The following is a 144179-nucleotide window of genomic DNA, read 5'->3' as shown; positions in this document are numbered from 1 at the left end:
AATTATTGTGCCAATTTACCAAACCAGGGTGAGACTGGCTCCGGCTTCATTATGCAAGGGGCTCAGGAGCCAGAGCAGATATAATGCAGCAGGTAAACACTTTCCAGCAGTTAGGCTAAAGGCTTCATGGGCAGGAGACGGAACAGGTGATTCAACAAATACAGCTAAATGATTAAACCCAGGAATCAGAGAAAAGTGAGAGAGACCCAGCCAGCAAGACCAGTGTAAGAGTAAGGAGTCTATTTACTAAGCAGTGTTAGGAGACAGAGTGAAAAGTGATAAGGTGCCAGCCAATCAGCTCCCAACTGCCATCTCACAGGCTGTGTTTGAAAAATGACAGTTGGGAGCTGATTGGCTGGCACCTTATCACTTCCTTATTACTTTTCACTCTGTCTCCTAACACTGCTTAGTAACTAGACCCCTAAATGCTTAAAAACTGTAGCAAAGAAAGCCCGGAATCTCTAATTCCTTCATAACAGCACAGATAAAAGGGTAGGGCTACTTTCTCTCATGCAATTATTGTAATTACCAGAACACAGTCACCTTTTATACATGTACAAATATACATTCAGTATATGCTGTGGAACCACTGTTGCTATGTGCCATTTGACTTATCTCACTAGTCTATGCCAGCAACAGGAAAGTTTTCCCACAATGCACCTGGACTGCTGATCTGACTACTCACTATGGACTGTTACCATTATTACTGAGTTTGTGTGACTCTGTATTGTTCTTTCCAGTGCCACTGGGTAGAAAAGTTTAGTACTCTGTAAACAAATAGTTAATGGAAATGATAAATACCCAACAGGAGCATTGTTTGTTAGAAACGCCACCACCACAAATATACTGCACCCCTCCAGGCAGAGACAGATTAAGACCTCATGGGGCCCTAGATGAGATTCTATTTTGACCCCCCTTCCCCCAATTTATTTCTTCAAAAATCTTTTTTCCAGACATACTAATGTTATACTTGCCAACTTTTGAAAAAAGCATTTCAGGGAGATTGTGATAGCAACACCTATGAGCGTGGCGGCAAAGTGGACGTGTACTGCTACATCTGAGGGGCGTGTCAGAAACCTGACTTAGGGGTCTATTTACTAAGCAGTGAAAAGTGATAAGAAAGTGATAAGGTGCCAGCCAATCAGCTCCCAACTGTCATCTCACAGGCTGTGTTTGCAAACATGACAGTTGGGAGCTGATTGGCTGGCACCTTATCACTTTCTTATCACTTTTCACTCTGTCTCCTACCACTGCTTAGTAAATAGACCCCTTATATAGAAAAGTAAATGAGCCCCAAAGCAGTTAGTAAGATCTACTTGTTGATGAAAATACACTGACACTTTTCAGAAAATACATGTAACCATGGGGATATTTATGTAGAATGTAGCTGGAGTGCAGGTGATAAATCTTAAGGCTAATGGTCATCTCCTTAATCAGTCATATGGTTGTTGCTGTATCTATTACTATATCCCCGTGAAGCATCTTGGGAGTGAGGCAACATAAGCCACACAGTATATAAACTCATTAAGGGGGGAATTGAATTAGCCGCGATAAGCAGCTGGGCTATTCAATTAGAGCCGAAGCAGCCCACAAGCTTTAGTTAACGAGAATTTTTTTTCAAGCCTGAGCAGGCTCAAAAAGAAATCTGCATTAAATAGCCCGTTTGTGGGTGCCGCAACCGTGTTAACACAAAGGTCTGGGACAGGGCCGCAACTAGGGGGGGGCTGGAGGTGCACGTGCACCGGGTGAGCCGCTGTACCTGGTGCCAGTGACCTCCAGCTCGACGCTGCAGAGAGGCTCCAAGCCGGACGTCCGCTGGTAATATTTATTACCAGCGGGCGCCCGGCTCCTTCTCTGCAGCGACGCGGTGTAGCCGGAGCCGAAGGCTGGAGTTCTCTCCCGAACTCCAGCTTCCGGCTCTCCCCACGGGCACTATGGGGGAGACGTCATGACATCTCCCCCATAGTTCCAAGGAGCAGCCGGCGGACCGGACGCGACGCTGGATGCAGGAGCGGAGTTCAAGGTAAGTATTTTTTTTTTTTAATAAGCTGCACTACAGGGGCATTATTATGGGGGCAGGGGCATTACCACAGGGGCATTACTATGGGGGCATAGGCAATAAGGGGCATTAATAATGGGGCATGAGCACTACAGGGGCATTACTATTGGGGCATGGGCACTACAGGGGCATTACCACAGGGGCATTACTGTGGGGGCATGAGCACTACAGGGGCATTACTGTAAGGGCACTACAGGGATATTACTATGGGGGCATGGGCAATACAGGGGCATTACTATGAGAGCATGGGCACTACAGGGGCATTACTATGAAAGCATGGGCACTACAGGGGCATTACTATGGGAGCATGGGCACTACAGGGGCATTACTGTATGGTGGGCACTACAGGGGCATTACTACATTACTATGGGGGTATTAACATATGGGCATTACTATGGGGGCATTATAATATGGGCACTACTGCAGGGGGAATTACATGGGGGGCGCCAAATTACTGTCTTGCCCCTGGTGACAAAAATCCTAGTTTCGGCCCTGTCTGGGAACTTATCCCAGATTCTATGGGTTAACGCGCGTTAACACAGTAATTTACCAAACAATTAAAAAAAGGGGTCTAATTGAATAGCCGCGGGCGTTAAAGTCCGAGGCTGCCACCCTTTTTTCACCCATGGTAAATTACTGCTGCTAATTGATTTTTTCATCCCCTAATCCAGCACCATAGCTGTCCTATATGAGCACAAATGGGCATCACAGTGATGACCGAAAGCACAGTGCCAGCAACTGAATTCCCCCCAATGAGTGCTGACCAGTGGCAGATCCAGGAAGATGGGCTATCGGGGCTGAGAGCTTGGCTCGGAGAGGAGAAGGGTGTTAGGCAGTCAGCCAGCAGAGCAGCCACAGCCTCAGTCACTCCCATGAGACTGCGCTGCTGCTGATCTCCACTGGTCAGAGGAGCATGTGATGAGCTCCTCCAATCAGAGCTCAACACATGCTCCTCTGACTCCACCTCCGCAGAGTCTTATGGGATGTACCCAGTACTGCAGTCCCCCTGATATATACCATTCAATCAAAGCTTGTGATTTGTCGTGCAACCAGATTGCTCTGTGTAGGAGCATTGGGGCTATCACAAGACAAATGATCGGGAATTGCACAATGTTGTGGTTCAGACAAATACTTTCCATGTGGATAAAGAGAGCCATCAGAAATAGCTCTTTGTTGAATAATAAATCTTCATTTTTAAATAATGTATAAAATCTAGGTGTTGGTGACCTATGATTGTACTTTGCTCTGATTTTAATCTTGGGTGGAGCTCTGGGAACCATCATTTGCAAAACAGTAACTAATAATTCATGATTATAAATTGGGTATGATAGAACATTGAGTAACGGTCATATTATAATTTGCCATCATAATATAGAACATTATAATGAGACATTGGTCTCACAGGATCATGGAATTGCATCTAAGGTTATAAGCATAGCATAACCAGGAACTGTCACAGGAATGGAGCTTCCAATGTTAGTGATCTTACCTCAATCCCACTTGTAAGAGAACTACGACCTCCTGGAACAATCATAATATTGTGAAGGGGAACGTGGATGAGTTTGGAGAAAGCAAGTAAAGATTTAATGGGTAAATGTATAATTTACTCATTAAAAAAAAAGCTAAAAAGACAATGGGGTGATTCAATTCAGTGCGATTTAAATAGCGTTGGGCAGTTCCCAGAGCTATTCAATTCACTGCGCTGTGCCCCCGCCCCGCACTTAGGCCCGTATTCAATTTGAGGCGAAAAGTCCGGATCCGCAATACTTTTTCACTGATGACGTCATTTTCGCCTGTTTTGTATTTACCCAGTATTCAATGTACTAGGCGAAAAGTTTCACCTATGAATAGCAGGCGGAAAAAAGTGCAGAATTTGGGGTTTGGGGTGCAACGTTGCAGGAACACCCCTGCAGCCTAGAGACAGTCCCCCAAAGGTAATCTGTGTAAAAAAAAAATTAAAAAACACTTAAGGACACCCCAAAAAATTACTTGGAAAAAGGGGGCAAAAAAAACATGTTGGGGTACAAACTTAAAAACTAGCGAACTTGACTCTGGGGGGGTCCCCAAGTATGCCCCAAGTGTTTTTTTGATTGCAGGTGCTTGCGAAGGTGGATTTTTCACAATTTTTTCAACTTCACTTTAGCAACTTTTAAATATGCTGACCCCCATTTTCAAGTACCCAAATTTGCTGGGAAAAGTTATTTTCTGCAAAAAAATACTCCTGAATACTGTTCTGCACCACTTATACAAAAACGCTATTTAGCAGCTATTGAGCCCATTTAAAAACACCAAATACCTTCAGCAAGCCAAATCGGGGGGTTCCATAGGGAACCCCCATGTCAGAGCATCATTTGGGGGATGTCATGCTGATTTCACCAAATTTTACAGTATTTTCCGCTTGTTTAAGTTTCCCGTTTTCGTCCAATATCAAATTGAATACGGCGATACGTGGGCATGCGCACAATACTTTTCTGCCTGCAAAGCAGGCGAAGTAGGTGAAAAGTCCTGGGAGGTGAAAAAGTATCGCGGGTCTGCTCAAATTGAATATAGCGCTAAAGTACTGTCTGCGATGCTGTTAGCGCTCGTGCTAAGCAGGAAACCAGCATCGCAGCCCTAGTTTACTCGAATTTCTGCTCGCACCATTAGAAATCCCTTGGTCGGGGGTTTACAGCTCCGGGGACTCCTTTCCGGAGCTATTCAAGATCGCACTGAATTGAATCGCCCCAAAAAATTTCTATTTGGGGCACACTTTAAAGTTTTAAAGATGAAATGGTTATAAAACGAAAATAACTATTATTAATAGACCTCTAAAAAAAAAGCAGCAAATCATCTGCCCCTTTTAAAAATACATAATAAATATAATAGTGGTATTATTCATGGTTCGGGAGTCGCTGGCTGTCAGGGGCCGGAGGGGGCTACACCGGAGATGGAGCCGGAGACGGGTCGTAGAGCTGGATACAGTGAGAACAAAGCGAGGGAGGGAGGGGGGGTATCTGAAAATATCTCTTCTCTGCACACAGCTTGTGAGCACATTTGGGGCTGTACACTACATCAGGATGGCATATAGTTTCACTACCAGGTTCAGAAAAAAACTGTGATGAATGGCATAATTTCTACATCCCCATGCTAAAGTATAGGGACTGTGGAAATTATCGGGGGGGAGAAGCTGCAGTACTTCACCTTCGCCTTCATTGAAAATACAGTCGAACCTGGGACTTGAACCTATCACCTCATGCTTTGCAGTCAGTCACCTTACCAATGGAGCCTTTTGCTCCCACATTAAAAATCTATAAATGCTAACTATATGAGGGCACAAACGTTTTAGTTTGCAGAGGGGCACTGAAAACCCTAGCAACAGCCCTGTTTCATGCGTTACGAGATGATGAAAACATCTGACACTTAATTTATACAAAAGTAGGTGAAAATGTTAATTTTCACCTGCTTTTGTAGACACTGATGATGAATATGGCCCTAAGAGTCTTAACTTGTAGTCCCCTATGCAGCATAGTACAACGATGCATAGAGAAGATTACAAATGCTGAGAGTTTAGTAGTTGTTGTATCTTTACACTTGGATGTGTCCTGTGTAAGATTGGATACACGGTACAAAATGGTAGTGGGCCTGATTCATAGATAGATGTTAATGTTGCCACTGCTGTATAGTGTATGTGTACACCGTGGATGTGCAAAAATCTGCAAATGTCGCAGACGCCTTGATGTGTACTGAGACGCTCACTGGTGACTTCACAGATCCAAGCATCTGCGCATACAGATAGGTCGCAGATCCTTTGAAAATCGGCCTTCTGAGTAACACTGCGGTCACGCAGAATGGCCGCGGAAACTGTGTCGCCAGAGCCATGTTTACTGTGTATGGGATCGCAGGTAGCGACACGCCCCCAAAATGGTTGCGACATGTCTGCGTTTTTGCTGCCGCTCCCCTGGTACCTCCCCCAAAGTTCCCCGACTGTCAATTACGCTGCATGAAAATAGTCAATTTCTGATAATAGCCCAGCTGCGCAAACATCGGCATCGTGCCCATCTTTGAATAAGGCCCAGTATCCGCTTCTTAATTACGCAGCTTACTCTATACCACTCTGTTTCAGACTAATATAGGCATTAATTTCTCAAGGAACCCACCGCTCTACAGTATCAGCCATAGGGGCCCATTTATTAATGAGTTTTATCATACGCAACGAGTTTTAAAACTCGTTGCGTATGATAATGGTGCTCAAGCCAATCAGCTCCCAACTGTCATCTGTTTGAAAAATGACAGTTGGAAGCTGATTGGCTGGAGCACCATTTATCATACACAACGAGTTTTAAAACTCATTGCATATAATAAAACTCGTTGCATATGATGAAACTCGTTGATAAATGGGCACCTTAGACTGCTACAAGCCTAAGTAAAGGTGAACTATAAAACTGACAAAACACCAGGATACAAAAGCGGCAATGTGCAGCATAATACCTCTTTTCCACCAAAAACCTGGGTCCGACCTGGGTTTTCAGACATGGTTCCAACCCAGGTCAGACCCAGGTCAGACACCGTTTACACAGCACCATCAATCTGGGTTATTCTCAGGTCAGCCCTGTTCACACTGACCCTGGGTCTGCCCTGCTAAACTTGTGAGGTCATAAAAAGTGGGAGGTGACTGCTACACAACCACCAATCAGCTCAGTTTAGGCATGACCCAGGTCAGATAACCCAGGTTGCGCCGTTTACACTGTACCATTACCCAGGTCCATCCTGGGTCCGACTCTGGAAGCTACCTGGGTTGGATTGACAGGTCACTTGACCCGGGTTATTTTTCAGGGACCCTTTTACACTGAGCTGCGACCTGGGTAGCCCCAGCAATAACCCAGGTTTTTGCTCTGGTGTAAAAGGGGTATAAAAGAAGCCATTCATTATAAATGTTGCAAGGAGAATGGGTCCTAAGAAATCATAATAAGTCTAGTCAATAAATCCAATTCAAATCAATTGCTTAACTTGTGACTGGATTTGTGCATCAATGGCGTGTGTAATGTAACTTTTTTTAACATAATGAACCATTCTAAAATGTCTCAACTTGCTTCAAAGCTTTCTAATTAAAATCCCCAAGTTGTGCAGCTAATCAAGTCATTGGGAGTGACACTTATTTACAGACCCAGTGATCATGATTTTTTAATGAATGGATTGTACTCATGCTGAAAGGAAGAGGCTATACTCATACATGCCTACCCTCCTGGAATTAGCGGGAGGCTCACGATTTTTCGGGTAACCCCCACATCTCCGGAAAGGGTAGGTACTTCTCCCGCATTCTGCCCACTTAGTACTGATTGGTGGGTCCGTACGCTGGGGACGGGGCATAATGGCTCGTTTCTTTGAGAATCGCGCCATATAGCCCGGCCCCCTATTTAAAATATGCAACATTGCGGCGAAATCCTATGAGGGGGTGAGGCTTAATGACACATTTTTGTCCACCCCCTCCCCCAACCACGTCTACCTGCTTCTCCTCCCTGGGCTTCTCCCGGGAAGAAAAAGTCGCCAAGTAAGGTTATATTGCAGTACAACAAGGAATCTATGAGGTCACCTATGGAGCTGCTGCCTCTTTCCTCATAATGAGGCACCCACTTCCCTTTACACTCGTACAATAACTAAAAAACACAAATGTGAGGAATGATGTGGCACTGCCCTCATAAAATAAATAAATGCTCAGGTATATGTGACAGTGGGCCTGATTCTGATACTCCGAGGGTTAGCGCACATCTCCGATGTTTTCTACTCTGCACGTGCGCAGTACCTGCTGTGGTGCACAGGTGCAGAATGGGTCCTGTGATAACGCATGGAGAACCCCCGAGCCTTTGCCTGAATGGCAGGCAGAAGCGTTAAGGGGGACGGCCTGCATTCCCAGAAATGAGGTGTTGCCCCCGTTTTCCGGGAGGGATGAGACCAGGGTCTGCAATGGTGGACACGGATTTTCTGGCCTTGCAAGCTGCCATGACCCGGTCAGACTGTGGTAAGCTTCACCTACAGTACCACAGCCTAGCCAAAGGGACAACAATCATGACAGATGGCTGCGATTGTTCCGATGGTGATCCCAGGCTGCGACTTCAGGCATTGGGATCATGCAGATGCAGCAAGGAGGTGTCTGGATGGAACTGCAGGGCTGCATTTCCGTCCATCTCTGAATCAGGCCTGGTGTCCTTTCCAGCACAGTCACACAGGTCTTCATGGTTTTTTTATTTTGTTTCTCTTATCTAAAACTCAATCTGTAACTTGTACTCACCAGAGACAGGTGAGAATGGTGCATTGAATGGTTATTTATATCCTCTCTTTCTCCTCGGTAAATTTCCACCCAGTCTTTAGGGATATCTTCTAAAGTGGACATTGGGCCTGATTCAGCACGGATCGCAACTGCAACAGTGTTAGCAGACTGATCTATGGTGTGTACTGCACATGCGTATGCATGAGTTAGCATTGCGATCATTTTGCGATCACTCAAGCAGAATAAAAGCCATCGCAGAGTGAGTGACAGGCTGTGAGCGTTTGGGGGTAGTGACAACTGGAGTGGTCGGAGAAACGCAGGCGCATAAATTAGCCACCGAGACGGCATACGCAGCTTGAGAACTCACAAGACTTACAGTTTCTACGGCAGGTCAGAACTGCTGCAATTCTGCGTGAGGGGCCGATATTACTCGATGTTACCGATGTATACGCAGGACTGAGAGGTATTATGGATGTGAGATAACGGTAGTGGGCGTCTCTGTGCTGGCTGTGCGATGGCTTTGCGATTGCATCCATTAGCATATTTTTGCAGCAGATCTGCGTGCGATTACGGAGCTGTGATTGTAATAGCGATCCGTGCTGAATCAGGCCAAGTGTTCCACAAATATAGCCACAAGGGAGACAAGCATGCAATAGGGTTAGGGTGTGGTACGTTACGTCGACAGTTCTCATCTTGACATGCATCAGGTTGACATGAGAATGTCGACATGGTTGAAATGTTGACCTAAGGCATGTTAACAGTGTGACCATGTCAACATTTAATCACGTCTACACGGATGGCATATCGACGTGATAGAATATTGACCTAATGGCCCAGCGTTCACATAGCTGGTCTCAGTGGCAGTGGCGTCTCCAGCGGCGTCATTCGGGTCCCAGTGGCCATGTGACCAGCCCTTCCGGCAAAGACATCTCACGGAGCAGCATTCCAGCAGGTATTTTACATCTAACCCTAATCCCTAGCCCTCCCTCTAGTGCCTGACCCTAACCTCCCCCCCTGCCGGCAGCGCCTCACCCTGACCGTCTGCATTCTGAGAATGTTGACATGGCACCTAACGGCACGTTGAACCATGGTGACATTGTGAATGTTGACATTATGAATATCGAAATAGTAACTGTCGACCATGTGACCAGATCCCGAATTGTTTTTAATATCAGAAAATTACAAAAACATATAACAATCCAACTTCCTATTCTCCTATATGGCTTCAGGGAAATAGATGATAAAACTTAAAAAAAAAGTTAAACAGATAAAAGCCTTTTTTTTATATATATATATATATATATATATATATATATATATATATATATTAGGGGTGTGCACCGGCCACTTTTCGTGTTTTGTGTTTTGGTTTTGGATCTGGATCTTTCTTCGTGTTTTGGATCTGGATTGGTTTTGCCAAAACCACCCTTCCGTGTTTTGGGTTCTGGGTTTTGTGTTTTGGATCTGTATTTTTTTTTTAAAAAGCATAAAAACAGCTTAAATCACAGAATTTGTTGGTTTCTCTGCTCCTATGCTATTATTAACCTCAATAACCTTAATTTCCACTCATTTCCAGTCTATTCTGAACACCTCACACCTCACAATAGTGTTTTCATGTCCAAAAGGTTGCACCGAGGTAGCTGGATGACTATGCTAAGCGACACGAGTGGGCGGCACAAACACGTGACCCATCTAGGAGTGACACTGCAGTGGCAGACAGGATGGCAGTTAGAAAAACTAGGCCCCAAACTGTACATAATGCAAAGAAAAAAAAGAAGTGCAAGATGGAATTGTCCTTGGGCCCTCCCACCCACCCTTATGTTGTATAAACAGGACATGCACACTTTAACAAATCAATCATTTCAGCGCCAGGGTCTGCCACACAACTGTGGCTGAAATGATTGGTTCGTTTGGGCCCCCACAAAACAAGCTGGCAATTAATGTGTCCCTGCACAAACTGGCTCTACGGAGGCAAGATGTCATCCTCATCCTCCTCATCCACCGATTCCTCACCCTCTTCAGTGTGTACATCCTCATCCTCACAAAGTATTAACTCGTCCCCACTTGAATCCACCACCACAGGTCCCTCTGTACCTTCTGGAGGCTGGTCTCCCTGGAAGAGCTGATAATTCATTTTGATGAACATCATCTTCTCCACATTCTGTGGAAGCAACCTCCTACGCCTTTCGCTGACAAGGTTCCCGGCTGCACTAAACACTCTTTCGGAGTACACACTGGAGGGGGGGCAACTCAGGTAAAATAGAGCCAGCTTGTACAGGGGCCTCCAAATTGCCTCTTTTTCCTGCCAGTACAGGTATGGACTGTCTGACATGCCTACTTGGATGCTGTCACCGATGTAATCCTCCACCATTCTGTCAATGGTGACAGTATCATATGCAGTGACAGTAGACATGTCAGAAATTGTTGCCAGGTCCTTCAGTCCGGACCAGATGTCCAAACTTGGTCCTGCCTGCCCTGCATCACCGCCAGCGGGTTGCTTAGGATACCTAAGTTTTTTCCTGGCAGCCCCAGTTGCGGGAGAAAATGAAGAAGGAGCCGTTGACGTGTCACGTTCCGCTTCAGCTGACAGTGTGTTCACCAGCAGGTCTTTGCACCTCTGCAGGCTTGTGTCGGCCGGAAAGAGAGACACCACATAGGCTTTAAACCTAGGATCAAGCACAGTGGCCAAAATGTAGTGGTCTGATTTCAACAGATTGACCACCCTGGAATCCTGGCAAAGCGAATGAAGGGCTTCATCCACAAGTCCCACATGCCGAGCGGAATCGCTCCGTCTTAGCTCCTCCTTCACTTTCTCCAGCTGCTTCTGCAAAAGCCTGATGAGGGGAATGACCTGACTCAAGCTGGCTGTGTCTGAACTGACTTCACGTGTGGCAAGTTCGAAGGGCTGGAGAACCTTGCACAACACGGAAATCATTCTCCACTGCGCTTGAGTCAGGTGCATACCCCCTCCTTTGCCTATGTCATAGGTGGATGTATAGGCTTGTATGGCCTTTTGCTGCTCCTCCATCCTCTGAAGCATATAGAGGGTTGAGTTCCACCGCGTCACAACCTCTTGCTTCAGGTGATGGCGGGGCAGGTTCAAGAGTGTTTGCTGGCGCTCCAGTCTTCGGCACGCAGTCGCTGAATGGCGAAAGTGGCCAGAAATTTTTCGGGCCACCCAAAGCGTCTCCTGCACGCCCCTGTCGCTTTTCAGAAAATTCTGCACCACCAAGTTTATTGTGTGAGCAAAACATGGGACGTGCTGGAATTTGCCCAGATGTAATGCCCGCACAATATTGGTGGCGTTGTCAGATATCACAAATCCCCAGGAGAGTCTAAGTGGGGTAAGCCACTGGGCGATGATTTCCCTCAGTTTCTCTAAGAGGTTGTCGGCGGTGTGCCTCTTACTGAAACCGGTGATACACAGCGTAGCCTGCCTTGTAACGAGCTGGCGTTTCTGAGATGCTGCTACTGGTGGCGCTGCTGCTGTTGCTGCGTAAGGTGATACATCTACCCAGTGGGCTGTCACAGTCATATAGTCCTTAGTCTGCCCTGTTCCACTTGTCCACATGTCCGTGGTTAAGTGGACATTGTGTACAACAGCATTTTTCAGGACACTGAGGACACTTTTTCTGACGTTTCTGTACAGTCTCGGTATCGCCTGCCTAGTGAAGTGGAATCTAGACGGGATTTGGAACTGGGGACACACTACCTCCATCAATTGTCTAAATCCCACTGCACTAATGGCGGATACCGGACGCACGTCTAACACCAACATAGCAGTCAAGGCCTCAGTTATACGTTTTGCTTCAGGATGGCTGCTGTCGTACTTCATCCTCCTCGCTAAGGACTGTTGGAGGGTCAATTGTTTAGTAAAAGTAGTGGTGTTCCTACTTCCTCTCTGGGATGATGAACGACTCCCAGCAGCAGCAACAGCAGCAGCGGCAGCAGTAGGCGTAGCAATGCAGGATCCTCCAGAGGAATCCCGGATAGGAGAGTCAGTCATGCCAGTGACATGGCCTGCAGGACTACTTCCGATCCTGACTAAGGAGGAAATTGACGAGGAGGGAGTTGACGGTGTGGTTTGCAGGCGCTTGGATACAACAGGACAACGGTCTTAGCCAAAGTTTCTGAACTTGACAGTAACTTTTTATGAACGCGCTGCAGGTGCCGTATAAGGGAGGATGTTCCTAGGTGGTTGACGTCCCTACCCCTACTTATTTCACCTTTACATATGGTACATATGGCAAGACAGTTGTTGTCCGGATTTGGATAGAAATATTGCCAGACCAAAGAGGTGGAATGTTTGGTCTTCTGCCCAGGCAGGACCGTGATGGGCTTTTTCATCCCACGGACAACAACTGTCTCCCCCGGAGCCTGATTTAAACAAACCACATCACCATCAGAATCCTCCTCGCCAACTTCCTCCTCAGCGCCAGCTACACCAGTATCCTCATCCTGTTGTACTTCAACAGTGACATCTTCAATTTGCATATCAGCAAGTGGACTGTGGGTGCTCCTTTCAGCACTTGCAGGGGGCGTGCAAATGGTGGAAAGAGCCACCTCTTCCCGTCCAGTGCTGGGAAGGTCAGGCATCGCAACCACCACCACACTTGGACTCTCCTTGGGGATTTGTGATATCTTCTTAGAAAGCACAGTTCTTCGCTGTGCTTTTGCCAGCTTAACTCTTTTGATTTTTTTAGTGGGAGGAGGGCTTCCATCGTCATGTGAAGCTGAACCACTAGTCATGAACATACTAGGGATCGACCTTAGCCGTTCCTTGCCACTCCGTGTCGTAAATGGCATATTGGCAAGTTTACGTTTCTCTTCAGCTGATTTAAATGTCTTTTTCAAGGTCATTTTCCTGAACTTTGCCATTTGGGATTGTATGTGCCCTCTACTATGACATTGGGCATCGGCCTTGGCAGACGACGTTGATGGCATGTTATCGTCTACGTCATGACTAGTGGCAGCAGCTTCAGCACTAGGAGGAAGTGGTTCTTGATCTTTCTCTATTTTATTTTTATCGGAGAAAGTTTGGTCCTCCATTTATGTTATATCGATTTGATATATACGTGCGGCTAAACACAGAAAATAATTTTTTTTTTGGTTTGGACTGGAGTGTACTTTGGGGGTTACAGCACCCTTTAACGGTCAAGCCAGCCGGCCCTTTACTTATGACACAGGCGCACGCTTGGCACTACTTTGTTGATGCACGTGCGGCTACTGCGCACACAATTCACAAACACAGAAAATAATTTTTTTTTGGTTTGGACTGGAGTGTACTTTCGGGGGTTACAGCACCCTTTAACGGTCAAGCCAGCCGGCCCTTTACTTATGACACAGGCGCACGCTTGGCACTACTTTGTTGATGCACGTGCGGCTACTGCGCACACAATTCACAAACACAGAAAATAATTTTTTTTTTGGTTTGGACTGGAGTGTACTTTCGGGGGTTACAGCACCCTTAACGGTCAAGCCAGCCGGCCCTTTACTTATGACACAGGCGCACGCTTGGCACTACTTTGTTGATGCACGTGCGGCTACTGCGCACACAATTCACAAACACAGAAAATAATTTTTTTTTTGGTTTGGACTGGAGTGTACTTTCGGGGGTTACAGCACCCTTTAACGGTCAAGCCAGCCGGCCCTTTACTTATGACACAGGCGCACGCTTGGCACTACTTTGTTGATGCACGTGCGGCTACTGCGCACACAATTCACAAACACAGAAAATAATTTTTTTTTTGGTTTGGACTGGAGTGTACTTTGGGGGTTACAGCACCCTTTAACGGTCAAGCCAGCCGGCCCTTTACTTATGACACAGGCGCACGCTTGGCACTACTTTGTTGATGCACGTGCGGCTACTGCGCACACAATTCACAAACACAGAAAATAATTTTTTTTTGGTTTGGACTGGAGTGTACTTTCGGGGGTTACAGCACCCTTTAACGGTCAAGCCAGCCGGCCCTTTACTTATGACACAGGCGCACGCTTGGCACTACTTTGTTGATGCACGTGCGGCTACTGCGCACACAATTCACAAACACAGAAAATAATTTTTTTTTTGGTTTGGACTGGAGTGTACTTTCGGGGGTTACAGCACCCTTTAACGGTCAAGCCAGCCGGCCCTTTACTTATGACACAGGCGCACGCTTGGCACTACTTTGTTGATGCACGTGCGGCTACTGCGCACACAATTCACAAACACAGAAAATAATTTTTTTTTGGTTTGGACTGGAGTGTACTTTCGGGGGTTACAGCACCCTTTAACGGTCAAGCCAGCCGGCCCTTTACTTATGACACAGGCGCACGCTTGGCACTACTTTGTTGATGCACGTGCGGCTACTGCGCACACAATTCACAAACACAGAAAATAATTTTTTTTTTTGGTTTGGACTGGAGTGTACTCTCGGTGGTTACAGCACCCTTAACGGTCAAGCCAGCCGGCCCTTTACTTATGACACAGGCGCACGCTTGGCACTACTTTGTTGATGCACGTGCGGCTACTGCGCACACAATTCACAAACACAGAAAATAATTTTTTTTTGGTTTGGACTGGAGTGTACTTTCGGGGGTTACAGCACCCTTTAACGGTCAAGCCAGCCGGCCCTTTACTTATGACACAGGCGCACGCTTGGCACTACTTTGTTTATGCACGTGCGGCTACTGCGCACACAATTCACAAACACAGAAAATAATTTTTTTTTTGGTTTGGACTGGAGTGTACTTTGGGGGTTACAGCACCCTTTAACGGTCAAGCCAGCCGGCCCTTTACTTATGACACAGGCGCACGCTTGGCACTACTTTGTTGATGCACGTGCGGCTACTGCGCACACAATTCACAAACACAGAAAATAAATTTTTTTTTGGTTTGGACTGGAGTGTACTTTCGGGGGTTACAGCACCCTTTAACGGTCAAGCCAGCCGGCCCTTTACTTATGACACAGGCGCACGCTTGGCACTACTTTGTTGATGCACGTGCGGCTACTGCGCACACAATTCACAAACACAGAAAATAATTTTTTTTTTGGTTTGGACTGGAGTGTACTTTCGGGGGTTACAGCACCCTTTAACGGTCAAGCCAGCCGGCCCTTTACTTATGACACAGGCGCACGCTTGGCACTACTTTGTTGATGCACGTGCGGCTACTGCGCACACAATTCACAAACACAGAAAATAATTTTTTTTTTGGTTTGGACTGGAGTGTACTTTCGGGGGTTACAGCACCCTTAACGGTCAAGCCAGCCGGCCCTTTACTTATGACACAGGCGCACGCTTGGCACTACTTTGTTGATGCACGTGCGGCTACTGCGCACACAATTCACAAACACAGAAAATAATTTTTTTTTGGTTTGGACTGGAGTGTACTTTTGGGGGTTACAGCACCCTTTAACGGTCAAGCCAGCCGGCCCTTTACTTATGACACAGGCGCACGCTTGGCACTACTTTGTTGATGCACGTGCGGCTACTGCGCACACAATTCACAAACACAGAAAATATATTATTTTTTTAGCACTTGGGGGGAGCACCCCTGATGGACAGAGCACCCCCTGGACAACACTACAGCACCCCTTTAGGTCTGGGACACTGCACAGGACTTTGGAGTGGACACAGCCCCTATGGAGAACTGACTGCACAACACAGTCCAGCCAGCCCCTATGGACTTTGAAGTAGTGGACACAGCCCCTATTAACAACAGCAGCACAGCACAACACAGCCAGCCCCTATGGACTTTGAAGTAGTGGACAACAGCAGCACTACACTACACTACACTACACTACACAGCCCTAACTCCCACCCTCCCTCTTCACTGTCCACAGCCGAGTGAGAAAATGGCGCCGACGCGGGTACCTTATATAGGATCCAAAACCCGCGAGACTCGGAAGGCGGGATGATGACGTTTTGCCTCGATTTCAGATCCGAGTCAGGCGGGAAAAGTCGAGCCTGACTCGGATCGGACTCGGATCGGGGGGGCTCGGGGGGGTTCGGATTTCAGAAATCCGAACCCGCTCACCCCTAATATATATATATACACAAACATGTAGAGGGGCACTCAAGGATCAAATAAATGCAACTGCCGTGGTGCCTTCCTAAGGTAAGTATATCCAACGAATGTCCATGACCAATGGACCAGGCGGCACTCCAACGGACTTATCAAACGTGCAAAATGTTTTTTATTGTATATAGGAAGAACTACAATTTGCATGTAACTCCTGGGTACAATGGTGGAGGAACTGATGCCATCCCAAGTCTGGCTGCATACAATCAGAGTCACCACGTTTCTCTCCTATCAGGTCCTTTGTTGAGACTCTCTGTCTGTGTGCACAGCAGCCTAATTATCCCTACATTAATTACTTTCTGGTGTGTCTCTTTTCTAATCAATTACAGCGTTCATTTAAGCTTGAAACAACATATCTGTAGCCAAGCATAATCTTTATACATCTTAAGTTCTTGGCAGATATGTAACTTATATATTAACCCATAAGAAACATGCAATTTCAAGATAGCTAATTAACACTATTCAGATGGATCATTAATCAAGCACAATGTGAACAAACTGACATATATATTCCCAATATGACATTATTAAATATATTCTGGGCAAGTTTAAACATGGCTATAAACAGAGCATATTTCATGTTTCATATGGGTTAATATATAGTGTAAGTTAAAACTTTGCCCACAGCATAGCTAAGAACTGAAATTGTATAATTACAGAGAATGCTGTAATTAATCAGAATGTTGAAAGACCAGAGGATATTTTAAGTAATTAAGGCCCAGATTTATCAACGAGTGATATTCTTGTTATCACTTATTACTGCACCAAGTCAGAGTCAACGCGTTTCTCTCCTACCAGGATCTTTGTTGAGACTATTGGGTCTATTTACTAAGCAGCATTAGGAGACAGAGTGAAAAGTGATAAGAAAGTGATAAGGTGCCAGCCAATCAGCTCCCAACTGTCATTTTTCAAACACAGCCTGTGACATGGCAGTTGGGAGCTGATTGGCTGGCACCTTATCACTTTTCACTCTGTCTCATAACACTGCTTAGTAAATAGTCCCCTATATATCTGCGAATGCAGCCTATATCTCTACCTTAGGTCCTTCTCAAATTGGGCTCCAACCAATCAGCTGCTGTCATTTTTCAAACACATGACAGTTAGGAGCTGATTGGTTGGAGCACCATTTAAGAAGGACCTAAGGTAGAGATAAATAGGCTGCTTTGCACCCTGACAGATAGTCTAAAGAAAACTTCTGGTAGGAGAGAAACGCGTTGACTCTGACTTTGTACAGCGAGACTTGGGAACAATGGATTGAAGGCATCACTGCATGCAGTGGACACCAGCCAGAAGCTGTTGCTTCCCAATTACACCCAGGAGCTATACACAAATTGTTGTCCTCCCTCTGGTATGGGTACATGTTATATTTATGGAAGGTTTTTAAGCTGTTCAACTTTTTTTTTTAAGTTTGATGCCCAAGTTCTCTGAAGCTATATAGGAGAATAGGAATTGGGATTGTTCCATGTTTTTAACAAGTTTTTATAATTTTCTGAAATTAAAAACAGTTCATGAAGATACAGACCTATTGCATGTGGCTATATAAATTATGAAGAACACCGTTCACTTTAGAAATGTAAAGATATCCCTCAGGACCAGCCTTCTGTCTGATCTGGGAATATCTGGGTGGAAATTTACCTACAGTAGGAGAAAGAGAGGATTTAAAGATACCGTTCAATGCGTCATTCTCACCTGTCTTTGGTAAGTATAACTTACTTATACCTCTTTTACACCAAAGTCCCGGGTCTGACCCTGGATTTGGAACACGTTTCCAAGCCGGATCAGACCCGGGACAGACCCCCTTTTACACCGCAGCGCCGACCAAGGCTATGCCGGGTCAGCACCGTTCACACCAGAGCCGGGTCAGCATTGACCCGGTTCTCTGGAGCAGGTGAGCAGCACTTCTTACCCACCCTCCCCTCCGCAACCCCCTTACCTTACTCCGCAGTGGTCTGCAGGCAGGGAGGAGCTGCTTCTGCTGATTAAAATTACATACGGTATCCCTATATTCTGTGTGCGTCTGCGGGTGTATCTGCATCCGAGTCACACGGAGATCCCACATTATGTGTAGCGCACGGAGGATAGATGTATGTGGACACATCTGTAGGCTGTTCAACCACATGACACATTCCAATATTTTCTTTATTGACACCGACTGTCCCATTGCAATCTTTGTAAGTACCTCTTTATAGAGACATTTGTGGGATCGCATTTAAAAGTAAGACATTTGATTTTTTTTAGTTTATGTCTACATAAGTTATGAGTGTGAGGGAACTTCGGCACTGTGTCTATATCATCTGTTAGTGTTACACTATTACGCTTCAGTCTTTGGCACACACACAGCGAGACCCATCGTGGCTTTCTGTGCTGTTTCCCTTGCAATGCTTGTTCATTTTGCATTATTTCTATTTAAAATTGCCAATCATGCAAAGATTTCATGGAGTCTTATTTACTCCTTTCAGTTAAAATAAATGACTAATGCCTTCCGCCACTTAGCAAACAGATGTCATGAAAGTATTAAATTCCTTAATTGTTTCTTATAACTAATGTGAGCTTAGTCTTGAGGGACATCTCTTGTCTCCAGGTGCTGCTGCAGCCTCAATGGCGTTATGCCTATTTTGCCAAGCTTTGCATGGAACATGATTAGCACCAAATAATACAGAAAGGTGTCAGGTAGTTGAGCTGGCAGGCCAAATCGGATTGGAATCCGGTTAAACCCCCCCAAGCTGCCATTTTCAGAGGTTTAGTGCAAGCTACATGTGTTAAAAAAAAGTAATAGAATTCTATGGGGCTGCGATGTGCCGCTATGCAGCAAACTCTGGAAAAGTTTAACTTTCAAGAGCTTCTGCACGATATGTAACATCACCTACAGCTGGCTTGTTTGAATATAGATGTTAACATTCAGTGGCGGCTCTAGAGGTGTGGCTTCAGCACAGTCCAAAATTCAAATAGGGAAGCCACACCAACTGCCAGTGAGTCCTGCCCAGTGACGTTTGGAATGGCAGTTGGTGTGGTCCCAAATTAAATTTTGGACTGTGCTGCAGGCAAACCTCTAGAGCCGCTCCTGTTAACATTGTAAAGAAATGTTTGCAGGATGAGGGCAAAACCCATTACATTAAGGTGCAAGCATTTATTCCATGGTGGTGGGGTGTCTTCACTTTTAAAAAGAGAGCATGCAGGCTACGCTGTCTCATGACTCAAAGATAAGTATTACCGCCTATACTACACTACCTCATCCAGCACAAAGCATCACAATGACCACTGTATAACACAGAGAACATGTCAGTGACTGCTGTATAATGGAGAGAGCATCACAGTGATCGCTATATAATGCAGAGAACATCACAGTGAACACCATATAATGGAGGGAGAATCATAGTGTGTGCAGTATAATGCAGAGAACATCATAGTGACCATCATAAAATGCAGAGTATTAGTGACCTCCATGTAATACAGAGAGTATTAGTGAACAATACAGAAAATATATTTAATAGCCGTAGAATACCATTCCCTCATCATTAAGACCAACCTTTTTAAAGACATCCAAAATACAATTTAATGATGTTGGGGCTCGATAACTAAGTAGGTAAAAAAATGTTCATGCTATAAAAAAATGAAGTTCTTCATATATAAGATGACCACCCATAAACATTACATCTCCCCCTCTGCCCAGTTCTCCTGAAACACACGAAGTAATGAAGTATAGCTCTACGAAAAATATGAAAGTTCCAACCTGCGCCCGTTATGCTTCTCTAAGCTGACATCTGATCCATGCAGCAGGGAGCTGCTCATACACACAGCAATACTGTTGTCCAGGGACATATTAACACCTCAGGGGCCTGCATGCAGCAGGCCCTCTCCACAAGTCCCGCATCTTACCTTGTGCTTGGAATCGGGTTCCCACCTCCTACCCGGCACCATCTTCCCAGTGATATTCGGGACGAATATGCATGCACACATGAGAGCAAAGGCTCTGGCCAAAATTGGGATTCTTTGATCCAAGGTCCTGTTTTGCCCATTGTACACTCTTTCAACATTGGACAGGCGTTAGCATGGACATTCTGAATGGACTGCAGCTATGTCCAAGGCACTGACACACTACTCACCATCATTACAATTTTCTGTTATTTGTGCCACAGTAGCACTTCTCTTGGCTTCGTTCCAGATAGGACAGTTTTTGTTGGTCTCTCACATCGATGTGTCTTGGACACCCAGTACCAAGTTCATGGTTTTTCCATTCTCAGACCACTGTCAGTAGGTACTTCTCATGGCTGACCTTGACCTTGAGCATCCCACAAGCCTTGCCGTTTTTGACCCAGATGTCTGACCATAGCAATCTGGCCCTTATCAAAGTCACTTAGGTTTTTACACCTCACCAAATCTTCTGCATTGAACACATCGACTACAAGCTCCTAATGTCAGCTTACCATCTAATATTTCCTGACCTTGACATGTGCCATTTTTATGAGACCATATTTGCTTGAAATAGGAGTTGTCATAATTTTTGGCTCATAGGTGAATACTTTAGTCTCAGGGTCATTTAACTGCATCACATTTTTTGTTTATTATACTTGAGATAACTGGTTATATTTTGCAGCAAATGTCTGGTGTCATACCAATTATCTACTAGATGAAGTTTTGGGGAGAACATTGCATATACATGCAGCACATTTTTAACTGAAAATGAAAACCTGGGTCTATGGATGATTATACCGCTAACATGTTTGTGGCCATGGAACAAGTTTATTTTTATTGACTTACAGATTAGTTTGAAAATTCCAAGCATCTCGAGTATTGACGTATATGCTACTTACACCAACCAGTTGAATCATACAGCTCAGAGTGCCCTATCATTCTTACTAGAGATTAGGGAATGTGGGGGAATATTTAACATAAGTTCAATGTCTATGTATGTGGTTAAGGTGCAATGTGTGGTACAATAGTAACAATGTGAATTCCATGCAGAACACTTTGGGCTAAATCACTAAGTATTGTTTTCACTGTCAAATTAAAACCTATGTCCATCGATGGCAGATCAGTTTCCAAAAAAAGTAATTATTAAGCATCGATTTTGAGCAACAGTTCAAATATGCCATCGATGCCCTTTGGTTTTTGAAATCTAAAAGTCTTGTCGGTTTATTATTTTCAGGTAGATGCCACCAGCAAATACACCTGAAATGGACATCGACCAAAACCTGACAAACACTTCTTGGTGCTATTTAATTGGATATAACTAACCACATGCTCATCTGACATCACAAACATCCTATCAAACTCACCAAAGCACCACAACATGTTGATAGGGTGAAGTAATGTGGCTGGTGGTAGTAGGAGATCTTTGAATGGCATTTGGAGGAGTTTCTAGTGGGCTTCTCTTGAGTTCTGATTGCAGCTGTAAGTTGCCTTGTGTTTTTTTGTGTAGTCTTTTTGTCTGCTGTTCAATAATTATTTCAGTTTTGTCTGTGTTCATTTGTGTGTGCCTGCAGTGTGCTTGTAAGGAGTGTAGTGTTAAAGTAAGTTTTATAAGTGTTTGTTTGTCTTGTCTGTCTTTTCTGTTTTGTGTTTTTATGGAGGGGGTGAGGAGTAGAAGCAGGTAGGGCGATATGGACCAAGGATGCACAGGAGGTTGAGCATCATAAGAGAAATGCATGGTGCCAGCCGACTTTATTTTGGAGTGCTAGTTCTCATCCTCTGACACCATGCATTTCTCTTATGATGAGAACGTGACCCTGGTCTCAGTGATTGGTTTCCTAACTATGATGTGATTCTGGGTAATGTTAAGAAGCTAAGACCTCAGAAGAAAGCAACAGATGTGTTCTTAGGCGATGCAAGCTGTTAGAGCTGTGGACTAGTTCAAGTGGTCTAAGGTCCATTGCCAGAAGTGGTTCTCCGACCTTAAACGCAAAGTCAAGGACAAGTTGTCGGCCCCCTTCCATGGATTACCTGGACTACGAGGAGCGGAGATGGGGACTACTACCACCTGAGCTGGTCCATGGGATAATTGTCCATGATTCAGACCCATCCCCTCAGCCGCCTCGGCCTAGTGAAGTTTTTATTCAAATATGTTCGCAATGGTTTTACAACCTGCATACATGTGTTACACCTAAAAGCAGACAGTTACTTATCTACTTCTGTAGATGGAAAACTGAGATATTCAGGTAAACTGACAATTTTTTTTAATAGGGACAAAGATGTTTTTGTAATGGCACCATCCAGAGCCATACAAAGAGCAGATGAGAAGGGACAAGGTAAATGTATAAAAGCAAAACGTTCCTACTGTAATGGTGAGTGTGGGTTTTGCAAGCTACTGTACCGTATGTCTATTCCAAACCAAAAATCGCTTATTCTTTTCCATGCAGTACCATCGTAGTCAGTCACAGGGCCACCATCAAGGGCTGAACAACGTAAGACTGGGCCACATCCACTGCTCCCAACATTGTCTTGTCAGTTACTTGTCTCCTGAGATACAAAATGAGTTTATCAATTTACTTGGTAGTAGAGAAATACAATTCTCAAGAAGATTAAAATGTCACAGTACTATTCTGTGCTTTTTGACAGTACTCCGGATGTGTCACGCTTTGACTTGAGCTTGGACGCGGAGTGGAGTCGGATGGTGTCCGTAGGATTGCCTTTTGGTACTGAAATGCAGCCAGTCTCAGAGGGGTATAACTCATGAATGGTAAGGATGAAGTGAAGCAGACTCAATAGCAGGTAGCACTGCCAGCCTCACTCATTTTCACCTGTCTATAGATTGAACTCCTCACTCTCCGGAACCTCTCTATGCCCAGTGCTGATCTCTAAAATCCTGCACCCTCGCCCGACGGCCCCCGCCAGAGCGCCCAGACCGGTAAGGACTGTAGTCTCAGTCCCAGTCATGACAGGATGTATCCCATACTGACCAACTGTTCCAGATAATTTGTTATGTTCACTTTACTGAAGATGGAACCTGTGAAATTCTGGAAAGCTTTATAAATTTCATAGCCATCACTACAAAAGACTGGGGGAGACCTTGCAGAAAAAATTCTAAATAAAACTGGAAAGGATAGGCTGGGCATCATGAACTGCTGTGGTCAGGGATAGGCTACTGGCAGCAACATGGCAGGAGGTTATAGCGGAGTGCAAGCAAAACTCAGAAACATAAATAACAGCTACTTTTGTTCCGTGCTCGGCATGTACATTAAGCTTGGTTGGAAAACATGCAGCAGCTGTTTCAGCAATGATATCAGACTTTTTGGGGTACGGTGCAGAGGCTGTTTGTGTTTTTTTTCATCCTCAACCAAACGATAGAGGAGAATGTAAGCTTGTGAGCAGGGCCCTCTTACCCTTATGTATGTCATGTATGTATGTATGTCTTTTACAACCCAGTATAATGTTAATCTTGATTCAAATTGTAAAGCGCAACGGAATTTGCTGCGCTATATAAGAAACTGTTAATAAATAAATGTATCCATCACTGTAAAAGCTCAGAGCAATACAAGGTGGTCTTGTCATGCCCAAGCCAAACAAGCACTTAGGGCTCTATTTACTACAATCCGCATATTGAATGCAGATTGTAGTGTGATATTAATGACTGAATTCGCATTGCGAATTCCAGCAATATCACAGGGATTTACTACAAATCCCTTGCAGGGACAGAGCTTGCGATAAAGCTCTGTCCCTGTGAATCCCCTTCGGAGCCTTATCACGGTATTTATGCAAAAAATACCGTGATTAAGTGCCCGTGCATGTGCCGACCGGTCGCCGCTGCTACCACCCCGGCGCTAAGCCCCGCCCACCGGTGCTAATCCCTGCCCCCTGCTATCGCGGACCCCCCCGCGACCCCCCTCTCCCTTAATTACACTTACCTGCATGCTCCGGGCCTCCGGTTATGTTCTCCATTCTTCCGGTCAGGTGATCTCCCATACTGCACTGGGACCCGATCACCTGATGACCGGGCAGCAGTGCACTATGGGAGACCAGCTGACCGGAGCGGACTCATCACTGGAGGCCCGATCACCGGTCCCTGGAGTCAGGTAAGTAAAAATCCAGATCACAGAGAGAACACTGGCGCCGGAATCCCAATCACCGAAAGAACACTGGCGCTGGAATCCCGTCATGATTGGGAATGTCGACGCCGGAGTCCCGGCAGTCGGCATACCGATTGTAAGGAGACCGGGGCAAGGTGAGTATCAGCCGTGTTTAGGTTTAGGCGCACTGGGGGGACTTAGGGTTAGGCTCCAGGAGAGGGGAGGTTAGGGTTAGGTTCCAGACAGGGCGTGTTAGGTTCACGCACCACCGGGGGGAGTAGGGTTAGGCACTAACGGAGGGAGGGATAGGTTTAGGCACTTATAGGGTGCGGGATACGGAGGGTTAGTATGAGGGTACAAAAAAGGAGGGTAAGGGGTAAATAGGACAGGGGAACAGTACTCACTGTTCCCCTGTTGGGATTTGAACCATCAGGGTGCCGGCATCTCGTCCGCCGGTATTTCATACCGATTCCATCACACTTGCCGGCCATGTTCCTTAGGAAAAGAGACTACAAAAGGAAAAAAAAAAACAATTTAATGAATACTCATCAGAACAACAGTGTGCCTTCTGCAAGGGAGGTCTATGATAAGGCCAATTCTGGCAATCGTTGATGTCATATTAAACCAGTTGAATTGGATATTTTCAAGCATGCAGTCTGTGTTCAAGATATTTGCTTCACTGTCAGAAGAAGAACTAAAATACAGAGCACAACTGTTACATGAGAAGTATAAAGATGATGTTGACCGAGAATAACTGTTAAGTGAATTGGAAGCATTATGTAAATGTTGTATTTCCAAACCTCCAATCTCTCACTCTACTCCAGCTCCTTCAATATATAAACACAAATTCCATGAGTCCTTCTCCAACATCGCTACTGCCATCCGTATGTTTCGTACCTTACCTGTTACGTTACTACATGTCAGCTCTCTTTCAGTAAGCTAAAATTAATCAAAAACTGTCTCTGAGGAACCACTGGACAAGACTGCTTATCCTGCTTAAGCATCCGTTCCATCCAGCATGAGACTGCCAAAACAATTAACTTTGATTCTATAAAATATACTTTTGTGGCTACAGAAGCTAGAAAGATTAGGTGCCATAAATATTTATATCCAGATGACAGGAGCGTTGATGGTTGACCACTGTTCTAAAAGACTCGAGAGTTTGAATGTTTAAAAAGTAACCCCAACTCACTAGGAGAAAACACATTACAACAAAATTAAAACTTATGCTTACCTCAAATTAGAGGGAATTAAAGCACAATGTACATGTGTGTATCTTTATTATGTGTGAAAAGTTGTTGTCATTATTAAAACATTTATAATGCCCGCAAACAGCTGGTAAAGATGCTTTGTAGTAATACATGTTTCCAAACTTTTGTGGTTATTTCTTCATGAAAACTTAAGCTCTTTTAAACTTGTTTATTTAACACATATGTTAAGAAGCTGCATATATCAACACTACACCAAGCTAACTGTTTTTTTTTTTAAGGGAAATAATACATGTGAAGTAGCTAAAGACTGCCGCACCTGCCTCCCAGGCACTGTTCTCTGAAAGTTACTTGATGGTAACCAGACCCCCACCAGCTCACTGTCTATTGCATAATTATTATTTTTTTGGTGGGGGTCCTTAGATGGACATTTATTTATTTTTATTATTATTTTATTATATTATGGACCTAAGGGCGAACTATCATAAACCTAGTGGATTTGTGGGCCTTATTATATGTGTGCTCAGCAGGAGTTTGGTGCGGCAACAATGTAGTGAGTAGCTAGGAGAAACAGCCATAGCCAGAATCACCTGTAGGTTGCAATAAATATATATTAAAAAAAATAGAATAGGCACAATAGCTATCAATAAAAACTTCACTCCTGTGGTCTCGGCCCAATGTGTGCAGTCTATAGCACCCAGGATAGTATTAGGCATACCTGCAAGACTATAAAACAACCCTTAGCTCATGTCACTGTGACTCCTGGCTAGAGAAGCAGATTGTGTAGGAGATAGTCATCAGGGCCACAAGCAAATGGGAGAGATGGCAGTAGAACCTAGGCTGACTTATGACTGGTAGAAACCAGAGGCACAAAAAAAGCACCTGACAGCTTGTGCAGGACTAATGCTGATGTTGACCTTGCCATATCTGGCCATATCTCTGCTGCACACTGGCCGATAGCCAGATATATCTAGAGATATATTTGCCATTGGCTGTGCAGCACAGCAGATGCAATATGTCTGTGAACGAAGACATATTGCTGGTACACACTGGCTGACGGGCACCAGATATATTGGCTGATCAATTGATCAGCCAATATATCTGTCAGTGTGTACCCAGTTTGAGTCATCAGTCACCCAAAGGGAGGACAATAGGAGTGGTCTACACTAATCCTCAATGTAAGTAAATGGTCTAGTCAGTATATAAACAATTAAACTGAAACACAAACAAACTGATCGCATATGCCAGAGGGTATGAGATCTTTGGAACCAATGGGCTCCATTCCCGTGCCAATTTATGGGCCTGATTCTGAGTCGTGTACAGAAGTGGCCAACTGCGTGCAGCTTTGACCTATGTGCAATGCAGAATAAGTCCCAATATGCTTTTACTTGCGTTAAAAATTTTTGTTAAAACATGCATTTTAGTAGCACTGGGTAAGGGCCCTAACGTTTCATCAACACTTTTCCTGTGATTTGGACAAGGGGCCTGATTCAGAGCCACTCACAAGATGCGATCGCTCGCTCCCAGCGTATGTAAATCCTGCGCACGCCCAGCAAGGTAGGCGATCGCATGGCAAGGCATTAACATGCCCACTATGTCTTGGCGAGCGATCACATTGTGTATGCAGACGCCCACCAGCCATTCATAAGACGCCCCACTTGCGCACATCATCTCCTGGAAGTGCATGAAAACAATGGTACATTGAGCACCATTGGATGTGCTCGCAGCGCTTGAGGTTGACTATACCTGGCCGTAAGCACTGCGATCACTTCGCAACGTGTACAATGACGCTGCCTGTTAATTATGCACGCCTATGAAACGGTGTTGAAACACACAGGCACTCCTGCTTTTGTACCTCCACTCCCCCATTTCTAGTGGCCTGCCCTTTACCACCCATAAACGGCCTCTCCTGTCACTCATTCAACTGGGCTGTCTATGCTGAGCGAACGCTTCCCGATCTGACACAGTGGTTTGCACACGCGCATTGTGATGCATACGCATGCGCAGAATGCAAATATCGGCCAGCTATGAGCGATCGCATCCTAGCGAGCAGGTCTGAATCAGGTCCAAAGTTCAGTAACAGCAGACTTAAGGCTCATACACACTAGGTGATATGCTCCATGAGTGATATCGTCAGTGTTTGCCCTTGAACTGCTGACCAAATGACGTAGTGCATACACACTAAACGATATCTGCATGTTCGGACGACAGCAGACATCATTATCGTCCCGCGGGAGCGCGCACCATTGGTCGTTCGGGCCATACATACTAGAGGATATGAACGATATATATCGTTGAGCGATATCGTTTTTGTTCATATTGTTTACTTTTATTGTCTAGCATGTACGCGGCATTACAGTTAGAGTATCCTAATGTCTCCTCTTTTCCTCTATCTTTACACCACACCTAACACCACCATTTTTCCTTCAATAAACATCATTCTATTTAACTACGAACGATAACAAATATTTCATCACACAAGATACAGAGGCCCTGATTCAGAGGCGCTCACAAAAAGCGAGTGCTCGCTCTGAATCAGGGAGGGCGCTTGCATTTTTAGTTGCGGCCTCCTGGCCGCTCGCATAGCTGTGGGTTACCATAGCTTGCGATGAGACCCTTGCGGCAGGGTCTCGTTGCCGCAAGCCCCAAATGGCAGGCGTTCCTTCAGGAACGCCTCCGTTTGCCCAGCCACCCCCCCCCCCCCGCCCTGCCTTCCAAACGGGGCAAGCTGTCAATCAACATCAACAGCCGCCCCTTATGGATGCGAGCACCGGCGCGAGTGCTTTTTGCGCTCGCTCCGGGGCTCGCGTGCGCATAGCGCTTGCGAGCGGGTCTGAATCAGGCCCAGAGTTATTACACCATTTCAAACATTAACCCTAGTGTGTATGTGTGTGAGCATGTGGTAGGGAATAAAGGGCCTGGTTCACTTTATTACCAGTAATTTATATAGCGCACACATATTCCACAGCGCTTTACAGAGAGAATTTGTTCATTCAGATCAGTCCCTGCCCCAGTGGAGCTTACAATCTATATTCCCTATCACATGATCACACACACTAGGGTTAATTTATGTTGTGGGTCAATTAGCCTACCAGTATATTTTTGGAGTGTGGGAGGAAACCCACGCAAGCAAAAGGAGAATATACAAACTCCACACAGTTAGGGCCGTAGTGGGGAGTGAACCCAAACCTCAGTGCTGTGAGGCAGTAATGCTAACCATTAACCGTCTGTGCTGCCCTAAGAACTAATCAACCTATAGCTTTTATCTCTCTAGTAAGACAATGAAATCAAACATCTGATTGGTTTATTTTGGTGTACTGCAAACTTACACCTTTGTGATATGCCAGTAAATAAACCTTGTGGGCTCTAAATGGTAATGAAGAGGTGTATGAAGAGGTCTGGCATTGTAAGTAGAGATCCAGGCATTTCAACCTTGGTGGTACTGGGAAAAGTATAATATTACATACTCCATAAAATAATCAGTTTGACAATTCTCAGAACATAAAGATGGATCTCCTGTGTGATGTCCCATCAGATTTAATATGGGGGAATACTGTATGGAGATTTGACCCTTCTTGCACAGCGTATGAAGTACTCATTGCAACAACGAGTAACAGTGAAAAAAATTGCAATCCTCCTGTTTAGACTAGAGATGTGCGGGTCCGGATTTCTGAAATCCGAACCCACCCGAATTTAGGGGTTCCTAGTAGATATGGGTCGAGCTTCGGATTAACTTATGTTACTTGGTTCGAACCGACGTCCGGTCCGCATATGATGCCGGTTAAAAAACTAACTTGGGTTTTGGATTCAGACATTTTAGCTTTTTTTATCGATTTTTATCTGAAACCAAAACCAAAACACAAAGATGAATCTAGATCCAAAACCAAAACACGGGGATTGGCGCACATCGTCTAGTTTAGATAGGTGACCGCCAATAGACGCCGCGTCTGCATCGACCTCTGAATCAAACCCTGTGTGTATGGGCAATGAATTTTGGTACCAGTCATGTCACATCTATGAAAATATCCACGGTGGATATGGGTGAAATTTAACTGGTGAATTACACCAGTACTGAACTATTTTAATTAATTCCTCATCTGCATGCTATACGATCTGTAGAAGGAAAAATCTCTAAATAATTAGCACTAACCATATAAATATTAATATGGGTAACATCGCAAAGCTGATGAGAGCCTAAAGGCTTTTATTGTGCAATATTGCATAATCCTATTACTTCTCCTCTGATAGCAGAGAGATGAGAAAACGAGTTATGACAATGCATGAGATTGTGTAGACTAGATATAATTATTAAGTAACTAAAGTGGAAAAACAGGCATAGCTGCTTGCACTGGCTACACTCAGTCACGTACTAAATAATATAATTATAGCAAGTGCATCCTTTAGAATTAAAAAATGCACATACCATACTGTCTCCACTACCTGTATATTATCCTGTGCTCTAGCCAGCGTGGACATTTATATACACTATGTATGATGTATGTCAATTGACAAAATAGATTTCCGTCAGCACCTATCATTTTACGCACTCCTAAATGAATCACATACAGTACAAGAGACATTCTGACAGCTGAGCCATGAATGTATGGCCAACTAAATCCAAAAGCAATGATAGATATTGCAGAGGTCATGTGATTTCATAACTTTCCAAAGTAACATGTATATATATAATAATATATATATATAAATATTAAAGTCAGTTATTAAAGATCCCCAAGATTTCAGAAAGAGATACAGCAGCATATATCTATTGAAGATGCCGTTAGCCTATAGCAGCCTGTGGAAAACTACAGTGCAGATCCTTTGGGATAGGGATGCTCCTGATCCCTCTCCGATTGCCCCCATTGATGCATACTCAAACTGATGTGCAATTTACACATATGGTAAATGCATACTTGCCTACCCTCCCGATTTGGTCAGGAGCCTCCCGTAGATCGGGTGCCGCTCCCTACCTCCCGGGAAGGCAGGCAATCCTCCCTGCTGCTGCCCATCCCTCCTATTCCCCCCTGCAGCGGGTGGGGGCGGTGACGCGATTCACACTGAATCGCTGCATTTTGGCCCCGCCCCCTGCTTCACAATGCCTGTAATATCAGCCCACAAATACTTGAAGTCTGACCTACCCCGCCTCCTCATGCTGGCCACGCCTCCCTGTCATGCCGCTCCCTCCCGGAAGGGGCAGCCAGAAAGTTGGCAAGCCAGGGTAAATGTCAGTAAATGAATCAGCAGCCACACATGTGCAGTATGTGTGCTGCCCCCGAATCAGGAAGCAGAGGGATAGGGTAAGTGAATCAGGAAGCAGAGGGATAGGGTAAGTTACTGTATTACTCTACTTCCATCTCTTATATGAGCCTGTGTCCTGGCATGAGATTGTTGCTAAATTCCCGTAAAAATGTTAATTTTCACGTTACAAATTTAGCTGTAAATAGTTTATCACATCCGCATAAAAAATGTGGATAGTGATAAACAGGGCCCCAAACGAGACGCCACATTTTTTAAACTGCTCCTATCTAGAATGACTGACTTAGAATACCTCTGTTTAAGGCCATACCTCCCAAAAAATTACATTTTCAAAGTCAGTAAATGGCCATGCCAACTCCAAAAAGAGGGGAGTGGCCACATCAAGTTAGGGGTCGAGCCCGCATCACAATAAGCATGTTTAGTGCTTATGAAGCATTAGGCCATACTTGCCAACTCTCCCTGATTGTTAGGGAGACTCCCTGAAATAGCAGCAATCTCCCTGACTCCCTGATGAGTCTAGTAATCTCCCTGATTGCACCTTACCCCCATTATGAAGCTGTTATATATATATATATAAGAAAAAGAGATATATACATTCAAATGGGATCATTAGTATAATATCACGGCATTGGTTATAAGGCACAATGATCCCTATGGTTACATGTATTTTCTGAAAAGTATCAGAGTGTTTTCATCAACAAGTAGATCTTAGTAACTGCTTTTGCGCTCGATTACATTTGGATGTAAGTCAGCATTATGACACGCCCCTCAGAAGTAGCAGTACACGCCCACTTTACCGCCGCGCTCATAGGTGCTGCTATCACATTCTCCCTGAAATGGTTTTTCCAAAAGTAGGTAAGTAAGCATTAGGCTGCTCCCAACAAGAAGAATTGAGGCATTGCTATTTGGTGATGTGACTTTCGTGTCTTCAGAGGCGTATACATAGTGGGTGCAGAGTGTGCGGTGCACACGGGCCCCCGGGGTCAGGGGGGCCCGCACCCTGCACCCATATTACTTAAAACTTACCTCTCCGTGTCGTGTAGTCATTACTGTGTGCACCACTCATCTAATCAGTAGGTCTAGCAGCTCTGACAAGCTCCCCTCCTACCAAGTCATCTCCCAACAGTTCCTAATTTAGGAGCAGGACCACATGACGAGGTGAATGCTATATAGTCGGGTCTGGTTGTGTTTTGGGGCATCGGTGGGTAGTTTGGGAGGTTTATTTGTATCCAGATTTGGCCTTGTGAAATGTATTGGAGGTGTTCTAAATTGTTATTATTAACTTTCATATATAAAGCGCAAACATATCAAGCAGCGCTGCACAAGGTGTAGAGCAAATATTGACTGACAACAATAAAGTGAGACAAAAGGCATTTTTTGCGGAATGAACCAGTCATATAAAGATATGGTGCTCATTAGCCACATAGCTAAATTTATATGTATTGTCATAATTGGTCATAGCAATATTTACCAGTTTTGTACAATTTCATATTTTAATTATATAAAATGTTCTTTCTTACATATAATGCACCCAGATGGTGCTCAAGGCGTCCCATTGACACTCAACCTCAGAGTACATTTACAAACCACACTGTTTATGAGGAAGAAAAACGGTCTCCAGGGCCCCAGTAAAGCCCAGCTAAATGCACAATGGGCCTGATTCAGACCCGTTCGCTAGGATGCATTCGCATGCAGCCGTCAGCAGCCCGAGTATGCAAATCCTGCTATCGCTTGCAAGAAATTAGCACACCCAATATGTCTTGCCGTGCGATCACAGTATGTATTTAGAAACCCATCAGCATAGGCAAACGCAGGGGGGGTTTCTGTCTGTCTGGAAACCCCCTTCCCCAGCCCACACCACGACCACAGTAGAAATAGTAATATAATAGATTGTTACTAGTGCTGCATGTTCTTCTCAGTATAACAAATGAAATAATTAGCACCACCTGTGGATCTTTTAACATGTATCAGCCAGTAATAAATAACCTGTGCACCAACTAGAAGATCTGGAAAACATGCACTGTTAGAGATGCACTGCTATAGAGCCCAATATGTACATATACAGTATGTCCAGGGCAGTGCTAGGTTCTTCTGCTGCTCCTCCAGGCTCCCGGACTTGCTTCTATAGTCTGGAATGGTGTCCACATCTAAAATAAATGCGTTCAGCTCAGGCAGGATGGCCCTACTGCCGCATCTAATGGCTTACTGTGATCGCTGGTCCTGTATATGCTGGGATTATCACACACAATACACTTTGTATGACGCGTATTAAAGCTGATTAAGTACTAATGCTGCCCTCTTCATGGACTGGCCACACTTGCTCTAAAATTAAGCATTTGGAAACCCCCCTCTGGAAATCCTGCGTTTGCCACTGACCAGCCTGACACAAGATGCCCACTTTCCCTTAGGAAAGTGTATTAAGTGTATTAAACAATCAGTAACATCGAGTAAGATCGGACCCATTCGCAGAACTTGTGGCTGACCATACCCTACCACATACACTGCGATTGCTGCTGTGTTTAATTCAGCCATGTGACGTGTATGCTGACGCTGCGTCTTAATTATGCACGCCCCTGAAATGGCGTAAAAAAGCACAGACACACCTGCGTTCGCACCAGCACACCCCCGTTACCATCGACCAACCCCTGTCACAACCCACAAACGACTCGTCCTGTCACTCATGCTTGTGGAGCGTCTGTGTACAGAGTGAAAACGCTTCCCGATCGCGTGGACTAGTTTGCGCATGCGCACTGTGTCTTGTACGCATGCGCAGATTGCAAACATTGGCAGGCTACGTGCGAACGCAGCCTAGCGAACGCGTCTGAATCAGGCCAATGGCCACTGCTTGGAGATCATGAAATATCTCCGCCCTCAACATCAAATCTGAGTTTTGCATGTGGGCACAAATGAGGCTTTGTCATGTGATAAATAGCCCCATGCGCACTCATGAGGAGGACCTTCAACTGCTAACCCACCACAAAGTAGCATTTGCACTTTGGTTCCGCAGTTTTGTAAATTACTATTTTTGTGTCCTTTTATGTAATAATGTAATATAAGTGGTTTTTGGAGAAGGGACACTCACATATGATCCCATAGTTGCCATATGCTTGAGAGTATGGTCTGTGTTTACTACAAATATACTAAGTACTGGATATTTGCAGGCTGCACTGAGTTAAAGCAGATGCTTATTACCGATGACAGAACCCTCATGAGGTAATTTATAAAGAGCACGTAACACTCCCTATGCTCCCAGGTGGTCCTCCGTGTGCACATATGTCTTCCAGTACTGGGTGTGCAAGAGTATAATGTCACATGACAGCCCGTCCTCATACCGCTTTAGTGCAAGCTCCTTTCATTATTAAAGATTTCCATTTCTCTCCTAAGAGACTGGTTTAGCCACATTTATAGCTTTGCACTCCAAGGAATCCCCTAGAATGTGCGCTCTCCACCCCTTTATCTGATTTCAGTAATACCACTCCACTAACACAAATCATAATGTTACAGTGACTGAAAAATGTAGTGTGACTACCTCACACTATGTAGGGGGCAAAGTGCCCGTCACCTCCCTTCAGTGGGTGCTGATTACTTCTCCTCCACAAAATGTTGTACCTTGAAGGGGTCATGTTGAAGGGTCTGGAGGTTTCCATTCTTTATAATTAGAAAACGATGGAAAAATTAGTAATATTTAATTTAACTGCATTCATTCTATGACATCACCATCCAATCACACACTAACCTGAAACATATACTGTGTGACTGCACTGCACTGTGACATCACCATCCAATCACACACTAACCTGCTATGTAGACGTGTCACTCACCCTCTTACAATGACACAGATGCTTCCACTGCGCATGTTGGAGATGGAACAGACCTTAGCTGCATTTATTTGCATATACATAGTCTAAAGAGGAATGGAAGACATCTATTATTGAAAAATCAGACCGGGATTTAAATTAGGTCATCAGGCATGTTTGCATGATGAGCTAATTGCTGCTGCCCCAGCTCCCACTGCCGGGAGAGAAGAGAAATGGGAATGGGGGTGTAAAGTATAATGGGCCAGGAAGGGGTAGCGATGGGAGTGGGCGGGGAAGAGAGGGGGCAGAGACAGGGGAAGCTGCTGAGGGGGCTCGTCCATTTACTTACTAACATATAGATTTATAACTTACCCTTAACATTAGATGCCATACCTGTACAGTATGTACCGAAAAACAAAAATTGTGGTTTAGGTAGAAAAAAAAAAAAATTATATATATATATATCTCCAAATTGGTCCGGCACTACTCCAACAATATGAAAAGTTGCCTCCGTGCCCTCTGTCAAAAGTGTGAAATAGGTCCGGTCATCAGCGGCACTGAAGGTCTTGATCCCTGAAACGTTGGTTTAATAAAACAGTTATTGATCGATCAAGACCATCAGTGCCGCTGATCTATATATATATATATATATATATATATATTTGTGCTGCACTACATCAAAAAACACATTTGGAAGTATGAAGCAAAATTCTTTACAGTAGCAAAAAGGTATACAAGACAACTGGAAGACATCTCGGAATAAGCCAAACCAGATGGTGTTTTACTGGGAGATAAACTAGGATTGAACATGTGGGTCCAATATACTGCATGAGGTGGTTTTCAGAATCCTCACTAGGTAAAGATGTAAGTGCATGTTCTCTGTGCATATTGTTTGTTCTTCATAAACTATATCAGTATACAGAATACATTTCATCTAACAAAGAGTAACAACCCGTCACACTAAAACACACAGCAAACCAAACATTAACCATGTATTATTCAATATTCCTATCTCAGCTTCTAGCAAATACGGTATAAAGTGGAAGACATGATTTTTTGGCTCGTTAATGTAGATTTTTTTCTCGTGTCACTTTACTCCACTGCCTTCATATAATAAGGCCGTCCATTATGCCTTTTTTTATCACTTTTACCTCAAAAACATAATATTGTCAAGTGAATAAGTGCAAACATATTCCCATCATCAGGAGACTGTGTTTCCAGTAACTGATAATTTAGGCATGGTATCTACCATTATTTCATCACCAAGCACCAGGTGGGAGAGGATAGAGAAAGGAGGGTTTTTTTCATCAATATTGTTCAAGATGGCAGATTTGCATTAACCATAATAGCATATCAGTAATTTGCTTTTATCTGTCTACTGTTTGTTAAATGGCAAAATTAAATGTTTGATTGGTTGCTATTTAGCGCATATTAATGCAACGTTTATAAAGGTCCTCATTGGCCTTAAAATGGGGCCGACCCCCCACCCCCTGCGGGCACTGCGGGCGACATTGCATTCCCAGATCCTACGCATGCGTAGATCCAAAACCATCAGGTTAGTACTGCAAAAATAATCGAAACAGTGCCCACCTTGGTATCATCTCCAAAATCCTCATCTTCTTGCAGACAACAGAACAACTAATACCCCTGTTAGACCAGAGCTAAAACCCGGGTTATTGCAGGGTTAACGCAGGTAGCTCCTTGGTGTAAAAGGGGACAGGGTTGGATTCCTGGGTCGTAGGGCCCCTGGACAAACAATAGCACGGGCAGCACAGATGATGTAATGGTTAGCATTGCTGCCTCCAAGCACTGAGGTTGTGGGTTCAATTCCAACCACAGCCTTAACTATGTGGAGTTTGTATATTCTCCCTGTGCTTGCGTGGGTTTCCTCAGGGTACTCCGGTTTCCTCCCACACCCCAAAAATATACTGGTAGATTAATTGGCTGCCATCAAAATTACCCCTAGTGTGTATGTGTGTGCGCATGTGATAGGGAATATAGAGTGTAAGCTCCACTGGGGCAGGGACTGATGTTAATGGGCAAATATTCTCTGTAAAGCGCTGTGGCATATGTGTGCGCCATATAAATAACTGGTAATAAATAAATGTGCCATGCACATGAGCCCATATAATGTGTATTTTTGCACAAAACATGATGATAATGCTGTTAGGAGAATCCGCTTTGATACGCCCATCAGCATCATTATTTTGATGGGGAAAATGTAAAAAAAAAATTAGAATACACAGTGGAAAGCATTTATTTAAACATGAACTCCCAGCCACAATTCGACTTTCTTCACAACATTGCTGAAATAGATCCAGGATGGGGAGTCCTCTTCTGTCTCCCAGGCTTGCAATCCATATAAACTCATAGGTGTCGGAACACTGCTCCTGGCATTAGCCCTGGTACAGAATGCCAGGCTCTAGGATTGCCCCCTTCAATGTGCACCCAGTGTTCTTTCTTTCTATTGGATAATTTACAGACATTCTATACTGAGCATAGTAATATTCCTCATATTGTGCCCACAAGCAAAAACAAAAACATTTTTGTCCTGTATTTATAAAGAAACTTAATTATGGGGCGTAAGTTTTACATTTAGTGGGATGTTCCTGGTTTTATCCACCTGCCTACAAAGGGACCTGATTTTCACCTGTACTTGGAGATTGGCATCCATCTTTCATCAGCCAATACCGTCGCGTGTCCAACCAGGTGATCTTTATATAGAAATGCTAATTTTTATGCACACAAATAACAATGTAACAAAAGCATTAAAATGTACAAATGCGATACCCAAAGTAAATGAAACGCCAAATAAATGACTCTAAACAGATCAGTTTTATGTAACTAAGTTCAGTTGTCAACAAGTTTGGATCTTATGCCCTCAAGAAATCTAAAAAGTCACATTGGCAGTTTATAATACATTTTAAGTAAGTAAATCTAAAACTGTATTTAGTTTTTTTTAGGGCAGAATGGCATTGGACTGTATTCAGGAGTCCAGAACAGTATCCTATTATTTCAGTGTTTGATCATATGAGGCTCTTTGTTTTCAGTGTAAACTGTCCTATCATGACCTGAAAACAGCTTATGTAATTACTAAAGAGATTGATATGGTGAATGTCTGCAAGATGGTGGTTCCTTTTATCTCTATAAATAAGAGACCTTAAACATCCCTGCACCAGCACCACCCCCTGAACATGTGATGTCCCCCTGAGGGGGCGGTGCCACCACATAGTTGAGCCCTACACTATTGTGGCAGCTCTACAGCAGCGCTATTGGTTGCAGGGGGCTGTTCCAGGCACCTGATAAGCTAAAAACAGGTGCCTTGGGGCAGCAATGGTGCTGCCCCCAGAATCCTGTGCCATGGGATATGGCACTGCTCATACACCCGAAGTTACGGTCCTGATTGTAAAGGGGCCTATCCATTAGCAGATCTTTGTGAAAGACAAAAGACAAAAGATTTATCTTTTGAAAATTCCTGGGGATGCTGTGACAGATGTCTGCCATGTACATGACAGATTTTTGCAAATGACGAACGATATTACATGACATCATTCTGGGAGTGGATTTTTTTTCTGTTTCTATTCATTTTCATTAAAAAAAATCGTTCGGCGTTTACCGCAACAGATATTTCTTATATCTGTCAGCGATAAACGATAATTGACCAACATGTTGGAGAGACAAAAGACCAAATTTGTCAGCCGCGGGAGTGCGCATTTTTATCGTTCAGAGCCTATCCATCAGCAGATAAATTGATCGACTGAACAATAAATCGTTTATCGTTCAAAGTTATCTGCTAATGGATAGGCCCCTTAACACCTGGAAGTCAGCTGTTCCTAGTGCTAATGTCGACGGCAGGGCCGTAGCTAGGGTAGTGCGGCTGGTGCCATCGCACAGGGCACCACAGGTCAGGGGGCGCTGTTTGGGCCTGTCAAATTTCTGTTTATTATCATTCTTGCTTGTAGCTTCCTCTTATTTCATCCCCAGCATCTCCTGGCCTCTCCTATCTCTTCTCTGGCCCTTCCCCATGAAGCCATGGCCCTTTTTTGGGTGTAATATGTCCCTTTGAATAATGAGGGGGGCGCCAATGCTCTTTCTGGCACAAGGCACCAAAAAGTCTAGTTACGGCTCTGGTCGACGGTGACTATTCTTCTACAACTGGGAAGCTGTTGGCACTCGCTAGCAGTGAGTGTCTGGTGGCAGTGTAACATACGTGGGGATAGTCACTAATGGTGGGTTACTGATGGTAAAAGGTTATTTCAAGATAAATTATCAAAACCACTGATAAAGAGGGAAAGGCAGATTGCAGTGAAAGCCCACGCCTTCTTATCTCTCTTTGCTGTGCACTGGTGGCAAGCAAATCTACTGTTCTTGGCCAAGATGCCCTTTGGAGGTGTCATTAGCTGCTCGGGAACAAGGTGATTCTGTATCAGCCTTCAATATGTTATGGCTTTACATGGGATGTATGTTATGGCATGACGGTGGCCAATTCTTACCTGGCCTACTTTCACTTGCTGTGACTTGTAGCTTCCATCTTCCCTATCTCATGTACTTTACCCATTAAATAACATTTTCATGTCAAACTACTAACCTAACGTTGGAACTGGGACATTGATCCATAGCCACACACGCAGGTCTCTGGCCACAGCTGGGGTCAATTTCTTTGCCCTGAAATCACTCTTGATTTGACACGCCTACCAGTGGCAGGTACACAAATGACCCGCTGTTCTGCCAACTGTCAGGAAAGTGCGACAGTCCTGCGCGGCCTATATCAATTGGGAACGATTTATTGACTTGTCTACTAAATACTAATTTTATCTATATTTGACTTAACTAGTAACGATCTATTGATTTAATACTCAAATTATTAACTATAGTTTGCTTATTGACATGTCCCTGACGAAACTGACAGATAACTATCACTTAATAATTAACTGACAAAAATTGAATACTTTTAAATAACATTTAACTTTTCTGCCAAATTGTTAATTACCTGATGATAAAATGTTAGGCAATATTTTACTTACTGACAGGTTATCGCTTGACTGATATTTATTTTTTTAAACAACATTTCTTTAAAACATTAGTTCAGGATAAAGATCACAATATGAATACAAAATAATAACTACAGAGTCTGAAGGAGACAAGTGAAAAGCACTCAAATCAGTAACATGTTATAGAATAATTATTATGAAACAAGACAAAAAGTTACTAAATTGTAACAGTATTATATCACTACTAAGATGTGCATGAATATATTACACAAGTTATAGTCCACAAATTTTACCTATGCCGAGAGCCCGGCATCCCGATCGAAGGTATGCCGGGCGCTGGCCGGGGACAGCCGTGGGGGGGAGGGTTAGGTTAGGGGCTCCCGGGGGGGACTTAGGGTTTGGCAACCCCCCCCCCCCGGGAGGGTTAGGCTAGAGGAATGGGGGTTAGAGTTAGGCACCCCCAGGGGGAGGTTAGGGTTAGGCACCCCTGGGGGGAGGTTAGGGTTAGGCACCCCTAAAGGAGGGTTAGGGTAGGGAATTAGGTTAGCGGTACTTACCTAAATTAGCAGTCAGGATCTTCACCCCTGCCGGGCTTCCGATGTCGGGAATTAAACATCATACTGCTCTGGTTGTGGTTGCGAAGCAGAAAGCTGTCCCGATCTCTGTGTGGTAAGTGCAGCTACTTGTGAGTGTTTCCCAGAGACACTGTGGGGTATGAACTCGTACCAACGTCCCTATGACGTCTTTTGCAAAGTGAGTATTGTTTCCCTGGACTGGTAGATTTAAATAGTGTCAGTAATTATTATCATTCAGCACATCTGATTTGAATAAGGTACTGATTTGAGTACAGAGGAGACAACCATTATAGTCCGTATAAGAAATTTATACAGAGGGTGTGGTAGACTAAAACAATACTTAATATAATATACAAACAAATAATAAGTATAATTCCACTCTTTCACTTAGGATGTATAACAAATATGCAACAATCAGGAAATTTAAAAAACGAACACACTTACATTTTATATATTCTAATGTAATTTCTAGCCTCAAAAATTAAAAAGTGAAAGTAGGAAGAGAAAAATGCTCTCTTTCATATACATAAATGTGGTTAGTGGTAATCAGCACCATAACGAACTTGAATCAATTACTGGTTCAAATGTAGCATATTAAAGGTGTAAGGAACAGTTTATAAGAGAAGAGCAAAATATAAATATTTTACAAAAAGTATTAAAATATACAAGCAAAACACCTAGAAAATACTTGTATAGGAGATATCGAAAGATCACATAATTTGATGTATATGTGCATTCAGATAAATAGTAACAGGGGCATGGTCATAACTAGAAGATAGTATTTAGTTCTATTTGTTCGTTGAGACCATCAGGGTACAAACTGTTCATGTTAAAAATCCAATAAAGTTCTTGTTTGCACAAAATCCTAAATCTATCACCTCTTCTGGATGTCGGGGGAATTGCTTCCTATAACTCGTAAAGAGCTAACATCGCCTCCATGTTTATCCATAAAATGTCTGGATACACTGTGAAAAGGGTTTTTCTTTATAATATTTTCTCCTATGTTCTAGGAACCTTTCTCGAAGACACCTGATCGTTCTACAGCACCTACATATCTAGGGGCCTATTCATCATCACTTAATTTTTACAAAAGCAGGTGAAAATACACATTTTCACCTGGAATTGTAAAAATTAAGATATCAGGCCATTCATCATGAAGGAAAATCAGGAGATATCACAGATATACACCCCTTACACTAGTATCACAGATATCTCCTGCTTACTTTCTTCTGGAGGAATGGCCCGCTGTCCCCATACACTAGTATCACAGATATCTCCTGCTTACCTTTCACTCCTGGAATGGCCCGCTGTCCTCATACACTAGTATCACAGATATCTCCTGCTTACCTTCCTCTCCCGGAATGGCCCGCTGTCCCCATACACTAGTATGGGGACAGAATTCATCAAGCTCCGAATATATAATTTTTTCAGAGCTTGATTTGCGGTAGCATTCGCCATCTTCAGATGGCGCTTGCTACCACTACCCGCTTGCTACCCGCTTGCTACCACTACCCGTGATCCTTCCGGATCCCTCCGCCCCTGTCCGGCTCCTTCTGCCGGATGTCAGGCTCTTGTGCACATGCGTGACCAGAAGGTCACGCATGCGCACTGCTCCCTGATTGCACCTTACCCCCATTAGGAAAAACAAAGATATCTACATTCATATGGCATCATTAGTATAATTTCCCGGCATTTGTTATAAGGCACAATGATCCCTATGGCTACATGCATTTTCCGAAAAGTATCAGTGTGTTTTCATCAACCAATAGATCTTACTAACTACTTTAGGGCTCGTTTACATTTGTATGTAAGTCAGTTTTATGACACACCTCTCAGATGTAGCAGTACAAAATGCTTTTTCAAAAGTAGGCAAGTATGGTCTTATCTGTGATAACCATGTCTCTCTACCCACAAGTGATGTATGCTGGACAAAACATTGACCCGGGGAGCCTGTTCGGACCTGGGGAGCGTGATCTGAGCCTTCCAATGGATGGATTGTGATGAAAACTTCACAGAGTGGTAACATTGGATCCCAAAAGACATACTAAGAGGTTGAGATCCCGGTCAGACCTCCCGTTGGTGAACGCTGGGCAGAACTTTGACCCGGGAGCCTGTTCTGAGCCATCCACCAACTGGATTTATATGAAAACTTCACAGAGGGGTCGTAAATGGTTTAGGATGCCTAATGGAGTGTTTGGGGTCCCGGTCGGACCTCATGGCAGAGTGCACCGGGCAGAACTGTGACCAAGGGAGCCTGTTCTGGGCCTTCCATTGGATGGATTTGTATGACATCACATAATAAAATGTAATAACTTGAAGTTTTAAACCTGGGCAATGCTGGGTACTTCACCTGGTATAAATATAATATCAGTTTATGTGGAATATTGGAGATTTTGGCCTAATCTCTCAAGTTCCTCTCCCTATGGGTAATCTTTAAATCCTTAGTAGTGTTGTATTCCAAAGGAGGAATATCATGGAAACAACAACTCCAGTGTGAATAGTGTCCTCCAAATAATTCCAAGGCATTTTAGCCTCCAGGGGACTTTCTAATGGTGATTATATGCAATGTGTCTCATGTCGAAATGGACATACATATGATTTTTGCATATTATATGCATTCTGTACTGCACACGTGCATCAAAAAAGGTACTCTTTGGACACAGCTGTGTAGAGCGCCATACAGTTGAGAGCACAGAGCCATTACCAATCGAAGCCTTATGGGAGACAGCAGGAGATGGGGCCAATCTTGGGGGTTTATGTATCAAGCAGTGAAAAGCATGGTGAAGTGGACCAGTGGAGAAGTTGCCCATAGCAACCAATCAGCTCCTACCTATTATTTTATAGACTGTACATGATAAATGCTACTTCAAAGCCGATTGGTTGCTATGGGCAACTTCTCCACTGGTTCACTTCTCCACCCTTTTCACTGCAGGATGCATCAACCCCACACCAATGTGCAATGCGGTAATCCAGAGAGCCCAGCACTCACCTGTGTCTGCACACTATACATACATATAGCAAACAGATATCAACGGTTACAACTCTAGTGCTGGTCAGTGTTAACTGATTTCAATTAAGCAGTCACTGGCTATAGGGTATGTTTATGTTGCTCTGATAATTGTGATACTGATAATGTGGTGCCACAATTGTGAGTGTCCCAAAGCTTTATCATTTACAGCACGCTTCCAATATCTGTGGATACTTGGTTGCTCATTAATGTAGAGTAGTGTTTGTAAATCAATGCAATCAGATTGCTTTTTGACAGCCTACATAAAGTTATGCTATGGCCTCACAGCTGCCTACTTCAATGTTCCATGTATGATTATACCAAATTAAATTTTCATTTTCCTCTCATTTTCCAATATGATGCGATTCCATTAAAAGTGTGTCATTTGGCTCCGCCCTTTTCCGACTGACCTGCAAATCGCGGCATTTTGCCATGAAGGGGGCAGAGCTTAATAACATGGTGCCAGCCTGAGCAGGTCTCGTCCCATCCCATCCACAACATACAGTATGCAGATGCTGCAAGGTAAGTGTGTGTGTATATATGTATGTAAGTGTGTATGTACAGTATGTGTGTATGTATGTGTGTAAGTAATGTATGTATAACAAATGCATCTGTGGTTTATATATTTATATATCTGTGTGAATATATTGTATGTATGTATTTGTGCGTATATCGATACATAGAGTGTAAGTATATAAATATATGCATGTGTGTATGTATATATATATATATATATATATATATATATATATACATACACATACACATACACACACACACATACACACACACACTGGGCCTGATTCAGACACGCTCGTGAGCGCTGAGCACTCGCAAGCGGGTCGATGTTGCCCAAGTGCGCATGCGCACGTTGGAGGCGGCTCCGTCGTGCGCATGCGCGAGACCCGAATAACGACGGCCAAGCCGTCGTTATGGGTCTCGCACCAAAGGGGGTGTGCTGTTGATGGTGATTGACAGCACGCCCCCTTTGGTGGGCGTGCCGGGTGCATGGCAGCCCAGATGGAGGTTTTCCCATGGGAACGCCTACCATCTGGGGCCGGCCCCACTGACATCACTAGTGGGAGTGCTTTTGGCTCTGATAGAGCCAAAAGCACTTTGCATTTTTCATGTTTTGTTAACAGAAAACTTCAGCGTGCATAACTATTCACCCCTCTAAAGTCATTACTTTGTAGAGCCACCTTTTGCGGCAATTACAGCTGCAAGTCGCTTTGGATAAGTTTCTATGAGCTTGCCACATCTTGCCCCTGGGATTTTTGCCCATTCCTCAAGGCAAAACTGCCCAACTCCTTCATGTGGATGGTTTCCGCTTGTGAGCAGCGATCTTCAAGTCTGACAACAGATTCTCAACTGGATTGAGATCTGGGCTTTGACAAGGCCATTCCAACACATTTAAATATTTCCCCTTACACCACTCGAGTGTTGCTTTAGCAGTATGCTTTGGGTCATTGTCCTGGTGGAAGGTGAACCTCCGTCCCAGTCTCAAATCACAGGCAGACTGAAACAGGTTTTGCTCAAGAATATCCCTGTATTTAGAACCATCCATCTTTCCCTTGACTCAAATCAGATTCCCAGTCCCTGCTGCTGAAAAACATCCCCACAGCATGATGCTGCCACCACCACCATGTTTCACTGTGGGGATGGTGTTCTTGGGATGATGGAATGTGTTTGGTTTGCGCCAGACATAGCGTTTTCCTTGGTGGCCAAAGAGTTACATTTTAGTCTCATCTGACCAGAGCATCTTCCTCCATACATTTGGGGAGTCGCCCACATGCCTTTTGGCAAACTCAAATCGTGTCTTCTTATTTTTATCACTAAGTAATGGCTTTTTTCTGGCAACTTTTCCATAAAGCCCAGCTCTATGGAGTGTACGGCTTACTGTGGTCATAGGCACAGATACAACAGTCTCTGCTGTGGAACTCTGCAGCTCCTTCAGGGTTACCTTTGTTCTCTGTGCTGCCTCTCTGATTAATGCCCTCCTTGCCCGGTCTGAGTTTTGGTGGGCGACCCTCTCTTGGCAGGTTTGTTGTGGTACCATGTTCTTTCCATTTGATGATGATGGATTTGATGGTGCTATGGGGGATCATCAAAGATTTGGATATTTTTTTATAACCCAACCCAGAATTGTACTTCTCAACAACTTTGTCCCTGACTTGTTTGGAGAGCTCCTTGGTCTTCATGTTGTGATGCCTCTTGCTTAGTTGTGTTGCAGCCTCTGGGGCTTCTCAGACAAGGTGTGTTTATACTGACAGATTATGTGACACTTAGATTTCACACAGGTGGACTTCATTTCACTAATTATGTGACTTCTGAAGGTAATTGGTTGCACCAGAACTTTTGAGGGGCTTCATAGCAAATGGAGTGATTAGATATGCACATGCCAATTTTCTGAATTTTATTTATAAAGATTATTTTTTATATATATTTTTCTCATTTCACTTCACCAAATTAGACTATTTTGTGCAGATACATCACATAAAATTCAGATAAAAATAAATAAATAAATTACAGGTTGTAATGTAACAAAAAAGGTAAAAAGCCAAGGGGAGGTGAATGCTTTTGCAAGGCACTGATCATGTGTTTTTTCTTTTCTCTCTCCCGCAATCTGTTATAACAATGTGTTAATTGTTTTTATATAAGGTTTTTATCACCTATTGTTTTATACTACTTTATAAACCCCTCTATAGATGGGTGAATTTTAAATATGGATATAGAACTTCATTCCCCTAGACAATATGTAAGTTATTCCTTTTTGATTGACTGATTGTATCTATTATATTGTACATATATATATATATATATATATATATAGTGTGGATTACTGCTTCTTTAATAAACTAGAATGCTTGATGTAATTTATGCTAATATAATTATAAGGAATAATGACATTAAACAATTATATTAAGTGTTATCGGATTAAATTTAAATATTTTTATACCAATTATTTATTATTTATTCTTTTGTATTTGATATGTATTTTGTAGTTATAAAGATAACCCTTATGAACTTTATGTAAAGCGTTATTCCCATTATATAGTCCAGTTTAATCTTTTTATATTGTATATTATACTTTTTACTATATATTTTTTATTAAAAAGATAGGCTTATAAGGAAGTTTTTCTCTCCTAATTAGAGAGGCTACACCATATTATTATGTTTGACAATATATGTATTATAGAGATCCCAATAGATATTGATCTTAAATAAAATGGCCTCCTCCGTTGATGGAGACTATGTAATGGGATTTTGCTCTTTTGTTTCTTGTTTGATGATATTGTTTATCTTAGCTACTTTGTATTTAATACTAATATAGCTGTGAAAAAGATATACATAGGTCTTAAAAAGAGAACGTAATTCTGAGTGTTTTGGAGTTTCATAGCAGCTATAAAGTAGCTTAAAGCTACGTTCTGAGCACCTTTGCTAAATTCTTCATGTGATTAAATTATTAGTTGATTGGTTGCCGCAAGCTGTTTACTATGAAAAGGGCTGGAGCCCGCTGACTAGCCACACCCACTGACTAGCCACACCCACTGACGAAGTCTGATAGACGAAACACGTTTGGGCATGGCTGCTAGTGAACGTCACAATGCTGTGGCGCTGCCTGATGGGAAGTGGAGTCCTGTGATTTAGATCCAGAGCTGGGACGCCGCGCTGAACCGACGATAAGACGGAAACTTGTAGTGGATTTACCATACTGCTGTGGCTGTGTTTCCCAATGCTCGTTATGATCCTGTATACCGGACTGTGGAATTTTATATGTAAGTTTTTTATGTGCTACAATTAAATATCCGTTACCCTTTACTCATTGTGGTGCACAATCCGTTTTGCTTCCTTGATCAGAGATCCCTGCAAGTACTCCTGAGGACGAGGACTCAATTGAAACGGGAGTTGCAAGCTTTGAGACATATGTGAAAATAGGAGGACACACTTCCATATTACTATTGGACTAACACATTGCGCATGATGATATACTTCTTTTCTTTGTGTGTATATATAGATATATATATATACACACACACATATATATACACACATACACACACATACACATACACACACACGGGGACCAACTCCCTCCTTCCTCAGTAAAAATCCTGCATTTGCCCCTGCTGACTGTATCCATGCTCCGGGATGGCCGCAGCATGAAGATGGAGATCCCGGCCACTCAGTGCTCCCCCGTATCCCGGCGTGTCGCACCTGCACAAGAACACCCAATCCCTGTCCTGCCTGCCTGCCTATGCAGCTCTCCTGCACAAACATACTATTGTATATACTTTTAATACATTTATATTGATAGGGGCCCCTGCAAGGTTGTTGCCCCAGGGCCCCCACAAACCTTAATCCGGCCCTGCTTAGGCGCTGCCAGGAGCATCTGTCATGGAGATAGTCAGCCTCCTATTGTAAACAACAAGTAAAAGTATAAGACAGAGCTATACCTCTAATAAGTATATGTACATATAGATTGATTACTGGACGGCTTAAAATTTAACATAATTTATTGAAATGGAAAATATCATAAAAGACAATTAGTCACATAAAAATATAATGAAATGGGTATTTAAGATGCAAAAATCCTGACTCCTAATAGGTCCCAGTAGATATTGGCAAAATCAATACATGGTCAATTGGACTAATGGTCAAAAAGTTACTCATGGTACAATCTTAGCAGGTAAGTGACCACAAATGATGGAATGGTGGAACCATACAGTCCTTCAGCAAGATGAATCGAAGATGGTATTGGGCTGATGAAGGTATCCCACGGGTAACAAAATAGCTGCAACAATGTAGTCCAGGGTAGTAACTTATGGAGTCCTGTAAAGTGTCCCAGGCTACGTGAGCCTGGGACCTCTTAAACTTTATCCCACTGCAGCCACAGCACAGAATGCTCTGGGACAGTGGATAGAGGCGGGCTCAAGCACAGAGTGCAAAAAGACACAAGAGAAAGTCCACAAAAGGAAGAGGGGTGTGGTATAAGAGATAGACAGTAATTAGATAGTCAATGTCTAGATAGACACCAGATGTTAGACAGCCAATAGTTAAACAGGGACAAAAGGTCAACAGTGACAAAAGTTCAATATGGAAATGGTGGACAAATTTTTGTTTTTGATTTTTAGCACTAATCTTCACCCTAATCCTAACTGTCCCCTTGGTGCCTAACCCTAATCCTCCCTCCTGGTGCCTTACCCTAACCGTCTGGGTAAGTGAATAACCCTAACCATGGGGGTAAGTGCCTAACCCTCCAGTAAGTGCCTAACCCTAAACCTAACAAAAAATAAAAAAAAGTGTTGACTATTTTTTGTCCCTGTCTAACTATTGACTGTCTAACATCTGGTGTATATCTAGACCAGGCATGTCAAACTCAAATTACCAACCAGGCCGAATATTCAAGGTCTAAGAGTGTGTGGGCCGCTAGAAAGAAAAAAAAAAGTCTTATATGCAGATCACACTGCACCATCACACCAGTACTCTCCCTCACAGATCCCACTGCATTATCACACCAGTACACCCCCTCACAGCAGGCCAGCCAAGAGCCGCGCTGGGTCCCGGTAAAAAAGGGATGTGGTCTCATCGCAGGAGCCATGGCCATGCCCCCTTAGGTAAAAAAAAAAAAAATTGCGGTGTATGTTACTCTCTATTCCATCAATTAGTGTCAATAGAGAATCGATAAAAAAGTAGTCTTTAACAAGAAAAAAGCTGTATATAAAAGCAGTCCAGAAAAAATATATAGAATTGCGGGTGCAATGCTCTGGTGGGGTGGTGTCCTGTGCCCTCCGGTCCGTTTACTTACCCTCTTGTGTCTTCAGGCACTTTCCGCAGTGTAATGTTGGTTATTTTGTGTGCATTGTTTGTTGGTGTAACCTCTCTCTGCCGGGGAGTGTGTGCTGTGTTACACACTCCTGGGTATCCCTATAGTTATTCCCCAGTGGCTGCAAGGTATCAGGACCATTAGGTTACTAATGGTCCTGATACCTTCTATTGATTATTAGACACATGTGTTATTGATTGATAATCGATCTTACTTCATTATCAATATTGAGTCCTTGTGGTGACTGTGTTTTTAGTGTAAGAACTACTTTAATGTAGTGTTGTGTTGGTTAGAGTTTTTTGAGTTAATGAGCATGGTGGAATGTGGTTTTTGTTTAATTTCATATTGAGATTTGGGGCTTTTTTGAAAATCATTTTGGGTTTTGGTGGTAATATTTTATCTAGTAGGGAATCTTGCTGCAGGATGTGCCAATGTTTTCTCAGTATGTTATTCAGTGTAATGGAGTCACTGCTATACTGCGTTATGAAAAATGTCATATAAACTGTCTTCTTGTCATGTGTTTTTTGTTTTAGTTCTACTAGGGAGTCTCTTTCCAAGTTGAGGGCTTTTTGAAAGGCTTGTACTATTTCTCCTGAATTGTATTGTCCTGATATAAATTGTTCCTTCATTTCTTTTCTCTGTTGTAAAAAGTGTGCATCCTGTGTGCAGTTACACTTTATCCTTCTGAATTGGCCTAAGGGTATACTTTTGAGCCAATTCGGGTGGTGACCCATCGTTGATAATATATAGCTGTTAACATCAACAGCTTTTTGGTACGTTTTTGTGTGAATGTGATAGTTGTCAATAAAAATGGTAAGGTCCAGAAAGTTGACTGACTGTTTACTTATGTCCATAGTGAAAATTAGATTCTTGTTGTTATTTTTGATGTATTCTGTGAATCTTGTTAAGGAATCTGCATCCCCCTTCCTTATAAAGATAACATCATCTATATATCTTTGACATAGGACCAGATTTGCGCCGAGTTTAGGATGGGACCAGATGGTATCTTTCTCCCAGTTGCTCATAAAGAGATTTGCATAACTCGGTGCAAATCTGGTCCCCATAGCAGTACCTGTTGTTTGTCTGTAAAATTGGTTATTGAAAAATACAAAGTTATGGTTCAATATAAAATGTATTCCATCTAATAGAAAGTTCAGTTGTTCTTTGTGTAAAGTCTCATCCTCTAAGTTTTCTTTTAACTGCTTGTATCTATCACGGTATACAGTAAGGTGACATCACTTGTTCCAGTAGTCTTCCTGCCATTTGATCTGTTTAAGTATCCTTAGTATGATCTTACATAGCGTTGGAGAAATTTGTCAATGTACTGTGATAAGTTAGCTGTCAGTGAGTGTATGCTCGAAATAATTGGTCGGCCTGGTAGTTTAAGTACGTTTTTGTGGACCTTAGGCAATTATTAAAAAATCGGTATTACCGGGTTTTGGTTGTTTATGAACTGATGCATACTTCTTTCATCATACTTGTGTGTTAGACTTACATTTATATAGCTAAGCACAGACACATTTTCCCATAATCATTTGTAGTCCAGAGATTGATTTATCTCTCAGTGTCAGCCGCTAGCTAGTATAATAACAGAAGAGTGAGTGCAGGTTCTTTTCTGAAATATTCTGGTTTACTTAAATCCTTGAACCAGCTGCTACCCACACATGGAGCTACTTGACGTTCGTGACTCGTCAAGAGCAAGCCACAGCTTTATTCTCAGACCTAATCACCAATACTAATGCACAATTAAAGGGGCAGGTCTTCTGTGACCTCTTTTTGAAGGTAGATAAACTTATAAACAGAGAAACAAAAACCTGTTGGGATAATACAACATTAGAATGGAACTTATCACAAAATATAGTACCAAGAGGATTAAAAATTAAAAAATCCCCAACACACAATAAAGAGAATTTAGAATTCATGCAGAAATGGGTACAAATTCTACATGACTGTTCGACTAAACTCATCCACCTGATTGTGGATACACACAAAGAATCATTAAATAAATTAGAACAAGAAATCAACACACTGAACAAACAACTAGACGAATACAGACATAATAAAGTTTCTAAACCTAGAACAAATATCATTGAACAAACTTAAAAAGAATGAATATATGATTATTAACACTAAAAAAATCTAAAATCACAAGAGACAAAATATGAAGGAATAAACCCAAGAAAAACAGGGATCAACAACAAAAAATAAAAACACAACGACATAAAAAGGAACTGACACCAGCGAAAACTTCAAGACATCAATCACAACAAGAAAAACTGAAACGAGTGAAAGGCACACAGATCTACAAAAGGCTGAATCTGACCCATCGTCAATTTATGACCCAACTTCACAACAAGACCAAATCCACTAATCAGATTATTAAAATCAATTCAGAAGAGGTATCAGCCCACACAGATACAGAGACAGACACAAGTATAAATACTTCTTTCTCCACATACAGCATAGAGGAAGACAACTTCTATGACAACTTAGTGAGATCTTCATTAGATGCTGGTTCACAAGCAGAGAGAACTCAATCACTAGATCAGTCAACAACCAAAACCAACACCACTAAGCAACAAGAATGGGGGGGCAGTTTTTTAGATCTAGACACAGGCCTGACAAATACAGAATATCTCCAACAAAAGAAAACTAACAAAAATAGGAGAGGATGTAGAGGGGGAAGACACACCCCACAAAAAGAAAATACCAGAGACAGATGGAATAAACACAACGGGAATTTTCATCCTGAGCACAATACAACTCAATAAAGAACACATCCAAGTACTGAACAAAGGTTTAAAATTTGCCCCCAAATGCACTCTAAACAAATTAGAAACTTATTTAGACTTGAATCTATTTACCAGAAAACTCACTCTTCAAAATTACTACATACAAAACAGCAACATAGATTACAAACCAATTGAGAACACCTCAGATTTCAAATATTCAGACCTTAAACCAACTTCGAAGTTCTACCCACAAAATTTCAGGGGACCCTATATAGAAACTTTTGAATCACTAGTGACAAAAGATATAGAGAACATCAAACACAAAAAAAAAAAAGATCTGGTACGAACTAGGGATGTGCAGGCCCGGATAGGTTCGAGTTTGCACGTTGAGTTCGGATTTTTCCCTCCAAAAAAACGGAACTCAGAAAGAGGCTAAATGTCATCTTACATGGACGAACATCATCATTCCTGGACAAAAGTCCAGGAATGATGATGTTCGTCCATGTAAGATGACGTTTAGCCTCTTTCTGAGTTCCGTTTTTTTGGAGGGAAAAATCCGAACTCAACGTGCAAACTCGAACCTATCCGAGCCTGCACATCCCTAGTACGAACCTAACAATTTTGGAAAGCGATGCCCTCAAAGAAATAGCCAACAATAGAGAACTAATTGTCAAACCGGCTGACAAAGAGGGGGAAGGGGAAGAGTTGTACTAATCAACAAATCAGACTACATTGAAGAGTGTACTAGGATCTTAGGGGACAATAAGACATATGAGATACTAACCACTAATCTCACCACTTTTTTTCACAGGTAAACTGTGGGAATTCTACTGGAAAAGTGGACGGAACATCTGGAATAAGATAAGTATGTGTGAGTGTGTTCTATATGTAATAAATGTTACTTTCAATGATGTGTGTGTACTGTGATTATTTGACTATTTTATTTTTACAGTGGGGGTATGGGTACCACAAGTGCCAAAGGGCAGGCATGCTGGTACCTGTAGTTCCACTGTAAAAAAACAATAGTACCTTGCACCCACCAGCCAGAGATGCAGGCAAGAGTCCCGGGCTTCGGCCTAAGCCTGGGGTGCTTGGGAGAGGGGGACCCCATTATTAGGGGAGTACCCACCTTCGCCGAGATCCCTGGCTTGGACTGACTAGCTTGGGGTGTTAATTCTTTAGCCGGGTAGACCTGGTGAAAGGATCCCCTGGCTGTGGCATTGCACCCCGGCTAGGTTTGAGTTTTATAACATAGGGGGAACACCACGCCATTTTAAACACTGTATTTTTAGAAACAGGACTGGATCAGGAGTCTGGGGCTGGTTATGCTTTGGGGGGGGGGACCCTAAGTCATTTAAAATAAATATTAACCCTTTACCCAGTATTTAGAGGCAGAAACATACACAGATCACACTGATCTATGTATGTTTCAGCCAAACTCACAGCTCAGGAGGTAGTCTATTTAAAACTTCTATTTAGGACAGAGTTTGCCAAATTTGCACCCGTGATTATAAATCACGATTCTTGGTAAATTCCAGAGTTTTATTCCTGGCTATGAAAAGTACTTTGGAGTTTGGCCGATGGTGCATTTATTTCTATTTGTGTTCTCACCCGAGTTTTGCAGTGAGTTTCATGATTTCTCACCCGAGTTTGCCTTTAGCAAATTTGCGAGTTGTAAAAAATGGCCAATCACACCCGAGATTGCTATCTTGACCAGGCACGATTCTTAGTAAATTTATTCCTAAGTGTAGTTGTTGTCTGTATCTTGCTTAAGTGCAGGGGCGGTTCCAGGAGGAGCCACGCCCTGTGCAGAACAGGACTTCGGTGCCAGTTACCTGCACGCGCCCGAAAATGGCATTATTTGTGGGCGTGCTCATATGGTACGCCTCCAGTTAACGTCAGGCTGGGGGCAAGCCCAGCACTACGTCAGTAGCTGGGCTGCCCCCCAGCCCTTTTCCTGCACTGAATGGCATCCATTTCTCCTCTCCTGCGGCGGTGGAGGTGCCCAACCTCCTGCCGGACACTTCGTCCCCGCAGGTGGAACAGCGGGGCAGTGCACGAAAAACGGGACTGTCCCGCTGAAATCGGGAATGGTTGGGAGGGGTGCACCCTCTATAGGGTGGCACCCCTGTTTCACCACACTGGTCGAACGTGCCTCGGGCAGGCCCTGCTTACATGTACCCTACATGATCTACAGAGGAAAACAACTTGACTACTGTGTATGTGTGTGTAGATTTAGGGTAATAACGGTCACCTGCCAGGAGCAGCACTAATTTGCAGTTTTTATGTTTGTTGATATGAAACACAGGGGCTGATTCGGAGTTGGATGGAGTTGCAGTGGTGGCTGTGACGCTTGTCGCAGTCGCTACTGCGAATTTATGCCAATGCCGCAGCCGACGGGCTTCATACTTAGGCGCCCACCGGCTGTGGCTCTAATCCGACGATGTGTACAAACAGTCGCACCGTTGATTGTACAATGGCCATGCCATCAGACATTAGAGCAGACCTATGGTTGCTCAACATGTCTGACGCAGTCCCTTACACCAACATGCCCCTGACACACATACAGAAACGCCCACAGCAGTGGCGTAACTATAGAGGGTGCAAGGGGTGCGCTTGCTAAGGTGCTTAGCGGCTTAGGGTGCCCGCTGGCCAAGCAAGCAACCCCCTCCATCCTGGCAAATTGTTTTTCAGTGACGTCACGCTGCCAGGGCGGGGTGAGAGGAGGATGTAGTTGTTTCTGCTGCAGGAGCCGCTGTGCTGCCTTTTCAAAGCCAGGATCAGAGCCCGAGACTTCTCCCTCCCGGAACAACAGCAGCATTGGGGACTGCGCATCCTGATGACTGGCCCCCCGGACACAAGCTCCCCCCTGTCTACCAGCCCTTCTCTACACCCAGCGAGGCTCTATGGAAGTAATAGAAAGTCACCTGAATCTGGTTAGTGTCCCCCAGCCCCCTCTGCACTGGGTCACATAACATGTCATGGCTGGCGACTGGATGCCAAGGCATCACCTGTCTACCTGGCAGCTCACTGGTTACATCTATGGCAGCTACAGTGTTACTCCTCCCTCTACCACTGTACAGGTATGTGTGGCACTACAAGTCCAAGCAAGCACCTACAGGGCATACTTGTGTTTGTGGGTCTTCTCTGCCTCTACTAACAATCCACAGGTTGCCCGCACTTGTGTTAATGTCCCTCAGCTTATTTATATATATATATATATATATATATATATATATATACACACACACACACGTTGAGACCTGAGTTGGGGGGGCCTTAAAAATGTTGCTATGGAGCCCACAAAGTTCTAGTTATGCCCCTGGCCCACAGTAAATAGCCACCTCCCCCAGCCGCTGTTCTGGAACGTTCATCGGAATTGCTGGGATCTCCATGCAATTCCGAATTGCGTCCCCTGGCGGTGACCATCGGCGCGCATGCGCAGTGCGTCTCAGATGCATGTGTAGAATTAAAACATTGGGCACTTGTGCCTGAAGTTTTAATTCCGTCAGGCTAACAATGTTTCTCTGTCACTTCCTTGAAATGCTGAAGAGTGATTACAGCAAGATGGATTTATTGTAGCCTGAACCCATCTGATAAACTAATACATTCTCCTGCTTTTTCTTTATTTCCAAAAGCCGAAAATTACTCAATTGCTTCACTCATCTTTACTTACTAATTTATTAGGCTCCGCTGAAACATAACCATATTTTGATGCTACCTGAAGATTAGCCATTAAAAACATTTAGCTCAAATAAAAATTAAAGCTGCATACACACACGATTGAGTTAATTAACGATTTTAATAAACGATTTCCTACCTTGAAAAAATGAACTAAAATCATTTACTAAAGTTGTTCATTTACTATGTTCATTTAAATGTAATGAACGATTTTTATGAACTACAAATGATTTTTGCATATTAACTTAATGAAAATCATTGAGTTGACAAGTCTGACTGAACTACAAACTACAAACGTGAACGCGCATGAACAATAATCGTTCATCGTTTGACTCAGAAAGTGAACGATTTTTTCAAACGATTATCGTTAAACGATATCGTTTAACGATAATCGTTCAAAAAATCGTTGTGTGTGTATGCACCTTATGAAGTAATTTTTTTTTTCTGTTTACAATTATTTTACCAATATGATGGCACACATCTGTGATCTGTTCAAAAAATGCAGCAATGCCTTTTAAACTTAAAAGACTCACCTTCTGTACAATTTACAATAACACAATTATTTTGCTGGACACTTTTATTTGAATACTAATTACATATCAAAGCACAGTGTTCAATTAAACTGTGCAGTAAAAGTTTTTGTTCATAGCGTAGGCTGTTTAATATAATATAATTGAGAAGATGTGGGTTTTGACACGTCTAAAATTCCCCTTCAATTATTCCTGTAATCAGTTTTTTTGCTGACATCTTAGATCTAGATTTTCATCTTTTTATTGTAATGATATATATATAAAATCGTACAAACTCTGCACTCACTTACTTTTCAAACTGTAGATACAGGGAATGCTGGTTCCCAAATATTGCAATAATTTGTCCAGCTGGCCAGTCCCTACACTGACTCTCCAAAACATGAGCTTTGCTCTGCCACATTTGGTTCCAGCGAACACAGATTTTAAATGCAAATTATGCTTCTTCCATAAGTATGTGTCCTGCTAAAAGAGACAGAACCACACCCAGGTATATCAATTATTAGCACCTGGGAATAAACTGACAAAGTTTGACTTAAATTTGAAAAGCAGGGTGCCCTAGCAAGTATGACCACAAAAAAAATTACATAAATAGGCTTAATCCACGGCACTTAACCATCTGGGGTGCCCACGGTAGGTGACCACACGATTTACATAAAAAAATCATACAAACGCAGCACTCACTTTTCAAACTGTAAATACAGGGAATGTATATGTATATGTATATTATATATATATATATATATATATATATATATAGTGACACAGTCAGGATAGGGGTCCATCTCCTGAGGTAGATGGACTCCCTCTTTACACACACAGCAGCCGTAGAAACAGGACACAAGTCTGGGGTTCTCTTACAAACTGGTTGGCGCCAGTCTTTATTGTGCCAAATGAATATAACAAATCATAATCCAAAATCCTAGTCCGTCTGGGCAATAACTAAACAGTACGTACCCTCACTACCAGGACGGTAGTGCCTACTGCCCACACAGTCAACTACAGCACGTGCACAGTACTTACAGGGTTGTCATAACAGTGTCTCTGGAAATGCTAGCCTGCATGCCTACTTCCCCAGGTGTGAGACACTCAGCTACAACTGAACACAGCTTATATCAGCCAGTTCCAGCTGTAAGCCCTAATGAGCCCGATACCAGGCTGAAAGGCCCAAAACCTGGCCTGTGGATGGAGCCCTCCCTCTCCTCACATCCACACCCCCAGGACCCAAACCTGCTTTTCCAAAAGCTGATACTCTGGTCTGTTTACAAAACAGACTTCTCCTGGGGGTAGGCCAAAAACCTAGGACAAACGTACCTGCCATTGACCACTTTACCAGTGCTTCTATCACATATCCCCCCCCCTTTGTTTTGACCTGTGGGGCAGAACAAGTGCAACCTCCAAACAATGGACATGTGACAAAGCATCTGCATTGGCCAGATGTCTTCCTGGTCTGTGTTCTACCTTAAATTTAAAGGTTTGTAATGCCAAGAACCATCTCGTTATTCTCACATTACTGTCCTTGTTTTCGGACATCCACTTCAGAGGGGCATGGTCAGTGAGCAATCTGAACTTTCTTCCCACCAAGTAGTACCTAAGAGTCTCTAACGCCCACTTTATGGCCAATGCTTCTTTCTCGACCGTAGCATAGTTTCTTTCATGTACATTTAATTTCTGGCTTAAGAAGAAAATCGGGTGTTCTTCACCCTCTTTGCTTTGGGACAGGACCGCTCCAATGCCTACATCTGATGCATTGGTTTGTACACAAACTATCTGTCAAAATCAGGGGTCATCAGAACTGGTTGGGTACATAACGCTGTTTTTAACTCCTGGAAAGTCTTCTCTGCTTCAGGACCCCATTCCACCATGACTTTCTGTTTGCATTTGGTAAGGTCAGTCAGTGGGACTGCAATGGTGGCAAAACTGGGTATAAACCTCCTATAATACTCAGTGATCCCTAAGAAGGCTCTCACCTGCTTCTTATTCAGGGGTCGTGGCCAGTTTTGTATTACCTCGATCTTATTGAGCTGTGGCTTTATCAAACCTCTGCTAATGGTGTACCAAAGATACTTTACTTCTTCCATCCCCAGACAACACTTTTTTGGGTTGGCTATCAAACCAGCCTTATAGATGGAGTCCAACACTGCTTGTACTCTGGGCAAGTGAGACTGCCAATCAGGACTATGAATGACCACATCCAGATAAGCAGCAGCATACTGTCTATGGGACTTAGAATCGTATCCATCATTCTTTGAAAGGTAGCAGGTGCCCCGTGTAGCCCAAAGGGCAACATCTTGTATTGAAACAACCCCTCTGGTGCAGAAAAAGCTGTCTTTTCTTTGGTGTTTTCAGTTAACGGCACTTGCCAATACCCTTTGGTTAAGTCAAGAATAGTAAAATATCTGGCTGTCCCCAGCCTTTCAATTAGTTCGTCCACCCTAGGCATAGGGTAGGCATCAAACTTTGACACACTGTTCAATTTCTGGAAGTCATTGCAGAATCGCACACTCCCATCGAGTTTTGGAATGAGCACAATGGGACTTGACCACTCACTGTGCGATTCTTCAATTACACCCAACTCTAACATTTTTTTAATTTCCTTTGATACTGATTCTATTTGGGCTTGTGGTAACCTATAGGGCTTTAGGTTAACCTTAACCCCTGGGCCAGTGATTATGTCATGTTTGATGTCCGTGGTTTTCCCTGGTAGGTCAGAAAACAGCACCCTATTTCTGATCAGAAATTCCTTAACTTCCTGCTGTTGACTGGCTGACAGGGTTTATTCCACTGTCACTTTGAGTACCATGAGCCCAGGGTTTACTGGAGGGGCTCGGACGGCTGATAGTGCTGCTCTATCCTTCCAGGGATTTATAAGATTTACATGGTATATCTGTTCTGGCTTTCTTTTCCCCAGCTGGTAAACTTTATAATTGACCTGCCCCACTTTTTCTAAGATTTCAAAGGTTCCTTGCCATTTAGCCAAAAGTTTACTTTCTACTGTGGGAACCAACACCAACACTCTGTCCCCAGGAGCAAAGTTGCGTAAGCATTGCGGTTGTATACCCTATGCTGTGCCTATAGGGCTTGTTCCAAGTGCTCTCTTACTATCGGCACCACAGCAGCAATTCTTTCTTGCATTTGAGAAACATGCTCAATAACTGTTTTATACGGACTGGACTGCCCCTCCCATGTCTCTTTGGCAATGTCAAGTAATCCCCTTGGATGTCTCCCATCCAATAAATCAAAAGGGGAAAACCCTGTGGAGGATTGGGGAACCTCTCTTATGGCCAACAGCAAATAAGGTAACAAGTAATCCCAATCTCTACCATCTTTGTCCACTACTTTCCTTAGCATGTGTTTTAACGTTTTATTAAACCTGTCCACTAACCCATCGGTCTGGGGATTGTTGAAGCTGAATAATTGGCTGAGACAAGTTCAGTTTAAAATGTAATCGCGACGATGCCATCTTGCGACTGGCCGCAAGACGCCATCTTGAAAATGAGATCGCAAGACGCTATTTTGTGAATGGCCGCCTAAGCGCCATTTTAGATAAACTCACATTTTAGTACATGTGGCGATGATACTATTAGCAGCACCATGCAATTGCATTTTTCACCATTTCTCATACACACATTAATACGCACAATTGCGCTGTTAACTAGTCGCATATTAGCGAATGCATAGGACTTTGTATGAAACCGCTGTTTTATTAGTTTTATGCGCACGCATCTGCCCCAAGTTAACTAGCGTCCTTATAACAAACCCTGAATACCCACACATTACATATTCACACATAAGGTTCAATAAGCTTTAAAGTGTTTGATTTAAGTTGGTTCAGTTAGTTTAAATGCTGAGAAATAAAGGTATTTGATAACTAAGGTAGTATACATGCTAAACAAGTTGTGTTTGGTCTTGTACTGATGCGTACTCTTTTTACAATATTCCGGTGTTATCGGTGGGGAGGTCGCATCATGCAAACTCAAGTTATGGATCGCAGAGCCTACAAGCAACAAAATGTATATTTCATGAACAACTGTTAGAATGTTGCAGGGGGCGTGAAGAGGAAGATCCCCAGCTGTTAGAGGCAGGGAGAGTCTATTTGAACCAGCCTGTTAAATGTGCTGTAACAGATGCTTCTCCCCTGGGAACCAATGACATCAGCAACAAACTTCCCTATTGTCCTGTTTATTCTGGGGGGGTATAAATATGTGTGCACAAACGCTGGTTCTCAGTCTTCGTGTTGAACGCTGTATGACTAGGAGTCTCTTGCTGATGCCTATCTCCTAGTCCGGAAGCGCCTGCGTATGTATACTGTACTTGGGTCTGTATAATTTTCCTTTTGCGCCTAAATTGTGTCTAGATCAATTGCGTGTAACTGTCTGAACTTTTACCTGAATAACACTTGTGCTTTGGAACCAGATTCCACATCTAAGTCTTTATTTATGGTATGACTGCGTACGCAAATTAGCGTCATTCTTAGAAGGTATAGGCAGGACATTAGAAGGTATAGGAAGGTGTGTATAGAGGTTCTGATCCAGTATCGTTAGGATGGTACACAGAGGTTCTTCACTAGTCAATATTAAACAGGCGGCATACCTTCTTCATGATTTTTGACATAAATGGGGTACCTTGGTCAGTCAGGATCTCCTTAGGTATACCCAACCTGCTAAAGACATGGACTAATTCTCTATCAATGGTCTTGGTTGATGTATTGCGTAATGGTATCGCTTCCCGGTACCTGGTAGCGTAATCCATTATCACCAGAATATATTGATGGCCCCGGGCAGATTTCATTAATGGCCCAACCAAATCCGTAGCTATTCTTTCAAACGGAACCTCAATAATGGGTAACGGAATCAGGGGACTTTTGAAATGTGGCCTTGGAGCATGATACTGACATTTAGGGCAGGATGTACAATAGTCAGATACCTCTTTATGGACCCCGGGCCAAAAAAACCTCTGCACAATTCGCTCATTGTTTTTCTCTACCCCTAGGTGGCCTGCCGTTATATGACCATGGGCCAGATTTAACACTGTTCTTCTGTATGCTTTGGGAACTATTAATTGTTCCACAATATCTTCCCCCTTCTTAGTCACCTGATACAACAAATCCTGACATACTGCCATGTGAGGATATGACAAAAGGACTATCGGGGTCTATGGGTTTACCATTGATCACCTTGACATTCTCCCTGTCTTTTACCAGAGTAGGGTCATTTAACTGCTCCACGGCAAAGACCTCTCTTCTGACCTCTAAATCAGGCAGACGATCAACTGGCTCAACAACACTACCCACCTCAGTGGGAGGCACATCACTTGGCGAGCCACCATCACGCTCCGCATTCTCTAGTTCGCCAATCATACTAGAAAAAGGGAACATCTGACTCTGCTACTACGCCAGTAACCCTCTCCAACAAGTCAGGGTGGTTTATCTCTGTGCAAAATCGGCTTTCCCACAACTTCCAGAAGTGAGCAAAGTCTCTCCCCAATAAGGAACCTTCCTGGCCTGGCTGGCCTGTCTCCAGGTTCCTCACCCTCAGTCTTAGGTACATTCCATCGTGCAGCACCCTTCTCCCCTGGAACAGTCTTACCCGTGCCGATGGGAGTTCGCTGTTGCGCCATCGGGCACGGTGGGGCAGACTCAATAGCTCCTCAGCCACCACGTACCTCTCCAACAGTTCGACTAGCTGGTCTGCGGACTTAGGGTTTGCATGGCTCACCCACTTGCGCAGAGACGCAGGTAGCGATCGCAGATACCGGTCCATCACGGTTCCACAATCTGTGGTCCTGTCAGCGTCTCGAGCTGCATCATTTTGTGGTTAGATGGACGAGGTCATGCATCTGTGAGCATGGAGGTTTTTCCATTTGGAACTCCCAGTGGTGGACTCGTTGGGCCGGAACAAATGAGGTGACTCCCAAGCGGGTTAGGATCTCCCGTTTTAACTTTGCATAGTCCTTGGCATCATCCAGGCATAAATCAGAGTAGGCCTTTTGTGGTTCTCCAGACAGGAAGGGTGCCACATGACTTGCCCACTGTTCCTTGGGCTAACTCTCCCTTTCCGTGGTTCTCTCAAAGGCCATAGGATGTGCCTCCACGTCATCACTCGGGGTCAGCTTCTGCAAAAAATGACTGGCTCGTATAGAGTGAGTGTGGGTTGGAGGGTCAGTGGAAGCATCTCCAGTCCGGGCTATGAAGTGTTGTAGTACCTCTTTTAAGGCCTGGCGGGTTTCCTCGATGGTGACTTGTTTTTGCCTCTGGGCTGTCTCCAAGGCCAACAGTTGCACATTGGTGGATTCCTGCTGAGCTCTGGTAGCTTCCTGCTGCAGTTTGTTCGTTTCCTGCTGAGCTGCTGTAGCTTGGAGCATGGCTTTAACAATGTCCTCCATTTTGTCCTGGGGTGTAGGTTGGAAGCAGAATATGGCTTCCCTAAGCATCTGCGGAAGCCACCTCTATGGAATTCAAAGGACACAACTTTATATCCACACTGACGAATTGGTGGCTGTCACTTTAAATTTTAAACAAAATTTTTTTCTTGCCGCAATTTCATTGTGTGATTGCCCGCATTCTCCACCACTTGTGACACAATCAGGATAGGGGTCCCTCTCCTGAGGTAGATGGACTCCCTCTTTACACACACAGCAGCCGTAGAAACAGGACACAAGTCTGGGGTTCTCGTACAAACTGGTCGGCGCCAGTCTTTATTGTGCCAAATGAATATATCAAATCATAAACCAAAATCCTAGCCCATCTGGGCAATAACTAAACAGTACGTACCCTCACTACCAGGACGGTAGGGCCTACTGCCCACACAGTCAACAGCACATGCACAGTGCTTATAGGGTTGTCATAACAGTGACTCTGGATATGCTAGCCTGCATGCCTACTTCCCTCGTGTGAGACAATCAGCTACAACTGAACACAGCTTATATCAGCCAGTTCCAGCTGTAAGCCCTAATGAGCCTGCTACCAGGCTGAAAGGCCCAAAACCTGGAGTGGCCTGTGGATGGAGCCCTCCCTCTCCTCACATCCACATCCCCAGGACCCAAACAGTTTTTTCCAAAAGCCGACACTCTGGTCTGTTTACAAAACAGACTTCTCCTGGGTTTTTTTTAGAACAAATAGGCCAAAAACCTAGTACCTGCCATTAACCACTTTACCAGTGCTTCTATCACAATATATATATATATATATATATATATATATTATATATACACACAGACATACACACACAGCGGGTAAAATAAGTATTGAACACATCAACATTGTACAGAGACATTCTTGATAAAAATGTGCTGCCATCTACCAGGATGCTGAAGATGAAATGAGGGTGGACATTTCAGCAAGACAATGGGCCTGATTCAGACCCACTCGCGAGCGGCTGTCCGCTCACAAGTGGGTCGATGTTATGGACTGAGCATGCGCACGACGGAGGGAGCTCCGTCGTGCGCATGCGCCAGACGCGACGAGCGAAGGAAAGTCCTTCGCTCGTTGTGTCCGATCAAAGGGGGCGTGCTGTCAATTTTGATTGACAGCACGCCCCCTTTGGTGGGCGTGCCAGGGGCGTGCCTCCCTGACGGGGGCGTTCCCACGGGAACGCCTCCCGTCAAAAGCCGGCCCACTGACATCACTAGTGATGTCAGTGGGAGTGATTTTGGCTCTGATAGAGCCAAAATCACTCCGGAGCTTGAGGTTGAAAACCTCAACCGCAGGCTCCGGCTCGCAAATTCGATGGTCGCGATGGTCTCGACCATCGCGACCATCACAATGCATGCTCGTATAGCCTGTGGGTGGTGACCCACAGCTATACGAGCGTCCAGGAGGACGCTCCATGAAAATGGAGCCCGGCCCTCATTCAGAGCGTGCGCTCTGCTCAGAGCGTACGGCTCTGAATGAGGGCCAATGATCCCACACACACAGCCAAGGACACTCTCAATTGGTTTCAGAAAAAGAAAATAAAGCTGCTAGAATGGCCCTGATTTCTATGGAAAAAACTAAAGATCAGTGGCCCTGATTCAGACCCGGTCACAAGCGCTGAGTGCTCGCAACCGGGTCGATGGTGGCCCACAGCGTATGCGCACGACGGAACTGGCTCCGTCATGCGCATGCGCGAGACCCAGCTAGCGACGGGTCTCGCACCAAAGGGGGTGAGCTGTCGATGTTGAGTGAGCGGGCCAGGGGGGTGGTTCCCATGAGAATGCCTGCCGTTTGGGGGCGGCCCCACTGACATCACGAGTGATGTCAGTGGAGAGATTCCGGCTGCGTTACAGCCAAAATCTCTCTGGGGCTTGCGGCCACGAGACCCTACCACAAGGGTCTCGTCGCAAGCCCGATGGTCGCGATGGTCTTGACCTTCGCGACCATCATCATGGCCGCTCGCAATAGCTGTGGGTGGTCACCCACAGCTATGCGAGCGGCCAAGAGGCCGATCCAAAAAAAAAAAGCCCGCCCCTGATTCAGAGCGAGCACTCTATCAGAGCGAGCGGCTCTGAATCAGGCCCAGAGTTCATAGAAGAGGCCCGCAGAACCTTCAAGATTTGAAGACTGTTTGTGTGGAAGAATGGGCCAAAATCACACCTGAGCAATGCATGCGACTAGTTTCTCCATACAAGAGGCATCTTGAAGTTGTCATTACAAACAAAGGCTTTTGTACGAAGTATTAAATAAGTTTCAGTAAGTGTGTTCAATACTTTTTCCCTGTGTAATTTCACATTATGACACATAACTTAATGTATGGACATATATGGTGTGATTTCTTTGCATGTGTGTATTGCATGGGTTGTTGCTGACATTTGCTGAAAACTTCAATACAATAGTCCCATTACAAATATATTTACTGAGAAAAATGTTGATGTGTTCAATACTTATTTTATTTTACCCACTGTATGTATGTGTGTATATATATATATATATATATATATATATATATATAAAAACTTTTGATAGACCGGCACTCAGGAAAATATCCAGCAGCTTGCCCAGGTGCCATTCCAGAGACCGTGTATAGACAATGTAGGGTAACGGACGGCACTCTGGGGCTCAACATCCAAAGAAAGACAAACTATAAAGTGGTGGTCAACGTTTCAGAGCTTCCACGCTCTTTTATCAAGACTATATAAAAGACAAAATCACAAATAACACATATACATACATACCAAGATCTGCATCATCCAGGTGCTCGTTCCATGCTGAGCCCCGATGACGTAATGGGCGTGCTCCACGCCAGCGGTTGATGACTCACTAGGGGTCGTGGAAGTGACGTGAACCATCACCATGGGAACTATAGAGGAAACATAAACATCATAAAACCTCACAATAGAATAACAGGAGCTGACCTACAGGCAAACGCAATCAGGGACAGGGGAACTAGCGGCTGTATAGGTGCCACTGGCCTGGCACCACAAGTCATGAAACAATTTTAAATAAAATATAACAGACTGATCGGATAATCACCTGTAAGCAATGATACATTATACGGAAAAATCTAAAGGACTGAAAAAGAACCAAGCTGACTAATGCATAGGGACGTGACACCAATCCTGATGTAACCTCAACTAGTGGAATCATGCAAAGGATTGTAACTAGAGAAAAAGCTGTAGCATCATGATCAAACACTAACAGTATCGAAACATTACAAAAAGCAATTTAACGATAGCATCTGACTAAGGCCCCAAGGTTGCACAGTTTGCAGTGTATGGATCCAAAAGGCTTCTTTCTGGAAAAAAAACAAAAAATGGCAGCTGCTCAATCAATCTAGCAGCACTAATCAGGTGCATGAAAGGGAGGGGTCATAGTAAGTAGAAAACGGAGGGGGGGGTTAACCCCCTATTGTTCCTCAGCACACTGAATAGTACCTGCAACAATATATGAAAACTATATGGTCATAGAAATCAGAGATATTAGTTGCATGCATTTGCAAATACATGGGAAGCTGCTAGGCCACGTCACGGCTTCTCTGTCACTAGCAGTCCCTAACACTAAGGGGTTCACATCCGGGGCGAAGTGCACCCCGAAAAACGTCCAGCCCAGGACCCCCCCAGGGCATCACATGAAAAATGGAAAAAGAGTGACAGTGCAGTGTAAAGTATAGGTGTGTAAGACTAATTAATGAGTGTTGGAAAAAGGGGTTCAAATATATGTGAATTATTACATGAAAAATGTACTGTACTGTACATAATTACTATATACACATATCCAAATTGGAGGCTGAAGTTGAAAAATAATTTCAGTTATTGTAGATGCATGATAGGCGAAATATATACACTTCATTAAAGAATAAAGAATATATCGTAAAAAATCTGAATATTCAATGCCGGCATCAGTGAGATATATTTTTTGAGTGCCCGGCGACTAATTGATGTGGAACACCTTAGCGTCAGGCCATACAGCGCAGCTCACCTATCATGCTCCAGATGCGGACATTAATTTAGATAGTTACCTACTGCTACCACTCAAATTGCAGCCATATGTTTTAGATCTGGGTGCCCCGCGACTGTACGGTGCGAGACACCCTGACATTAGGTCTATCTATACCGCTCATGTGTGATGCTTTACATACAGAGCCTACATTGTTTAGTTTTGTCATTTAATTATTTAGGTGATCTTGAATGACTCTAATTTACACCTGTCGCTATTTGACAATAAATTTCATATCTTTGTGAAGTGGTTGGTAATGTGAAATACTTCCTAATTTACACATTTATGCAGTATATTCTTTTCAAAATATATATGATTAACTGATGTCAGTGTTTTCCTTATGTGCTAATTAAGTCACCATCATTTTGATTCATGTCAGCTGCGTTTTCACTGCATTGACTGCTTATACAACGATGAAAATATGATGACTGGTTAACCAGTAATGAATTGATGGTCGCTATTCACTTGCAAAGTGTATATTTCCATAGTGATACAAGACTTTCTCGTCTTCTTCAGCTTCTTCAGAGTTCTTGGATATATATAACTTCAGATATTTCCTCATATAGAGGATGTGAGTGTTATTCTTGTGTTTATTGATTAACCCCTACTATATACTCTTATGCGGATGAGCTACACTTTACCTGCTGTCTTGATATTTCATTTTTCTTTTTTCCAAGTGGCGCGATATTGACCCTATAAACCTCCCCATTACTGTCCAATACCATTTGGCAAGACGATCATAGGTAGAGATTTTGGTCTATATAGCTAACCACTGTCTATATATAAACATTTTATTTCCATGGGATTACTGTACATGGGAGATCTCTCACTTCTTCTCCTCTGTAGATGTACATGAGAAGCAGCAGAGCCTTTGTTTCAGAATCTTTATCCCAGACTTTTGTTTATATTTCTTCAGAAACCTCTGGTTCTTATAAACTTACCTTCCTCCCAGGAACTCACATACCGAGCTTATAATCCTCTCATTGGTCATCCAATGCAAACTGTACAATAACCAACAGCAGAGATTGGGTTTGATGTAGTGGTTCACTGTTGACTTTTTTCAAGGGATGCTTGCACTGGCAGATCTCTCATTCTCTCTCCTCTACATTGTATGAGAGAAGACAGTAGAGCCCAGTTGCAGATTTGGATACATCCAACTTACCTTTGTTCTCTCTTTTTGACTTTCACTATCTTTCCAATTTACGCAGATATAATAGTGACGGTGGTCTTTATTTGTCTCACCAAGAGAACTAATTATTTCACTTTGCTGTACACCTTGTGTTTTTTACATTGAATATTCAGATTTTTTACGATATATTCTTTATTCTTTAATGAAGTGTATATATTTCGCTTATCATGCATCTACAATAACTGAAGTGATTTTTCAACTTCAGCCTCCAATTTGGATATGTGTATATAGTAATTGTTGTATGGGTCTGTGAGTCCTTTTTATTATGTCCTATTTGATACCCATTAAAGGTTAAGTTTTATAGAGGTGAGGTATAGCAGATTTGTGTGCTCTCGTTATAGAGTCCATTTGTGGATGACTAGACCATCCACATTTTTCTTTTCTTTCCTATATTTCACTCTGAGAAGCACCTCCACAACCGTATATATACCCTGCCAGGTTCAATGCTCTAAGATAGTGGTTATAGCAATACACCAACACCTCTTATTATTTATTGACTGATCCATACAATAGGTATTATTTAAACCAGTGCGGTGATACTGCGTTCTTCCCCTCTTTCCCCCCCCCTATTGTTTCTTATACAATACTTCCATCATAGTGTTTCCACCATTAAATATAAAATGATTGACTGGGTTATTTGGTTCTGGCCACGAGCCAATCATGGCTGGCGGTTCAGCAGCCAATAGCAGACGGCCACGGCAAGCCAATCGCGGCTCGCCGCATCATAGCCCCACCCACTTGCGGCATCTTATATTATATCTATGCTGAGCGGGAGCAGTCAGTCTGGCGGTGGAGAGGGAGGAGTGAATACCTCCTGAAGAAGCCTGAAGAGCCGGCCGAGGAACAAGCTCCAGTGGGAACAGTTCCAGCAGCCACGGAAGAGGCCGGAAGATGCCACGATCAAGAGAGGAAGAGAAGGCGGCACCACTGGCCAGGGTGGGCCAGCGGCAGAATAATGCCACTGCAGACCAGAGAGGACTATGGGGGTGGAATGCAAAACAGCTAACAAAGCTCCTACACACAGCCTCTACCGCCATACAGGTAGGCCCTCTGTGAGGCCTACCATTAACCCTCCCTAGACCGCCAGGTGTTGGGCACTAAGCCCATGGGGGTAAAGTCAAGCCAGAAGCCTGTGCCATCGTTAGGCGGGTATTAGGCGCATTAGGCCCAGGACACTGTATGTGCCCTATAGAGATTATTTGCCCCCAAACTAGGAGTGAGAAACCTGGGTATTAGGCCCAGGTCACTAATAGCACAATTAGGCGGGCGGACCATAAATTAGGCCCAGACCACTAAGTGAGCCCCTCAGTTAGGCAGGCCCATAGGCCTGAGCCATCAGTAGTAAAAGAGGGGACTAGGCTTTAGGCCCAAGTCCCTTCTTCCTCTGCCCACCGTTAGGCAGGTTTGTAAGCCTGAGCAACCTGTATTGCCCTGGGTACTAGGCCCAGAGCACAGAATTCATTGAAAGTGGCTCCGGGCATTAAGCCCAGACCACTGGTTTAATAAGTACTCAGTCACTGTGTTAGTATATAGAGGTGTGAACAGTTGTGCGACACTCACCCTCTAGGTATCCTGTGGAGAGTTGTCCGAATCCCACTGGAGCAACGTTTCTCGTCAGCTCTAATAGGCAGTGTTAAAAAGGGCGCATTGAGGTTATTGGTCGGTGGTTATCTTAAAACTGTATATCTGTCCTTACCATGTATATCGGATTGTTGTGCCGGGTAGGGTAGATTGATTTAGCCCTGTTGCCAATTGTTGCATTTGCAGATTATGTTACACAACACACCTAGGTTGTTAGGCTGACACATGTAGCACAGAGAGTCAGCTTGAGAACTAAGCACCACACTAAAAGACAACACAGGAACTGTTACATGAAACATTGGAGTTCTATGAGAGAGCTAAAGTAACACACTGAGAATTAGCATGGGAGCTAATACAAGTAACACTGGAAGTCAGCGTGAGGGCTGAAACAACACACTGGAGATACTTCGTGGAAAACACCGGAGAGCATAACAATCACTGGAACAGCAAAGTTGAACAGCATCTTCCTGTTCCTGGAGTGAGATTATATACCCCTAGGTAGCTGGTAATTGGATCAGGGGATCAGCTGAGTGACCACAGGGATGCCATTGGGGGAGACTAGTCAGATTATATGGACCAACATGGCTGCATCCATGCCCGCTACCACGGCAACAGGAGGCACACACGGAAGCCCTAACAGACCCCGGGGAGAATACTCAGCCACTACTCACCTCCAATCCCAGCGACTGAACACCTAAGCCCAAGGACGCCGGTGCAGAGGTGAGTAGCAGCTGATCCCAGGCCTCATCCTGACGGGGTTTCAGCTGCTGGGTTAAGAGCCGATAGCTATTCAATTACTGCCTACAGTAAGCCCCGAGGGTGCACTTAACGTGGATTTCTGCTTGCACCTCGGGAGGGTGCGAGCAGAAATCAGCATTAAGTGCATCCTCAGGTCTTATCGTGGACTTACTGTTCGTGGTAACTACAAAGCCCCGGGCACTTATCCTCAAATCTATGCCTTACTGCACGTTAGCCATGGGGCTTACCCAGAGGCAATAGGCTTACTAAAAGCCTGTAATAAGTCCTGTGTCTAATTGAATATGCCCCGCAGAAATTACAATATTAACTAAACATCAGCTGTGTAGCTCAGTTAATCTAAATGCAGAGTGTTATAGCCACTAAGGAGCTAATATAGATATTGGGCCTGATTCTTTACGGATCGCAACTGCGATTACACTCGCAGATGGCCATTCTTGTGTTCTGCGCATGCATCATAGTACGCGCAGGTATCACTGCGATCGTACTGTGATCGCAGTGACCACGCAGACCCATCGCAGAGTGATTGACAGGAAGTGAGGGTTTGGTGGTGTTGACGGGGTGGTGGTCGGCGCAACGTAGGCGTGTCAGTGTGTTTGAACACCGTGACAGGGGCGCGCATAAATTAGTCACTGCGGTGGCATACCCAGCTTGAGATCTTACTGCGTGCGACGAGGTTAGCAATTTCAGAGTAAGGTCTGACCTTGTGCAATTGTGCGTGAGGCTCCGATGGTAATCGATGATACAGATGGTTTTGCAGAATTGCAATGTATTACGAATGTGAGTAAATGTTGTGCTGCAACGACATAGCTATTGCAAACATTATCACATTTTCACAGTTGGTCTGCGTGTGTAGTTGCAGCTGCGATCGCAAGAGCGATCCGTAGTGAATCAGGCCAATTGTCCCTTAGACAGGGTCTATCTAATGGGATGTAGTTATAATGCAGACGCCCGGGAAGCTGTCTGATGGAATCCCGGCATCGAAATCCTGACATAGGACTAAAGAAAGGCGTAGAAATCCCAATGACGGAATTCCATCAGACAGCTTCCTGAACGAAGGTGTCAGCTGCGCGGGGGGGGGTTAGGTTTAGGCACCCCCGGGGGGGGGTTAGGCTAGGGGGTGGGGGGGTTAGGCACCTCTGGGGGGAGGTTAGGGTTAGGCACCCCCCTGGGAGGGTTAGGTTTACGGTACGGACAGGGGGGTTAGGTTTAGGCAGCCCAATGGGAGGGTTAGGGTTGGGGGAGGGGGGGAGGGATACGGTACTTACCTTGTCCGTTGGGATTCTGACTGTTCGGTCTTCCAGCATCAGCATTTTACCCCTCTCTAATAGTAGGATTTTTTCTCAATGCCAATCACATATCGATAGGGCTTGCTCGGCCCTACTAAGCTTGAGGACTAAAACATTGGTGTTTTTTTATTCATAACTAGAAAATAGTAATTAAAAACAATCAAAGAGAGCTCCAATAATCCAGTGTAATATTGAATAATTGCATAGATCCTCCAAAGCTATAAAATATATTCCACAATTTGGTTATTAATCATTTGCCCAAGTAGCAATACTAATTTTAATGTAGTATATTGTATACATTTTTTTTATATTTTTTCTTCTTATAATATTCACACAGAGAGATTACATTAGGTAACACAACCTTAACACATTCCAATCACTTCCCTTCCCTTATTATTTGAACTAGGTGCAGTTATTTGTCATTTTCACTGTAATTACTTAGGTGTAAATTTACTAAGAATCGTGTCTGGTCCAAACTGAAACATTCACAGCATTACTGAAAACACGGGAGCCTTTTGACAGCTGAAACACTCAAATTTACCATGAATCGTGTTTTTTGATGGTGTATGTGATTGTGTATATCCCCGAGTTCCCTGAGTCTGACCGCAGTCAAACACAGCCAAACATCCAATATGCACATATCAGTGAGGCTGCATGTGTGTATTTTGTGTAAAAAAAAAAAAAAAAAAAAAAAAGAACCAACGAAAGCATAACCAACCACGAGCTCCTGGTCCAGTCCTGGTTCTATAAATATGGGGGACAAAACATGTAAGGGTTCCCCGTATTATGAACCAGCAAAGGGCTCTGTGAGCCAGTCCTGGTTTTAAAAATACAGGGAAAAAATGGAATGGGGGTCCCCGTATTTTTAAAACCAGCACCAGGCTCAAGCTAGCCGGACCCTTTTACCGGGTCACCCCGGCCATTTCAGTAACCCCCCAAACTAATCAACCCAGGCTGGGGATCCCAGGGGAGGTGGGGACCCCCCATTAAAGGGGTCACCCTCTCCTGAGCACCCCTGGACTGGGCTGAAACCCGGTGCTATTCCCTGCACCCCTGCCCGGTGAGTGCAGGGGTAATAGTGTTAATAATAGATGTGTACTATTGTTTTTTACAGTGGGACTACAGGTGCCAACGTGCCTGCCCTTTGGCAATTGTGGAACCGCAAGTGCCAGCAGGCACCCGGCACCGGTACCCCCACTGTAAAAAAAAAAATAGTAAAAGGTCAGTACACACACACCGTAGAAAGTATAATTTTATTACACACTAAACACACTCACACATACTTACCTTCTCCCAGGTGACCAGTCCCATTCTCCAGTAGAAGTCCCAAATGAAAAAAAAATACTCACCTATCTCCTGGCACAGGTTGATCCTCTTCTCTAGTAGAGTCCCGGCCATGCCAAAAAAACAAACCGAATAGTGCGGACCCCTCGGACACTAAAGAGATGTACGTGTTTCCACATACATCTCTTCCCAAGTAAATGACGGAGCCCTTGTGTGTTCTGTCACTTCCCGGATTGCTAGCCAATTAGAGGCCACTCTAGAGTAAGTGGCCGCTGATTGGCTGTGAGCCATCTGACTGTCAATCAACAGCCACGCAGGTCACAGCCAATCAGCGGCCGCCAGGGTTGGACTGGCCCACAGGGGTACAGGGGAATTCCCCGGTGGGCCCCACTGTCTAAGTGTCAGGTTCCAGACTGCGCACTCAAATTATTCTGTACATTGTTACTCTATTGGAGGGTCGGTTACCTGGTGGAACAGGACCATGGATAAACATGGGTGCCTGGTGCACTTCTAAAGAAACTACAGCAAGATTTGTCTAATGGTTAGCTAAGCAGCTGTAGTGGCTGGCCACACCCCCTCTGGTGGCTGACCACATCCCTTAAGCATGGGCCCCTAGCACTGCATACCCCACGTGGGCCCCTTATGCCCCAGTCCGACATTGGCGGCCGCTTACTCTAGAGAGACCGCTGATTGACTGATTATTAAATCATTAAATAACAGTGAAGGTTATGTTTTACAATACACTTCACACAGCATAACTTCACCTGCTACCAGGCTTCCATTTAGGAAACTTAATGATGTTAAATGCTAACCCTCCCGGGGAGGTGCCTCACCCTAACCTCCCCCCGGGGGTGCCTGACGCTAACCCCTCCTTTCCCTAGCTTAACCCTAAGTGCCCCCGGGAGTCCCTAAACATTAGCCCCCCCCCCACCGCGCGGCTAACAGCTCCCGATGCCCGGCTTACCTACTTTCGGTATGCCGGGCGTCGGGATTTCAATGTGGAAACTAGCTAAATGCCCTTACCACACACCGCCAATCATTGGACCTGAAACATAAACCAGACTTAGAAATCCTTACTGAGCTCAGTAAAATTAATGCGCTAAAACCCTCAAGTGGCTTAAAACTAATATTCTATGAGAAAGGGGATAAAGGACACAGAATATTAACGTCGAGTTTGAGACCTGAGAAATCTCAAAGAAATATAATGGCCATTAAAACTCCTTATCCCAGGGCCGGACTGAAACAAACAAATACATTTAAAACAGTATCACATGATAAAATATGACATAATAATTGATATACCTAAAAAATAAAGCATAAAATAAACGGTAAAAAAATAAAAGGTAAAAATGTGATTCATTGTTCAACTGTCTGAAGAAGCGAGTGGATGCCGCTAAATGCGTCGTTATCAATTATTAGGTCCTATTTTAACATGTGATACTGTTTTGAAGTTATTTATTTTTAATATTTTTTGTACATTTTTCTTCAATTATTGTCTTCACTAGAGAAAACGTTTTATTATGCAATTTGTTTATCCAGGACAAAAGTTGTATGGATTTTGATGCCATTAACAAATAAAAAAATACTATTTATTCACACTCATACTTGGTCACTCTCTTTTGGTCATTTCTACTTTATAATATAGCTCACTGTGTGTGGAAAAGATTGATCATTGTATTGGTTGAATCTGAGACATTAGAACAGTCCTAGAACGCTGTATAACTCTCTTTGGGAGAGTAAGGGACAGTCTAGTCCATTGGTTCCCAAACTATGGCCCTCATTCAGAGGCGGTCACAAGAAGCGAGCGCTCGCTCTGAATGAGGACGGCCGCTTGCCTTTTCAAGTCCGGCCTCCGGGTCGCTAGCTAAGCTGTGGGTTACTACCCACAGCTTTAGCGACCGACCAGGTTGATGGTCGCGATGGTCAAGACCATCGCGACCATCTGGGCTTGCGACGAAACCCTAAGGTTGGGTCTCGGCAACCGCAAGCCCCAGGGAGCTTCCTGCTCTGATCGAGCAGGAAGCTCCCCACTGACATCACTGCCGCTCACAAAATGGCAGGCGTTTCTTAAGAAACGCCTCCGTTTGTGAAACCACCCCCCGCCATGCCTACAAAATGGGGCAAGCTGTCGATCAACATCTGAATTTCTCAATAACAAAATTTTGGCTTAGGTGCCATGACAACAATGTTGATACTCTAGGGCGCCGTGATTCAAAAAAGTTTGGGAACCACTGGTCTAGTCACAGATATATTTTATCAAGTTATTATAACCAAGATTTTTGCTTTACCCTTCTCCAGCACCAAAGATATTCCTCTTTTTTCCTTTTGAACCAAGTTCTCCCATTGGGTTTATCTCTGGGTATCAGGCCGGGGACAACACAAGATGAACTATAGACTCAACATTTATTATAAACTCCAGGAGATCTCCAGCAATTATTGTCTCTCTTGATACTGAAAAAGAATTTGATAGAATCTCCTGCAGAGTTATGCCTACATTCTTCATGCAATTGGAATCTCTGGAGAGTTTTTGAAACGTTTTCTGCTGGTTTATTCTGACTCAGCGGCTAAAGTTCTTGTCAATGTATTCCCTCCTGATACAGTAACCAGTAAATGGAGCTATACTTCACTGTCCTTTAGCCCACTTGATTTTGACCATAGAAATTCAGGTGCTATCATCCCTCATCATACTGGACTCGGATATTCGAGGGCTGCAGGACAGGGAGCTACAGCTGGCAACATAAAAGATTACATACTTGAGGGTGTCCATTAAATCCAGATATGGGGTTTATTCATGACTAAAGATGCTGTGTAATGCCTTTCACAAAATCGCTGCTTTAAGTAATGTGGCAGAACCAGCGAAAGGCGCCAAAAATCAACCCCACAATCTTTTATGCCAGGAAAATTTTCATCCTTTCTTTAATCGAACATCAGTTTAAATTAACCTCCTAGAATCACCTCATACTTTCGCAGATGGGCAAGCCCAATCAGATAAAATTAATGTTATTACCAAGTGATTATACCTATTTTCCGAACCGTATCAGTCACACTTCCACTTTCTTGACCAAAAAGTGTAAGATGCATTTGGAATAAGAGACCCCAAGAATATCCAAACCAATTTAAAGGGCCCTCTCACCTCTCAGCCGGTTAACACTCACTTTTATTTTATCACAGTTCTGTTCTCAATTCTAGCACTATGCAAGTCAGCCTTTCTACCATTCTTCATAGTTTCAAATATGAACTCAAAACACAAGTATTCATTAAAAGCCTACAGTCTTCCTCCTAACCTAACTTACTGCTTTGTCTTTGACCTGATCTTCTCTCCATTCACCCTTTCCTTAACATGTAAGCTCTCATGGGTAAGGCTCTCTTTCCGCTAGTTGCTGTGGGCAAAATCTCTTATAAAACTCACTTCTAAAAACTCTCTCTTTAGTAAATTTACCCCAATAAGTGTTTCCATGCAGCTGTTTATGGTTGCAAGCCAAAAGGACACACAAACAGAAGATGAACAACAGCGCTGTGTAACACCAAAAACTTGAATCAATAATGAATAAAAAATTGTGCCAGAAATAAAAAAATGTAAATAAATTTTAAAAGTATGACTTGTGTGTACAAAATATGCAAATTTAATAATATGAAACAGACATCATTGGCCAATGTAACAAATATAAATACACATATAAAATATGTCTAAAAACACATATAAACAAAGCCAATAAACACTATAACAAAATAATAATTAATAATATGTATGTCTAGATCACCACATTAACCTTATATAGCAGCTATGATTTCAGATGCTGAATGTATGGGCAGAGATGGTTATAATCCCATGCATGTGAGCATGGGACCTAAGCAGGGCCGGCTCTAGGGGTGTTCGACCAATGCGATGCACAAGGGCGGCACCCTTCCCCAGCATCCCGATTTCAGCGGGACAGTACTGTCCCGCTGCTCCATCCGCGGGCCGAAGTGGCCCGCGGGTGGTCTAATTGGGAGGTTGGGGACCCCCACCGCCGCAGCTGTGCGGCGGTGCCGGACCCCGGAGTGTGAATGGATGCCGCGCGCATTTACTGACGGAAGAGGGCTGGGGGAAGCCCAGCCAGTGACGGATTGCTGGGCTTTACCCCCAGCCTGACGTTATTTGGAGGCGTGCCATGCGCCACATAGGGGGGTGGCCTATGATAATTAGGCCATGCCCCCAAATTCGGTAGCGCGCGATGAGAGGGCGCCGGATGATGGGCCGGCACAGGGTGCTCTGACCCCTGGAGCCGGCCCTGGACCTAAGATCTGTTTAAAGTTCCACAAGCAAAAGTATAATGTCTTTCAAAAAATGTCTTATCCGGATAGGTGATATAACAAATTTAAACAGTAATTCCCAGACTGAAACCTGCTGAACCCTGATGACAACTGTACTGAAATAAAATTGGGGAATTTAAGATAGTTTTACTCAATCAGTTCCAGTGCAGGTTTTGTGAAATGAATGTCTCACAATGAGTGCAAAGATGTACAATATGTCCTCACTCACCAACACACCTCATGCTCCATCTGTCTCATGACCAAATCTGCGGTTCATACCTCATAATAGAGACAACGTGGCAGTCTGCAAGCTCCGTCCATCTCGGGGCAAAAGAACACGCACTTTTTCTGTGCTGATTTGCGGTTGGTGACGCACTATTGCTCAGCCGCCAGATGGCGTCTTCTGTGCTGCCGCCTACGCTAATTTGCGGCAATGGGCTGGCAGATTACAGTTTTCTGTATGTCAAGCGAGGAGCACTTCCCACACAGTGCTGCGGTAGATGACGTTATGAGCATGGGAGCAAGTCCAGGGGTCTGGGGGTGCAGCAGGAGAACTTAACTCCAGCCCCGGACATACAGCATTTGTACATATTGGTCTCCTTACGCACTGAATAGTGTATTATTATACAGTTTTAATAGTTAACTCTATTGATGGTCTATAGCAGTGCACCCCTAACAGTGCATGTTTTCCAGATCTTCTAGGTGGGGCACAGGTGTATTTATTACTGGCTGTTACATATTAAAAGCTCCACAGGTGGTGCTAATTATTTAATTTGTGATACTGAGAACATGCAGCGCTAGTAAAATTGTATTATATTACTATTTCTATTGTGCTCATGGTGTAGTCTGTGGAAGGGGGTTTCCAGGCAACCGGAAACCCCCACTGCGTTTGCCTATGGAAGCCCCAACCTCAAAGAACCCACGGACCTTCCTATTTTACCGGCCAAAAACCATTGCAAACACTCTATTAAACGGGCATAAGCAGAGCCGGATTTAGACCTCATGGGGTCCTAGGCAAGATACCAGTTTGAGGCCCCCCTCCCTCAAACAAGCCATTGCTCTTTATTTGCATTCCTGATTCATGCAAAGCATCCCCTAACTCAACCCTAAACTCAAACCTGACCCTAACCATAACCTCTAACCCTAACCGCTAAACCCTACACCATCCCTAATGCCCCAACTCAAACACCTAATCTGACCCTAATATCCTAACCCAAACTGATACACCAACCCTAATACCTTATCCCTAATACTATAACCCAAACTAAACCTAATGCCCTAAGGTTATACTCCTCATTATCCATTAAATATATCACATAAGCCTGAGGAGTGCTAAGGATTAGAAGGTAGCTGCGAGGTGGCATCTGCAGTGGGGGCTGTGGTGTGGCCACGCCCAGTATTCTGTGTGACTGTGCTCAGCTGAGTACAATGATGGGGATGAGTCATCACCATTACACCCCCCCCCCTTTTTAAAGTAGACTATAGGATTTATTTGTCATGAGTGGTGTCTGTGAGTTACCTGTCTCAGGTGGTGATCGGGTTTCAACGGAGGCCGGCATGACTGGAATCACAGATAATGTAAATAGCTCTATTTACAAGACTTGGGTAGCAGTGAAAACTGCCTTTGATGATAAATGACAGGAACTGGAGGGACCGGACTGGGACCGGCAGGAAGACTTGTTGAATTGAACTGATGAACTGAGAACTTAACTCTGGACTGGAACAACGTGGACTGAACTGATGAGCTTGGAACTTGACTCAGGACTGGAACAACGTGGACTGAACTGATGAGCTTGGAACTTGACTCAGGACTGGAATGTGACAATGGCTGAAGGGAAGTCAGGTAATGCTGAGACGAGGGCTAAACAGGGTAATCTGGAATTACTATGACAAAGGCTAGAACTCAGGTGCAGGCTGGATTGGATAATAGGGAATAACAGGTTTCAGGAAGGAATGGGTAGGTTTGGGGATTTGCAGGCTGGACAGGATAATTGGGAATTTTAGGTTCAGGGAGGGGAGTAGGTAGGTAAAAGGGACAGGAGTTGATCCACAGCAGGAAGCAAGGCAGGGTGACACGATGCAGGTTTACAGAGTGCCAGGGACCAACCAGGAGTAGGACTAACAGCAGAGCACAGGCCAGGTATGCTGTAACAGGACGTCTGGATGCTAGGTATTACTGTAGCAGGTTTTCGGGATGCACCAGGGGTTGCTGTCAGCAGGCTTACTGGATTGCCAGGTTTGGCTGTAACAGGTTTTCTGGAAGCACCGGGGGTTGCTGCCAGCAGATTTACTGGATTGCCAGGTACAGCTGAAACAGGTTTTCTGGATGGCGCCAGGGATTGCTGTAGCAGGTTTCAGGGACAGACTTGAATGCAGAAACAGCATGAACCATACACCACGGGAAGACGAGATGTTCAGGCCCAGAATGCTATCAGGAGAGGATATATATACCATGGGTCTGGCAGCAATTGGTGGATACGGACTGGTGGTCTGGTAGTAGCATTCTGATTGGTGGAAGGCACAACATGCAGAGGGAGTATTCATCACTGCAGCTCTGAGAATCAGATCCACCCCTGTGATTCCAATCAGGGCTAGCAGTGCTCACAGACAGAGGAGAGGCCAGGTGCAATAATCAGAGCAAATCCTCCAGGCAAATTACACACACAGATCCATGGGGGGAGCTGACAGGTGTAAGTCCCAAGGCAAAAAGGTGACAACTAGACAGGGTCGTGACAGTACCCCCCTCTTTATGGGTGGACTCCGGACACCAAAACAAAAACTTTCTTCAGACATCTTCCCAATTCTCAATTTCTTGGGATACTTGGGGCCAAATGTAATAGGGTGAGAGTTTAGAAAATGTGAGAGTTTAGCAGTAAACTCTCACATTGGTTGAGTTTTATCTTCAAAATGGGAAAACATCTGAATGAGATTTTAAATCTTGAGAGTTTTTTAAGTCTAAAAAAATATGCAAGTTCACTCTGTTACTTTGTTTTTGGACTCTATTACATTGGCAAAGTTTAAAAAGTGTCAGAAACTCTCACTTTTCTAAACTCTCACCCTATTACATTTGGCCCTTGGAGTGGAAAGTCTACAAAGGAGATAGTTCAAGACCTTCGCCGATTCTTCTTTTTGCTGCGAGAACGTTTTGTGCCAACCAACAGACCAGGAATCTTTGGTAACTCCTGTGGAAATATGTGGCTGGGAAGGACAGGATCAGAATTTTGGGAGGAACAGTAGCAGAAAGGGGACAAGGAGGTGTGTGCACAAGTCATGTTCTGGGTTACAGATTCAAAAGTACTGCTCTCTTAGAATGCCTGGAATTCGGCACGCTGGCCCTTGAAAACTTGACCTTGTTCAGATTTCAGAGGAGTGGAGGACGAATTCTTGGTAGCACAAACAGAGTGCTTGGACAATATTTTGGAACGGAGAACTTCGCTAGAATTTTGGTTTACAGGGTAAGGACCAAATTCTTTGACAACAGCTCCACTGAAAGTCTTTATATTTTGAAGCATTGAATCTTTGGAGTTGTAAATAGGGGCAACCCAGTCCCTAGCTTTACCTTGAAAAGATGAGATAAGAAACTCTACAATATTATGACTCCACATGGCAGTGAAGAATTCATCATACCGAAGAATTGTTTCAATAAAGCATAGTATTGAGTTAAGTCCCCATCAAAATAAATGCATGGTGAAGTATCTGACAAATCCTGTGTGTTCAAGGATTGTGGAGCACTTTCAGGTGCCTGGCAGGAGGAAATTTGAGGATGCTCTGATTGATGAGGAGTCGAAATAACTGAAGCTGACCGATGTTCGGAATTCAGACCAATTGATGGAACTGGAAGGAGTCCTGGGGAGCTAGAGACAGTAGCATTAACAATCAAAGCTGAGAACAGACTACAGAGATTGTCATCTTCTGGAACAATATATGCAGGAGATGGTGAACAGGAACCATAATCAGATTTTGTAGCACAAGACACTTCTCCCTGATAACAGGAACTTGAGACCCCCTCCTGGGGCGCCAGACTTGAGACCCCCTCCTGGGGCGCCAGACTTGAGACCCCCTCCTGGGGCGCCAGACTTGAGACCCCCTGCTGGGGTGCCAGACTTGAGATCCCCTTCTGGGGAATGGGACTTGAGACCCCTTGCTGGGGTACGAGATGAAACCCCCTCCTGGGGTACGAGACTTGAAACCCCCTCCTGGGGTACGAGACTTGAAACCCCCTCCTGGGGTACGAGACTTGAAGCCCCTTCCTGGGGTACGAGACTTGAAACCCCCTCCTGGGGTACGAGACTTGAAACCCCTCCTGTGAGTGGGCAGGACTGCATTATAGTATAGTATATTACAAGTACCTAACATGAAAATACCATCATCCTGGATTGATGTACTAATAATATCATAATCATCATAATGTATATTACTATATGCTTGTAATACAAGGCAGTCCCTGTCCACTTCCCAGACCCCATCTACCATAAAAAATAAATCCAACATAATTCAATCTATATTAGAGAATAGCACAGTACTTGACCCTACCTCATACTTACCTACCTTTCAGAATCTCTTCCCGGGAGAAGCCCGGGTAAGAGAAGCAGCAGGGGGCCGATGGGGGCGGGGCCTAATGAATCACATCATTAAGCCCCGCCCCCTCGCGGCAAAACTGCCACGATTGGGTAAAATTTACATAGGGGCGGGGCCAAATGCTGTGATTCATGCAGAATCACATCTTAAGCCCCGCCCCCTTCACGGAGACCCGCGATCGACGCAGGTATTCTCCTCATTCTGCCCACTTCACTAGGAAGTGGGCAGAATGCGGGAGAAATGCCTACCCTTCCGGGGGTGCGGGGGATTACCTGAAAAATCGGGAGCCTCCAGCGAAAACCTGGAGGGTAGGCATGTATGCCCTACCTGCCTGGCTGCTGTGATTCCCTGAGATCTGGATCCTCAGTCACTAATACCCCTTTTCCACCTAAATTCCGGGTCTGACCCGGAGTTGGAACAAAGTTCCTATCCGGATCAGACCTGGAATTTTGCCGGCGCTGACTCGGGATATTCCCAAGTCAGCGCCGCTCACACCACAGTCGGGTCTGCATAGACCCGGCTTTTGCGGAGTGAAAGTGGACGCTTGGAGATGACGTCATCTCCAAGCGCCACTGAAGCCGGACCAATCGGCCGGCTAGCAGCGCACTCCAGGTCTTCGTGACCCGGAGTGCGCTGTTCCCATAGCAGGGTTTCACGGGCTACGCCCATGTTAAACCCTGCTAGTTACCTGGGTTGGATTGCCGGGTCACTCGACCCGGCGATCCAACCCTCTGCCCTTTTACACCAGGGAGCTGCCCTGGTTAACCCTTCAAAAACCCGGGTTTTAGCTCCGGTGTAAAAGGGGTATTACTCACTCAGCCAGACTCTGCCTTGGCCTGTCCCTCTGCTCCTCGCTGGGTGCCGCAGATGAGTGCTGCTGGTGGCAAGCTGCAAGCCTGGCAGTCAGTGGCAGAGGCTGCTGTGCTGGGGATGGGCTGGAGCTGGATGGGGATGGTCGGGGGACCCGGTGACCCTCCTCCTCTCTTATGCACAGTCACTCTGTGACAATGCAGACAGCGGCGCTGCAGCGGGACTCTATAAGCGGGTTCTACCGGCATCATGCGGTACTCGTACAGTGCTCTTCTGGGAGCATTTTGACCAGCCAGATTTCTCTGGGAGCATTTTGACCAGCCCGTCTAGGGCCCTACTAGTCAGAAGGGGCCATTTACGGGCACCTTGGAACTAGCGGGGCCCTAGGTGAGCGCCTAGGTTGCCTTGTGGGAAATCCGGGCCTGGGCATAACTTATCATGGCTGCTGTAAGGACTCCTCTGCAATCAGAGCTCTTAACAACCACAGTACATCTGGCAAGCTGCTGCCGTGGAAAAATATATATCATACCAGGTCTGGAACACAGATTTGGACCCCATGGATCTTCAGAGAAAGCCAGATCCAACCAAACTCCCCATGATTTATATAAACTTATCTGGAGCTGCTCCAAATATCAAAATATCCCCCCTCCCCCAATCTAGCAGCTAGCAACCTGTGTTGTTCCTTTTTAACCATTTATTTGGCAAGCACAGAAAATTCCAAGGAAAAAACATTTTTTTAGCAAATAAGATTTCTGGAATGGTGCTACATGTTTTTTTTTTAGAAAATAGATTTTCATTATTCATGGGAAATAGAACCTGATACTCTTCAGTGAAAATATAGATTTTTTTTAAATATCTTTCTTTATTGAAGCCTCAAAAAAAGAAAAGGTATAGTGCAAGGAAAGAAATTCAAATGTCAATTGCATAATGTTCAAGATCAGAGTAAAAATTATTTGAACACTATTGCATAAGTGTAGTTCAGAACTCATGTTACTTAACGACTTTACCTGTAATTACCCCACCTTCATTTCCCTTCTTTCCCCTTCATACCCCCCCATCCTCCAATCAAGTCTAAAGCTGCATACACACACACGATTTTTTTAACGATTATCGTTAAACGATATCGTTTAATGATAATCGTTTGAAAAAATCGTTCACTTTCTGAGTCAAACGATGAACGATAATCGTTCATGCGCATCCATGTTTGTAGTTCAGTCAGACTTGTCAACTGAACGATTTTCATTAAAGGAATATGCAAAAATCGTTTGTAGTTCAAAAAAATCGTTCATTACACTTTAAAAAATCTGACAGATAATCTGACAGAAAATCGTTCATAAAATCGTTCATAAAATCGTTAATAACAAAATCGTTGTGTGTGTATGCACCTTAATGGAGCATACACATGGTCAGATTTGTGAGATCTGTCAGATGAACGATTTGAACGATTTTACCAAAGATTTGAACGATTGAACGATTTTTGACTGCATTAAAGTGAATGGAATCGTCCAAGTCTGACTGCAAACACATCAGATGTCAGATATCGTTATCTGACCATCGGGAACGCGCATCGTTCATCGCCCATCCTTCAGGCATGTCAGATATGTCAGATTTTCCTTCAGATATGAACGATTAAACGATTTTTTAAATCGTTATCGTTCAGATCTGAAGAAAAATCTGACCGTGTGTATGCACCATTACACATAAACAAAATAAGGAGTTGGACTGGACTGAATATTTAAAGTCAATGGAGGTCCGATATTTTCTGTCATACCTCTGATGCTGCCCATCCACTAGACGAGCTGAAAACGACTGCACGATTAATCGTGCAGTCGTTTGTCAGTCTATGAAGAGCCTGCACTGAATGAGCAGTCATTCAGTGCAGGCTCATCAATCATCTGGCAACATGCTGAACCTGACTTATCAGGTTGACCAGCATGTTTGCCCGATGATAGATGTCCAATACAACCAATGACCAGCGTGCACGCGCATCGCTGGTCGTATTAGACATTGAACTGCACGATTTGCAAACGATTGCCAAACGATTAATCGATAATGACGGTCCAGGGAATGAGATGTGCAACGCTCTAGCAAGATTACACGCAGTTGTGAAACCCACCTGTACATAGGTGTGTATTTTCCTGGTGTAAACTACTGACCTTTTTAGTATTCTGCTGTGAACTGGTAGAAAACGAACACGTCCGGATAGTCGATGGCTGAGTGTGCATATCTGTATTGCTTTACACCCAGCATGGTATTCAGTGCTGTTTTATTATACTTCTTGGCATGGCAAAATAAAGTATAGATAACGATTCCCACTGCAATTTATTATTAATGCTGCCTCCCATCTCATTTCTTGACACTCTGTCAGCCCCCTAGATATGATTAGGTTTTGAGATAATAGATAATGATTAGGTATGAGATAGATAGATAGATAGATAGATAGATAGATAGATAGATAGATAGATAGATAATGATTAGGTTTGTGATAGATATACGATAGAGAGAGAAATAGATAATGATTAGGTTTGAGATAGATAGATAGCTATGAGATAGTTAGATAGATAGATAGATAGATAGATAGATAGATAGATAGATACTGTAGATATGACTAGGTTTTAGACATACATGCCTACTCTCCCGGAAGTCGTGGGAGACTCTCGATTTTTCGGAGACACCCCGCACCGCCCGAAAGAGTAGGCATTTCTCCTGCATGGGGAGAATTTCCGCGGCGATCGCGGGTCCCCTTGTAGGAGGCGGGGCTTAATTAGGTGATTCTGCAAGAATCGCATCATTTGGCTCTGTCCCCTATTTAAATCTGTGCGAATCGCGGCAATTGACCATTAGGGGGGGGCTTAATGATACAGACTGTCATGTCCCGCCACCCAGCTGCTAGATAGATAGATAGATAGATAGATAGATAGATAGATAGATAGATAGATAGATATTATCTAGAATGCAGGGCTCTAGATCATGCTTGCATACTTTTGAAAAAGCATTTCAGGGAGATTGTGAAAACAACACCTATGAGCGTGCACGCTGACAATGAGGGAGAGTATGCAAATATAACTGAAAGGACCTGAGTTACATAAGATTATATATTTTTGTTGTTGTTGTTGCAAACCCTTCAAGCAGTCACCATATGCAGTTGGCACAGAGAGCATCATGCCAAGTGTAAATCACATATGTGTCATTCAGTGTATTTCCACTCTCACAGTCTCATCATTGGCTTACCCAGTAGGGCGGCCGGGCCAGCTTTTGTTGGCTGATGTAGCCTGTGACGTCTCCACGGGGTGGAACAGAACAAGGATGAAGGCTGGAAGGTTTTAAACAGCAGACTGCCGGGAGAGAGAGAAGCTGGGAATGTATCCTGGGTGCTGGAATACTGCGGGGAGCAGCAGCAGTCGCCTGCAAGGGGGAGGATAGCAGCCAGCAGGCAGGAGGAGGAATAGAGCAACCTGCAGGGGGGGGCATCCATTGCACCGGATCCTGACTGCTAACAAATCCCCGCACATTGCTGCCAATATGGGGAATACAAACCTGGATGGTGCCTGGGATTATTACAAAGCGCCCAGCCAGCGCTGCTGCCCCGTTCTGCCACGAACAGGTAATTACTGACTGCATGTTGCGACTGTGCGCAAAGAAGGGAGTGCAGCGCGCTATTACGCACGCAGGGCACGGACCTCTAATCTGCCACGATCAGCTCATTTACCACTAAATCCACTGATTTATTTTATTTATTTTTTATTATAATCCCCCCCCCCAAAAAAAAAAAAATATATATATATATATATATATATATATTCTTTTTTTTTTTTTTTTCAGTTTAACCTCATATATATGGCAGATCTGCATTTCCCAAAGCCGTGGCTGTGTATTTATTATTTTAACTGTCTCAGTCCTCTGTCGCTGGTTTAAATGCCACAGTTCTTGACAAGGAGGTGGTTTCAGAGTGGAAGGTCTCAGGCTGCTGTATAGAAACAGGAGGAGTTTTCAGCTGCCCCTAATGGAAGAGAAGGGCAGCCTTATACAGTGGCTGCTCATTTCTTCTGCATGCATTCCATGCTGTGAGTGGTGTATTAGTTATATTATTAACCTAGATCGCCTCTGCATCAGTGCATGGCATTAAGATACCCATATGTTCCATAGGAATAGCAGCACACTTGGATAGAAGCTCTGGGTGACCTAACAAGATATGTGACTTCCTGGCCATGAAACCTCTTTTAATTACCAAGAGAAATGTCTTGTGTTGGGAACAGAGTACACTTACTACACCCATTAATCAGATCACTGTGATCTGCCCACTAGGGCTAAATACATTGAATTAGTGCTAGTGCTTATAGAGAGACATTGTAAGGATGTGGGATGCATGCTTCTGTGAATTACATGCTGTGATGTGCAGCATTTGTCAGATCATAAGACCCTTGTTTATGCTTGTATGTAACATTTCTTTGTGTATTGTATCCTGTTCCATGTTGGTAAAGCAGGGGGGGGGGGTGTAGGGAAATAAGCAGCAGAAAATGAAATAACAGCTTGAATAAAGAGAGCTTTGGATTTGCAGCTGTGTGTGTGTGTGTGTGTGTGTGTGTGTGTGTGTGTGTGTGTGTGTGTGGCTACTTTGTGTCTGATATGCCCACTTGCATTTCTATTTCCCTCTCTCCTTGCAATGCAAAGCTGTGACATAAGTTTACAGAGCAGGTGACTAGCATATGCTGCACAGCACTAAGCAGGAGAGTGTCAGGGAAAGGGTTAACCGGGCCTGTGACATAGACCATATAGTGGTGTGGATAGCGCCATCCAGAGGCGTTGCATGTTGTAAGATCACTGTAGGCACCAAGTGACAGAATGCACTCAGCTGTTCCCTCAGGCTGGTCAGGTGACTGGCTTGTTGGGTAACAGGGAGGCGGGGGTCCTGTGTTGTGCCCCCTTCTGTCACTTTTTCTTTTATCCAGGCTGTTTAACCCTTCAACTCCAGTGAGCCACCCAGGAAAGGGACTAGTGAGTGTGTAACATAAACTGTAGAAGTAGTTTTGCCATTGTGACAAGCATCCTGTCCAAACAGACTTTTATTTATGCACCCTCTATTTATGTTCCAATGCCCTAAGGGAATAGGTTACACCCATCTATTTACTATGCAGTTGCAGTCTTGCCTGCTACGCCTTTTGTGGTGAAATATTGCATATGGTATGCGTGTTCTCAATTAAGATAAAATCATTTTCTCCCATACCTGTGTGGTATTGATACCTCTTGCTGTATACTAACCCAAGTCTGTGCCACTGTAATAGCAGGAAACGTAATACAGTACTTAACGTATAAAGTACTTATATGATAAAAGCAGAATGAGGCTAAAATGCAAATGTTCAAATAATAGTCCTATTACTTATTGCCCGTAGAGCTTACTATTTAAGCCATGGGTGACTTAGTGCTTGGGTTCCACATTACATGAGAATTTACTTGATAAACAAACAATCTTGATCTGTTTGGACCATTTTTATTTTCTGTCAGCTGTTACGTTCTATTATCATACGTCTATATGATTATTCTATTTTGATTATTTGCCTAGGAGACGGTGCTGTACTCTATAGTGTGTGTGTATGATTTGTATGGACACAATCCTTTCATATGGCTTTCCCAGATTATGTCAGCCTATTGCAATCTAAAGAACATAACATTGGATTTCTTCCAAAAACATAAATCAGCGATACATTTATTTTGTTAAGTAGATGATCATTTGTTACTTTTACAGAGCTTGGCTAAAAGATTGTATCTGTTGTACTTGAATCAAATAAGTACATTTTCCAGTTTACACTGTAAAATGACCCAACCTAAAAGGAGACAAGGTTTGTAGCGATATAGGTAAATTAAAGTGCATATTAATTGGGAGAGTGTTTTTTTTGTTGTTTTTTGGCTGTATTTTGTATTAATTTTTGCTGCTATGACTAGTTTTAAACAAGTTTTGTTCATTTTAATTGTCGTAGGATGTTGCTTTTTTAATTATTCTTATTGTAGTTATTATTCACACTTCTAGAAGTCTGTGCTGCACTATTGGAGAATCAATCAGTACCCCACCAGCTGGCAATTTTTTGTTTTTTTAGTATGTCCTTACTTGTGTTATCTAGAAAATAACTTGTTTTCTAATTAATAGTTTGTCACTTTTTGGTGTCTCTTACATGTCCATTTTCCTCTCCTTTTCAGCGACGCAGATCAGGTTTCACTGTCAGTTTTACTCAGCCCTGGAACACTAGATTTACTGGCTCCAGCAGAGTCAACAATATCCCAAATAGTCATGAATGTGTGCTTGTATCGAATACTCTTTTCACACTTGCTGCAATAACCCAGATTATTGCACGTGAACGCGCAGCAACCCGGGTTACTGTGCAGTGTGAAAGGGCCAGGTTGAAATAAGCCAGTTGCGCGACCTGGCATTTCAACCCTTGTAACGAGCAGGGTTGAACACTGGTTCAACCCTGCTCACTGTGCAGTGTAAATGGGTAACCGGGGTCGATGCAAACCGGTTCCCGTTCATAGCATAGAAAGGGCTGGTGCTTGGAGAGGATTTAATCTCCAAGCGCCGGGTGGAGCCGCCAGTCTGAAAGGGGTATCAGTTGGGTGGCACCCGGGATGGACCCGTGTACAAAATCTCGAGTGCAACAGGGTATTGCGATGTGAAAGTGGGTATAACCCACACATTTAACACCACAAAAACGCAAACCCTTACTTTGTGCCAATTATTTTGGACACCATTGTATCTGGTGGTAAACAAGAGGTAACAGTAATACACCTTGTGTAATAGTGAGATATTGATAAGGCAGGATATTATTGATTGCTGTTACCTGGAAAATACATGAAAGTAAAGCATTAATGGAAAATGGAAGTTTACATTATAAATATCAGGTTTAAGGTAAATGGGACTAAATATATAATAATGTATAGGCTGGGAAAATCTGAATACTCTGCTCTATATATTTCTTTAAATTTGTGATATGATATAGGTGGGCCACTTCCAGATTTATACACTTTGCATAATGAGGCTTTTAGTCTGTAAAGTACATTATCACGTGATTTAAGTTATCCTTATTCTCCCCTTACTGGAAATTGCGTCTTACTAGGTTCAGTTCTAATCCCTCTTTGTAATATCTACTGTATATTTTGTTTCCTGCACTTTATTCTGCTTGATAGCGGTATAATATAGATCAATGAGACTCGTATAGACCCTTATTAGTATATTGCTCACACTACTATGACTCTTAATTATTGTGTTGAACGTGATGCCACCTAATCTGTGGGTGTAAATTGGTTTCTTTTTTTCGTCCTGTACCGTATGTTCTACACAAGTCGGCTGTCACCTTTACCATATGGAATCTCGCTCCTACCCTACGGAATGCCCTCTACTAGATAAAGCTTATCTGTTTGTTCTTATTCTAACCTTCTGGTCCATGCTAACTATCCAGGGAGAGGTTTTATAGTGAGCGTAATACTCAGTGCTTTTTTTTTTTTTTTTTTTTTTTTTGGTGGTGGTATCCAGAAGTACGTAGTCACCTTTTTTTAGCTTGTTTTTTAGTTCTTATAACGAGTTCCAGAATTGGGAAAAAATTGGTGAAATTAGAAATGAATTAAATCGACATCTGCGCACTTACTGAGGGGGCAATTCAATTGTTTTATCGTGGCCTATCTCCCCGCTAAAGTCATAGGAGATAGGGGGCGATATTCAATTGTTTATGGGCACCCATGCTTAATTGCGCCCAAAGAGATGGGGTTTTGCCGCGTAAAGCAGCTAAACCCGTTTAATGTCCTGTTTCTGGCACCCAAATAGCAGTTTGGATGCCCAAAACCAGGACTTATCACACATTTTTGTTCGCTACCTCAGGAGGCTTCCATCAAAAATCCCGGAGCTGGCGACTCGCGCCTGAACGAAGCAACAATTGAATTAGAGTCGCCGGCGAAAAAAATTTGAATATCCCCTCCCCAAGAGTGTGGAAGATATTCTAAATCCTAGAAAAAAAGCAGTGGTCATACTTAAGTCTGCACTTATTTATTAACAGTAGCTTACATAACGGCAGCGTATTCCGTGTCGAATTACAATTGCCATTTATATGTACATTTTAACCATACATAGAAGGGGATGTTACTTATTTTCATGAGATGATCTCTTGCACCAAAGTTCTTCTTTATTTTTGGAATAAAGGTCCTGCATGCAAAAAGTGCACTTCTAAAAGCACGCGCTTTAGTAAATATACCCCTGAGTGGCTTTAACCACAGCATTTTAAACATCAATACTATTAAGTGCAAAACACATCTGATTGCACGTGATAATATCAGTGTTTTCAATTCTGCTGGCAAAAACAAGGTAAGCCACCATTCTGTAAATAAACCCCTCTTACACTGTGGTGTAATAAGGAGATGTATTATCCGTGATTAGCCAATAGGGATTGCTCAGACAGTGACCTCCTCAAATGAATTGAACATATGACGCCAGGTGAGACTCACCGCTATCAAAGGTTCTTACAGAGATACAATGGTCCTTTGCACAAATGCACTCAGATTCAAAATCAATAACAAAAGAAACTGATAATTTAATTTTGTTACTTTAATGTACAGTAAGGCTCTACCCTATTTTTTTTTTTAGAATGCTGACACCTTGTATACAACATAGTTTAGTTCACCTATGTTCATGCAAATGAAACTTTAGAACTTCTCTAGAATAAAAAAAGAAATGAACAGCTTTGATCGGCTTAAGCTTATTTGTATAGCCAAGCTATTTATGAATAGTGATTTGTGCTGTTATGTGGAATAACAGTGCCCTCTAGTGTTCACACTTCTATTTCTGCTAAAGATAATTTAGCATTTGATATTGTAAAAATTTAAATAGGTTTAGGACTGGTCCAAACAGGAAAAAAAATAGGTTTAGGTTTAATGTTTTCTTAATCGTGCGGATATTTAAAGTCAAGGGAGGAACATTGTTTTCTCTTGTACTGCTTTTGCGCAGTCGGCATTTAGACCGTCGGCATCCAGACTGCATACCGATTGGGATACTTAGGAAATACTGCATACAGTTGTGATAGAAACAGAGTTTGTTTTGAACCAGTGACCGTTTTTATTCTACTGTGAACTAGTATGCAACAAACATGTCATGCCATTGGCTGTATGCAAGTCTGGATTACCTTACACTTGCTCTTCACCCAGTACAGCGTAAATATCCAAAAACATGTTACTCTGAGTCATTCGCCTTGTTGAGGCCGGGCTAGGGAACCCTCTGGCTTTCCAGCTGGTGTGTTACTAGACGCCGGAGCCTCTCCACAATAGCTACAGGACATAGTCTCAGACTTGTAAATTATTATTATTATCCTTTATTTATATGGCGCCACAAGGGTTCCGCAGCGCCTCACATAGTACATAAACAAATGAGTAAACTCGTAAAACAGCGACTTACAGTACAAGACAATACAGAATAAGAACATAGTGTATAAACATTACTGCAGCGATCATAACACTCAAAAAAGCAGCAGGGCGTCAGCTACCAAGTGTTAGATGCCCTTGTGGAGAGTTTTGAGTAGATGATCGTATGAGTGAGGGTACGAGAAGCACATAAGGGAAGAGGGCCCTGCTCGTGAGAGCTTATTATACCATGTTTGTGAGCTGGGGCTACGGTAGGAATTTTGCAGGCTCTGCTCTGTATATAGGAGACATCTGTGAACATTCCTAGACTCACAGGGCTCTTGGGAGAATGACTGGAAACGAAATATAATTTTCACTGCGCATATTTCACCTTGGGTTTTGTTTTTTTATGCGTCCGTAATGAATTCCTTTCTCTTGGTTACATTCTGAATATTCCATTTAACTACATACTTTGGAATTAAATGTCGCTCTGTAAAAACACTCATGGAGTGCGCACACATGCACAGATAAAATCATTGGTTACTCAAATCTTTTATCTGTAGATCCAAATTCTTTTATTGGAATCTTGTTGGTCTTTATGGGAAATCGGAACATGATAGGTCGGCTGTAAACCCGAGGGGGAGAATTATCAAACCGTGGAGAGAGATAAAGTACCAACCAATTAGCTCCTAACTGTCACTTTACAGGCTGTGTTTGAAAAATATTTGATAAATCTCCCCCCTAGCACGCGAACAGACAGTACACGCTCTATGTGCAATAAGGCTATGCATATTTGAGTTGTCTGTGTGGTGTAGTTGGTGCTTTCAGAGTTTACGCGGCTTGTACCATCACATGACATTTGCTACACATCAGCTCAGTCAAATAAGCTCCTCGATCTTAATGAATCGCGTTTACAAATGCGTCCCCACGTGCTGGTAACTTCCTGTTTAATGTCACAGATGCCAGTTTGAGAAGGGGGAGGGGAAACGCAGCTTTGAACGCACTCCCAAAAGCAAGTAAGCGTGCACAAACCTGTAATGCGGTTCTAACATGTTACAAAACAGAAAAGCCACACATGATAAATACCAGCGAGTGCGTAGCCTCTGAGAAGTGCTCCCTTGGCTGTGCCTCCCTCTCGTCTTACACTGATGCAAGCAGAGAGGTCTGTAGTTACAGCACAGGGCTGTGTGGAGTCGTCTGTATATGTGGAAATACAGTACAAGTTGAACATTTGCCACTTAGAAACCTGGTCATTCAGAAGGTTTTGAAAACCAGAAAAGAGGGGAAAAAAGTAAATATGCCACTGTTCAGTAATGACGTTCTACGCACTGACCTGATCACTTGGCGCTTCCTGCGGTTGTCACTGTGAGGAGCACTGGTAAGCAACTTAATGGGGATGGGAATGAGGGGGCTGCATGGCCAAACACCTGTAATTTTACTATATTTTTTTGGATGGGGCTTAAAAATTCATGAGGGGGGGATTCGATCTAGAAAACCGGAAGTGATGAGCGATTCAGCGAATAGGTCACATACCTGTATTTATATGATGTCTGGATTTTCAGCAAAGCTCCGTTAAATCTTATTTTTGGGGCAGGACCCTGGAGTGTCTTCCATCCTTTCTGAACAGAAGCCAATCTGGTTGCAGTAGGCTGGGTACACACTTAGTGACCTAATGCGACACCTGATAGTGCCGATGAACGATATATTGGGCGGTCGGCACGCACTGAATGATCCGGTGAACGACCACCTCAATCTATATCGTTCATTGACCTTGCCGACGTCGGCAGCTGGGTCGCTCAATCAGCGGTACGTGCAGGCCGATGACACGATGGCAATGACCGACCAGTGGGAGTGCGTATAGTGGGTACAATCTAGATGATGTGCCTGATATGTTCGCCGGATACGCGGAAGGAAGCAGACTTATTATCCTTGTATGAAGAAAGGAACGTTCAGCAAATCTACAATGAGATTTGGAATCTGTAAATGTACTTTGGACTAGGATATGGGTTTTTTGTTGAAAGTTACTTTATTAGGTGGTATTTGGGTCATAAGTTGAACTTCCATTATAGTGTAGGCAGCGCTCCACCTCATCAACCACGGTCCGTCCTCTGTGCTTGCTCTCTTGCCCTCTGCAGCAGGTTGCCATATTAGGAGGGAGGGGCTAGCGGACCTAATTTGCAGAAATGTACCATGTGGATCGGTTGAGCCCTCTGCAGGGGCAGCAGCATTTATTTCAGCAATACTTGGTGATTTTAATCAATTTCAAAGTTAAGTTCAACATTTACAAACTTTTTTTGGGGGGTGTCTGTGTTTAAATCTCTAAAATGTTGTTGTTTAATTATAGTCTGAGGATGTCTGGTAGCAGTAAATGAGCTTTGTTTGCACAGGTACCTAGGTCCTGGAGTGTGTACGTAGTTGTGGGATATATTGGGGGTGGCTGAATAACCCCAGGAAGGAGATCCCGGAGTTATTCAATTGACCGCGCTGCTAAGTCTGACTAGAACCACTTAAGTCGGAGGATGCTGGTTATCGAGCTTAAGCTGGGTGTTTAGTCGCGGTATCCGTCATTCTCCGACTAAAGTGCCAGCACGGCTGTTAGAACCGCGCTACGCCAGAAAACTGTATCGCTGCTAGCACTTAAGTCAGGTTTCTGCCCGCAGCTAAGGAGAGTGCGAGCAGAAATTCTCTAGTCGGACTAAAGAGCGCGGTCAATTGAATAGCTCCAGGAACTCCTAGGGGCTAATTCACATCGCGCTAAATTGAAATGCCCCCAATGATGCTGATGCTCTGGTATTTCATACTGGACTGCACAACTTCTATGAAGGCAGCAAACTACTGACATCACCGAGGCCTTGGTGATGTCACCAGCAAAAAGTAAATGGATATGCTGCACGCTCTTGAATATTGTTTCATTCTACTAAATGGCTCCCTCCATTTTGGCACATCTTAATAACTGGTGTTTCAGCTCTGTCTCCTCTGGCTTCTGTTCCAGGACCATTTGAAACGGACAGCTTCACTATTATCACGGTTGTGTCTTTTTGTTTGGTTTTCCTTAAATTGTACATGGTGTTATGTACATTTTTTTAAATAAACTTAATCCTAAACATACACTCGACCACAAATTGGTAATTCTTCTCTTTTTTTTTTTTTTTCTTCATCATTATATACTTTGTATATGGTTTGCTTGATGAAGACTCGCAGGTGAGTTTTTTTTTTTTTTTTTTTTTTTTATTCCTTGCATTGCACTTTTCCAAACACTGGGGGAGATAAAGAGCCTCGTTAATGGTGCTCCAGCCAATCAGCTCCCAACTGTCATCTGTTTGAAAAAGGACAGTTGGGAGCTGATTGGCTGGAGCACCATTTATCATACACAGTGACATTTATCACTCGCTGTGAATGATAAAACTGGTTGGTACTTTGGGCCTCATTTATCAACTAATCCGCTTCCAACTGTTATTTTACAGGCTGTGCTTGGAAAATGGCAGCTGATTGGTTGGTACTTTATCTCTCTCCAAGCTTTGATATCTTCCCCCCCCCCCCCCACACTGTTTGTTCTAGTTTGGGTATTTTACTGCAGGTAGAAGTATCTTCAGTGCCTGCAGCAGTCTTATTGTATGATATATATTTTTTAAAGCTACCAAAAACACTCGTCAGACCCCAGTGGGTATGTAGCATGGTGACACACGTTTCGTTTTCAAACACTCAATATTGCTTTTAAATAATTTCCCGTGTCTGCTAAATGAGAAGAACCGTCTGCAGCTCCCGGAGTCCTCAACCAATCATTTCCATATTTACCATTTAACTTTTGGGCTTGGGCTCTGTAAGTTTTAACAACCTAAAAGAATGTCTTTCCCTAAATCTACAAATAGAAAAAGGATACTCTCTGGTCGAGATTTATGGAATAGCTGCAGTCTTTTAATGAAACCCTACACAGATGAGCAGTCGGGTCAGTTGGGACGACAGATATGGTTCTTGATTTTTAGAAGCAAGTTATTATCTACATATCATTTGGCCCCTGGGTGGCGCTGTTCTGCTCATGGCCGGAGTTGTTTTAAATTCTCTGAGTAAAACAGATAAGCTAGTGAAATATATATATATATATATATATATATATGTTATAGAAGTGCAATGAAAATAAGATCTCCTTGGACAATAAAATTCTCTGAAGGTAAAAATTCCTTTTATTGTATCCCTGGAGAGCGAGTGGTGGTTTAATTTCTGATAAATACTAGTGTTCAGAAGGTGGAACGTGCAGTTTTTAATAAGCGGTTTGTTAATAAAGGGAGGTGGGGGAATGAGTTACTGCAGTGTCACGTAACCAGATCCATTGTTTTATATATCATCTATGCAAATTAGACAGGTATCTAGAATGGCAAAGACATTTTAATTTGGTTCCACCCCACCCTCTTTTTAATTATTATTTTGTGCTAATTGCGCTGTAACATTCACCGTGGAGGAGGGGTTGTTGGATTGCTAATATAGGGCGTATACACTTGTCATAACTTATAACAGATTAACTTAATGTATGTCAGTGCGCACTGGGCCTGATTCAGCGAAGTTCGCAACTGTGATTACACACAAAATCGAGCGATTGTTGCGTTTTGCGGATGCATCGCAGTGCACGAAACGGCCACTGCGATCGCAGTGACTACGCAGACCCATCACAGAGTGATTGACGGGAAGTGCCGTTTGTGGGAGGTGACGGGGGTTGGTCGCCAAAAAGCAGGCGTGATAGGTAATTTGAACGCCGTTGCAGGGGCTTGCATAAATTATCCACTGTGTTGCCGTACGCAGCTTGTGTACTCACTGCGTGCGATGAAGTTAGCAATGTTTGAGTAATGTCAGGGCTTGTGCAAGTGTGTGTAAGGCTGCGATGGTACTCGATTGTACCGATGGTTTCAGTCTTGCTAAACATTACGGATGTGCTTAAGGTAAGGTGGGCGTCCCTGTGTAGTGCTGCAACGGCATAGTGATCGCAATGGATTAGCATATCCTCGCAGTGAGACTGCGTGCCTCATCGCAGCCGTGATCGCAGTTGTGATCCCTAGTGAATCAGGCCCTTTGTTCTTACAGATTATCCTTCTTCTTTTTTATTTTTCTATATGTACTATTTATTGCGAATGCCAGGACTTCTTAAATTCCCCTATGTGCCACATTGTGAAACATACTGAAAAATGAGCCTTTTGCACGTAATGAGTGAAATCTAAAATCTACTGAAAGGGATGTTTGTTTGTGCTTTTTTTTTTCCCTCGCTCTTCTTCAAGTCTTAAAATATGAGTTAATTGTTTTTGTGCCACTATAGATTAATCCATTTGCAATGAGACTGAAGTCTCTGGCAAGCTGGGAATTTGGGTGCCGAATGCTCCAGGCTTTCAGTGTTTATTTGAGCAGAGAATATCTGTGTTACAGTATTTATTACGCGATTGCTTTGATATTTGTATTATCATTTTTGTAGTATGACTTCAGTCGTTCTGTTCTTTTTGTGCTAGGGAATTCATTGTAGTTCATCACATCACTGATGTACCTTCTGTCTTACTATTTACCTAGACCCCCTATTACTGGATAATTGTCTATAAGGAGTTTGGGGTGGGGTGGTTGTCCTCTGGAATGAATGACATATATACATGTTTGAGAACCACAATTGGTGCAACCTGATGCCATACTCTGTGGCTTGGAATACCCCCACTTCAAACATCAGCTGTGTTTATCAGTTCCACATATAAAATCCCTAATTAGGCTTATCGATTGTTTGAGTTTGTTTATATAGTACAACCATTAAGCAGGGCTGTACATTCACATTAGTCCCTGCCCTGGTGAAGCACCGAGAAAAACAATGGGGATTGTAGTAGCCAGAGGGTATTTAACCCAACTGCATATTTTTGGACTGTGGATGGATAACCATACTGACACCCATGACCTTTTGTTCACACCGAAAGAAGTTTTCAAGGATCCGCTCAGGGGTGTATCTATAAGGGGTGCACACGGGCCCCTGGGTCCAGGGGGGGCACGCACCACACACCCTACACCCATATTACTTAAAACTTACCTCTCCGGGTGTCAGCGCTGTACAAAAAGCAGGAAAAATGGCCACCACGGCTATTTTTCCGGCGTTTTGCGCATGCACAGTAGACTCCGGCCACACTCTAGTGCCCACACTCTAGCGTCCAGGGCCCGTGTGCATGCCCGGACGGGGCATGCACACGGGCCCCCTCCTCTCTAAAGACCCCCCCCCCCTGGATCGGCTATTGTAAATTCATGATCTTTGTGTAGATCTTTGCTCCAAATTGGATGGTGACCACTGTTCTGTAATGCAAGTAAGTGCTCTTATCTCTTTCTGGAAAGGACCTTTTTATTTAATACTAGCGAATGGACAGAAACTCACTATATCCGGATTCTGGACTTGATAAATTGTTTAAAAATATATATATAGTTTATAAATATTGATTATGTTTGCCTACTAGTGTTTGATCTTCATCGTTTTTAAAATGTATCCATCTTTGTTTTTTTTAAAACTACTTTATTGTCAACATATATATTATTTTTTTTTAAATTTATTTCCTTTTTTTCTTTCTCAGTGATACTGTGATCGTCCATTTGTTGAACGTGAGTTGAACTTGGCATCCAGCATGCTCCAAAAACTGTTCCTCGCCTTCTGTGTACCACTGGCCCTTATTCTGTTAATCTGCATAGCATCTATGGATGGTAAGCATATTGCTGCTCTTGCGTTATACAGTTTGCTTGAATGCTTGTTTTGTTTCCTTGCGTATTAGATGTCAGTCTGCTTTACGTAACCTCTGAAGAACAGCTGAATGATTAATTAAAAATTAGGCAGATTAATCCACAAAGTTTTTTTTTTTTTTTTTTTTTTGTAATCTGGGGGATACAAGGGGGTTCAAATATTTGTCTGTTTTAATAATGTTCCATGATCGTTTTATAGGTTTTTTTTAAGTTGTTTTTTTTTTTTTGGTTACGTTATGTTAGGGGGAGGAGTTTGGAGATTTTGCTTTGCAAGGTACAGCCCTTCCTGGCTCATCTTCTTTGCATCCCAAAGTTATCCCTTCAGTTTGCTGCTTTTTGTCCGGTTTGGTAAGGGGTGTGACCTGTCTTATTAAGGTGGTGCGGTATGGAACGGCTCATTTTAGGTTTTATAAAGTTTGTTGGGTGCACCCTCCCTTAGTTTTGGAATGCTGATGTTCCTGGACGGGCATGACGATACTGTCCTACAATGACAGGTGTATCATAAGATGCCTCTAAAGGAGGGTGGGTCACCAGTGAATGTTGGGTGATTGAATGGCTTCTATTTTTAGTGCCGCGTGTCACTGGTTGCCACCATTCTTCTCATCACATACCTATAACTTTCCTTAAATTTTCTTGTCAAAATAAATAGCTTTTTATTGTTATGGCAAATCTGGTGTCTGGCTCTTTATTTAAGGTTTTTTGAATGTTTTTAAAGTGAAGTGGTTTTTTAAGTTAAGGCTAGGGAAGGTAAGAGGATTTGGGTACCACTGAAATCCTTAGGCTGTTAGAACGGTTCTAAATATGTACATGGCTAAATAAACTACAGCATACTCCATTGTGTGAAATGAGTAAAGTCCCAAATAGACAAACCCATAAATAATTTTAAAATGGTAATCAACAAGTCATTAACCTATTTTAATGTCCTGGGACAAAATGTATTTTCCAGAAGAAGTTTTATTTTTGGTGCTGTTAGCGCCATGATAAGCAGGAAAACAGCTGTGCAGCCGGCATTTTAGTCGAATTTCTCCTCACACTCTCAAGAGGGGGCGAGAACAGTTCATTAGTCGGACGAAACAGCGCAGTGAATTGAATAGCTCCGGGAGCTCCCTCTCTGTGCTTTTCAATTCAAGCTGAATTGAATCACCCCCATAGTAAATAGACCCCCCTAGTTATGATGTTGTTAAACAAAAAAATATATATTCACTATATCTCTGCGCAGATGACACCTGCCGAATGGCCAAGGGCCCGATATAGAGATATCGGAATAGCATATATTTATACAGTTGGGAGATTATCGGCGAACTGTGCATGCGTCACGGTCGCACTCTGCACTCTTCAAGGTACCATTGCAGAGCGATTGATGATCAGAGACCGTTTGGGAAGGTAATTTGCAGTGGCTGCAAAACAAGCAGGCGTGCTCTGGCCGTTATCGTGGCGTGCAGTAGCTTGCATCTGCAATCCCGTACCCAAATAAAGTGGTTCTGACAGCTTGGTTCAGGCGTCCATTCTACGTGCCCATAGGGCTACTCAGATAGCCGATTATCGAATGATCTGTAACGGTGGCTGTTTATTTGTATGCACTTGCTTGAATCATCGAAGCCGCCGGTTGGGCGTCTCAGTACATTTTCAGCCGGGTACAGCGTTGGCGTACTTTCACAAAGCGCCTGCCTACGGGATCAAAATGGCAAATGCATTAGTGTACACCTAAATCAGACCTAAAATACTGTGAATCTCCGATGGGTACTAAAAAAATGTTAAGCACGTAAACTATTAGTTGAGAAACATTCCTCCAAGGACATCGTGTGCTGGATTTCACAGCGTTGTTATTAACAATATATTATAAGTCTCGGATAGTCATAAAGCAATTTTCAAAAAGTTGCTCTAGTTACACGTCTTGCAGATACAAAACTGATCCACAGTGTTTCATCTGGAGAAAATGTATTTGTTTAAAAAGAAATTGTCCCTTGCTTCAGCTCTATTTGCCTGATCCCCCGACCCCACCCCCCCAGAGTCTCCGAATGCCTGAACCGTTCCCACGCTGTGCTCCTTGTGACGGGTTTATTGTGTGCTGAGTGGGTGGATTTCTCTTCTAAAAGTTTGTTTTTTTAGATGATTTGTTTTCCTGCCCTAAATTAGTGTCACATTGTCGTAGTCATATAGAATATCTCAGACCAGCCGCAACCACAGTAGACTATCGGTCTCATTATGGGGCTGTACCGCGGAAAATTTAATCTAATTTGAAAATGCCCACTTGCAGCGCCTTGAGTGATGCTTTTCCGTCTCTGGGCATCTTTAGAAGCACCATAGGTGAACCATCAACCAGCCTCCTGTAGATTTGGACGCATTTTGCTGTTCCAGCTGCTTACAGAGGACGGAGGGGGCGTGCAAGGGATTGCAGAGTATGGCAGGGGCGTGCTCACACACAAGCAACTCGACCGGACCACTAAAAAAGACACAAGTGCCTGCCAGGGGAGGTACCATTTGGCTTGCTCAATTCCTAATATGCAAAATATGCACTGAAGATGATTGTCTGTCTGCTTTTGATTGGCTGTGAGAGCCTTGATCCTAATGGCGTATTTATAATCGGTGCAGGCCGCACCCATATATAGTTATATTTACCTCTCTGCAGTCTCCCAAGTGCTGAAAAGCACTTGCTCGCTATCTCATTTGCCATTTATTTTGGGGTGCAGGATGGTTTCCCCACTCTTTCATGCTCTTCTACTAGGTTGCTTTTCGTAGAAACGTCACGAACCTTTGCCGAGAGTACTGCAAACTGGCATTTAAATTGAATCTCACATTTCTTGGAGGTGCACATTCTCACTATATACGCGAGTTTCCTGAAACAAACTCTTTCACAGACTCTCTTCTAATTGAATTGACCCCCATAATGTCCCAACGGGGGAAAATTGCTTTTTAGTACGATCAATATAATTCTAGAAGATCTGACTATTGCACGGCACAGGGTTTTTTTTCTCACGGCTGTTCATGGTCGTGTGCTGAATTATTTATGTGGTTCTTTTCAGATTGATAATTTGATGCGTTGCCTGATATTATTATGTAAGCTTTTGTGTTCTCTCTGCTTAGAGAAATTGTGTTGAGGTTAAATGCAGAGTTGTCCATTTATACTGGAGATAAAGCATATGTGCAGAGGAAGCCGCTCGTATCGACACCATTAGCAACGACAAAACCATTTAGCTTGACTGATTCCGAAGAATGATTTTGTGTCACAGGCTTGGAAATTTCCTGGCTCATGTACACGTGTTGGATAAAGATTAATCCTCGCTATTCCACCAAAGCCAAATCCACTCTTGGCACACACCGCTATGCGCATAATTGTCATACGTGTGTTTTGTGCTATATGCAAAACGGTTTTCTCACATTACCCACAATTCACTGTTCAGAGACGCTAAATTCAGTATTAAACTTTTTTTTTTTTTTTTTGGTGCTGCTTTGTTTAAACAATAGTTACCGGTGTTTTGTGTATTGCTGACAGGTTTGTGGCTCTTACACAGTGAGGCGCCCAAACTACCGTCTTCCAATCGCATTAACCACCCCACCGAAAACATGATCTCTAAATTAAACGTGCAATATCTCAATTGCTTCAGTATTTCAGAAGGGCAAGACCCATTTTAAGAGTGAGTGATGGTTGTCTGTGTTGTTTTTTTTTTCCCAAAAAATTTAGTTGAAGCACCATAATAAATCGTTATAGCCAAGGTATAGTAGTAATGCCTGCTTCTGTTTGTCACGCAATATAATTCCAAAAGTTGCACTGTGGCATTCGGGCGAAAATTCTTCTTGGTTTTACCTGCGATAAGTATAGAGAAAAATGGTGTAATCTGCCTGTACCTCAAGAAAAGGCAAAGTGATAAAGGGTAACATAATAGAAGTGTGTTAATGGCCCTAATGTATTTGGGGTTCTTTAATTGGGGACGATTCAATTCAGTGCGATGTTGAATTGCCGCGGGAGGGAGCTCCTGAAGCTATTCAATACACCGCGCTGTTTGGGCGCGCTAAGGATATCTTCTCGCACCCCCCTGGGGATGTGAGGAGAAATCTGACCAAAGTGCCGGGCGCGCAGCTGTTTTCTGCATAGCCCAGTGCCAACAGCCGCGCCCCTGGCACTTTGGTCAGAGAATGCCGGTTTATAAGGGTGTTAAGGCGCGAGAAGCGGCATTCTCCGACCACACAGCGCACTGAAATTAATGGCTCTGGGCGCTATTAAATTCGTGTTGAATTGAATTGCCCCCATTGTGTCATATGGCTGTTTTTTATTCATATTTCTTAAACAGTCAAATAATAGAAAACAAGTGGGGGGTTTTTTGCCAAATGTTTTTAATTTGGGGGTGCATAAAAATGCCTACAAGTATATATTTGTGTCATTTAAAGACACTTTTTATAAAAAAAAAAAAAAAAAGTTCAAACCCTGCCTCTAACACCCACCTGCAATCTTAAAAACACCCGTTGCATTAATACAGCGCCCCCCCCCCCCCGCCCAATATACCTGTCCCACATCAATGTGCCCATTTTCCTGCACTTTGCACTTTTTCAACCCAAAAATGACATGTCCTTATTGGCCACAATAAGCTAATTTTAAACATTTATTTTTACCTAAAGGGTGTCCCTAGTGGTTCTGATATTTTTTACATTTTTGAAATGGGGATTTTCCACAACTCTTCACCTGCTCAGTAGGTGGTGAAAGCTAATTTGGTAAAACTGCATGTCAAAATTCGCACCCGCCAAAACCACGGCTATTAGGATTGCGGGAGAGGTATAAATTTGCAGGATAAGCCGTTTCGCGAAAAAGAGTACCCGACAAAGTTTATAGTATATCCAGTTTTTGTTTACTGGCCTTTACCTATTATCGAGACCTTCATGATTTCTGACTATGCTAGATTATCTAACCAATATCAGGCAGTGGCGGGGCTTTTTTCACAGTTCTCTACCGTGCTGCAGTGCCAAATAACTTTGTGTACTGTATGTAAAAATGTTTTTTTCTTCTTATTCGCCCATCACCACTGTTCAATCCGACAACACCCTAATCCACACTCCATTATAGTTCCCTACACTCTAACCAACACGACCTTCCCCATGTATTTTTTTTTAAATTATCAGCAGACCTCTTTAAAGTCTGGATTTCCCAAGCTCAAACCTCAAGATGCCTTAACAGTCCAGGTTTTAAGGATATCCATGCTAGTGCACAGATGACTAAGGTACTAATTAAGGCACCTGTGCTTAATCTTTGACATCTTTAAAATCTGGACTGTTAGGCTGCATTGAGGACAGAGTTTGGGAACCGCTGCCCAAAGTCATTCATCCCCACATAAGCCTACTCATTACTAAAATTGTTTGACGCCGGTCAGAATACAGACAGCGGCATCCTAACAGTGAGAATCCTGGCTCCCTTAAGGTAAGTACCCTAACCCTCCCCCTCTCCCTACCGTAACTCTAACCCTGTCTTCCCCGTGCCTAACCCTAACCTAACCCTAACACCTAACCCTCCCAATACTTACCTTCGGGATTCTGGAGCTGGGATGCTGACTACATCCCACTAAAATTCATTGTACAACAAAACACTGAGGCCAAATACAGAACACGGAAATCCAGTGCTTCCAACTTTCACTGAACCAGAATGCTTTGAGGCACACTATGTGGCTTCAATTAAAAAACTAATATCTATATGTATACTGTTGAATAGATTGGTAGTAATGTTAATTACTGGGATTTAGGGGATTACTGTACACCTACTTTGCAGACTTCATAAACTTACTTGGCAATCTTTCTCCCTTTCTTCCGCCATACCCTGTAACGGGAATGGGAGGGGGTGTAGACTATTGGAATGTCCATTTAAAAAAAAAATAATAAAAAAATTAAATTATGCATGAAGTATTTATGAATGACTTGACGCTATTTTTTTTTCTTTTAATCAGAATTGTGGTTAAATCTCTACAGATTTTTTAAAGTGTATTAAATTAAATGTGCAGATACATATTAAACCTAATGTGTCCCCATTAACATCTGTATATATTTTAAGGCACACCTTTCTAAAATGCGGTTAATTTTTTTTTTTAAATTTGTTATGTACGTATGAATTGGTGCTGATGTCATTGGGCAAACATCGAGGCATGGCATGTTAGTTATTTGTTGACACTGCAGGTCATGCCCCTGCATAATTTCACCAGCCCTTACAGGATTTCTGTTAACCTGAAGACTCCAAGTCTGACATTCAGTCTTTATGCTCTGCAAGGTAGACCGTAAGTGTCGCCGTAAGATGACTGCTGTCCTCAAAAGGAACAAGACCAAGTTTAGTGATGTATATACAGCTCAGATAATGTATTTCAGAAAATTAGCTCAGAGGTTTTGCATTAATCTAAAAAACAAATAATAAAGGTGAATTTTATTTACTTCCGATTTGGAAAGCTATTTAACCCAATGTAAATAGTGTTTTAGGAAGTGACCGTTGGCACAGTTGAGCTGCTTTTATTTGCATGATGAGCAAAATCCTATATTGAGCAGAACCCCTTCCCCCTTCCTCCCCACCCAACCCTATGCTGACGAGACCTCAAACAAGGAAGAACAGCCTCCGGGTGGATTTGTGTTTGCAGTTCCCAATGTCGTTCATAATCCTCAGTTTGTCAAGCACTTAAATGGGGGTCAACTGTTCATGTAAGTGGTGGTATAGACATGACAGCTCTTTGGGTAATGTTGCTTGTTTTCTCCTAGTTAATATAATAGGCAGGTGTTTAATGAAGATTTTTCTAAGGTTCTCACTAAATAACAATTGTAGGAAACTGTATCAAACATTTTTGCCTAGAAAGATAAACTTGTCCACTTTATCTCTCTTGAAGGTTTGATACCTCTCCTCAAGGCTTGAATTTTTTTTTTACTGTATTTTAATGAGGATACATATTTTATGTACATTTTTTTTTTCCTTTCAGTCTTGAATGTCCTATTGCCAAACAAAATGTAAATTTCATGTCATTTCCTATAGCGCAGTCCCCGCCAGGAAAACCTAATGTGACCGAAAGGTGCAGATCTTATGAGATGGAAACATTTACCTGTTGGTGGGAGACGGGATCTGATGGTGGGCTTCCAACCAACTATTCCCTGATATATTGGACAGAAAAGTAAGCTACATTTATCTTTTGGTTGTAGCCTGCATGGGATTTTTTAATAACTCTTTCCAGGACTGGAAATGTGTCCTGTCTGAATAAATTGAGTGAGAGAAAAACGTCCGTCTAGAACAGGTACCATGATTGCTTTTCCTAAATTTGTCTTTCTCTCTGATCTTTTATTGCAAAAAAATCATCCCAACATGTTTTGAGGATGTTGTGGTCATTCACGCTTCGTGTTTGGAATGATGTTTTTTTTCATTTTATCACTTTTCACTCAATTGCAGCACACGCTTACACTGCTTGGGTGTTGAGATTTTTATGAAGGACTCTTGAGTTTTACATTTCGTCATATTTTCTGGTTTTAGCAATTTTAGAATTTTTTTTTTTAATTTTAAAATTTACTAAGCGTCGGGTTCTAAACCCCGGCAGTTTGGTGGCGGTTTTGCTATTCGCAGATTTACTAAGGCCAAAACCACCGTCAAAACACATTTTAGAATAGAATAGAAAAGGGCTGTCATTTAGAAACCGCTGCAAAACCGCCACACAAACCCCCGAGGTTTAGAACCCGCCGTCAAACCGCCACCAAATCGCAGGGGGTTTGGAACCCGCCGCTTAGTAAAGTTTGCCCTATGTACTTTTTCAAAGTGTCCACCATATTGGTGATTGCCTTATGCTCCTGGATCGTAACCTAATAGAGATTTGTATTCTGCATTATAAATGATCTACTTTTAGGGCCGTATTCAATTATAGCCACTAATTGAATACGGCTCTTAGTATCTTATTGTGAAGATCTTTTATGTGAATGTCTCCAAAGTACCCAAACTGCATATTCTCTGAGTAGGTATCGTGACCCTCTATGTGTACCACCAATACTCTGTAGGTGCAGTGGTGTGTGTTATCGCTACACCCCTATTGTTCCCCCACCCCCGTAGTACGTCTGCAAAAATTGCCCACTTAAATCCCCCTTAATTCCTTTGCAACAGTTTGCGCTTTGCCCTGTTTTGTCATTTTTATTTCCACACTGATCTACCTGTTGACCAGCGCTGAGTGCTACAAAGCCGCCACTACTGCGCACAAAAACGCCCAGCAATTTAAAAATGGCATCTGTACTGTTGCCGTATATAGGCATTTTGCCCTCCTTAAATGCCCTGAATTCCTCATATATGAGCCAATTGACTTCTGTAAGTGTTTTGTGTTTCAAGTGTCTGTTTTATTCCAGGAATGACGCACATTCGGAGTGTCCAGACTATCACACCTCGGGTCCCAACTCCTGCTACTTTGCTCATTCTTCCCTCTGGATATACTATTTTGCCTACGTGAAGGCAACAAATGCGCTTGGGTCGAACTTGTCTGAGATCTATCAGTTTGAGGTAGTTCACATAGGTAAGATTTATATTTATTTTTATCTCTGCACCCTAGAAAAAAAAACCCATAATGACACAACTGGACGAGAAATATCAACTGCCCCCGTGATACGGCCCTGGGAGCATATTTACTGAGCGTCTGGTTCTAAAACCCGGCGCATCTGATCCTGTTTATGCTCGAAATTTATGAGAGCAGTGATTTTACTAGCAAAACATTGCCCTTTTAAATTTCGGGCATAAAGACAATCGAAAGGTGGTTTTAGAACCCAACACTTGGGGGTATATTTACTAAAGTGCGGGTTTTTAGAACTGGAGATGTTGCCCATAGCAGCCAATCACATTCTACTTAACAATTATCTAGCTCCTTCTAATAATGGCTAGAATCTGGATGCTATGGGCAACATCTCCAATTCTAAAAACCTGCATTGCATGTAAATGGGTCCAAATTACATGATTTTAGCAGTTGTTGTTAAATTTATTTAAATTTTTTTTTTTAAGGAATTCAAAATCGAACCAAAACATTACGTACCAAAGGTTGTTTTTGACAAAACCAAATGATGAATTAGAACCAAAAACAAAACACAGGGGTCCACACACATCTCTAATTTAATTTAAAGTAGTCTATTCAGACTTCTGCACGCTCATTGAAACTGAAAGCCCGGACTAGTGTTTTAAAAATGAAAACTAGATTTAAAAAAAAAAACTTTACAAAAAATGTAAAAAATAAAAATTACAATGTTTATTTAAAGAATAATTTTTTCAAAAATGTATTTTTAAGCTGTTATTGCCATCTCAAGATAGCTATGATAGAAACGGTATTGCAGCATTACTTGTAGCGCCACAGTACTTGAAAAATAGGCTTTACCATGTAACGGCAATGCATATATTTATACTGCAGGCTGGGTTAACCGCTGGCGATAGTAGTGGGATTACCTTTTGCATAGGATAAAGTGCTAAAAAGCCCTAATGTTGGCAAAATCAATCGTTATCACCAGTTGGTAGATAAACTCCCTGGTGTCCTCATGATGGAAAAGGGATGCGGTCCTATTACTGACTGTGGGGATTCCGGTGCTCAGAATGCCGTCTCCGGAATCTGACACCTGTCAGAATCCCGACACTGGCATCCTGAAGGTAAGTAGCAGGGTTGGGGGGAGGGTTAGGATTAGGCACCAGGAGGAGGGTTAGGTTTAGGCATCGGGGAGTGGGAGGGTTAGGATACGGCCCGACAGGTGTCTGTATCCTAACCCTGTTAGAATGCCGGCGTCAGGATTTTGTCCACCAGGATCCCGAGCGATGGAACCTAACCCGTTATAAATATCCATGGTTTAAACACAAGGGGACTGATCGGGAACAGTGTAGTTCGTCTGTTTTTTGCCGGTTGTACGTCTGCCTCTTTATGCAAATACCGCTATAAGCTCTTCCCTGGTGTACATCCGTGCTTCTGAATGTGCAAGCGTCTTCAGATGCCGCAATCATTCCTGGTGCATATTTAGATATAACCATTGGTCGCATCATCGAAACGTGTGCCAGCCCCACGCTGGCTGTAGATTGTAAAGTATGCCAAGCCACAACCACTTCAGCAAAGGCTCGCAACACTCCCATAAGATTGACCATCTCCGTGCATCCACAAAGCCACCGCAAGGAACAGGCAAAAAAAATTTAAGACCTGTCTGAAACTGTCTCATTCGCAGCTGCAGCTCTGTGTGCACGATCTCTGGACGCGTGCGATTTTAGATGCATGCGTAGTAAAAAAAAAATCAGTTGCAACAGACAACGGCAGTGCGCCTGACTCAGAATCGGGCACAATAACGGATTGAGGCTCAGTGTGTCAAATTTCCATTGTGGTGAACAAATATAGAGCGTTATCTGATGTGAGCGGTAAGGGGGCTTTACTTTCGGTTTCCCCAAATCTGGCATGTGCTTAGGGTCACGTGACCCCAGTGACGTTGCCGGGGTTTAAATCTTCAAGTTATTAAGTAGGCATCCAAGACCAGTTGGCACCCCTCTGAAGTTTTCATCCAAATCCATCCAGTGGTAGGCCCAGAACAGGCTCCCTGGGCAAAGCCCAACATACACAAACGGGAGGTCCGACTGGGACCTCAAACCCCTAGTGTGTCTTCTGGGATCCAATGTTACCACTCTGAAGTTTTCCTTCAAATCTATCCAACGGAAGGCCCAGAACAGGCTCCCCGGGTCAAAGTTCCACCCAGCGTACACCAACAGGAGATCCAACTGGAACCCTAAAACCTGGACCACCTCGTGTTTGTTTCATCCCAATCTGTGCAGGGGTGTCCAAATGCATAACCAGACAGACAAACAACCAAACCAGTGATTTTTATATATAAGATTATATTTGGTCCACATTTGTTTTGCTACACTCAAATTTATACCCAAAATTAAATTGCCAATTAAATGCAGTTAAAATCTATTATTACTACTTCTTCTGTTTCCTGGAATTGCAACGCGTTTCTCCAGCCGACATTTTGGTTTTATTACATCACAACTTAATAAGGGCGATATCCTTTGTGAAATATCCATTCTGGCTGCAATACATCAACTACAGTTCAACTTCATAATTCTATTTCAGAAGAGCAACAGACATAGTGTGTCTTTTTGAATAGAGAGGGTTTTTGAAACCGATGGAGAAATGTGTCTGAAAAACTCTAAATTTCATATTGCCTTCTCCTTTAAAAGTCAGACTTGTATACTTCTGCATTATATCTTCTTTCCTTTTTTTTTTTTTTTTTGCTAAAATAAATCCTTTACCTCAGCGCTAATAATATCCAACACTCATGTGTAATTAACTTAATTGTTAACCAGCTGCAGATCCTATTGTTGGGGCCTGTGAACACCCATAAAAATACTATAAGAAAAAAAGAGGGAACTGCGCTAATAATAACCAGATTGTAAATTGTGAGGTAGCAGAAATTGAAAATGGTCACGACTCCGTACATTAAAAAATATATTTGTATTTATTTAATCACATAAAAAGTATCAATGTGTGTATATATTAGCAATAACATATAATTTGATGAATATCCGCTATTAGTTATATATAAAACGGTATAATGCATATTCCTCTGAAAAATCCCCTAAAAGGATTTGAATATGGTGATGTTGGGTCCAATTTAGTAAAATACTGCAACACTGTCCATATGTATCATATGAATAGAACAGGCTATTAAGTCACAAAGGGGTCTATTTACTAAGCAGTGTTAGGAGACAGAGTGAAAAGTGATAAGGTGCCAGCCAATCAGCTCCCAACTGTCATTTTTCAAACACAGCCCGTGAGATGACAGTTGGAAGCTGATTGGCTGGCACCTTATGACTTTTCACTCTCTCCTAACACTGCTTAGTAAATAGACCCCATAGAATGGTGACACATAGTACCTACGGAAAACTGTAGTCTGTGTATCCTGGTCAAATTACTCTAGAAGATTAGTCTCCGATACGTCTTTCAGCGCCAGCCTGAGCCGGGCTACACTGCCACCAGCAGTCTCTCTGTGTCCCGTGCTTATCGGCTGTAGAGGCCGTAATTCAAATGTCGGAGCAGTTTGCAAGGTTACTTGTCGCACAATATGGGTGCCGTCAATCAAGGGGTCCTCTGACTAACTAGTTTCACCTCTTTAGCTGAGGCTTTTTAAATTTTTTCTAAATTTAGTCTTTATTCCTTGTAGTGAAAACGTATCCTCCGAGAAATCTGACCCTTGCGTACGAGGGCAACAATTCCAGTTTACCCTATCTGCTGGTGAAATGGATCCCGCCTCTGAAGGCTGATGTTAAAGCGGGCTGGCTGACACTTAAGTATGAGGTGCGCCTGAAAGATGAGAAAAAGCAGGAATGGGAGGTAAGCAGATATTTGAAATCCTTTAAAAAGAATACTTGGGCCACGTGTGTGAAATTTTGTCTGGCAGAGACCTCTGCTGATTCTTAATTTTATTTATTTTCATAACATGATGCAGACCACATTAGTGCCTGCAGTAATCGATCAGATGTTAAGAGTCTGGTGTTGTGTGGGTAATGCCATATATCTAGTTACAACAGGTGCTTGATGAGTAGAGAGGCTCAAAAATGTCGGACTTGGCTGCGTTTCATCCATATGAAGAGGCATGAACATGTTCAGGGCCCTAAGTAGGGGTGCCCGCTGTCCAGGGCGCCTGACTGAGGTGTCTGGCAACTTTGCCGCCCTGTGGCACTGGCTTACAACCTGAAGAGCCGCAGGGCTCATACTTATGACACGCCCAGTGCTCTGCTCAATGGTCCCGCCGCCTCTATGACATCATGATGGCACATATGAGGATGGACCAGCCCAGGGCGCAATACCTCCCTGTAACGGCACTGAACATGTTCATGATCGGTCGCCAATTGACCTCTATTTGACTTTGGTTCTAGAGAATATAGATTGTAAGCTCTGGGACAGGGACTGATGTGAATGATTAAAACACTCTGTAGCGTAAGATGTCCATTTTTGTGCTTTTCTTATTTTGGATGTATGCTTACTCCACGTTTACTTCTCTCTTTTTAGAACCACATTGTCGAGGAACAAACCAAGTTGAAGGTTTTTAGCCTAACGCCTGGAGAGAGCTACGCAGTAGAGGTTCGCTGCAAGCCGTACAGTGGACATTGGAGTGAGTGGAGCGAGGAAAGTTATATCCAAATCCCTGGAGGTATGCATATGGCGCGGAGGGTGACATTGGTCCCGATGGTTTGCATGCAACTCGGATGTTTGAAGTTCTGCGCAGGGTATTTACTACGCACGTGCAGATCTCCTTGCGCTCGCCCGCAAGCCGTAGCCTGACTGTCAGCCGTTTGCAGGTTGCGTCAGGCAGCGTAGCAGAAAATGGGGTTGTGTTGGCCCTGTTTCCTGGGTGTGCTGAAGCCAGTGGCTGCGTCCTTGTACCCAGCGTCACTGGCTTCTGCTCCATGAAAAACAACGATCAACGGTGACCGAGTGATCAGATGCTGCGACCTCTGTCGCAGCAGCGAATCGCAGAAGCCGGCAAGAGGCGTCTATTTGCACAAGGCGCCTCCTGTGTCATTAGCATATTTTAACATCACTGCTGCATCCAAAGAGACAGCTGCGATGTTAATAGCATACATCTCGGAATTGGGCCCATTGACCTTTAGATATTGATGATAATTATGTATGTTGCTTATTCATTACTCTAAAAATTATGCTGTTCCTTCAAAAACAAATGTGCGTTTTGTATCAAATTACAGCGTGATGTTGTGGTGTACAACATTTTTGTTTTGTAATGAAATTTTCACCAAATGTCAGCAACAACCCATGCAATCCACACATGCAAAGACATTAAACCCTAAGACCACTTATGGAAAGCTTCAGAAAGACCTGGAATTAGCAGGTACAATTGTAATGCACTCAACTGCCATGGCTTGTATGCACTCTCACCACGCAAGACTCCATTGCTGAAGAAAAAGCATATTGTAGAACGTCTAAAGTTTGTTGCACAACATTTGGGCAAGCCTGTGAGATACTGGGAGAACATAGGCCCTGATTCAGAGCTCGCTCTGAATCAGGGCTGGGCTATTTTTTATTTTTTTTTGGAACGGCCTCCTGGCCGCTCGTATAGCTGTGGGTGACCACCCACAGCTATAGCGAGCGGCCAGGAAGATGGTCGCGATGGTCAAGATCATCGCGACCATCGGGCTTGCGATGAGACCCTTGTGGTAGGGTCTCGTTGCCGCAAGCCCCAGAGAGATTTCGGCTCTAACAGAGCCAAAATCTCTCCCACTGACATCACTTGTGATGTCTGTGGGGCCGGCCCCAGATGGAGGCGTTCACATGGGAAGGCCTCCGTTTGGGCAGCCACTCCCCCGGCCCGCCCACCAAAGGGGGCGTGCTGTCACTCAACATCGACAGCACGCCCCCTTTGGTACGAGACCCGGAGCGACGGCTTGCCCGTCGCTATCCGGGTCTCTCACATGCGCACAACGGAGCCGGCTCCGTCGTGCGCATGCGCTCTGGGCCACCATTGACCCGGTTGCGAGCGCTCAGCTCTTGCAACCAGGTCTGAATCAGGCCCATAGTCTGGCCAGATGAGACCAAAATGTAACTCTTTTGATGCCATAATACACACCATGTTTGAAGGAGAAATGGCACTGCACATCACCCCAAAAATACCATTCCAACAGTGAAGTTTGGAGGTGGGAACATCATGGTGTGGATCTGTTTTTCAGTATACGGTACTGGAATACTTCATATCATTTGAAGGAAGTATGAATGGAAAAAATGTACCGAGACCTTCTTGATAAAAATCTGCAGCCATCTACCAGGATACTGAAGATGAAACGAGGGTGGACATTTCAGCAAGACAATGAACCCAAACACACAGCCAAGGACACTCAATTGGTTGTAGAGAGCGAAAATAAAGCTGCTAGAATGGCCCAGCCAATCACCTGACTTGAATCCAATTGAAAATCTATGGAAAGAATTAAAGATCAGAGTTCATAGAAGAGGCCCACAGAACCTTCAAGATTTGAAGACTGTTTGTGTGGAAGAATGGGCCAAAATCCCACCTGAGCAATGCATGCGACTAGTTTCTCAATACAGGAGGCGTCTTGAAGCTGTCATTACCAACAAAGGCTTTTGTACGAAGTATTAAGTTTCCGTAAGCGTGTTCAATACTTTTTCCCTGTGTCATTTCACAGTATTACATGTAACATAATTTATGGACCACTATGGTTTAGTTTCTTTGCATGGGTTGTTGCTGACATTTTTGGTGAAAATTTAATTACAATAGCCCCATTATTTGCTGAGAAAAATGTTGTGTTCAATGCTTATTTTACCCGCTGTATATATGCTGATTAATGTGCCAGTGCAGTGTTATTGTTACTAATGAATACCTGTATTTATTTGTTACTGTTTAACTCATTTGTAAGCTAATTTAAAAAAAAAAGTTAATACTATACCAGCAGACTTCTGCATTCTGTCCATTAAACCAACAATAGTAGTTGAATATTCACATTTTATGATTAGCTATAAAAAAAATTCCCTGTTTTTATTGCCTAGATAATTAGAGCTGATGTGAAAAATACTTTTTAGTTTAGCCTAGAATGGTATCAGTTGTGGTATGGTTAAAAGCAGGAATCATTTATTTTTACTCAAATCGTTCTAGTAAGTGTGAGAAAACAAAAATCTCACAAATAGACAGGCTGATGATGTTGTGACCATATGATTAATGATGGCTACAATAAGGAAAAAAAAATTAAGCATATGGTATGCATTCACTTTAAGTGCATAGCACCTTTAATTTATTATACGGATTAAAACCCGCACAGTCCAACCCTTTGTTAATGTGATGAATGTATGAAAGAAAACTGACTGTTTTATAGTGTAATGATTTATCACTTTTATTATTTATTTTTACACTTCCATGAAATCAAATTACAATTAAAAGAGAACAAAACAATCTGACTTAAATTAACAAGAAAAATAAGAAAATTCTTTCCAGGTCATTTAGCAGTGGTTTGACATTGTTACATTATTTATTGGTGAGAAATAACCCTATATTCTAGAACAAGTATATTTATTGAACAATTACATGGAACATATTTATCCTGTGGTATTTCTCTCTTCCCTTCCCTACTCCCATATAGAACATTATCCACCTCTTAACTGCCATGTAAATGATACCACCATGGTATCACCAACTAGCTGGTACCACCAACTGGATAAACTTTATGTAATTAAATAATAAAATACAATTAAACTTTTTTTTTTGGTAATTCTTTCTATTAATATGTGAAACACAAGTTTGCATTCAGGCCAAGCTTTTTTTTTTTTTTTTTCTTATCAAAGCCACTAAAATGTTTATTGCGTTCTCCCTTTAATCCACTAAAATTACACTCTTCATCAGAGTGATCCTTTAAGGAGTATTGGGAGATGACCGCTATCAGTATAACTGTAAATTAAATATTTCTATAAGAAATGGCTAGCAGGGTGGTTAGATAATCTGAAGTCCTCTATACCTAAACTTAAAATGGTAACTGCCATATTGTGACTCTTTCTGTCCAGGTGTGAAGAAGCGAGATCTGATCCTTTGGCTATCCATCGGTGTACTGTCCGTCATCATTTGTTTGACTATGATTTGGACAATGGCGTTAAAAGGTTGCAGGTAGCTACTTTTGCGTCACAGTGTAGATATATGCATGGGTGCGATGATATTGAGGAAAGCTAAATGTTGATGAAAACAGTGTTTTGTATCAGTGGATACATGTTACTTTAATATATTCATCTAACAAGACTGGTCATGTTAGGGCTATGCTGCCAGAACAATTTTTGTTGTTTTCACTAGGGTGAACTTTTTTTCATTCATGTTATAACATTCATCCATCCATACATACAACACAATACCTACCTTTAAAGATGAGCCATAACATAGCTAATGCCATCTTCATTTAATGAGAATATAGTGTTGGTGGCAGGACTCCACAGTAGTTCACACATTTGTGTTATGCATTGTGTCATTCTTTTTAGTAAAATATCTTCTATTATCTTTGCCTTTTCTCCAGTTGGGTATCTTGTATCTGTCCTCCTGTTCCGGGACCAAAAATTTTGGGATTTGATACCCAGCTCCTTAAGGTAATTGTTGCTTTTCTGTGTCCGACATGTCCTGATTTTATTTACATGTTTAAAAGCTATTCATATTTTTTTCATTTATTTGTATAGTTGTGATTTGTATTTGTTTTTCTATATATTTATTAGTTTGATCTATTCTGCTTGTGATGAAATACATTTTTGCTAAGGAGGGGACCTCTGGAAAATTATATTTACATAGCAGCCCTGCGAGTTAGCGCCCCATCCACTGGGTGTTTAGTACATGGCACAGGTTCTGCTGACACTGCACATCTACCTACAAACAGATCTGTTTCAGCAAGCTTTGTCTTCATCGGTGCAGGGCAGTGTGTTCAGGTTTGCAGAGTCTTGGTGTAATTTTTCTCCTAGGGTGCATTATTTTATTTTTTTTACCTATTACCAGTTATTTATATAGCGCACACATATTCCGCAGAGCTTTACAGAAAATTTTGGCCATTCACATCAGTCCCTGCCCCCAGTGGAGCTTACACTCTATATTCCCTACCACATGCTCAAGCACACTAGGGTTAATCTTAGTTTGGAGCCAATTAACCTGCCAGTATATTTTTGGAATGTGGAAGGAAACTGGAGCACCCGGAGAAAACCCCCGCATACACGGGGAGAATAAACAAACTCCACACAGTTAGAACCGTAGTTTTTGCCTGAATTTTGCACTGTATTGTGCATGCAGCCATATTTTACAGAAAGGTTCCACAATAAATAAGCCATGTCTCACAACATCAGAAAATTCTATGTATGGTCATGGCCAAAAGGAGGCATTGCCATGTCCTTTTCGTGGAGTGTTTTTGCCATGTACCACAAACTTTTTTTTTTTTTTTACACCCAATATATCGGCAAAATGGAGCATTGTGCCGATAAGTTGTTGATGCATGGACCCTTCAGTCCTGATAATCAGCACTTTCCCATATAAATTGGAACAGTTGGGAGAGATGTAATAAACTTTTTGGAGCAATTCTACTTTCTAGTTTGGTGTTCTTTTACCTCCTTTTTTTTATTTAGAGACAAATTTTCAGAGCAGAACCATTCCATTTTAAGGAAATTTAGTTTGTTCACTGCATACTCTGCACCGTACCAGCCAATCATGTCAACATAAATGATGCCACCTTTTAGCACAGAGGATGTGAGTTTATAGTAACCATGTGTTTTATTTTCAAAGGTATCAGTAGATGCCTATTTGTCATGTGGCCTCATCCACCAGTATCCTGTTCCATTTCAAATGTTGAACGGAAGAGACTGATACTCAAACATCTGTTTTTTTTTTATTATGATGTAACCCGTTTATGAAGCTGGTGTGTCTCTCCACATAGATCCATGATTTCTGCATTGGTCTCCTCCTTGGTTTCATCTCTCGATAATGGGAATGGAGAAGAACTATAGAGGGAGATGTGTCAAACCATGGAGAGTGAAGCAGTGAAGTTGTTGCCCATAACCCAACTTTTGTCATTTCAAAGAAGCTGATTGCTTTTGGCAACTTTACTTTATCTCTCTCCAAGACTTGATATATCTCCCCCATAATAGTAGTGTTTTCAATTGTCATTTGTTTCACTTTTTTTTTTTTCTTTCCTCCTCTGTCAGAGTGGAAAATCTGAAGACTTGTTGACTGCTCTTGGCTGCCAGGGATTTCCTCCCACCTCCGACTGTGAAGATCTTCTGGTGGAATTCTTGGAGGTGGATGATAGTAAGGAGCACCTCATACCTAGCCCAGAAAGAGAACCACAAACCCAACCGGCTAAAGTCTCCCCTGTGGACACGGACAATGACTCTGGCCGAGGAAGTTGCGACAGTCCCTTTGCTCCCTCCGAAGGGAGCAAAGACCAGAGAGTCCTTTCACAGGGTTTCGAAAATGTGGAGAATGGTGTTAAAGGAAACCCTGCAACGAAATGTCCTTGGCCACTCCAGAATGAGATGGCGGCCACCACTTTTTCAAGTTTCGGTGACCAGTCTTATATTTGGTCTGATGGCAGAACATCTGGTAGCCAGTCTCCAAAGTCATCATACCATAATATTACAGATGTTTGCAAAATGGCTCTTGGTGCCATGAGTGCTAACATGTCAGCGTTGTTATTGCCAAATGAAGAAAAGAGCCAACCAAGATATTTTCGAACAGTAGAGAACCTTGAGGAGGGGAACCTAAACAAACAGATTGACTTGGGAGATTTGCATTCCAAAGGTGTTGACATTGATACGCTACACTTGTTGCTTAATAAGAAGACGTCTTTCATGCCTTCTCGGACAATGGACTATGTGGAAGTCCATAAAGTTAACCAAAATAATGCACTAGCATTATTACCAAAACGCAAGGAAAATGACGTCAGAACGGACCAATATTCAGTACTTGTTCCAAACCAGGAATATTCAAAAGTGGAGAGGGTCGAGGGTGACAATGTTTTAGTTTTGATGCAAAATTTAGAAGTTCAAGTAAGCCCTGTGAGTGGTGACGGTATGAAGGAGTTCTTTCAAAAGCCCCAGCAAAACCAAGCTGAAAAGCTTGCGAACTTCCACAAACCTGTTCGAAATGTGGGTGAAATTCAGACTGCTGGAATGGGTTACATGGATCCCTTAAGTTTTTTTCCCTGATCCTCTTTAAAGGTTGTTGGTCTCTTGCATACGATGGAGGCAGCCATTTTGAGGCCTGAACCAATATTTTACAAAGCCATTCACTAGGAACTATTGACGTTGCTGAGGCACCTTTTTATACTTCATTGTTCAGTAGTGTCACTATTCTATAGGGACTTTATTCTCGTAAATATTGATTCAGCCTGCAAAATGTCTGCCTCCTGGGAGTAGGTAGAATTATCAGGTAAATTTGCACAGTAAGAAAAATCCAGGTTTGAATGTGTAGAAATAGCTGTTACAATGTTTTGTCTGCTTAAACCAGTTAAGTCTGTCCTTTTAGTCCAAGGCAGAACAAATTACTTTATATGAGGATATTTTAATTTTTTTAATTTTTTTTTTAACTACCTTGTACTTTTGTCACTTTATATTTAGCAGAGAACACACTACATGGCTGGTTTTTCATAACCCAGAGCATGCACAGCAACTGCAACCAATCGGATATTTGCTTTCCTAAGGCGCATATACGTTACACGATTCGCTCCATGAGTGATATCGTGTAGTCAGTGTGTCCCCGGCAGTGGTGTGCTCAGTGTCCTTAACGACATTGAGCACACACACTGAACGATATAGCGTTCAGTGCCGGCACCCTCCTTTATCCCCGAACCCGATATCGTCAGGTTGGGCAGCAGGTTCGGGCGAAGAGCGACTTAGTCAACGACCAGGTGGAGCGCGCATTGCTGGTCGTTGATGGCGTATCCACTCGACGATATAATGAATGATAACGATATCATTATCGTTCTTTAGATCGTCTAGTGGATATGCGGCATTAGTTTCACATGCAGTAGACTGTTGAAAGACCTTACCTGATTGTTTTTTATGATTCATCACACGATTGTGGCACTTGCAGAGTGCTTTCAAATGAGCCATTAATGGAAAGGAAAACATCTGTTTTGTAGAGCTAAAAAGGGGATTGTTGCAGTCACTGGAAATTTGTTCAAGCAAAGGAAGAAACTTTGTATAATAGGACACAGGGGATATGTATCAAGCCTTGGAGAGAGAAAGTGGCAACCAATCAGCTTCTATCATTTTTCAAACACCGCTGCAAAATAGCAGTAAAGCTGCCTACACACAATTTTGTTACCAACGATTTTATGAACGATTTTCTGTCAGATTGTCTTTCAGATTATCTGTAGTTCAAAAAAATCGTTCATTACACTTTAAAAAATCTGACAAACGATTTTTGCATATTCCCTTAATGAAAATCGTTCAGTTGGTCAGTCTGACTGAACTACAAGCTACAAACGTGAACGCGCATGAACGATAATCGTTCATCGTTTTAACTCAAAGTGAACGATTTTATCAACGATTGAACAATATCGTTATCGATAATTGTTCAAAAAATCGTTGTGTGTGTATGCACCTTTAGAAGCTAAATGGTTGGTGCTTTATCTCTCTCCAAGGTTTGATACATTACACCCGCAGTGAGGGTGTTCCTCAGGCTGTAGCTATATTACTGTGCTTCAGGTGCTATAGAGTTCAGTTGCTTTGGTATTTTCCTTCCTTTAGGTTATAGCTCAATACATTGAAATGGCTCACATGGGGATGCTTGCACAGAATATTCTTTAAAATGTGTAAAATGTATTATTATTTTTTTCTTTTTTATAGTCCATCTACTTCTAGCCTCTAAATTTAAGTAACTGTAGCTTCTGTTGTCCTGGGACTTGTAGTGCCACAACGTATGTAATACTGCTGCTACAGCCATATAACAAGCTATTGAGCTCTCCATAGTCAGAATTTGCAGCAGTGACATCTGCTGGCAGTAAGATGGTACTTCAGTTTTTTTTTTTTTTAAATCCTTTCAGAGAACATTCACAATCCTTATTCTACCTGTAGGAAGTGAAATACACAGTGTATTTTTAATAACCGCCCTCTTGTAGTCTGTATTTAGATTTATTTGTTAATAGAGGGAGGCTGAGCCCTAACTTTCTGTGTGCACCGTAAATGCTATTGAAGTCCCTTTGATGAGCTTTGAGTCATTATATTGATTAGTTTAAAATTAAATGTACTTTAAATTGTGCCATTCAATTACATGGAGTGGAGGCAGCCTGAATCAAATTTCAGCTGATCGGTCTCTAGGAGTTGGTGACATTGAGGAATAAGGCATGTGATATTGCTAGTCAATTGGTACACCCTGCATTTCACATTTTGTGTCTGCAAGTGAAAACAGGACAAATAGAGCACCAATCCCGCACCAGCCATCTATTATGTAATTTTATAGTTTACAGTTTTTGTTTGTCCTCTCTCCAATTAGCTGTTACTCAGTTCATCTGTATCTACAAATTAAATATAAAGCTTGCTGAGGTGCTACCCACTACTTAAACATTATAGAAATCACATGTAAAAAGAAGAAAAGTAAGTAGTTTTAATGGGTGCACTGGGACCCTGCACTGGTAATTTAAAATGTAATATTTTTAATAGGTATGCATTAAAAATATCTCTCTGTATTAAATTTGTTAAGATTAAAACTACTTACTTTTCTTCTTTGTATATGTGAAAACAACAGGACATTGCACTTGTGTCAGCGAAAAAAGACCCGGGCTGGGGGAGGTAAATTTTCAAAGCTGCTGAGTTCTACAGTGGTTTTGGACGCTGGACTTAAAGGGGCAATAATATTGAATACAAATCAATCATGGTTTTGTATTTAATCCTATTGCCCTTTTAAATCCAGTGGCTGAAATTTGCCTTATAGTTTTAATACCAGAATTCCTAAATGATAAGCAATGGTCATGGTTGGAATAACTTCAAATATAAATGTTTGTCTAAAGAGAGAGAGAGAGTAATCCTGCCTGCTATCACTTATCAAATACAGTTTATGAAATTAGTTACTGTAGTAGCTTATTGATTACTATTGACAACTTCTCAGTTTGTCCAATTTTTTTAAGGTTTTATACATCTTATCATAGAGCTCTATCTAATCACCCTTCAATCTCCATTCCCCTAGCCCACCACACAATTTTATACATCCTAAAAAAAAACTTTCCCGATCTTTGAGATCTGCAAGCAGTCGCAATATCCTAGTGGGTACATCAGTATCAAAGATATGAAAAGATGATTATACTAGGCACTATCACCCTACAGTAATACATTGAGAACCAACAGATTGAAGTGGAAATATGTATCCAATACTTATTGTATGCTAAAAAAAAAAAAAAAAAAAAAAACATTTTTAAAACTTTTTTTTTTATTCTAAATTTATTTGGGCACTTCCCTGTTTGTTTTTCAAGTTTAAATGCTATGGATATTTATTTTAGAAAACAAGTGTATTTGTAAAATAATACCTTTTTATTAAATAGCATCATACATTACTTTGTTTATAATGCTTACCTTCCAGGGAGGTTTTCTGTACACCTGACCCAAACCATATTTATTCTTTTTGTTGCTTTTTAAAGATTTTTCCTCCCTCCACAAACAATAACTACATTGGGTAATGTCCATAACTGTTGCCAAAAATGTCACCATGCCCTTACTGTAAATAGCAAAACACTGAATCATTAATAAAAATATGGACTTCTCTGTATATGTATGTGTGTGTAATATATAAAATATATATAATTTTTTTTTTTTTTTTTAATCATACAACAGTTTTTATAAATTCAGATTTTAAGGTTTGAAGACGCAGGGATTAATAATGTGGACTGTAAGCAAGAAAAGCTTTAAAAACCCATAGATATCAGAAATCTATTATACATGTTTATTAGTCCAAAACACATTCTAGACTTTTCTTGGTCTACACTTGGAAAACCGCAATAGTGGCTTTAAAACATCCAATAAGGATTTGCCTGTTACAGCGCTGCCTAATTATGGATATGAGGAAGGGTGCACTTTTATATTTAAATTATATTGTGCAATAGTCTCTGGCACTTTCTAAGTTGATGGAATACCTCCAGGGGGTCGTCCCTGAAATAGTACGCTAAAGGCACAAGAATGTAAAATCCTCTTAGGTGAGGTTCTAGCTGGCCCAGGCTGCTACGATGTGTGGTAGTACAACATCAGGGGCCTTATGTAATAGCCTGCAATATGCAGGCGTAAGCGCAATGCCAGCAAGTTAGCCCATTATTTTTAAAGTGGAAATAATTTAAAAGGCAAAACCAGGTTGGTGCTGTCATTGAAGTTATTGTTGCTTTGAAAACACGGGCTAACTTACAGGAATGGTGCCTAAGCCGGTGTCTCGCAGGTTATTGCATAAGGCCTCTGAGTGACCTAAATTGGTAGAGTCAATCTAATAGAAGCTGTAACTGCATGCAACCTCTTCTATTTAATCTTCTAGAAAGCCTGCTGGTTATTGTTTCCTAGGTGCCAGAGCAGGTGAAAAAAGAATACGTTTTAGTGCAGGATGGGTGATTTATTGGGAAAAAAAATTAAAATATATATATATATAATATATATTTTATGAAAAACTGCACTCCAATGGATAATACAAACACCTAAGTGTTTATTGGGACATAGGTCCAAAACAAATGGACAGCAACGTTTTGGGCAACCTACTGCCCTTTCTCAAGCACTAGGTAGCCCAAAACTTTGCTGTTTATTTGTTTAGGACCTATGTCCTAATAAATACTTAGGGTGGCAAAGTAGAAAAATATAAAAATGAAGAAAAACTGCACTCTAATGGATAATACAAACACCTAAGTCATTGCTATTGTGTTGGAGTGCCCATTTCCCTGAGATATATAGAATATATATATATATATATATATAATATATTATTACATTTAAGTCTCCCATTGCAGATGTTTCACTTTTTTTCTTTCTTGAGTGAGACTTCATAAGTATATTTTTTTTGGTACCGACTATGAATAGTATAAAGTTATTGTGTTGTCACCTTTCTACAGGTAGTTTTTATTTGCCCCATTTATGCACCTTATAGAGCTTCTATATTTGTATTACACATTACAAATGAAAGCTTTTTCTAAATTTGCCAAAATGTAAACTGAAAACTCCATTTAGTTTGAAATTTAAAAATGTATAGGTTTTTCTTGTCCTGTTTTGTAAACCATGTGTTAAAACCTGATGGTAGAGATGTTGCTTAGTCAGTATTTTCTATGGGCACAGTGGTTCACATTACTGACACTGGACCTGATTCAGAACCGCTCGTAAGCGGCCGCTCGTTCGCTCCGAGCGATGTTCGCACATCTGCGCATGCATATGGGTCGTAATGCGCATGTGCCAACCAGTCATTGCGGTCGGAAATCGTGCGCTCGCAGAACAGCGAGGGCCTGCTAATTTGAGTGACAGAATGAGGCGTTTGTGGGTGGTAACAGGGGAAGGTGCTTGAAAACGGGGAGTGGAGATCCGAACGCAGGTGTGCCAAACGGTCAAAACGGGCGTTTAATGGGTGTGCATAATTAACAAAGTGGCGTCTTCGGCCACGTCACTTGGTTGTCTTTTAGTCTGAACTGCTCGCAGTGATTGCGGGAAGTAAAACTTACCACAAGCACTGCGAGCAGTTCAGACGCCTTTCGATGTTCTCGATTAATCTAATAAATAGCGGAGATGACGTATGATGCGAACGGCCAGGGGGCGTCTTTACAAAATAGCGAGCGCATGTTTCGCTCGCTCACACATAGAGGCGTCAACAGACCGCAAAGAGCGAGCGCTCCATTTAAATAGCCGGCCCCTTTTTCTGAACGACCGTTCGCAAATAGCGTCCGGCTCTGAATCAGGCCCACTGTCATTTCAGGCATAGTTTTTCTCCAAAATATATCCAAGTGACCTTCCTGTTCTGAATAACACCGATCGCCTCTTCAGTGTATAATACAAAATTGCATTTCTATTTAATGATTTAATATTGTAATGAGTCATCTATTTAATGATGTAACAATGCTATGATTGAAGCAGCCAGAATGTACACTACAATTGCCTTGGGATGAGATCTACGCTTACAAGCTTGTAAAAAAACACACACAAAAAACAGCGCTTTGTGCATATGAACGTTGTTTTTGTCTATTATTATATCTTTATAAGATATAAGTATTGTGCTGGCATTCCCTCCCTTATTAACTTGTTTAGCAGTTCTCCTTGCAGAGGCCAGTCAGTCTGTATGACATTATTAGTTATCTTTTAAGACGTATCATGGGTAACTGGTTTCTAAATATTATTGCTGTTATTATAACGGTTACTGCCTTTTTTATATAGCACCTTCATGTAAGCTGTGCTTTATAGAGCATGCTTAATCTAAATTCTATACCACCCAAAAACACTGGTTACTATCATCAGAAGTCTAACGAACCAGTATCTTTTTGAACTGAACATATAGCCAAATTTAAGTGGTGGTCACCTAGATCAGTGGTTCCCAAACTGGGTGCAGTGGAGCACTTGCAGGGGTGCTACAGGTTGGTGGTCAAGGCCCAAGTTATTTATGGTCAATGTGATGTGGACATTTATGGTTATTTATCATAACCATAAGTAATGCCAATCTAAATTTGTCCTCATTTTATGATTGGCGGCTGACCAACCTAAAATATGTGGACAAACAAAAGAGCAGCCCTGTTCTCCACCACATAACTGGACTGAAGGATGAAAGGTAAACACATTTTGTTTAATTTTATTTATTTTTTTTATGAATATCTCATTAACAGACGTTTGGCCTAGGGGTGCCGTGAAAAAAATGCTGACACTCTAAAAAGGCGCCATGATACTAAAAAGTTTTGGAACCACTGATCTAGATATTAATGCTGTAGGGCTGAATGTTTTCAGTGGGGGAAAGCCGTTTCAGGGTCTGAATTATTACTGCCGTCACCTTATAACTAACAATGGTCTTACTTCACATACACAGACGTTTGCCTCATGTGCCTCAAAATTATATATTTTATTACAGATGCTCTATGGAGGAATATTTAATATATTGTCATAATTATATTTCTGTATATCTTCTGATGTCTTAAAAAAAAAAAAAATTATTTAGAGCTTTGTCAGCCTGCTAGGTGCTATTATTTTATCGCTTTGTTGAATATATATAAATTTTTGCCTCTGTTTAGGATTCCAGTGGAGTAAAATTTGCAGATAATATGATCTATGGAACGCCACTGAAAGATTACTTCTTAGCGTTATGTTACGTAGAAAGTTTTGTTAATGTAAACCTGTCTCAAATCCACATATGTGCCAACCCAGGGCTATGAAATACACACGAATGTTTTTCACGGCAAACGTCTCCATCCTCCAACTCTTATGTGTCTCTCAAATTGTCCGTAGAAACTATTATCCTGGAGACCACTTCATATCGTAATTTTTGCATGGAGCAGTGTGCTTTTTAAAATTGTCTGGCAATTATTTTAATGAGCATTAAACATCGAGGTCTAATTTTATAATATCCTTTTTATTTTATAGCATAACTATAAACTAGGAAATTCTGTGACCACACGAAAACACTAGGCCATCGGCCATGTTAGTTTTACATCACTACACTCCAAAAACAAGAGCCTAGATTTATAAAGTTTACAGAATTTAAATACAATTAAAGTATCCAGCTGAGACATAAACCCGGTTGGTTTCCACACAAGTGGAACCTAATTGCGACCACCTTAATGGTCGATGGTGTACTTATTTGAGCTGTGCATTGTTCGACTTCCATATACTGTTATGTTGTAGCAGGGATCATGTAAATATGCATAGTTTGATATTGCAGGGAAATTATTATATTCTGTTTGAGTGCTATGTTATTATTGGTTCTATTTGCTGTAACCTATAGCAAACAATCCCATTCTAGTTTGCAGTTTTGTTAGTAGTGCAAGTTGATATTACATCACCTTTCTCTGTTTGTGATTTTGTAGACCGATTATGGTCTTCCTAAATTGACCTGTAATAGCTATGCACTGGTTATTTAGTGATTTGCACCAGCAAAATGTTTGCCAAACAGAATCTATGGTCAATTTGGCCAAAGAATTCTGACGTGGTTGACCATTTTGTTTTACCCCCTGCCTACACTCTCTAGAGGCGGCCATTTTGTTTGTTGACTTGAAATCAGGAGCATGGCTTATATATAGCTAATGAACTCCATAGGGACTAGTCACATTAGCGAGGTCCAATTTAATGTCCCTATTTCTTACTAAATTGAAGGTATTTGTACTTTACTTTGGGGCCTACACTACATCCTTACACAACTGGTACATCAAGAATTTTACTAGGTTCATCAAAGTTAAGGAAATTGATTGCAAAAGGTTTTCATCACTTTTGTACTAATTGTTTTTATTTATTCTACATGTCAATTAGTTTCTCCCACTCACTGGTCTCCTATCTACTACTCCATTTTTATTTTTATTCTGCCTCCAGAATGTTTTATTTTAAACCCCATGTTTAGACTTTGTACAGGAAATAAAGCTATTTAATGAAGAGTGTAAAATATAATTGTACAAAAGATGAAAGTCCTATATAGTGTATCATTTGTCAATGTTGGTTTAAAAACGATGCAAACACTTTAATGCAGTAATATGAATGTCCACTTTTAAATTTACTATATGAAACCTTTAAAGCGATTTTGTAAAATACTAAATATACAATATAAGATTTTGCTGGGTTTTTTTTCAAATGCTGCCAAAGTTTTAATATAGTTGGCAGCGACACCTAGATAGATAGATAGATATATATCTATCAATCTCAATGTCTATATATGTCTCATCTGAAAGCATGCAAGTATGCAAACATCCACAAGTGTACATATATCTGAATTAATTCAATTTACCCTAACAAATCATTTGAGAGTTAATTGTTTGAGCTGTTTAAGCACTGGCTAAATGGGTTTCAGTTCTCTTGTTTTTCAAAGAAAATAGCAAGGTTATTCTGTTTGTACAAAAAAATAAAATAAGTCTGTAAAATTGACTGTCTAGCGATGATGTCTTTATTGTCTATTGCAAATTGGTGTCAGAAGTGCTAGTATTTCACCCACACAGTTGAGATGGCCACACCAGTTGCTGTTACAATGCCAATGTGAATGGTGTTCCAACAGTATCTATAATATAGACAAGGGGTGGGGAACCTTTTTTTCTTCCCAGGGCCATTTTGATATATATAACCTTATTCGCGGGCCTGGTGCAGGCCACGCCCCATCTGTGTGATGTCGAATGGGTACAGGGCCACAGTCACCAGTGATCACAGCAATGTCTGGAGTATTCTGAGGATGCTCCGGAGAGCTGTAAGGGCAGCGCTGTGACTGTCTAAATTGTCCTAGGATGCTCCAGACGGTACTGCTGCATAGATTCTGGCTGCAGGGTGTCATTCTAGGAACCCTGCTAGCCAGATGAGGCTAGCAGAAAAAAGCTCCGTGGGCCATATCAAATGGTTCCGCGGGCCTTATACAGGCAGGAGGTTCCCCATCCCTGATATAGACCAATAAGTCTGCTTTTTTTTTTTTCGTAAATACACTTAGTTGGTGACCAGCAGGGCTAAAATAAGCCCAGTGCTGTCCCCAAACACGTGACGTTCTCCCCAGGCTGCCCTTGTGTAGCACCTGTAGCAGGATATGTCCATCAGAACAGCCGTGTACAAGCCTGGAGGTATAGAAAGAGCGCTACTTGTAGTGTATATGCAGAAGATCTCAACGGCGAGGAGGTCAGTGTATGTACCCTGAGCCGGCAGCTGTACTCACCGGCAAAGGTACTCGGGGTGTGCTGGTAATACCTGGTTCGGGAATCGGTGGCTGTGTTCAGGGCTGCCCTCAGAAATTATGGGGCACTGTATACATGTAACAGACCCCAGCCTGTTGAAAACAAAGTTCCAACGAGCACGTTACAGTATGATGCCTCTTCCCACATGACACACATACATACACATCTGTACGTGTAATCTACATATTTGTAACATATTTACAGAGCACATGGTGTTTTAGGAGAGGAGGGGGCCCATGTGCGGACTCTGTGCGGGCACCCTCCTCTCTGGTGGTTCAGTAGATTCTGGCTTAGTGCAAGATTCTACTGCGCATGCGCGGGTCTCTGGAAAATGGCGCTAGCGCCATTTTACCAGGGCCTGTAGTGCTGTGCAGGTGCGAGTCACCGGGAAAATGGCCGCCACCATTTCCTCAGTGATCTTTGCTGCTCTGTAGCACTCTGGAGACTACGGACAGATAAGTATAAGACTATATGGGTGCAGGGTGTGCTTTGTGGGCCTCCCTGGACCCAGGGGCCTGTGTGCCCCGCACACCTTGCACCCATTATAGATACGCCCCTGACCTATACTTGGATTTGAACACCAATCCTCTTATACCACATTCATGCACTTCACTTGAGATCTCCTTGTCAAATATAAAATTGACAGATGCCGTTGAAAAGTGCCCCCCTGCCCTGCAGTGCTCTGTGCCATGGCACATGTCGCACCACCCTAGTTACGCCTTTTGGATCTGAAAGATCCCTCTCTGTCCCCCTGACGATTGCGTAGGCTGATGGCAGAGTAACCCTGGATAAGGGTTTAAGGATAAATTATATAACTTTGAGAATGGGTTAAAAAAACGACATACTTAAATACGGTATGGTATGGGCAAAGAAGTGTTATCTACATTACTTATTATAACAGAGAAATGTATATCAAATTTATATTTGATATGAAGTAAAAATATATTTAATTCCTGTATTTACACCAAAGTGCCATTTTATGAGGTAAAAGTTAAAAATACCATAGGGATATATGTGATGTAATGTAAAATTATTATTAATGTATGGAAATGTACAGATGTATCCTCGCTAATCTTTGCAGTTGCATCAAACAGCCACTTGTGGTGCGACTGGTCACTTGACCCTCTGCTAGCCCCAGGTTTTTTTTTGCCGAAAATGCGTTTAAGTCACAATAGGAAGCACCAGTAGACACTGCTGATTCATATGATATGTGACACGTGAATATCTGTGTGCAAATTTCCACGCCAAGTCCGGTGCAGACATATACAAGTGTCACATATCAAGTTAGTCAGCATAGTCTCCTGGTGCTTCCTAGTCGCATCGCATTGCGACTTAGATGCATTTTCAGCAAAGAAAAGACTCCTTACGCCAGCAATAACTTCTCTTAGCCATGTTTTAGAGTCCGTGAAATAATGAACTAGATCATAATGAACTAATCCCCAAAATGAACTACATTTCCCATCACTACTGCACATATACATTTCACAGACGTAGGTGACCGTTGCAGAAAGAGGCGGAGTGATACAGTTGGGGGTGATTTGGTCCTGTCAGAGAAAGAGGGGCCAGGTCCAGAGAGGTATATAAGAGCTGTCAGCAGTACTGACAGCCAGTCTGCTGTTCCCTCCCTCCAGTGCTCACACCCCACTGTGTGCTGAGGAGCAGCCAAAGTGCAAACAGACTGCCAGGCACAGGGGGGTGAAGCCAGAGAGGGAGACTGACGACTGGGCTGTGAAGCTACTGTATAGCCGGGCTAAGTCCTGGCTGTCCATAAACTGTGACTGACAGCGGCAGGGGGCAGAGCAGAGACAGAGGGGCCCGGCAGTTGTATGACTGAGGAGGACGGTACAGCAGCGGAGGTGCCCGGCAGCTTAAAGGAGAGGGTAATTACTGGAGGGGTTCATCAGACATTCAGGAGGTGGGATAAAGCCTTGCCATGGAGACACACCTCTGTATAAAGAAGCATGGAGTTGTAATCAGGGGAGAGAGCTAACATAGGGCTCGATTCAATTCAGCGCAATGCTGAATAGCCCCAGGAGGGAGCTCCCGGAGCCATTCAATTCACCGCACTGGTTGGTCCAACTAAAGGATTTCTATTCGTACCCCCCTTGAGGGTGCGAGGAGAAATCCGTCAAAAGTGCCTGCCGCGTGGCTGTTTTCCTGCTTAGCGTGGCACTAACAGCCGCACGGCCGGCACTGTAGTCGGAGAATGCCAGTTCTCGCGACTAAACACCCATGTTAAGTCTCGAGAACCGGCATTCTCCGACTTAACTGGCAGCTGTCGGACCAAACCGTGCGGTGAAACGAGCAGCTCCGGGTGCTCCCTCCCGGGGCTATTTAGCATCGCGCTGAATCGGATCGAGCCCATAGGTTGTCAGACTGTCAGTAGTTAAAGAATCACTATGAGAACAGATATTTCCACATACAGGAGGGAGGATCCTACTCAAAGAGGGCTTCTATAGTGGCCTGTCTTGGTTAGGGAAAGTATTAAATAATGCGTGGAACCTCTTTATAGTAGTACTAATTGGAAAAGAGTTGGGGGAGAGAAGTTGGAAGATTGCTACTCCTGTTATATAATATCACCTCACTGAAGAGACTTTACATTATTTAACAGGCTGCAGTTATAGCCGGGAGGAATAGCAACTGTACATCTGAATCTTCGTTATCCTTTCAAGAATTCAGTCAACTGTTATAGGCATTTCTACAAATAGGATTACCACACTTTTCAAGGGAGAATAACACTATGGGCTCTATTTACTACAATCCGCATTTAGAATGCAGATTGTAGTGTGATATTTCCAATTGAATTCGCATTGCAAATTCAGGCAATCTCACAGGGATTTATTAAAATCCCTTGCAGGGACAGAGCTTGCGATAAAGCTCCCCTCCACAGTCTTATCACTATTTTTCGGAAAAAAATACAGTGACAAGGTGCCGCGCATGTGCGGACCAGCCGCCGCTACACGTGCCCCGCCCCCTTAATTTCACTTACCTCCGGTCATCGCTGCACTGGTGATGTCCTCCCTCCGGGGCTCTGGTCAGCTGGTCTCCCATCCTGCACTGTGACCCGGTCAGCTGTTCTATGCAGCAGCTGACCAGGGTCATAGTGCAGGACGGGAGACCAGCTGACCGAAGCCCTGGAGGACGTCACTGGAGCACCGACCACCGACCCCGAACTTGGGTAAGCTTTTTTTTTTTTTTTTTTTTTTTTTTTAAGCAGTGATCAGCTTGTGGTCTGCTTAGACCAGACAGCTGATCACTGGGGCCCGGCTCCCAGCTCTGCTATGCCTGTTAGAGCACAGCAGGTGTCGGGGAACCAGGGGAGACCCTGGATAACGCCACCTCCAGGTGGCATTATTATCACAGGGCTTTCATCTGTGTTTTTCACATTTTATTTTTAGTAAATCTCAGGCAGATCGCGTTTCCCATTACAATTATGAGAAATGAGATCTATTTACTAAAAATTTAATAATTAGGGCTTGGAGTAGAATTTTATGAATTCTACTCCAATTGCCCTTTAGTAAATTTAGGTGAAACTAAAATAATGTGAAAAGGGTGTGAAAACACCCTTTTTCACTTTATTTTAGTAAAAATAATGTTAATAAATAGAGTCCAAAATGACTAAAATTAACCAAGAGGAAATCTGGCATCATAAGTCCCCTAACAGTCATCTGTACATTCTTTGGACATTATAACTAGTTATTAATCCTGATATGTAGTTACTGTTCTGCAGTAATATTGTATTTTGAACTTCATACAATTTATTACTTACCTTGAGTGATCTGTTGCTTGTCAAATACTGTGCTGTTACTTTGGATACAGGTGCAATGGTGTGGGTGCGCTACTCAGGAGTGAGGGTGCGGGGAAAAGTGAAGTGATGTTGCGGCTTAAGACACTGGTGGTATCCCCAATGCCACCATATGCGATTGTGGTGTTGTAACGCTATTAAACCTCTAAACATTCCTTCCTATAAACCTCTCAAATTTACGCTATTTGCGTACGCAGTCATACAGTAAAAAGCCTTCAGACATTGAAAATGTGTTTCCAACGCACAAAGTATAATATTTCAAAATAAAAACAGTAGGTTACACGCTGTGATCTAAAGACAATTTAGCGCAAAGAAATTATACAGACCCAAGGTACACATAAGGTGGCGGTGGTGCGCGTGAACCACTGGCAATACCTTCCACAACGCTACCTTGCTGCATGTGCGCACTATTTTTGCGACTCACACACATTGCAATTTAGCGCTGCGGGTGTACTTTCTGTTAATGCGTTCGCAACACTAGTTTGCGTCGCTTGCACATTCTTAAACCATGCATCCGCTTCATGCTGCCACAATTTAAAATTTTCGTAATATTTTACCTTTTTCTCTCAAGAACGCACCAGACTGATGTGATCCCGGACATTGTTCAATACATCTTTATCAAAACTACCAATTCTGGGAAACGGTCTAACACTCTTCATCGTTATTTTAAACCATACGTCACAATACCTTATTGCATAAGCACTGTACTTAGTATGCATAACACGACGGGCCGATCCAAGCGGCGCTTCCATTAGCAGCACATCATTGTCTAACATCTCTATTGTTTGCGTTGCTCCCATCTTGAGACAACTCCTACGTTTTTCAATAAAGATTTAAACTGGTGAAAAACAGTCAAGATACTTTCATTTACCTGTGGACGCCTTGGAAAAAGGGTGTATCCACAAACCCTATGGAGGACCTCTAGACGCCTCCGCTCAGCTATGGAGGAAAAGCTGCTCCCACGCAGAAAATCCCTTTTTGACTACGTTTCAACCGCTAGGGGGCAACAAAGTACCCTTTGTGTTCCAGTTGATTTCGTCCACCCTCTCACCAGTTCACAATCACAGTCTAACCAAAACTTGTCCCTGGATTCTAGTCAGCGTACATTGACTCATACGATAACTGATAGTGATCTCTCAGCATCCAGTGGTTGCAGGTAAACCCTGCGTGTGGCCACTCCACCCTTTCGTGAGAGATTGATAACCGTATGTTTATCATGTGAACTGGTAAGTGACTTCACTCTGAGCCCCCAACTGTTGTAAGTTAACGCTATTAAACCTCTAAACATTCCTTCCTATAAACCTCTAAACATTCCTTCCTATAAACCACTAAAATTGACGCTATTTGCGTACGCAGTCATACAGTATAATAAAAGCCTTCAGACATTGAAAATGTGTTTCCAATGCACAAAGTATAATATTTCAACATAAAAACAGGTTACACGCTGTGATCTAAAGACAATTTAGCGCAAAGAAATTATACAGACCCAAGCTACAGTTATACATACGCAAGCGCACTGGGACCAGTTACCGGCATCCATAAGAAACCTCCATCAACAGCATCAGCATGAAGACTCCAGATTGGAGTCTGCACGCACATTTATACCCTTACAGGGATAAGCAATACAATAAGCAAGTTTGGCATGATTCCATTGGTTCTCAGTCACGGTGCTTCTGTTACAGGACATTTAACAGGTCGATTCAAATGGACACAAATCAGCCTCCAAAAGCTTGTTGTCTCCTTATTCCCCCCTGCATGCATAACTAAGCTGGTAACATTTACAAAATACATTTTGGTGCTTTAACTCTCAGCAGTCCTTAATTCGAGAATGCATGTTGCGATCTTCTCACTGATGACACCGGACAGCTGTTGAGACAGAGTAGATCAGTACGCTACCAAACATGGTTTGCTTATCATATACTAAACCTTAGATATCAAATAATCTTTATTTCACAACATTAGTAATAACTGAATAAACCTTTGAATACTATATTTTGAAGCTATGGAACCTTTTATGTGAGTGTGCAGTGTGTAAGTATTAGGGGTTTGGGAAAAGACGCTAGTTAGATTTATGTAATGAGGACTTCTAATTTGGAGCAGATATGTATGCATGCCACTAATAAACAGCGTTCGCATGCAGGATATTATCCATTCGCTCGTGGTGCATTTATTTGTAGAGTGAAACAGCGCAACTGTGCGTAATGTGCGGTGTTTATGCATGTGAGTCTATTTATGATGGATTTAATGTATGTGTATATATATATATATATATATATATATTATCCCTTGCTAACAATGGACAATGACCTGAAGCATACTGCAAAATCAACCAAAGAGTTTTTTAAGGCTAAAAAGTGGAATGTTATGCAATGGCCAAGTTAATCCCCTGACCTGAATCCGATTGAGCATACATTTCACTTGATGAAGACAAAACTGAAGGGAAAATGCCCCAAGAACAAGCAGGAACTGAAGACATTTGCAGTAGAGGCCTGGCAGGGCATCACCAGGGATGAAACCCAGCGTCTGGTGATGTCTATGCGTTCCAGACTTCAGGCTGTAATTGCTTGCAAAGGATTTGCAACAAAGTATTAAAAAGTGAAAGTTTGATTTAGGATTGTTTAGTTTGTCCCATTACTTTTGGCCCCTTAAAAAGTGGGAGGCACATATAGAAACCGTTGTAATTCCTACACCGTTCACCTGATTTGGATGTAATTACCCTCAAATTAAATCTGAAAGTCTGCAGTTAAAGCACATCTTGTTTGTTTCATTTCAAAGCCATTGTGGTGGTGAATAGAGGCCAAAATATGAAAATTCTGTCAATGTCCCAATATTTATGCACCTGACTGTATGTATATGTGTGTGTATATATAGATATATAGATATATATATATATATATATTACCCCTTACTAACATTTTTAAACTGGAGCTTCACTCTCCAACAGGGTGGAGACCCCCAGCCTGGTAACATTTTGTTGCGCTATTGATAAGACACAATACCATATCTTTCTGTGCTGTTACTTTGTTCATAACCCTATGGGAGATGTACTAAGCTTTGGAAAGTGATAAATTAGAAAGCAATAAACTACCAGCCATTCAGCTCCTAACTGTCATGTTACAGGCTATGTTTTGAAAAATGACAGGCGCTGATTGGTTGGTAGTTCATCACTTTCCAGAGCTTGGTACATCTGCCCCATACTGTTGGCGTTTATGTAATGTACTTATGTCTTATGGTAAAGACACAAAAAAAAACATTAAGGGAGATATTACTGTGATCAAATGGGTTTCCCCAAGTAGGCCTATTACTACAAAAGGTAACATCTTAACGGGAGGTTAAGGGTGGGTACATTTTAGACACAAAGGTAATTGATAACCTAGATTTCCTTAAGAGGTTAAAGGGGGGGTTACAGCAATAATAACAAAAAATATTAATTAGAGCTTTAAAAAAAGAAATTCATTGAAAGAGTTGAGAAACTATTATAAAACTATGGTTAATACAGGGGGTGGGCTGAGCTTTGAGAACCACACAATGTCCCTGGTACTCAGTCATAAATCATAGGTATTTTTAAGAGAAGACAATCCAGTGGCAGCAACTTGCATCAGAATGTCGGTCAGAAACCGGTCTATTTACTAAGCCATGGATGGAGATAAAGTACCAACCTATTAGCTCCTAACTGTCAATTTTCAAATACAGCCTGTGACATGGCAGTTAGGAGCTGATTGGCTGGGACATTATCTCCATCCATGGCTTAGTAAATAGACCCCCAAGACTTTTCTCAAACTCTTCAATGGGCAAAATCAACAACACCATGACAGAATCACAAATGGAAACTGAGCAAGAATACTTTTTTTTTTTAGCCAGTCCACGAATTGTGGATAAGGAGATATAGGGCTCTATTTATTAACATTATTTTTACTAAAATAAAGTGAAAAAGGGTGTTTTCACACCCTTTTCACATTATTTTAGTATCACCTATAGTTATTACAGGGCAATTGGAGTAGAATTTGTAAATTCTACTCCAACCCCTAAGTATCACTTATTTTTAGTAAGCATAACTGTAAAGGGAAATGTGATCCGGCCAAAGTTACTAAAAATAAATTGTAAATAAATACCGGAGAAAGCCCTGTGATAATAACGCCACCTGCAGGTGGCGTTCTCCAGGGTCTCCCTCGGTTACCGGACTCCTGCCCTGCTCTAACAGCTTTAGAGGGCAAAAGCGATGTCGTCCCCATTGCCAGCGCTTTTCCGGCTTCAGCAGCCCAGCAGAGGACTTCACCGAGGACTAAGTATTGGTAAATACCAGTGAATTTTTCATTAGTATCACAGTGATACTAAACAAAGAATTCTGTATTTTCCTTCGTTGGTAAATGGGGGCCTAAGTCTGAAAATTTTTGTCCCCATCATACTTGCATTGATTCTCCAATGATTGGCAATATAAATGATAACTAAGTTATCAATAGGAGCGCTGTTGTGGGTGTTTCCTCTGATTAAACAAGAGCAGCTAGATAATGAGGGATAGTCAGTCCCTTAACAAAATGCAAACGAGTAATGAATTGTACCAGCACTCAAATATGAATATAATCAAAATTGGTGAATTACATATAATTTAATCGCATAAAATTAAAATCAAGGTGTAAAAAGATGCACAAATAATGAAACAGATCTCAATGATATCAAAAAATGCACACTGAAAGACAATCTAATTTCAAAGTGATCCACCATATAAGCTTCATTCGTGATGTATCAGATGAAAAATGTCTCGAATAGATAGTCCACATTATAATATTGCAGCCGCTGTAATAGTTAGATGTACCACAATTGTCTTATGGAGACTCCAAATCCCAAATTTCTAATGTGGTGAGAAGGGATGTGCTCTCCCAATGAGGCTATAGTTACCAGTTCCAGTGTCCGTATAGTATAGCAGGGTCTTTGTTAGCAATGTTTGCAGAGCTATCGCATGAAGGTAATCCCTTTAGGCACGGTTCCTGGTCCAAATAGCAGTCTCCAACAATTGAGGGTCTCACCAATAAATGGGAAAATGGGTATGCTCCTAGCGGTCAACGGTGGACACATAAGAGCCAGGTACTGACGTGTTTCGCTGCGTGAAACCGCAGCTTTGTCAAAGGTGATGTTACTCTGGCATGGCACCCTTTTTATCTCAGCCATCCAAGATGTCTGCTAATTAGCAGCTGGTGTGCATCAACAACATTTAATATAAGATAAATCAAAATAAATATATATAATACAAATAGTAAATATCAATAGTTAATAAAAGTAGTCACGATAGTAGGAGGCAAACCTGATCACTAAATTCATATTAAATGAATGCCTGATGGCCATAGTATCCTAAATTGTTTAATGAAACTTACCAGCTCTCGTTGGAAAGCAATTAGTTCTGTCATGTCTTTCTCCAGAGTCTAAAATGAAGGTGTGACGACTGTACAGGTCCCGTCCACGTGACATAAACAAACATCACGCGGACGGACCCCCGCAGAGCGTAAAGCCCATTGCGTGAGAACTACTGACGTGAAGTCGCATCTCGCGATATTCTACAGTGTCTAAAAGATGTTGTGGTAGTTTATTAATAATCATGTGATGTAAACAAACATCGCGTGTAAACAATTGCAATCATTTGTATATCTGCAGAGAACTGCATCGGTATTAATAATGAAATTTGATTTATAAAGAGACAGTCTTCCATATTTTAAATAAGACGATCGGTTAAAAATACAATTCCAATCTAGACGTAGTATATCATGTAAAATTATTTTTATAAATAATTATGAAACACATAATCACAATATAAAATATATAGTCATAAAAATATGTATCTCTAGTTGGAATCTAGAGGTATCAATAAGGCCATAGTCTTTTATCCAAGTAATATGGAATTATGTTATAAAATATATATAGTATGTATAAACATATAAACATAATAAGAGAAAGCGATGTCCGGAAAGGAGATCAGTAGCAGCATGTGCGGCAGATTTTTAAGGATGCACCGAATTCTGGCGAATTCATTTACCAAAGAAGCATAACCCCCTTTAGTGCTCGCTAAAGAGGTTATGTCCTCTTTTCTGCATATATCAAACAGCGGTAATCTAAGATTACCGCTCTTTGTCGCAGCATCGCTCTCGCCGTCTTTTAGAGGGCGAGAGCGATGTCGTCCCCATTGCCTGCAATGGAGACTTGGCGGCGTCCCCGTGTCATGCACATGCGCAGATGGACCGTCGCTTGCAGTGTTAGGTTGCCAGCAGCCCAGCAGAGGACCTCGCCGAGGACCTCGCCGAGGACTAAGTATTGGTAAATACCAGTGAATTTTTCGTTAGTATCACAGTGATACTAAACAAAGAATTCTGTATTTGCCTTCGTTGGTAAATGGGGGCCCAAGTCTGAAAAGTTTTGTGTCCCCCCCATCTTACTTGCATTGATTCTCCAATGATTGAGTGCTTACACTTCACCAGCAGAGTCTCGCTGAAAGGACGGAGCAGCAACATCCCGAAGACATGGGTCTACATCGTGGCCAACCTGCATGCTGTGGGCCTCGTTGAGAGTTGGCTACAAAAATGTCACCCATACGTAGGCGTAACCTATGTCTGCAAAAGTTTAGCGGTACTTTTTTGTTTGATGTATCTTGGTCCTAGTGGATATGCAATGATAATGAATTAAGGGGTCAGTGTGTGCACAGCAATTCATAACCGTTTGCATCAGGTTTCCATAAGTGGGGGGATCGCGCTGATTGACCCCGTCATGTGATATCGGTTCATTAATGATCATCACAGCGCTGCTGCTAGGAGCATGTTGCTTTAATTTTAAATGGGGTTTTTGTTTCCCTATATTGATTACTTCTGGAGGAATACTTTCCATTTGGATTTAGTCATATAATAAAGAGGTATTCCTGGGAACTGGTGAGTCTATTTTATTTAAAAACCTCTTTTTTCTCTACTTTTTTATTTTTTTGTACACCTTTATGGAACTACATGTATGTGCTGTCTGACACAGCGTCTATTGCTATATAAAAGGCAGTATCTCCTGTTAACCAATGACTCTCAGGGCTTGCTGTTACTTTAGTTCCCAAATAGTATTTAATCTCGTTTTCAGTATTATCCTGGCACACACTAAACTGGCTGTCAGGAAGAACCCCAATACTACTCGACTTGTGACTTTTTACCACTGAAAGTGGGCTGGCATGTTCTTCGTGGGCTCGAATTTTCTAGCAATTTCAGGCTTTTGCTGGCTGGGGCAGGTTACAAACCTCAGTGTTTATTTATTTTTTGTTTTGTATGACTTCAGTTCAAATGTTGCTTTTTTGTTTTATTTTAAATGTTTCTTTCATACAGTTGGGTGCTGTCATCATTCTTAGCCAATAGCGGTACACCAGCCTTTAGACCTGGCTGTAACTATAATGGGTGCATTGTGTGTGCGGTGCACATGGGCCCCTGGGACCAGGGGGGCCACACTGCACAACCTGCTCAGATACATTATACTTGCCTCTCTGGCTTGTGCTCCATGTTCCTGGAGACCTGGCATGTGCAGTAGACTCTAGCACAGTATCCGAGTCTACTCTGCAACCGCACTAGTGAGAGACTACCCATGGGCCCCCTCATCTCTTACACCTCCCCTGCCTTTAGGGCACAGGTTCTCAAACTCAGTCCTCAGGACCCCAAACAGTGCATGTTTTCCAGGTCACCTCACAGAATCACAAGTGAAGTAATTAGCTCCACCTGTGGATTTTTTAAAATGTGTCAATGAGTAATGACTACACCTGTGCACCTGCCAGGAGACCTGGAAAATGTGAGCTGTGTGGGGTCCTGAGGACAGAGTTTGAGAACCACTGCTTTAGGGGATGACACATGATAAGCTTCGTAAGCGGCGTTTCCCAATCTAGCTAGGCCGCATCCCCAGGGGCACATTAAACATGCTCCTGAACATGAACGTTGTAATCGGAGCTGTCAAAAAACACCATGGGCCAGGTGACTCAGGGGGTGTGGCCAAATTGGAATCAGAGGCCAAATCCCCCAGTAGGAAAAAAAAAAAAGAATAAGAAATTTCTATGCGTTTCATTGCAAAGTGGCCCGCCATGAATGGGAACAAATCTTCTCCTTCAAAGTTCTCTGCCTCATAGGCAAAGCCGGGCCTGGGTAAATAGTACTTGCTTTTCAAACACAGCCTGTAGCATGACAGTTAAGAGCTGATTGGTACTTTATATCTCTCTTCACTTTATCCCTCTCCCAAGCTTAGTACATCTCCCTCCTTATACAGATAGATGTTTTTTTCTTTGCATGCACAGTGTAGCAAAGCACAAGCTTATGCCCCTCACTTGGACTCAAGCCCAACTCTAATTAAGGAAAATTGCTTGATATAGAGGACGCATTGGCAGAAGCGAAGTACCCTGTGATTTCTGGTACGTCTAAGTGAAAAAAATGCAATTATCCTTCAACTTTGTTCTCCGGCCGCCGCTGAGAAGAATAAAGGAAAAAGCTTTTCACACTGTTCAGCTCCAGTTCAATTCTAGGTCGTTTCTCGCTGGATTTCTTTCCATTTCAGCAATATTGGATTCCAGGGCCAAAGATCATTTCATGGACATTACAGTCGCTCAGAATCGCCAAATCTAGGAGAGAGAGGGCCAGTATGAGCAGAAACCCGCAGTCAAGTCACCCTTCCAGGTTACCATTAAACCGAGCCAATCATAACTGCAACCTTTCTGCTTATAGTGTCATTTTAATTTTTGTAGGAGAATTGAGCTTTAAAAATCAAATCTAAATCCTGTGTTATGCAAGTTGCTCAATCAATTTCTTGGTTTACTCAGGTGAGGCGGAGAAACGCGTTACTGTTTTCACCTATGGTTCTGGAGAGGCTGCCAGTTCATGCTAAATATGCTGGGAATAGCCTCTTTGTCCAGAAGTGGAATCACCTATTGGTACAATAATTTCCTCCCATCGAGCTGCATAAATTGGATTCAACTAGCAGCAGGAGGTAATGAGGAAACTTTATGTGCATGAATTACTCTGGGCTAATCATTCTCAGCTTTAAGGAGCTGGGTAATTAATTGCCTACATGGTATGTGAGACTTTTCTGTACTAACCCTGATAACAAGTCTTAAATAAGTTCACCATTCACAATATCCATTTATGTGAGATTGTTCTGTGCTAACACTGCTAACAAGCCTAAAGGAGCTTATTATTTGGATTGGTATGAAATACCGCCAGACCTACATCTTTGGGTTCAAATCCCGACGCCGGAAAGGCCCGGTAACAGTGAAGATCCCGACCGCTCCAAAGGTAAGTATTTACTAACCCTACTCCCCCCCCCTCTAACCCTCCTTTAGGGGTGACTAGCCTCCCTCCCTAGGGCCTAAACCTAACCCCCCCGCAGCCTAAATCTAAGTCACCCGGAGGAGGGGTGCCTAACCCCCGTTCCCCTAGCCTAAACCTAACCCTCCCGGGAGGGTGCCTAACCCTAAGTCCCCACAGGAGCCCTTAATTTAGCCCTGCCCCCTCCATAAAGAGCCACGATTCCCAGAAATTATCTCCCCATCCTGCCCAATTCACTAGGAAGTGGCCGATATGCGATAGATCGAGATACTCTGCTGGGGGGGCTACCTGGTGATTCAGGAGCCTCACGCAACTTCCGGGAGAGTACGTAAGTATGAGTCTAGATTAACCCCTACCAGGGGCGAATTGGCCATTACTTTGTGCGTGAAAAATCCTGGTGGGCCGATTGTGGGTCCGTTTTTCAATTGAGGCCCCATCCCCCGATTCGCGTCACGCGGCTCCTGTCTGTATGTGTTTTACACAGCAGCCTGGCCTGTCAGTGCCTGGCCACGGCTGAGCCTCTCTCACGAGAAGAGAGGCCAGCCTATTAAAGCCCCACCCAGCCTGTCGACAGCGTCACACAGCGCGGCGCCATCGAGGGGTGAGGAAGTGGCGCGGGCCCACAGGTGACTGATGGCAGTGATTGGTGTGGCACACGGGGGGGACGGTCAGGGCGGCAGTCTGTTAGCTCTATTTTCTCCTCTTCACTCTCCCCTTCCCAGGCTGTGAAGTATGAAGTTTAAGTTTAATTTCACAGGCTGGAAGACTCTGAGTCTGAAGTTCACTTCAGAGCCTGGGGAGGGGCAGAGTGGAGAGAAAACGGGTCTTTTTTTAAAAAAAAAAGTAAAGTGGCTGATAGGGAGATGGAATCATGAAGAGATCTGTCTCATGGGGGAATGCCTGGGGTGGAATTAATGATGATCTGAGAGTGGGGGGGGGTAATTCTGTAATAAGGGGAGATGATCTGTCTGTGGGGAGGGAGCTATTTTTTGCTAAGGGGATATGATGGTGTGGGGGGATCTGTTGTATCAGGGGTGATGATGATCTGTCTGTGGGGAGTTATTCTGTGCTAAGGGGAGATGATCTGTCTGTGGGGGGTTATTCTCTGCTAGGGGGAGATGATCTGTCTGTGGGGAGGAGGGCTATTCTGTGCTAAGGGAATAGGATCTGTGTGTGGGGGAGGGGGCTATTATGTGTAGGGCAGGAGGATGGAGCTGGGGAGATGCGGAATGATTGCATTGGGGAGACGCGGAATGATGGCGCTGGGGAGACGTGAGATGATGGCGCTGGGGAGACATGGGATGATGGCGCTGGGGAGACGTAGTATGATGGTACTGGGGAGAAGCGGTATGATGGCGCTGGGGAGACGCGGCATGATGGCGCTGGGGAGATGCAAGATTATGTCCATGGAGAGATGCAGGATGATGTCACTGGGAAAACGCAGGATGGTGGCCCTGGGGACACCCAAGGCGATGGTGCAGGAGACACATATAGAGGACGGTAGGACCACTGGTAGTATTAGAAGAAAAGACTGGGAGACAGTAATCTTCAGTAAGACAACAACTCTAATAAAACCATATTACTGATGCAAATGGAACCAAATTAGCAAATATATTCTATTAATATAAAATTGTTTTATATGGGAATCTCACATTTTGTCCTGCCCCAAAACTACTGTTACTATCTGGTATGGTGCATGATGATGACATTGGCTTTATTATAACACAAACAGGCGGCTTTCAGACCATGTGATCTCCAGCATGAATAGTGATCACTGACTGAAGACACTGCCTGTCCAGGGAGGATCAATTTCTTCATAGGTTCCCTCGTTGCAGAGAAATCATATAGGTAAGAAAATACTCATTCACGTGCTCCCTGTGCTTATTCACTAGAGAGAGGGACTGGGGCATCAGTTCCAGGAGCGGTGGGCATGCCCCCAGCATGCCGAAAATGGGGGGAGTGGCTTGGAGGCATAACATTTCACATTAGACCATACCCCCTTCCACAAGGCCACACCCACTTTTTTGGGCGAGCACACACAGGGCCACTTACACAGTTTTTTTCAGGGCCACTTTAAATTCCAAATCTGCCCCTAACCCCTATCTTACATGCACCTGTGATGGGTCAATAAAATGATTGCATAATTTGTGTCACAGCGCGCCGGACACCGGCTGTCAATTACGGGGTCCGGCAGTGCTGGAGTTCCGGGCAGTGGGCGGTGTGTCCCCGGCGCCCGCTGCCTGTGTGTGCGGCGTCCATGGAGGATGGCTGCGGCTCCCCCTGCTGGGCTGCTGGTAAATTACAGGCGGCTGCGGCTCCAACGAGCGCGCGTGCCGACCTGTAAGGAACTTAAAGGACCATACACGTGTAGAGGTGACGTCACAGTAGGCGCCAGTTTCAACCTGCCTATTTAAGGAAGTTCCTTGGAGCACTCCTGTGCCAGAGTATAGGCTCCATTACCTTACTCCAGTGTTCCTGTGTATATCCGCTGAAAACGTTCCTGACCTTTGGCTTGCCTGTGACTCCAATTCTGCCTGATCCTTGGTCCTGCGTTTATATCTGGTTCTGACCTTGGCTATTCCCTGTGACCTGCTCCTGTCTGCTCCCTGGTACCGTATGTCTGTTTAGTTCTGACCCGGCTTGTCGACTACGCTGAACATCCTCTACACTCCATCCAGAGTTTCCCAGCACCTGTATAGGGGAACCTATACTGGGGGCCGCGACCTGTGTGTCGGACGCAGCCAAGTCCATACCTTCTTGCGAGGGTCCCTGGTGAAAACCGCCGGCACCTTAGACTCCGCGCCTCAGGAATAGGTCACGTCAATTCCCTAAATATGGGCCGCATCCATAATCTACCTGAGAGTTGCGACAGAATACTCTGGCCTAAAAAACATGGATGCTGCTGGATGTCCGTCGCCACGAGACCTACTCGAGAACCTTCTTACTGGGGTCGAGAAACAAGAACAAGACCAGGCTCAGATTATGCAGTGCCTGCAGACCCTAATGCAGCAAGTCGGAACTGCTCAGCTGCCTCCGGTGCAGTTAACCACCCCTCCTACGGTGACTGTACAAGCTGTGGGCGCTACCGGCTCATTACGTATACCGAATCCCACGAAGTATGATGGGGACCCTAAAGGCTGTCGAGGTTTTCTGAACCAATGCTCAATCCAATTTGAGGTCCAAGCAGCGAATTTCTACTCAGAGAACGAAGGTGGCCTACGTGATCTCCCTACTGACCGGACAGGCGTTAGCCTGGGCTTCACTGTTATGGGAACTGAATGATCCCTTGGTCAATAACAGCACAGAGTTTTTGAAAGTTTTTCGGAGGGTCTTCGATGAGCCTGGACGAGTATCCTCTGCAGTATCAGCTATCTTACAACTGAAACAAGGCAGCCAATCTGCAGGACAGTATGCTGTGCACTTCCGAACCCTTGCTTCAGAATTAGGGTAGAATGATGAAGCGTCGATTGCTGCATTTATGCAAG

General features: G+C 43.0%; 1 protein-coding gene across 1 annotated transcript; it reads left to right on the top strand.

The window, feature by feature from the left end:
- Window positions 1-85509: 85509 nt before the first annotated feature.
- Window positions 85510-126790, top strand: PRLR (prolactin receptor). Its single transcript, XM_088466967.1, has 9 exons — window positions 85510-85761; window positions 98105-98231; window positions 105256-105391; window positions 106599-106762; window positions 110421-110590; window positions 111269-111410; window positions 114779-114878; window positions 115276-115345; window positions 116936-126790. The coding sequence occupies exons 2-9, from the start codon at window positions 98156-98158 to the stop codon at window positions 117935-117937; spliced, it is 1860 nt and encodes a 619-aa protein (XP_088323093.1). The 5' UTR covers window positions 85510-85761; window positions 98105-98155; the 3' UTR covers window positions 117938-126790.
- The last annotated feature ends 17389 nt before the right edge of the window (window positions 126791-144179 follow it).

This window comes from Taudactylus pleione, unplaced genomic scaffold (assembly GCF_031769625.1).
Source record: "Taudactylus pleione unplaced genomic scaffold, aTauple2 ptg000068l, whole genome shotgun sequence".
In the NCBI taxonomy this organism is placed as follows: domain Eukaryota; kingdom Metazoa; phylum Chordata; class Amphibia; order Anura; family Myobatrachidae; genus Taudactylus; species Taudactylus pleione.
Note: the sequence above shows the minus strand (reverse complement) of the source record. Positions and strands in the feature narration are given on the sequence as shown.

Excerpts from the sequence above, each read along its gene's own strand:
- PRLR (XM_088466967.1), top strand. The coding sequence starts at position 98,156 with ATGCTCCAAAAACTGTTCCTCGCCTTCTGTGTACCACTGGCCCTTATT. Across the intron at positions 98,232-105,255 it reads CTGCATAGCATCTATGGATG|CGCAGTCCCCGCCAGGAAAA; the intron begins GTAAGCATATTG and ends CATTTCCTATAG. Across the intron at positions 115,346-116,935 it reads TTGATACCCAGCTCCTTAAG|AGTGGAAAATCTGAAGACTT; the intron begins GTAATTGTTGCT and ends CTCCTCTGTCAG.